The sequence below is a fragment of the Onychostoma macrolepis genome, chromosome 21, assembly GCF_012432095.1.
Source record: "Onychostoma macrolepis isolate SWU-2019 chromosome 21, ASM1243209v1, whole genome shotgun sequence".
Taxonomy (NCBI): Eukaryota; Metazoa; Chordata; class Actinopteri; order Cypriniformes; family Cyprinidae; genus Onychostoma; species Onychostoma macrolepis.
Window position 1 is genome coordinate 16,111,263 of NC_081175.1, and position 144,179 is coordinate 16,255,441.

Consider the following 144,179-nt stretch of genomic DNA (forward strand, 5'->3'; position numbering starts at 1 on the left):
GAAATATGAGTGATAGTGCGACAGAGTGAAAAAAAAATCGAAAAGTTCATATATCTGTAAAATATAGGAAGTGTTCTATAGTCAGGATATGTTGAATGTGTTTAAAAATGTTTATAAAATACAAATAAGTTATCTAAATAATAATTTTGGGTTAATCGGTGATCAATTAGTTTGGCACAATAAGGTGTGCAATCTATTAGTCAGGCCTTGTCATGTTAAACACTAGGGGGAGAGCTCGCGGTATTTCTCCATTACACATAAAGTTTGCGGTGGATAAACATCGTCGAGTGAATGTGCATAATCATCTTCCCTTTTTCAGGTATTCATTTTATTTCTTTGTTAATATAGTGTGAGCTGATGGTAAATGATTTTTTAAGAGTGTGCAGATGTTATTACGATATCGATTGTGTTCTGATTAACATGTTTAAATGTGCAATTAGTTCAGAGATGTGTCAGTTCTGAGCTCCATTTTGAGCATTAATGGCACGAGGCCCACATAATGGCGAGAGGTCACATGTTCAGTGATTAGCATTACATATTTAGTATACAGGCTATATATCTATGTGACTATATTGAGAAATGTAACTGTGGAAATAGAATTAAAAAAGCGAGTTTGAGACATTTATGCACTTCCAGATGAAAGAATTCCTAAAAGAGAGCATTTACATGTGGTATAGAATTGTGTGTGGTAGTTTATATCTGTGTATCTGGTCAAAAAGACTAAGAAGTGATTTCCAGATATTTATAAAATGACTCGCTGTCTAATTACTAATTGGGATGATTGATTCTAAAGGAAAAAAATAGCTAAAGAGGATACATCGTTAACAGCTATGTCACAATTATTGAATGTCTGTACAGTGAAGAAAAGACCAATGTTGCTGTTTTGAAAAATTGTTTATTGTTAACTGTTTAAAAGAGATGTGAATGTGCTTAATCATCTTCCCTTTTTCAGGGGTATAACAATAGTCACTTGGTCATTATGGCAAAATATATAGGGTTATCCCTTACATATTCCAGCGGCTTGACTTGATCAGTGTGTTTTTCTTACATTCTCTTTTGCGCCTTGTATTCCTGACCTAAATACCCAATGTTAGCATGCTTTCTCTTTTTTAATCACTCATTGCTATTCACTAAGTCTATTAACATTCTACACTGAAATGTGCTTGCAAAGACTTTTCTCTTTCCTTTCATGTTCAAAACATGAACTACAGTCGTGTGGAAATATATTGTGGATGCACACAGGAAGAAATGCAGCAAAATGAGGTGGATTTGCCACGTTCATTTCAAATTCAAAGGAATTTTGCTGATTCAGTCAAATCCCTGTGGAGATGGTGGGCTCGGTTTTAGCTCTGCATGTCTTCCAGACCTGCAATGGCATAACAAAATGTTAGAAAAATTATGAAAATGAACACATAGGGCACTAAAATATTCACACTCAGCATTTATTAAAATGCTATCCGCAGACTGTTAAAACTCATTTTGAAATATTGCTTGGTTTATGACCTGACAATTGGGACTAGATGAGATCATTTAATTCAAGATGAAATACAGTTAAAAATCCCTCAATAGAGTTCAGCGACACGCATAGAAACGAACCTTCATCCTACTAAACCAAATGAAAACGGTTTATTCCACTTTATCCTCTGCGTGCTCCCTGTGCTCCTCCTGCTCAGAGGGAATTCAGCCCCGCAGTCATTCTTCTTCCTCTTTTCCCTTTCTTAGGCCAAAGATGGGGAGTATAATATCCAAATAGGTCAATAAAGGACTGGTTTATTCTCCCTCACCACCAGTACTACTCCATTAATATTCAGACCATCTGTACAGAACGCAAGCATACAAACTTTTCCCCAGTTCATCCTCTCTTTCTTGATTGAATAATTATGGGTAGTTTCAAAAGAAAGCTAAATGTTTTTCTTCTTCTCACTGAAGAAAGAGTGCTTGACAAAGCCAATGCAGGGGTGGTTTAAAAAGTCACCTTGAATTGATCTCTCACTGCTTTTCCCAGCCTTCTCAGTAAGAAGTTAATACAATAAGATGGTTTCTAACTAAAAAGTAAACAGACTTTAACCATTTGATATCTTGCCTTAAACATAAGACAAAGCAGAAAGATGCTGTTAGAATGAAGGGAGCTGTGTTTTTTGATTCAATTCATTGAATAGGGGTACATTTTTTGAGTGATAAATTGGTGACCATTTTGGGTCACCTGGCTGCAAAATATGGGAGCTGTCAGACACGGCGGAGCTTTATTTGTGTGTCTGTGTCGGGGACGAAGCTGAGGGGACGAAATTGAGTCTTGCTGATCTATAGAGGAGTACTACAGCAAAAATGAAGAAGCCATCCATTTAAGATAACCGTTCCACAACACACAAGAGCCTCTTTTTCAGTGCGAGTTTGCGTTCCTCTCCTTTCTGTATTAAAATACCTATTTCAACTCAGCAATAACACCGCTTTAAAATATGCAAACATCCCTAGACATTTGTTAGACGCAGTGTCGCTAAAGCATAGAGTGACCATTTGTAATTTTCCATAAACCCATCTTTAAGAGCAGATTCAATTTGCATTGAAATAGAATTGCTCACTCTCAATGCATTCTAAATGCAATACAGAAGATAAATATGTATGGCGTGGATTGACAGTCTTTGTTAGTCATAAACAAAATTTTCTTTAGATTTTCTCTCCTGGGTATTTACGCTTCATGTTTGCATAGAGAAAAAACATCCTATTCATACTATACATATACATATCGAGAACACATTTCACATTCACAGAACAGCAAAGAGGCCTTCAGAGAAAATGGTGAGCCTGAATCTGAATAGTAATTAGTTGCATGGCATTCATAGTTCTAAACGTATTTGTTCAAAACCCTAAAAAGATCACAATACAATTGAATTCCTGTTAAAAGCCCAAGCTTCAAAGGCCTAGCCATCTAATTTAAACTATATTTAAAAAAGCTGAAATGCACATTTACTTCAGTTAATATCTATCAGTACTGCCATGTGACACAATTCTGTGTATAACTGACATAAGGAATAAAATCTGTCTTTTGCTTGAGTGTGTGTGTGTGTGTGTGAGAGAGCGTCTGGTCAGGCTGAATTGGATGGGGTTGGGAAAATTGACTACACTGAGTAAATGATGGATGGAACAGAGAGAGGAGAACCCACGAGCCAGACATATGGAGCTGGACAAACAGTGAAGGAAAAGCCAATAAAATGAAGTATCTGTTGGCCATGGCAGGAAATATTATTGACCTGTGTGACCTCTTTATAAAGTTCCCTGCACTTTTGCAACAAGAACAGCAAGTTTAGAGCAATGGTGAATGGTAAAATTCTTATGTTGAGGGAAAAAAAGCATTTTACTTAGTAAAGAACTGGTAACGAAATTAAGATTTTATTAATCATTCACAATATGTTTTGTCTTTGATTTACACAGCTCTAACTTAATAAAACCTAAGCTATCTCTTGATAATATAAATCCTAAATCCGCTGACCTTAAAGCAGTTCGCATTTCTCTGAGAATAAGAAATGAGAATATTGTTTACTTTCTCTATGCTGATGTGCGTTCCCAGCATGTGGGGAGGAGTTTCGCTGCTCCGCAGAATCATTTATTAGGGATTTAATGGAGCCTATTCTGCTTCTGGGATTTGCTTGACTAGTTTGGACTGTTATTAAGTTTTATTTTCTCATTTTCAGGGATAAGTTTTAAGGAAAAAGCAGGGCATGGTTTGTCTCATTTTGTTGCTCCTTTTAGGTTGCTGCATTGTCTGGTAGTGATCTGGGGATTTGTTTCCTGAAAGCATAGTGAGCCAACTATGGTCGCCAGTCTCATTGTTTAAAAAAATAGTTTGATTTCCCAGAGTTTCCCGAATCCATATTTCTAGCAAACATCACTTTAAACAGCATGGTGAAGTTTTGTGGTTAAAACTACAGCTTTTAACCTGTGGTTAGAAGCATAGTTTCTAGTTAGTATGAAATATGGACTTAAATATACAATGCACTTTAGCAAACATACATGAAATCTCCCCATAGCAGATCTGTTTGGATCAGGTGGAGCTAGGGAAGGTGAAGGGTTTCTAGAGCACACTGCAACTGCTACAGCATGCATTAGCCAATGTTGAGCAGCTGTGCCATGTGAGTAATGATGTGATTATATCAGATGGCCTGCACCATCTAGAGTTTCATGACAGAACTTTATATTTATAACTCCTCCACTTGCTTGACGTCATCAACCAACATTCCTACATTTTCACGAAACGGCACTCACAAGCTAGTTAGTTTCTCCAATAGTCCATTGTACTATGATAGTTAAGCAGTGAGTTTCAAAGGTTTTTGGGAAATGCAACCCTATAACGCTCGAGCAACGGAATTTTGCTATGGTTCCCACCACATGGTTTGTACATTTTATGAAAAGTTTGGTATACTGTACGTGTGTTAAAATAAGCTGCATATAAATCAGCTATCGTCCTCAGTGAGACACAATGTGTTATCGAGTGTAAGTAATGAGTTTAAATTTAGTGCTTTTTGAACATTTTCATTATGATGGAAGATGACTTGTTATATGGTACCAGCCGGCCCTTTTACCAGGTCTTTCTAATGTGGCTGGAGGTAATTAAGACCGTGCAGTTAAGAAGCCTGGGAACCCTCTTAATTAATAAGACAAAGTATTAAAGTGGGAAAGCTAAACGCGCATTGTTTAATATTTCATTGTCACTTAAATTGCTTTCTCCCCACAAGATATTCCCCTCTTGCAGCTAAAATGCAATACTTTACACCCCTTGTATCACCTCATTTTTGCCTTAAAATGGATAAAAACCCCTAAGCCATGTCCTTAGAGAGAATAACAACAGAAAGAGAGAACCTCAGCTCTCTCCACTGGAGCCTTCGGCAGAACAAACAGGACCCAGATCTGCTGAGGTGTTACATCTTAATGTGTTACATTTTTCTATAAATAGGAAGAAAATTTGAAATAATACGAAACTGTTGAAAATCTGAATGCAACATTATTTTTCCATGCCATTTATTCTTGTACACTCGTCAAAGGGCTTTCAAACAAAAACAGCGTGGTTCAAGTTTTTCTTCTGTTGCTTTGGAAGAAGTAAATCAGTAAATCCGCAGTGCACTGGGATTAGAGCTTGGCAACAGTAGTCGAATGATTGTCTGTTTCTTAAAAACTCAAAGTACAAACATGCAGAAGTGCGTCGTTACTCAAAATCGATGTGCTATTAGAGCGGCGATAACATGATTTATTTTTCTGTTTTTGTCTCTGCTTTGTTGTTGTAATTGTTCTGGAGATCTGCTTTATAAAATCCTCTGGGGAAGGTGAAATGATGAGAGCGATGCCTCATTAAATGAACAAAACTGTTTTCTGTTGTCCCAAACAGCTGTCCCCAAAGACCTTATTGATCGTAATAAGATTATAAAAACAGTGGAGTAGTTTCATTAGATGTGATACATTTTCACAAGTCACAGAGACAGGGAAATCTTGTTTGGTGGAGAATTTCAGGTCTTTTGATGGTGATGTTACTAAATTATTATTTACAATTATACATTTATATTTTATTATATATTTAAATTATGAAAATTAAATCAAAGAACTATTACTATTGCAATTGTACTGTAAAATAAAAAATAATAATGCATTTAATATTTCAATGTGCAACACTTTCTGCTGCCAGCTGGCTATGACTGTGAACCGTAATAGCCATAGTCATATATTTCAGACAGATGTTTACCGTCTTTATTATTCTTAGCTTCATGATGTGTCAGCTAGTAGCTAAAGGTACAATATGGAATTCTGGGCTCTGTATCGATATACTGTATATCTGTGGTTGAAAAACAAAAACGCAAGTTACAGTTACATTTGGTTTTCCATTTGGATTTTATAATATACTACTTTATATTCTGTATGTACCCACTTTGCAATCCATTTGATCCTAAACGGGTGACTGAAAACTTGAAACCACATCCAAGTTAAAACCAATACCAATACCTTCTATCAAAGCCTTTTATTTTGAGCATTGCACCTTGTGTCACTTGGCCAAGGTTGTTGGAGCCAGTGAATACACTTCCTCAAAATGAAATGCCTCTGAATATATGTTCTTTTAAATGTTGTCATTTTAAATCTGAATCATCGAGTCTGTTTTAAAGGCCTTCCATGAGTTGAACCCACAAACTATAGCTCATGCCGGATGACTCACTAGCCTTTATGAAAGCCTTTACAAATAACAATCTTAGAGTTTCAGTACAATGGCCTCCTTTAATAATGCATCATGCACAGGGGTGTCATGCACCTATGCTTAGAGAGGGCACTAATGGCAGTCCTGGCACACTTTGTGCCCTAGGCGAGAAAAGACATGATTAACTTAGACATAACAACAGACATATCAACTTAGTGGTTCATATTCAAGATGTATTAGTCTAGAAGTTATCATTTAAATTGTAATGTTCATTCTGGGGAAAAATGTATCATGGTTTCCACAAAAATATTAAGCAGCGCAATGGTTTTCAACAATATTAGAATGATTTCTGAAGGATCGTGTGACACTGAAGACTAAAGGAATGACTGCTGACAACTCAGCTTTGCAATCACAGGAATAAATTACATGATATATTAATGTAATTGTTATATATTAATAAAGTAATTACTGTAATATTAGTAAGATATTTTGCAATATTACAGTTTATACTGTGTTTTTGACTGAATAAATGCAGATGCAGCTCTGGTAAGCATAAGTGACTTTCAAAAACCTTTAAAAAAAGCCAAACTTTTAAATGGTAGTACATAATGAAAAGTGAAAAAAACAGGGCATAGGCCTATTTTTTTTTTACTGCGATAAGAGTTTCCATTAGCATACACTCTCAAGAAAATCACATTGCAGTGTGCTATGTACATCATTAAAATACATAAACCAAAACATAATACACAGTTATGCTGCATTTCATAATGAAAAACATTTTCGTCACAGTACAAAAGGATATGTCTGTGTCCTTTGTTGAACTCCTTCAGTTTCACGATGACTGTCTGAACATGTGCCATAAAAGGAACAAAGCCTTTTTATTGGTTACATCACAATCTCTGTCATAAACACATAAACTGCAGATTCTTGTTCTCCCAAAATAAAAATTAAAAATGCATTTGCTTGCTAGGTTTACTGTTAAACAAAGCTTCCAAAGGAAGGGTTTCATAATAATCCCAAAGAACCTGTCAATGAACAATGTTTTCTTAGTGTGAAGAACATTTTAATAATCTAAAAAACCTTTTGTGGAATGGAAAGGTTCCATGGATGTTAAGGGTTCTTTCATAGATGCCAAAAAATATATATTTTTTAAGAGTTTACAAAGCTTTCCACCTTTTCCAGAGGCCACAACTCAAGTCAATAAAATTTGTGCCATCACCTGCTCGAGGATGAAGTGCTCAAGAGTGGCAGAGTGTAATGAAGATCTAATAGTTTTCTCCAGTGATGAATATCTTGTAACCGAATCAAAAGCTTCTAATAAGCTAAAGGCTCTGTGGCTATAGTGCCAGCCCATTCTAAGGACCAATTTCAGCCTGTCAGGGGACTTCGGTACCTTTGCTGTTGCCTTCTCTTCTGTTTATCTTCCAAGTTTCTGTACCGAGAGGAGGGAAAGGATTTAAACAGAAATATGTTGACAGCTATGAACAGTGCAGTTCCTAAAGCTCAGAAAGACAGGCAGACACATCACATTTCAGAGTGTAGTTGTAACACTATACAAGAGCCCTCTCTTCTTTTCACTTACACATCCTCCAAGTTTATTGTAATCATCCCTTGAGACAGTAACCATTTAAGCCATTCATTTCACAGTTTAAGTCACAAGAACAGATTCTTCCCACGGATCTTAAGAGCCGCCTAGCCATTCTATTCTAAGCTTAGAAAGATTGATTATCACTGCTTCTGGATATTTTGGCATGATGCAAGGCTACACAAAGCTGTCGTAACAAAGAAATGTCACGTGGCAGAAAAGGTAACACTTGAATTCACCTTATTTCCAGAGGTGTAAAAAGTACTCAATTTTACTCAAGTGAAAGTACAAGTATCTGGCCAAAAACATACTTGAGTAAAAGTAAAAAAAGTACAACTTTAAATTGTACTCCAGTATTACAAAAGTAGAAGTACTTTTTTTTTTTTTTTTTTTTTTCTGACAGACATACAGAAGTTTTGTTAAAGGAAGAAAAATACAGGTTTTTCAATTCAAATTTATTTGTATAGCGCTTTTGACGATACAAATCGTCAACAACAATTGAAGTTTCTACATTAGATTTAGGAGTAGGTTACTGGTGGTACAGTAAAAATCATGCAGTTAAATATATATATATAAAATTTATGACTTTCATTTATTAGATGAACGCACAAACTAAGATCTAAATCATCTAAACCAGGGGTGTCAAACTCAGTTCCTGGAGGGCCGCAGCCCTGCAGAGTTTAGTTCCAACACACAAACCATGTAGCTTTCAATTGAGCCTGAAGGACTTGATTAGCTGGATCAGGTGTGTATGAGTTACTTTATACAAAAAAAGATGATTTAGTTTAGATCAGGGTTGTCAAACTCAATTCCTGGAGGGCCGCAGCCCTGCACAGTTTAGCTCCAACCCTAACCCTAACCAGCTGTTAATGAATCAGTGTCGTCTTAAGTGAAAATGAAAATTACAAATACTAATATTTTAAACTTGACCGTCGTGTTCACTTTGTGTGGTTTCTGAAGTGGTCCTGTCCCCTTGCATTATACTGTAACCGCTCCCCTTCTCTTTTAAAGAAAGAGCCACTACAATATATTTTGAGAGAGGGGCCCCACCAACCTTTCTTTATATGAGTACCTTAAATCAAGAGTAATATGTTGAAACAATGACCAAATAAATACACAGAGCGAGATTAAACAAATTATTATAATATGGTAGAAGTTGGCATAAACCAATCACAGCAAAAACAAGAAGGAAAACAGCAGTCTCAGTAACTTTGTGATATGGAAGTATGTGGGTTTGCAAGCATACAAACAGGAGTGGTAGCTCTGGTTGGAAATTAAACCTGTAGCATAGTCCAATGATGAACATGAATGTCACTGAATGTCTGTAGTACTTATCATTGAAGGCATGGAAGATGATGATAATCGAAGATGATGATGATGATGATTCTGATAATGACGACTAAGTTCAATGTGCATCCAACAATCTCCACCATGTACTCCCAAAACCACCCTAGTCCCCGAGTGAGGAACTCCAACCTGACCACGACAGCAACAGGAATCCCATCCTAGGAATATCTCCCAGGTACAGACAGCGTGGCCTTCAGTGGCAAGAATAACCACCGGTACAAACTGAGAACCAGCGTGCCAACAAACACATTCATCAAAGAGAATGACCAAATGAACAAACACAAGCAAAATAACACAAATAAACTAAAAAGATAAACACTTACATTGATTGAGCTTAAAACATCAACGTTTCTCAATCGGGACTCTAAACATTGAAGGTAGCATGAGAAGCCATGCTTCCTCCTAACCAAACAATGCCTCTCACTCTACTACTACACCTGGGCTTAATATAGAGGAGGGGAGCGGGTTAGAGCCCCTAGAGGGCTGTAGTAGAACTGCACCCTAAATAAACCATAGTATCAGCGCTATGGGCGGTTACAATACGGACTAAAAATATTTGCTTGTGTTCATCTGAAGAAAGAAAATCATAAACATCTGGGACGACATGAGAATCTTAATTTTTGGGTGAAATATCACTTAATAATGTGATGCAGAGGTTAGAAACATATTCCAGACAGAAAGCAAGAATGGGTTAAATTAATGAGGAGAGTCATAGAATTAAAACATTCAACATTAACATTTTGAAAGGCCACTTTTTTGTGTTGTCTCCGTCACTGTCTAAAAGGATAATTCATCTTTTAATTGTTTATGTGGGGCATTTTTTGTGGGGGCTTTTTATCAGGAAATATTGCTACATAATTATTTGCGACTAATTATATGAATTAATGAGCAAATTGTGTAATTATTATGATTAAAAAAATATTAATTGAGAATTCCTACTCAATGCGTCATATGACATATTATTAATACTACTTATCCACTACCTGGTTAGAACGTCACCTAAACATGAATTGCAATTAAGTAAACCTATAATGTTCATTTAAACACTTTTCTGGAGATTTGTAACATTTAATTAAAAAAAATAATTCCCACAAAAATATTATATTTACATTTTTATCACTGATTTTATTTGCACTCAATCTTGTGCATTCAGCCAATTAATGGCTCTGTCAAAACAAAGAATAATGAATAAACTTTTTTGGGGGAAAACGCAACTTTGCTACCTCATCATGCTTCCTCAGATTTGATGGTGAACTTTTGAACCCAGACATTGACCTGATGAAAGTCATAACTGAAGTAGAACTGTGTGTGTGCTTGATGCATAAAAACAATGATCATTGGTTCTTATGTCAAGCACGCACGTTTGAGCTTCCGTTTCCCATATTTAATGTGTATAAGATAAAATAAAAATGTAATGTACTTTTTAAGTTGAAATAAAATTGTAAGGAGTAAAAAGTACCGTTTTTTCCTTCAGAAATGTAATCAAGTAAAAGTACAATAGTCAGTTTTAAATTATACTTGAATAAAGTAAAAATCCTCCAAAATAATACTTAAGTACAGTAATCAAGTAAAATTACTCAAGTATTTTACACCTCTGCTTATTTCAACACGCTCGAAATACAGAAGAAATACTGAAGTGAGATATTGACTTAATAAGATACTGAAAACTGACTTCACCCAAAAATGAAAATTCTGTTATCATTTACTCACCCTTATGTATGACTTTACAATTTTTGCTGTGGAACATTCAAGAAGATATACTGAAGAATGTTGGTAACCAAACCATTTCAGTTCCCTTTGCCTTCAATTTATTTGGACAAAAAATACAGTAAAATTCAATTGGAATCAAAACAGTTTGGCTTCACAGACAGTTATACAGGTTTGGAGCAACATGAGGGTGAGTAAATAACATAATTTTTATTTTTGGGTGGACTATACCAAGAATGACAACTATATCCAACGCACAGTAAAATTCTGTTTATTATAAGCACACACTGCGGATCTATTGTCTGCTGGATGATTGTAAGCATGAGTTCTGATGGATTTTGGAAAAAAAAAATTGCTATGAAAATGATTCTGATATTATTCCTCTGTAGCATTATTGTTATAGTTGTGGTATGGACTAAGCTATTCTTTTATTTTTGGAACAATTTTTAAAACTATAATGCGTTTTAAAATGTTTTTTAAACTTTATTGTAACCGTTATCATTATAGTTATCGTGGTGTAAACAGGCCTTATCCCTTTAATGACAACACTGACCAACTGATTGCATCACAAGAATGCATAACAGAAGAGGAAAAAATATTAATTTCATTAATTAAAAAAAAAAAATCACTGTGGTAAAACATGTATTAAACTTCAATGAGATATTAGCAATATATTGAATGTTGAATGAAAAAAATGCTGCCAGAATATATTGCTAATATTTAATGTCAGTCAATGGAGAAAGATGCTTTTTTTTAGTTACAATATTATGCGATTTTGTAGTTACTATAACTACCAGAAGATGCTTTCAGAGCTATACTAACCAACCAAACCCTGACCACTTGGGTATGCGAACATGTCGTGTTTTTGTAGCGGAAAGTCATAATTGCAACTCTTAGGCTGTGTGTCCACCAAAGCGTTTTTTTTGTAGCCAGCTGAAGATGCCAGGCGCTCTGCTGAAAACGCCTAGCTGTGAGCACTTGAGAGCACTTCTAAAGTGCTGCGTTTTTTAAGTTGAGACGCTTTGGCTGCTATGATATGGAATATCCCTGGAAGTATAACTAGGGCGAATTCCAAATGGCTTTTTTTGCGTCCTTGAAGGGCACTTCGGGAAGGGGACGCCATTTGTTGGGACCTTCCAAATGAAAGTGAACAACCCCTTCACGAAGGGCCCTTCCAGAAGTCTCACGGAAGTGATTTCCGTTTGTGATCATGTGATCTTCGGTTAGGAGATTGTGCGATGTATTTTAAAGCAAAATTGGGGTTGATTTCGACTTCACATACAAACGAAGTAGAATAGGCTAATGAAATTTGTCTTTATTTTAATGTAATTCAAAATATTTTTCGTCAGTGATGGAAATATGACTTAAAATGGTAGTGAAAGCAAGTTTAGCTTGAAAAAGTGTAATAGTAATAAGACACAATCAGATAATATTTGAATAAAAAAGAAATATTTGCAACAACTTTTGAAATTGCCGAATGCTGCACGTGCACAGTCTTGTCAAGGTAACATTTGGTCCATCATTCCCTTTGCCAAGGGAGTTCCAAACACTTATATGAGAAATGAATGCCCTACACCCTTCAAAGAACACCCTTCAAGGGCTCTGCCCTTCAAAGGGAGTCGGGCATAGGGATGCTCACTTCCGTTTGGAATTCGCCCCTAGTATCTGATTTTGCAGATAGTTTATGCATAAAAAAATGTTGACTCAATATAAATTTGCTCTGGCCTTTGTTTTAAATGATTTTGTTCCATTGTTGCGCTTCTTGTTGTCGTCTGTTGCTGCTGTTTTGTCCCGCCCATCCTCCACTGTGATTGGTTAGCTGACTGAAAAGTGACAGTGATGAGCACTGTTTTACCCAAAGTTGAACATTCTTTAACTCTCCACGCTCAGCACACGGCATGCTCCTACCATTTAAAAAAAAATGGGGCACTCCCATTGAAAACAATTTTAAAAACTATTGCGCTTCAACTTTCAACACAAATGACCTTTTTTTAAAATAAACAACAACATAAGCAATTACTGCCCTTCCACTGAAAGTCAACGCAACCAAAACATTGATGCTTCAAAATGTTCATGAAGAAATAGTAAATGTAATCAATATGAATGAATCGGTTTAATCAATTTCTTCTGAAGATACACATTCACTTTACATAATGAACAGATTTAATTTAGACATTTATTCACATATAAACTTTCAACAACACGCATACATAGAGCAGTAAATGGATAGATGTAAATAATAAATGTAAGCACAATTGGACTTGCTTTAAGCACAAGAACAAGACTTGGTGTTTTTTGCGTAAACAAACGCTAGTATGTTTGAGCTTTTGTTTCCCGCATTTGATGTGCATTATCTGAATAACAGTCCGTATTAAATCTGTTCATCATACAGAGTAATCATCTTGTGGGTAATTGATGACAAAATTTTCAGTTTTGGGTGAACTATCCCTTTAAGCCTTAGAAGGCTTGAAATACAAAAGAATACAGCAACATTTTTATTCAGAAAAAATAAAATCATACAGATTTTAAATGTCATGAAGACGAGTGAATGATGGCAGAATTTTCATTGTTGGGTGCAAAAGGTACTTTGAGTCTTTTTAGAAATTATTTAAAAGAATCTACTCCTTTTAGGTGTTTAACCATTGTGACCATTTAGACAGGGAATCTGATTATCCTCTACCTCATTTTGTCACATGGAGTGCGTATGCTATTATTTTAGATTCCTTTTATTAAAATTGCACATTCCCAAGATGACTCATAACACTAATCCTGCTCACTTGTCACATGCAGTAATTCCTTGCGAGTGCACTGGTTTTCAAGGGCATAAATCAATAGTCACTGCCAGGGCACTGTGCCGCTCTTTAAATAGAGCTGTGACTGCAGTTGGCCCTGGGTAATGGCAACACAGCCGAGAAAGCCTTTCAAAGCAGAGCCTCTAGAATCAGATAACAGAGGTGCTGACTTAATGCTAATGTAAACTTTCTATGTAATTCAGGGCTTACATTTGATTAATCTAAGCATGACTGAAAGGTTATTTAACTTTCATCTTCCAATAAATCTCACTTTCAAATACTTTATCCAGAACATTACTGTGTGATTACAAAGAGATTAATTTAAATCGTTTCATCAAAAAGCACTAAAACTGCAGTCTTGGTCATGCAATTATTGAGAGGCGAATTCAGCTTAAAATACGAAATGAATTTGTTTGAGCAAGCTGACTGAAATTATTTGACCTGCGAGATTTATTATGCCTTTAAAAACGCTTTGTAAAACAACTGTATAAAAAGCTAAATTAAACAAAAATGAAGTTGTTTTCCTTTTGTGCATACCGAGCTTTCTTTCAATCCCAGCATGATTGGTACAACAGCAAGCAGATGTTGCAGTTTGAGGAGTAGACACACAGCTCTGTGGAGGGGGTACATGCCCTGCGTTTGAGTAATCAGCAATGAACGAGCGGCTTTGACTGCTGGTATGATGCTCTCCCAGGCTCGCATCTCAGAAAAAACCTGCACTTAGAACAGATGGACGTTTCAGAGAGGCAACAGTGATAGGAAAGGAACGAGGAGGCAAAATACCATAGTCTATATTCTGTTTCATCTGAAATTTCATCTTTGCACTAAATGAAGACAGTGACACCCAGTTATCAAAGTGTCATGTTGCTTTCAGAAATCACAATGCCTGTGGAGCAAACGTGACATTGACAGCGAAGATCTTTTATGAATGACAGTATAACAAAACTGCCAGCATTTTATGACGGTGCATCAACGGAGACCTTGGAAAAACAGCAAAGGCACAATCGATCTGCCACCTGAGGGTTCCTTCACTGTTCTCTAGTCAGTGATGGTAGAGGTTGATATTACAGTTTTCTCAGTTGCTTTTGTGCATTTCTCAAATCATCCTTAATATTTGCAAAGTACATTTCTCAAAACAATTTGTGCAAACAGCACCACACAATGGATTACCTGCAAAAAGCCTGTAACTTACTCGAAATCTTTAGTTCATCTCTCAAAAGTATTTGTCAATAAACATATCAGTGCCACCAAAATGAAAAGTCCTTGTGCCATTGTTCACAAACAAGATAGTCAAAATGCTTAGTCATGTTGTCAATATAACACTGCACTCTGTTGGTATTATATACCTGGTGTAATCTATGGCAACAGTTTGAATGACTGTATGCAGAAGGCTGCACCTCTGTATGCCATATATCCATTTCAAAAGTACAAATTTACACATTACTGTATGTGGAATATTGATTGAAAGAGACTGGATAGGATTCACAGTTACACTTTTACTAGTGGTCTGACAAATTATGTGTTAGAAAGTCCATTGTGAGAATTTGTAACTCTTGTGTTGTCCTCTGTCTATATATGCTTTTCAATTGAATGTTCATGAGATGCAACCATTTTGCATTTAATGACTTGTACAATGAACTAATGACTAGATGTTTTGAGGGGTAAGACTTGCACAGAGAACTATATAGATTTTGAGCAACATGACAATAGCAACTGATAATGTAGGAAACCACAGACAAATGTGCGTAATCAATTGCATGAATGTACCAAAGCAATTGCAACTTGTTCAAAAGAAAGAGAAACTGCCTTTATGTGTGACTAGAGGATGTGGAGGTTGAACAAGTAGTTTTGAGAATTTCATTTCTAATTTAAGAAATGCACCAAAGCGACTGAGAAACACTGTGCTTAGTTAGTTATTATTACCTAAAACCCAGAGCATTATATTAACACACACACACAGAGAGAGAGAAAGAAAGAGAAAGAGAGAGATCCTTATCATCGCTGAAATGGTAAGCAATTCCAGCTACAGTGCTGAACCGAACTCAAGGTATCAATGAGAGTTATTTTTAAAATGTCTCATTTATGTTTTTATACTGTGCTTCAGAATACAATTAATTTATGAAACCTGCCCTTCTACTCCTGTTAGGATAAGTTCAAATAGGACTAAGCAATGACCTTGAAATTCAGGAAATTGTAGGTAAAGTATACACACACAATAATTAGAAGAATAACACCATGCACAAATGGGGAAACTATTTGCTATACAAACCAGTGTATTCACAATTATGATTATTGAAATATGATGACAAATACTAATTTGCAACATAAAGCGGGATAAAGTAGTTTGTGTATGGCTAAAATAACTGGAAGCAGACAGACAGACTAATAATATACTACCTCAAATGTTTATTTTCCAAATCTAAATCATTAAATACACAGATTTTTGTGCATATTAATAAACATATGGATTTAAAGCAGTTATACCTATTTTCTCTAAATATAGGTAACTTTCAAACACGGTGTGATTAGAGTCCTAAACTGTCGCAAAATGTTCCCATTACTGTCAGTCAAATAGGCCCAGTAGAGCATGGGGAAAAACTAACTTTGAGTCTCCTGCCAGGTGAGGCAATACCTCAAACACGCCGAGCAGATGGACCAATTACACACCGGCAGTGCTCACAAAGGGGGAACCGACAGATCAGGTAAGCCATCACAACTTACAGCCCAGAATTAAGTCTCTACAGGGAGGTGTGAACTGTCCCACCGAAAGATCAGTAATAGTTAAAAATGGCTGTCTCTCTCTGGGGAAGGCACCAGACCCGCCGTGTAAGTCAGACCTTGATTATTCTGAGCTTAGTTGCACTTGCTGCTCTGCTCATGTTGTTGAGATAAAACAGCTGTGCCTCTGTGTCTCCCAAGACAACAAAACTGTTGGAAAGGTTTATACTGCCTCAAGGGGATGTACACTTCTGAGAAAACGGCAATCCCAACCTCGTTAAAACCGTGGCAGTATGGGTAATGATTGAGTAACTGTAGCCTGGAGAAATCATCTCTTCCACGGTCTGCAGATGCACACACAGGTTGAGCTGAACTCGATGCACAGCTGTGAAGTTCATTAGGAAATATGAATAAGAATTTTAAGCAAAGTTGCTCTGTATGTTAATGCACGAGTGAAGAAAAAAGTGAATATTTTCTTAGTAGTCCTCTGTTGTACTTCATAGATGTTTCAAGCTCAATAAATATTGAATATTTAAAAGCAATACATTTAGTATGAACGCCAAGGTCAAGACAACCACCACAGCTGTGAGTTACACCACAAAGCGTTTGACCTTTATTTATGAAGACACAGTTTCTAGAATATATATGCACGTTTATCTGCAAGTACCTTAATAATGTATTACTCTAATACTTGACCTACTGTAAAACTAGCAGATCCTCAATTATTTATCGCAACTAGGCATGTGCCCGAACCAAATCCCTTATTCAGAAAGACATTAATAATCATGTCAAAACCGATAACGAATAAGACATTTGGTTGTAGATTAGGGGTGGTTTCTTTACAAAACAATATAAACAGTCACTTGCAAAGAAAAAGCATGTTGTGTCATATAAAAATGGAATATAACAAATAAGGAACTTTTTAATATGTATATTTATGACACACAAAGCTCTGAAAAATATAAATTTTATGAATTATACTAGGTATATTTCCTCTATGTTCGCTAGTTACATCTAAAAATGGGCTTTTCATTTAGTTTCGATGCAATTAATAAGAGAGTCAAATAACATGTATACTATCTACATGTTATTAAATATATTTTATGAACATATTATGAAAGTATTTCTAAATATTTACAAAGTAAATGCAGGAAAATTAATTTTCAACATTAATTTTTTCTGGAATCTATCACTGGCTTGTTTTTGTGATGGTTTGCTGTTGGCACCATTGACTCTATCCAGCTAAAATGGATTGATTCTTGGTCTAACAGCCAGATGTTATAATGCCAAGTCAGATCCCTCAATAAGCCAGTGGCTGGAAGGATTAACTCATTATAATAAGAGAGCATGGTAATTGTTCGGAGGGAACATATTGCATGATTTGTTTAAATCTGTTATTGTGACAACATCAATTTCAATGCACATTACCTCTTGGATTCAGTCAAACCACCTGGATGGATTCATTGTCACCTAATAATGTAGTGGGAATTATTTCTTCCTAATTATATCCAATGATCTCACTCTGAGTCATACGACCAGCGAGATTCATGAGAAATGTGATATGTAACCTTTCGAAATGTTTAAAATTGTGAAACTGCAGTGGCATTTCATTCTAGCCAGCAACACTGATTACTCACTGATTCGCTTGAAATTATTATCAGCTTTTTTGTGACCTTATCAGTTGCTTGCACCAGGTTCCAGCTGCTGTGGAACACTATGGCTGGCAAGGCGCACCAGCACTGGCTGGATTTTTGCTGGTTTCTAAGCTTGTTCACCACCGCAACTGAACCGATTTCATGCTAGCACACATTTTAAATTAAACATGGCTACTTCTAATTTGCTGCGGGCTTGCTTCTTTATCTGTTCCTTTTCTACCCAGTCTCTTAGTACATTCGTGGATTCACTTAAACATTCATCATGACTGAACTGAGGGGATTCTGGCTGTCACTTAATTTGCGTGAGATAAGATCCATTATTCAGGAGGTGATTTAATAATAATCTTAAGGAAAGGAGGGGAACCAGAATTCATGGAAAACATCCTGCTCTGTAGGCAGGTAATGTGCGAATGTTCACGTCATTGATTTTATCACACATCACTGACAACATTTTCTCTCTCAATGTCTTTTCTGGCAGGTACAAACACTCCACTGACTGAAGTGGAGTGGACTGAAACACCATTTTCAAACCGTATGTTAGGATACTAAATATTTTCACATTTTCTGAAGAAAACGTAGGTTGTACACAACTCACCTTCACAAGGACTCAAGTGGTCTGGAAGGCCAGGGTTGCCAGGTCCCAGAAATATTTCCAGCCCAAAGCTTAAAGCTCAAATCCCGCCCAAAAGGAATGAAAACTAGCCCAATTTTTGCCCTGTCCAATCACAGCTGACAGCAGCTTTATTTAATTAAAGCCCTATAAAATAAACATTTTGATTTTTATTCTGTTTTGAATCTTAGCAAGACTTGTTTATATGTAGTATGTGCATATGAAATTATTTAATCTGTATTTTCTTTTTTTTTTTCTTTTACCCTTTCTTTCATTTTAATTTTCAGCACTTTTCATAATTATTTTTTCAGCACTTTTTCATAATAAATTTAAAATTAGGGCTGGGTGATATGTCCAGAAATAATTATGACAATATTTTTTCCATATCATATCAATATTTGTAAGAATATTAGCTTACCATTATTATGGAAGACGGAAGGAAATGCTTTGAGAATGCATGTAAACACACACACACACACACACACACACACACACACACATACACATACACACACACACACACATACACATACACACACACACACAAACACACACACACACACACACACACACACACACACATATATATATACATTTTAGTGATTCAAACCAAAGTGCGTCGTGTTCTCAAATTATTCACTCTGAGTCGGTTCTTTTTATTGAATCGGAAACATTCAACACAACTGACATTCATCGAATCCCAAACAATTCAACTGATTTTATTTTTTTTTTTTTTTTAGTGAATCAAAATTACAGCGCAGTGTAGTTCCGATTCCTGAACAAGGCTTCTTTCTTTTCGTAAGGCTTGTGAGAGTTAAATAAGTTTTGTTACTGACTCATTATATGACGAAGTGTAGTTAAAAATACACACAATATTTTACAAATTTCTATGAAATATTACTTCCCTCAAATTAGAATAAAAACATTACTGCTCAATCCTGGCTGCAGGACTGTAAAATTGCCTTCGAGGGCGAACACTATGCCCTGTCATTCCGTTCAGTGCTACCCTCCTTTCTCTGCTTTGTTTCTGTGCTCTCCTCTCATAATGATCCCCCATGAGGCAGAGTATAAAAAAGAATCAGAACTTGAAGGAAAAGAAGAATCAGTATGCAAAAGAGCCTGGTATTCTTGTCTGTTTGTGAGTCAGCAGAGAGCCTGTCAACAAAAGCTGGTTTGCTCCAGTAGAGGGAAATCAGAAGCTTTTGAGGAGGTGCTAATGTGTGCCGAAAGAGTGCCAAAACAGGGGTTCAACATGGCCGACGGTTCTGTTCTTATTCAACCCGAACACCATCAAGGAAATATTTCAGTAGTGGAGCATAATAAATTACACATAAGACTCTTGGCAGTATACTGTGAGTGAGACATTAAACCTTAGTTTTTTTTCCAGTCTTTAGCTTTCCTGCATCTTCATCCTTCTTGCTGCTCGTATTATGTGATGCTATGTCCAAGGAGAGCGAAGTAGGACTGGATTGTGTGACACATGTGCTGGGAGGTAGTGAAATAAATCAAACAGCTGAAATTCTGCTGTTTATAGCTACAGTGGCATATCCTTGGGATGATTTAAAAAATCCAACACCAACCAAACTACTGTCAGGATTTTGGAACTGTTTCTGTTCCTGTTTCCTCTTTTGGTCATTTTCTTGTCCTTGTTTAGTTAATTATGATTCCTGGCACCTGTGTTTGTTAATTATCCTGTGTATTTAAGTTCCTGTTTGTTCCTTTCTTTCTGCCGGGTCTACTGGTTAGTTACTTGTGTTAATGCAAACCTATGTTGCAATATCTCCAGCGTTTTCTGTTCATTTGCAAGATACGGTGTGACAGAAGACCCGGCCACAAAAGATCATGGCTGAGGACAAGCTGTGGGGTTTGCGGCAGACTGGTCAGAGGTTGGAACGGTATGTGGAGGATTTCCTTGAGCTTGCTAACCAGCTGAGCTGGCACAACGCAGCTCTTGGCGCGTGCTTTCAGCTGGGGCTGGACGACGTGATGATCTGCTGCGATCTTCCCGTGTGGGAGTATCCCCTGATCGCAGTGGTGGAGGTAACAAATTACAACTACTCACGTTACTGTAAGTATTTTTTTCTGGTACTTGTACTTTTTTGAGTAGATTTTTTAAAGCTGTACTTTTACTTGTACTTAAGTACAAATTAAGCAAAATAATCTACTTCACATTTAAATCACAGTTCGTTACTGAGTACTCCCAATTTGAATTGATATTCAAACCTTTGACGGCATTTCAGTAGCCAATAAAGATATCCGACTGTAAACGGACCAATAAAAGCCCTGATATCTGAACCGGGAAAAGTCGCCGCTACAGCAGCAGCAGTAGCAGCTTTTGAAGATCTGATCGGACAGTGAGGGAGGAGCTCAGCGCAACTATGGAGTAAACGTTTTGAGAAACAAACAACATGGTAGTGTTATCCTAAATATCTATATTTTGACACAGATTCTGAAATATCTGATACGGTTCCATTACTCATTTTCTGCTGCGTCTCTCCTCTCCGACAGCGAGTTTGACACGCATCAGTTACAGAGTCTGAATGTCTGCGCAGGATTGCAGGTATTCCGCATAATTTTAATCATTTCCACGCAAAAGTGGCGAGCGCTTTATTGTAACATGAGAACACAGTCATGTAATCGCAGAAAACTGATGCGAGATGCGAGCTCTCAAATAGGCCTAATTTATACAAATGAACTGCCTGTCCTTTCACTCCGATATTGCTTATGCGCACTCAGACTGTGTGCAATCGTGATCTCTCCGTGCTTTTATAGTAGAAATTATTTCTCTTTGCTCCTAGATTAAACTTTGTCAAAAGTTATCATTCAGATCCACGCCTGACCAATGAAAATGCTACTGGACATTTTATTGACTGTAAGTGAAATGCACCAGAAAGTCTTTCAATATGAAAGCTGGAACTTTAATTTCTTTACAGTGTAAATTTATGCTAGAAATGTTTCGGAATGGGGTATTTGTCTGATTTGTACATATAAATATCCTAGTCTGTGTAACTGCATCACTACATTGTACAGACATTACAGGTCAAAGCCATCTGATGTTCCATTTATCTAAATAAATGACATGTATGGCTCTTAAATCACTGCTTATAAAAATTCAGTGTTGTCATATTTCGAATACCTCAACTGAATTGAATGAATTTGTTTTATCATTTTATTACTGACTGTGTACTCGTCTTTTTTTGTAAGTTCAGTTTGAAATCAAATTTGAAATCAAGCTGCTTTGCTTTACAATTTTACCCCATTTTAAAGACACAAATACACAGAATGAGCAAATGTTTAAGATTGAGATTTTTGTAATGGATCAATGTTTATATGTAGGCTATGTAAATAAAAGCCTATATTAAAATCTGTTCATCATATTTTTTTAGAAGACTTGGATTAAACCACTCAAAACTTGAAATAACGATTCCCTTGAAAAAATGGATGGACAAAATAATTTGAAATATTGAAATGGCTATATGGCGGTATACAGTATGTGGTAGTTTTGCCAATGGTATTGAAAATGATTGAAGTCGTCATGAAATCAAAAATGACCCTACTTACTTTTTTAGTGCACATTACTAGTCTTGTGGTGAATAATTAAACCGTTCAAGTCAATACACCAGGGGAAAAAATTGTCTGCCATCATAATATTTAATCAAAACCTGAAATTCTTGCTCTGATGACATCAGTTTGAAGGTTTGGGGAGAATCCTTTTGTTAAATCATGATGTAAGGACTGCAGTTTCCGGGTCTCTACTCCTTTCACTTGAGAATACTATCTCAGCAGCCATTTATGAGCACTATTTAATTAATATTACATATTTAAGCTAAGCATTTAAAAATTTGCTGTGCACACTACAGTCTCCGTGCTCACAGTGTCTCAGACACTAACATTTTAGCTGAATCCCTGTCTGGCCATCTGGGTTTTCAGTATGGAGATAAAGGTTAGGGTTATAATTTTTCAGTATTATATTGTATATTAGCACAGTTTGTTTTCTTGGGGTATCTGGCAGAGCGTTAGGACCCAGAAGCGAAGATATGAATTAATATTTTTTGGTAATTCATTAAATATTGCTGCTAAAAAGTAACTAGTACTCTGAGTAGTTTTTGAGATGAGTAATTTGTACCGGTACTTTCACTTGTAATTGAGTATTATTTCAGCAATGTAACAGTACTTGTACTTAAGTACAAATTTTCAGTACTCTTTCCACCACTGCCTGATCAAGCTGATTAATCTCATCCTTTTCTTAAATGATTCCGATTTTGAAGCTGAAGAAATAAAGGAAATGTTTCAGTCTCGTTGTCCAGCCCTCTCTGAGGCATGCCGCGTCTCGCCAGCTCACCCCACGCCAGGAACCCTGCCCAGCCCCAAACACCCCCGAATCCTCCGAAGCTCCACGATCATCCTCAGCTCAGAAATGCTGGCCGCTTCCAAGTCAAGATTGCTGGCAGCTTCAAAGTCAAATCAGCAGGCCGTTCATCGCTCAAGCCAGCCGGCCTCTCCGCTGTCAAGCCTGATGGTCATCTCCCTCTCCTCAGCCCAAAAGAGGAGATTGCAGAGGCCCCAGAGCCCACTCCAGTGTCGGCTCCAGTCCCAGAGTGCACTCAAGTGCCCGCTCCTCCAGAGGGCCATCCTGTTCCCGCGCTAAGCCCAGGGAGGGCTCATGATCCCCAGTTAAGCCCAGAGAGGGCTCCAGTCCCTGCATCCAGCTCTGAGAAGGCTCCAGTCCTCGAATCCAGTTCAGGGAGGGCCTCTAGACTTGAGATTCTCCCCAAGTATTTTTTGGGGTGGGGCTATACGGCTCTGGCCAGAGGGGCTGGGCCATTAGCCAAGGCCACGGAGGCTGTCCCGCCATGGCTCCCAGAGCTCCCCGCTCTGCCATGGCTCCTTGGACTGCCTGTCCCACCATGACTCCCCAAGCTCCTTGATCTGCCATGGCTCCCCGAGCTCCCTGATCTGCCATGGCTCTCTGGACTGTCTGCCCCGCTATGGCCCTCTGTGCTCCCTGATCCGCCATGGCTCCTTGGACTGCCTGTCCCACCATGGCCCCCTGAGCTCGACGATCCGCCCTGGAGGCCTCCCGTGTCTCCGTCAGGTACCAGCCTCCAGGGCACCAATGTCAGAGTTTTGGACCCGTTTTGCCCGTTTCTGTTCCCGTTTCCTTTTTTGGTCATTTTCCTGTCCTTGTTTTGTTAATTAGGATTCCTGGCACCTGTGTTTGTTAATTATCCTGTGTATTTAAGTTCCTGTTTGTTCCTTCCTTTCTGTCGGGTCTACTGGTTCGTTACTTGTTAATGCAAACCTTCTAAGTTGGAATATCCACAGCGTTTTCCGTTCATTAAAGCCTGTTCAAGTTTGTCTGTGCCTCCAGCGTGCTCCTTGCAAGACACAGCGTGACAACTACACTCTAAAGAATACTGGGTTAAATACAACCCAGCGCTGGGTAAAATATGGACGAACCCAACGATTGGGTTGTTTAGACCCAGCGGTTGGTTTAAACATTTAACCCAACTGTTGATTGAAAACAACCCAGCATGTGTTCTGTATTTAACCCAGCATTTTTTAGAGTGTACAGTAATTTATTCTCCAAAGTGTAGATGTGCACTCTTGTTGATATAATAATGGGAGCATTTCAGTTATGCTGTGCCACATTTTTCAGTTTTTGGATGCAACCATTAGAAGAATCACACAATGCCTCCAATGGTTGCATCCAAAAGCTGAAAAATGTGGTGTTTGCAAATGTGGAAGATATCAAGGCTTAATGACAAGCAGACAGACAATCATATTTATTATTGTTTTGAGTCTTTTTTTTTTTTTTTTAACTATTATATTACATCTTGTGAAGCTTTTAAGATGCTAATTAAATTATGGCTAATATACAATTATGGATAATATATAAATCTGAAAAAAATAACAATATACACACAATACTCATACTGTGTGTGATTTATAGATTGTGGTCATACCACCCACCCCTACACTCTTAAAAATTAACATAGGTTCTTAAAAGACTCTTTTTCTTTGTGTGAAGAGCATTTAATCTAAAGCAACTTTTTCATCTAGAAACAACCTTTTATGCAATGGAAAGGTTCCATGGATATTAAAGGGGTCATCGGATGCAAATTTCACTTTTCAAGTTGTTTGAACTTGGAAGTGTGTGTACACATCCATCCTATAATGATAAAAATCCACCCAGTGGTTTTTTTTTTTTTAAATGTTTTAAAATCCCCTTTCTCAAATCAGGCTGCTCGGAGATTCCTGTCAGAATGACGTAGTTCTGCACAGACCTCTCCCACGATAGCTGATTGACAAGGCCGTCTTACCTTAGACCCGCCCTGAGTGAGCTGTCCGCCATTGTGTCGACTCTGGTGCAGGGGAAAACGAGAATGTCTCCGATAAGCGATTGAGGTGTTTAGTTGTTGATGTAATAATGAATATCACAGTCATCATTTACTCCCGACATTTGAGCCGCTGAAGACGCAGAGGATTAACGTTACTTTCATTTTGAAGGGAATGCGCCGATCCCCGAATGCATCTATGTTCGCGCGAATCATTCATGATCCAGCTTCATCTACAGAAGAAGTGAGTATAACTTTGCAAATCACCTTTCCTAATAAGGAGCTAGTCAGCCAGTTTCGTGGCTAAAGTAAACCGTACTGCTCATCACCCCACGGAAGAGAGGGGCGGGGTCAGCAGAGCTCATTAGCATTTAAAGCAACATGGACTAAAATGGCTTGCTAAAAACAGAGCTGATTTTGACATGGTAAAAAGGTGTTTTTTACGCTACCATTGAGAAATTTTAACCAAAGTATGTTATAGACTTTTCATTAAGACCTAAAGAATCATATCAACTTGTGGAAAATGGGCATCCGATGACCCCGTTAAAGGTTCTCCATGGAACCATAGATGCCAATAAAGAATCTTTATTTTTTAAAAGTGTAGGCTATGGAGCCAAGACTAATTTATCATTATGACCATGTGAACGCACAAAAGCTCTTCATGGCCTATAAACAACCTCACAAGGTTCTTGTCATCCATTTAAATGATCCCCGCTTTCCTGAAGGAGGTGTGGTGAAAAGGTAGTCCATTTGATATTCAAATGAGGGACAAAAAGGCTTCTGTTAGATTTGATGGGCTATCAAACAGCATCAGTGTCTTGCAGAAATGTCATGTAAGACTTTGAAGGAGAAGGCCTGAGCGGTGCTTTCACAGCATGGCCGGTGGAAATGCACAGTGTGCCCTTTTGAAGACGCTGACACAGTCCCTGAGCGGTCCGGAGCGGTTTCCACCAACCTGTCATGCTTCTTCTGGATGTTCTCCTGATTAAAGGAGGGGAGTAAATAAAAAAGACAGGGCATCAGCACATACATCCATAAGCCGTCTTCTACAGAAGCCTAAACAGATCCCTTAAGTCTCACATTCAGCTCCTTTTAAATTTAATCACTGTAAAACATTTAGGTCCATTTTACACTGCACGCATAAGTGAAACTGCAGCGTAACTCCAACATGCTTTCACAATCACTGCAATTGATTATCCTGATCGATTATACTTTTTTTTTTTTTTTTTTTTTTTCCTGTCTTTTAAGATTGTTGCTTGTCAGAAATGATCTATGATTGCAGAGTTTACCTTTTTACAATTCATGAAACAGGGGCCTGTACCATGAAGCTGGATTAGCTGGCTAGCCAGGTAAGTTTCAGTTTAGCTTGCGCCAACTCTGGGTTTTAGGTACCATGAAAGTAGCTTGGCTTTTAGCTGCCTTCATTGCCATAGTAACTTACACTCCACAGCTAACCTGCTCCGGGGCAGGTTATGTTCTGAGTTAGAGATCTCAAACTGAAATTGGACCAATCAGATGTGAGCTAACTGACACATGTCTGACACAAAAAAAGTCACTCTCCCAGTTTATCTTGCTCCAAATTAAAGGTCACTAGTACAAAAAAAAAGTTGGTCTGGCCTTAATGATAATTACATTATTTTATATTATTTATTTAATTATATGATTTATATTATTATTAATCCATTACACACAAGCTATTTTAGTTTAACAGTTATTATAAATAATTTATTTTAAATGAATGTTAATAGATACAGATTGTATATAATATAAATAAGTTGTAGAATCAATAGATAATGCTTTAAAAATGACTGTGACCTTACATGTTCGAGTCTCTATCGCTGTATATTTCCAACAATATAAACTAACTTAAGTTTCACTTGTGACTGCACTGATAAAGCAAGACAATTTATTTTATTTGTCCTCTTTCATGAACAAGTACTTTTTCATTGTAAATGCATTTAAATGAATCATATTTTTCAATCTTTTAACCTTTAGCAAAATCTTTAACTTTTAACCAAGGCTTGTGATTGGCTGTTAGCCACTGATGTCACACATTCATGTGCACATGCTCCACAAACTCAGGATCAAAGCCTGAGTTAACAAAGTTGATGATCAGCATCATGGTACCAACAAAGCCGGATCGGAGAGGTTTGGTTTTGTCAACTCGAAACTAATCCTGTAACTCTAAATTTGTTCATCTACCATCATGGTACAGGCCCCTGGTCTGTTGAATATTACCTTATTAAATATTATTAAACAACAGTAGAATAGTTTGTTCTTTATTTCCTTATGCAGTGCAACATTTTAAATTTTCACAGAAAAAAGGGGAATACTTTACAAAGCCACTTAGACTGATGTCAGCAATAACAATAATAAACATATTACATTTAAACAGTAAAATGTAAGGCATATGCATGTGTAGGTCAAAATAATTTGACTCTTGAGAAAAATACACTACCTGTGAAAAGTTGGAATATTTGATTGTTTTCATAAGGAGATTATTTTACTCACCATGGCAGTATTTATTTGTTTAAAAATACAGTGAAACTGTAATACTGTGAAATATTACACTTTACTGTAAAATAACTGTTTTCTCTTTGAATGTATTTTAAAATGTAATTTATTCCTGTGATTTAATTTTCAGCAGTCATTACCCCAGTCTTCAGTGTCATATTGAGCTTTTAGAAATCATTCTAATATGCTGATTTGGTGCTCAGTTATTATCAGTAATTAAGAACAGTTTTCGTTATTATTAATGTTGAAAACAGTTCAGAAGTTTTGTTTAATATTTTTGTGGAAGCCTTAATACTTTTTTTTTTTTTTTTTTTTTCAGGTACTTTGATGAATAGACAGTTCAAAATGAGTAGCATTTATTTGAAATAGAAATATTTTGTAACATTATAAACGTCTCTACTAGCACTTTTCATCAATTTAATGCATCTCTGTTGAACAGAAGTATTAATTTCTTTTTCTTATTTTTTAAATCTTACTTGGCACGAGACTTTGTATGATAATGTTTTTAAATTACTGTTTTTACTATATTTTTGGTCCAGTAAATGCAGCCTTGGTGAACATAAGAGACTTTTTTTCTTAAAAAAAAAAAACTTAAAATCTTAATTCTTTAAAACCTTTGACATGTAGTGTATGCAAACTGACAGAAAATTATGATTTGTGAATGTTCACTTGCAAATAAACGCATGCAATGTCAATAAAACTGCAACATCCTTTAAGACATAATCTGCCGCCTATCCAGGGGACACATGAGCTTTTAGCGCCTTACGAAAGACTCAGATCCTGCTGAGAGCTCACCATTACAGCACATCAGTAAAAACGCATGTGCAGCTGAACCGCTCTGATTACTGAATGGGGAATGCCCAGTGTGACTGGCAGCTCACATGGTGGTTTGTTAAATAGGCGAGAATTACTTGAATAAAAAAGCATAGTAGGGGGTGTGGGGGATGTGGGGTTTTAAGAGTGAAAAGTAACACATGTGAGAGATAGAGAAAGAGGGGAGGGAGTAAGGACAGTAATAACCATGCAGGAAGCATGCAGGGCCCAAAGGATACAATTAGCAATCAGGACATAGTGCCGGAGGCCTGATTACAAATGCAAACCATGTCTTCCTACAAATCCGGGGGTTATCAAACACCAGGCAGCCATTGGTGAAGCCAGAGATGAGCTGTGCCCTCTGCATTGGACACGGTACAAACCACATTCCATTTTACAAATACAGCTTTTTACTAGTGCCGGCGAGACAATGAGCATTTTCATTTGTTTGTTGTCTGCAGCGGATTCACCTCAAAAGGACAATCAAAGATGTGGTTTGTCAGACAGTGTATTAAGCATTTTTATTTATGAAGGTTAAGCAACAACATGTGGGACTTTTGTGAATATAAAAATCCATATAGCCTACTGCCAATGTTTTATGTTGAAATTAATACTGTCAATTTTAACATGTTAATTTAGTGATTAATTAGAATTTTTATTATATTAAAAGCTTTAATTTTAATTCATCATGCCCCTGACAAAATTAATCCGTTTTGTTAAATTATCTTGTACTAAAAATACAATAAATAGTATAAAATATTTAAAAATATAAAAATAATATAAAATATTTTTTTATTTTTTGGTCATTAGTTTTAATTTTAATTATTTTAGTACTTAAAGTAAAACTAAATGAAAATGATCAATTTCGCCTTGGCAACTAGCTGAAAATGAAAAAAATAAATGCTTTTTTTTTTTTTTTTTTTGGAAAAATCAGTTTCACTCCAATATGTTAACAAATAGACGAAATGATCTATTTCCATTTTATGGTAACTTTAAAAAGTAAAATTATGTTTGAAATTCCACCTATAGAATTAGTTATTATATAGTATAATTTATTATATTTGCTATATTTCATTTTTTTTTAGATATTTACTTTTTTTTGACCAATGTGAAAGAACATTTCAATTCAAATTCCAGTTTAACTTTGTGTTGCGTGTAGCCAATTCAGTTAAATTTCACACTCATGAACTGCAAGGGAGCTTTTAAATCTGTACAGGGTTTCCCTTCATATTTTTTAATATAAAGAATGTATTAATTAGCACTATGACAAACCATAATTTATGTCTTTTAAGATCAAACCCTTAAATGATCCCCAGTACTCTGCCCTGACTTGCATTTTTTTTGCCTAATGGCAGTTTCCAAAAAGTACCTCTGAGAATATCTTTACTGGCCGAGTTTCTGAACCCAAGCACTGCTTAATTCCTTCAGTATCTCTCTTTCTCTTCCTCTCGAAGAGCCAGCGTTCTTCTGACTAATGCCCCTTGACACCTTGAACTCCATATTGTGTGTTACAAATTCCCTCCTTAATTTGTGAGAAAGGAAAAAGAAAGACAGCTCACTAAGAAACATCAAAGCTCTTTTCTGCCCTCTGAGAGCCAGAAACTAATTTCTCCATACTTAAATTGGTCCAAACGTTTATTTCAAATTGGCCATAAATTGAAGTTTGTTAAACATTCCTGAGACTCATCAGCACTGGCCTAGATGGAGCAGTGGATTACAAAGGTGAAAGTGATTTCATTTGTACTGGGTGTCATTTGCTGTTGACCTGCCACCAAAGCATTACTAATGAAGAGAGTGGCTTAATAGCTTCAATGTAATGATTACATTACAAACCAAGAGTGGATGGTTATCGGACTATCAGACATAGATAGATGGATGGATGGATGGATGGATGGATGGATGGATGGATGGATGGATGGATGGATGGATGGATGGATGGATGGATGGATGGATGGATGGATGGATGGATGGATGGATGGATGGATGGATGGATGGATGGGGTATGTTGGTGAGTAGTCAGATGGATGGATGGATGGATGATCGACAGATACATAAATAGACAGTGACAGAGAGACCGTAGGTAGATGGATGGATGGAAGGATGTGTTGGTGAGTTGGCAGATAGATGGATGGATGATCGACAGATACATAGATAGATAGATAGATATAAAGACAGATAGATAGACAGACAGAAGGTAGGTAGAAGGATGGATGGATGGACAGACAGATGTATTGGTGTGTTGATGAGTAGGGTGGATGGATTGATGAATGGATGGATGGATGGATGGATGATGGACAGATACAAATAAATAGACAGAAAGACAGATAGACAGACAGAAAGTAGGTGGATGGATGGATGATAGACAGATACATAAATAGACAGTGACAGAGAGACCGTAGGTAGATGGATGGATGGAAGGATGTGTTGGTGAGTTGGCAGATAGATGGATGGATGATCGACAGATACATAGATAGATAGATAGATATAAAGACAGATAGATAGACAGACAGAAGGTAGGTAGAAGGATGGATGGATGGACAGACAGATGTATTGGTGTGTTGATGAGTAGGGTGGATGGATTGATGAATGGATGGATGGATGGATGGATGATGGACAGATACAAATAAATAGACAGAAAGACAGATAGACAGACAGAAAGTAGGTGGATGGATGGATGATAGACAGATACATAATTAGACAGAAAGGCAGATAGACAGACAGTAGGTAGATGGATGGATGGACAGATAGATTAATGGGTGTGTTGGTGAGTATGTGGATGGATGGATGGATGGATGATAGATACATAAATAGAAAGACAGACAGGTAGGTAGATGGATAAATGGATGGATGGATGGATGGATGGATGAATGATAGATACATAAATAGACAAAGTGACAGATAGATAGTAGGTAGATGGATGGGTGTGTTGGTGAGTAGGTAGATGGATGGATAATCGACAGATACATAAATAGAAAGATAGACCGACAGAAAGTAGGTAGGTGGATGGATGGATGGTTGATAGACAGATACAAATAAATAGACAGATAGACAGACAGAAAGTAGGTAGGTGGATGGATGGATGGTTGATAGACAGATACATAATTAGACAGAAAGGCAGATAGACAGACAGTAGGTAGGTAGATGGATGGATGGATGGATGAATGGGTGTGTTGGGGAGTATGTGGATGGATGGATGGATGGATGATGGATACATAAATAGAAAGACAGATAGACAGGTAGGTAGATGGATAAATGGATGGACATATGGATGGATGGATAGATGGATGGGTGAGTTGGTGGATAGATAGATAAATAGATAGATAGATGGACAGACAGAGAGATCCCAAGATTATTAAATCCAAGTAGATTTTCTTTAAATTCAATATAAAAGTGGCAATTGCAAATAGCAGGAGATGCAGACAAGCGAACTGAAAAATGATAACGGTAGTGATGATGATGCTATCTTGGTAAGAAATTAGAACACTTTCCTGTTAATAGACATCTCTATGATGGGATGCAGTTGTCAGATTATGTAAATCATGCACAAAAGCTCTTGGCTCCCTTGAAGACTTCAAAGTAGCAGGGTTAGATAGGGAATTAGTTTGCTGGCTAATCTCAACGGATGAAGGAATGGAAGTTTCACTTTGTTAATATACCCGCATTCTTAATGGGAGAGAGAGAGAGGAAAAGAGAGAGAGACATCAAAGTGGAGCAATATTAATTTTTTTCAGAGACCTTCCCTTTGATTTGTGAATGAGTTTGCACACGGGCAATCCAGTTTTAGCTGAACACTTCTCATCCTATACCATTTCCACTGCTACTGGTGAATCTAGAAATTATTATTTTATATATTTAATGAAGGATTTTTAGTCACAGCTTTTGGTAATAATCTTACAAATTACTTGTGCAAAGAACTGGAGCTAAACTGATTTTTCCACTGTTTTCTAAATATCCCTGCTACAAATGTAACCAGCATTTCCCAAAGTGTGTGTCCTAGTGTGCCATTTCATTATCTTCTGTGCGATTTATAAAGAGGCCCTGACTAAAATTATAATTATAATTTTTGGAAGAATACAAAAATATAGACCTTTTAGAAACCGCTTGAATCCTGAGCATAGTTTTAAGTCTCCAGTATACAGTTCTTTGTAACCTCGGTGAAAACACTATGAAATGATAGACACTTGACATTTTATTCGATGAAGAACATTTTCTGTACATGTTTCAGGCAGTCCATCAGATAATCATGTGACCACTTTTAATAGGTTTGACCCTTGAGTGCTAGTTCTCCAAATTATTTTTATGGCAAGGACAGCATATGACACCTTTATGTGCCTGATCACTAAAGTGTCATTTCACTCTTTTATTAAACAGTCCAATCTGGCTGTGCTTCAAAAATTGATATTGAAATTAAATTAGGCTACATAACGTTTTGCAAGACACCATGCAAAATTCCAATGTGGAATTTTAGCATTGTGAATTACAAGAAAACTCATTTTTAAGATGATAATGTCTTGTCTTACTGCCTGGATTGATAAAATATTTTCACTTCATGCATTCCAGAGTCAATCCAGTCAATCCTGTTATGCCACATCATTAAGGTCCACAAATTCTATCCTTTTTTTCCCCATCAAAATAGACATTTAGTTTTACACGACCACTTTACATCCTCTCTCTCGTATTTTTCTCCCCTAAATCACTTCTTTTTTTTTTTTTTTTTTAAATGCACTGGTCAATTTTGATATTTTGGGCTGTGTTGCTTCCGCAGCATGTTTTCACATCCCCACAATCTTACGTTTACTGTAAAGCGGAATAATAGGCCAATTATACATTCTACTTATTCGTTTTTTCTACAGTAATTTTTACTTCGTCCATACTACTACACTTCGTAGTTCGTAGAGCCGATATACTGTAGCCTTGCGCACAATTGTGCGTTTGTCGTCTGCGCATGTGCAATGGAAACCGGTGGCAACACACATACAACTGCACTGGTGCTTTTTAAAACCTACTGTAAGGATTAGATGGAAAACGCTATAGTAAATACAACAGAACATGAAAAATGGAACGAAAAATGGAACAAAAAATGGATATGTGAGGAGGTCAGAAGGTAATGGCGTTTGTTCAAGAATAGAAAGTGCTGTCCTCTCCTGGTCAGGTGAAGTATTACAAAACAGACGTAGTGCGCATGCGTTAAGTGGATCGTAGGTACGTCATGATTAATGCTGAACTGGGGACAGCATACTACTGCTTAGTATGCGGTTCTGAATTCAGCATAAATTTAGTCTGAAAAGATCAATGAATATTTGATTAATTGTTATATGAAATGTGGGAAGACTGAAAATGAGCAACAGCAATAGTTATCATAAGAGGACACAGCAATTTTGTTATTGTGTTGCATTAAATGTAGGGTAGACTGAGTACAGTAGAGACACTTTCTGCTTTTTTCATCACTACACAAAAACTAGATGCTGAAATGAAGTGATTTTTCACATGATATTTCTTTTTCTTGTGTACTAAAATATCATAAATTGATAATAGCCATAAGTATCAAGTAGTTCATATTTTCCACAATTAGCTCATAAACATGAGGTACATTTTTGTCTCAACTGTACCCATATGGTGCACAGTTGAAACCGTAGCATGGTACAGTTGAGACACCCATTCTTAATGCTCTAAAGCTGGCTAACCATTTATAGCAAATGTAATAAATTTCAAAATTACAGTTTTAAATAGGCTAATTAAAGTTTACAAATAAATTTTTTTATTTATTTGCTTCATTTAATATTTAATTCAAATTCAGTTAAACAAAACAGGAACACATATTTAACACTACAAAAATATATGGCAAACAGTACAAGTGTAAACATAACAACAGTGAAAATAACAATATACATATTCTATAATCCTACCCCTAAACCTAAGCATCACTCGAAACTTTCTGCATTTTTACATTTTCAATCATTCTGTATGATTTATAAGCTTGTTTCATCATGGGAACCTAAAATATTCACATAAGGTGAATTTACTGGTATTACTATACTTGTAGGGACATTTGGTCCCCATAATGTAGGTAATACCAGTACACAAACAAACACCGCCTCTGTATGCATTTTATTTTCTATGATTGAACTGTTACTGTATACAGTACATAGCACTATATAAAGGGTGTCTCAACTGTACCCACTTTACCACCTTGTATATTTCTTAAAATGCTACATAATCCTTTTAACATTCGTGTTAGAAAATGTCCATTAATAATAGACAGTTGAAATATCACAAATATAATTTTTTAACAGAATTTGCGTAGCATATGTGTAAATGTGACTTTTATGCTATTATCATAACACTGTACAACTAAACAGCATGTGAAGCAATAGGAGACCAATCCGGGTACAGTTGATGCACTGTGTCTCAACCGAACCCGACTGACATGCTCGCACGTTTCTCTAGATTATGAAAAGACCTTGCATGGCACAATATCATAAAATGTCTATTTTTACAGCACAGAGTAATATTTGCAATGATATATGTTAAGATTAACAATCATAAAAGAATAATAAGCTATTCATTGTGGAAGGGACATGGTGGAATGAAAATCTCACCTTTTGCTGATATCTTCAGAGTGGAAAGACGCACACATTTCATATTTCCCACGATCAAAGAGAACACTAATACATATATGTGGAGCAAAAAATCACGGCTCTGGGTTCTTGTGTACACAAGTTATTTAAGGTGTTTCAACTGTACACATGTCTCAAATGTACTCAGTCTAGCCTATGTTTTGTGAGAACTTTGAACTGTAACCCATTCATCATTGTTTTGACATTAAACAACTGCTGCAGGAAGCTCTAGAGCCAAAATTACAACATATGACAAACAATTCTGTTGCATCATTTCATACAGTCATAATTACAGTATGACTGACAGGAGGGATGTCTCTTTTCAAATGTGGCTTTGTGTGTGTGTGTGTGTGTGTGTGTGTGAACAAACAGTCGCCTCAATCTCCCTACGGGTTCATCATCCAACATCTTGTCAAAGAACGCAGTGACAACGATCCTTTTCAAATCCATCATGATTTCTTTTCACTTTATGGTATCCTTGTGACATTTGCAGAAAATCTCTCTTTCTTTATTTTGGTTTTTATGAATTACCATGTCATTTAAATGTCCTCATTTGCATGAGACTGCTCTCAGCATCTACCCACAGATTTGAGGGGGATTTCAAGTTCAAAAGCAAGGTCAGTTGTGCTCTCATTGTCACAAGGCACTTCAACCTTCACCACAGTATATCAGGGAGCCACTGGCTCCATTTCTTTTTCTTTTATGTCGGGCAGATGCAGTCGCCATGGTTTCTCTCTTCTGAAATAAAGGTGGACTAAAACCACAGGGAAATGCGACCATTTGCAGAAACGGACAGCTTAAAAGCCTGTCACAAATTATAATTATCTATATTATGTATAATTTTCCACAGCAGTAAGGCGAAGTGAGAAACCACTGTAACCACATGCATGTGCACCTTTATTAAAACAGAAGTTTTAAACCAGAACCTGAATGGGTTTCAGTCCTTAGACCCAAATACAGTGAGATTAATTTGAAATCTCTCTAATGTTCCCCTCTGTTTCCAGGGGGAATGTTTTGTATTTGGCCCCTCCGTAATGGCCTTGTGATGCATTAGATGACGCACATTAGAAAAAGGCTAATAATGCCATGACCCATTTTTACTCTTTTTACCAACTTAACTCGCTTTGTACAATTCCCCATAAGCTGCACTCTGTCTTCTAAAGGATATGTGGTTTTACCCCCATTTCGCTGAACAACGAGAGACCCGTGAATAATCTGCTTTAATAACAGATAAGACCGTTTGATTGCTATCATGAACACTTCAAGGAAGCTGAAATTCTTGCAGAAAAAGAAATGGAAGGTGTGCTAAGATTAGATTTAAAATTTATCAATACAGCTTTATTAAGGAACATATTTTGTACTCAAGCAATTTGTATTCCAATAAAGGAATGATTTTATGGAACATACTGAGACATAAAGTGAATTTAGAGAAAGAAAATTAATTTAGTCTCATTCATAATTTAGTGTCATTGAAGGATATTTGCTCCATGGCTTTTAATGCTACAGCGACATCTGCTGGTTCATTCATAAATCCGATTTTTGGGGATAAAATCGAAAAAGATTGAAGGCCTATAATGATATTTCAGTACACTGTAAAAAGATTTTTCAAATATGTAAATTACAAGAAAATGCTATGTCAGTTTTTCAAAATTTCGCTTTTAATTCATTGTGTTTCTTCCCATTTCTTTGAAATTGTTTGTGAAATTTAGCAATTCCTTCAGTGAAATTATTATTATTATTATTATTACTATTATTATTATTTTCAGTGACTTGTAGGATTTATCCTTATGAGGTCCATCATACCTCTTAAGAACAAGTGTTAGGCTACTGGCAGAATGATTATGGTCGCTAAATATTTTACACCAGAACATTTAGAATAGAAAGACTATCAGATTGCAAATCCTTGGAAGAATAATAAAAATACTAGTGATAATCCTGTACTCACTACGATTTGTCAATAATTTTTAACAATTAGCTAAGAAAAATGTTTAAGAATGTAATATTCAAGTTATGAAAATGTTTCTGTATGTTCAATCTTTTTTAAAATATTGTTTCTTATTATTATTATTGGTTATGCTAACCTTAAGGGAACATTCCATTTGATCATTTTGCAAACAATATGGGAATATTACTTTTGAATGTTCTCTGAATATTCTGTAACAATTTAAAAAATGTGAGAAGAATGTCCAACTGAAGAGTTTCAGAAGGAAAAAAACGTTCCATGAACAATGTATGAATAAATCATTTGTAACGTTTAAATACTATCAAAGACCAGATAACTCTAAACAAAAGTTTTATTAATGTTATGGATGCACATTGTTCATAACTTTTCAGTGAACCGTCTCAGAATGTTAGACAAAGTTGGGAATGTTCTAAAAAGGGTGTGAAATGACTTTTTTATTTTTTATTTTTAGATACTATAAGTCTCAGTAGCATATTAAAATTACTCTCTGGTAAATCTATGGTTTTCCTAATTTTAAGACACCTCTTCTAGAAAATGTACTCCTCCCCTGGACTCCTCCCCTTTGCCTCAGTGTTGTATAAATGAAACATTGGCACTGCCATCAACACAGCCTGGAAGGATGAGACTGTAAAACTATGGAGAAACTTGGCATGATTCTGTTTGTGGCATTGCTTGCACTTTTTGCAGGGAATGGTAGGAGATTTTACTGCATGGATGGAGTGTTTGTGTGTGTTTGTAGAAGTGAGGGATGCAATATTTGAATTTAGAAAACAATAGACTGAATTTTCATATTCCTTAATGTTTCTTATTTAATTTGTGAATGTGTTGCTTACTTATTTGACAAGTAAATTCATCTGAATATTCATCCGTATATTGGATTTTTAGTCATAACTGTATTTGTTTGTTTTAACCAATATAGCATTAAAGCTTGTGTGCAAAGGTGTGTTGTGTGCTAACATTTCAATTCAACACATACATGCACAACAGTACTTGGATAATTTTGGATATTATTTTGTCTCAGTGCATCATGCTGAAGTGCAGATTCAGAATTGGACGTGTGGTTATGGAGGACTCTGTCGTCGCTTCTGTTTTGATCAAGAATACATTGTCGGTCACCATGGTTGTCCACGTAGATACAGGTGTGTTGATATAAAGTTTATACATAAAATAGTACTATACAAAATTGTAAGACTTATATGTAATGTAATATGTAGTATTACAGTATTAGTATTGTGAAATACTATTACAATTAAAATTTTTGTTTTCTATTTGAAAATATTTGAAAATGTGATGGAAAGTTGAATTTAGAAATTATTTTAATATGCAGATTTATTTTTATTTTTTTGGCTCAAGAAATCTTTCATATTATGTCAGTGTTGAAAGTTGAAAAGAACAGCATTTATTTGAATCAGAAATCTTTTGTAACGTTACAAATACCTTTACTGTCACTTTTGATCAATTTAATGCATCTTTGCTGAAGAAAATAAATAAATAAATAAATAAAAAATAATAATAAATATATATACATATAAAAAAAAATTTCAAATAACAAAAGAAAAATCTTACTAAACCCAAAACTTTCTAATATATAACACTTTAAGATTGATTAAACACAAATGTAAAGGTCGTAACTCTTAACAATGGTTTGTTCATTATTTTCAGATGCTGTGCTGTGCGGTTTTAGCAGAAGAAGAAAAAAAGGTCACGATCTTAGCAGGCCTCGACTGCTGATTGATTTGAAAAGCACATCCTCAGAAGAATGACTTCTTTATTTAGATTTCAGTTCTGATATGAAGCAAATGGAAAAACTTAAATTATCGTTATACAGTATAACTAATTCATATTAATTATCCTTTTGGCATTTAACAATAATTTTATAGAGGTGAAAATAATATTCCTGTAAAACAAAAAAGTGTGTTCATCTGAAGTGTGTGAGAATCTCGAAATAAAAAGCAGCTGAAGTAATGAGCTGTGCAACATTGCATTTACACATGGGGATGATATTTTAGCATACAACACAAGTGAGGCAGATCACAAACTGAGTAAAGCTGATGCGAGAGCTAAAGCATGTCACCACCGTAAATCCTGGATTACAATTAATACATGGTTCTTTTTCAAGAGAGGCATGCCACACATTTCCAACATTTAACTCTATTCAGTCTGTGTTTATGAAAGCCAAAGGATGGTCTGGTTTAAGTGGAGCCAGCTTTGCTCTGCATTGTACAGCCACTAGACAATAGCACATCCAATGAAGGCTCTGACCAAAATAGCTGTTTTGGAATGCTGCTTTTGCAAATCATATATTTGCTCATTCACTATCCAGAGATTTTCTGTTTTGATTACATTATTACACAAGTCAGTAGCCATTCCCCATGTGCTCAAATCAACTTGATTTTATGGCAAAGGGTCACCATAAATATTTTTATTATGCAATAGGATTTCCAAAAGATTTTGTGTACCAAGATATAAAAAAATGTTATTTTTTTTCTAACAGGGAAGTAAGATATTTTCTTTGAATGTGCAGTAGGCCTACCTCTGATTCTTGAGCACTTGTATGGGTAAATAACTAGGATACAAACAAAGTGCAATAAATGGTAAAACTATTTGCACAACAAACCAGAGTGTTTATGACTATGATAATACAATATAATAATATGATTTTAAAATACCAGTTTGTAACTGGAAGCGAATGTCAAGTTCAAATTAAACATTATATTTAAGTTAAGAAATGCGCTCTTATAATAACTCTTAACTTACCTTTTTTTCACCTTATTGGCATTTGATTTCTTTATTTTATTTTACTTTACTCTACTTTGTGCCGGCAGATGGCGACAACGGAACTTTGTACGTTAGAAACACACCAGGAGTACAGAAGAACGTGTTCCGGAAATATTAACTGATTTTAAATATCTGCCGATGAATAAACTTACGGAGGAGTGAGGTTTTGTATTTATTTTTTTATTAAATAAGTGAACAGTTATTCAGCATGGACATATCCTCTGATGAAGCTGAAGACTGGTTTATGGAGTCTCTAAACACGTGAGTTGTGTTTGATCGCCTGTAATAGCGGTTGTGTTTTAACACTTATTTTGTTGCCTGCCTAGACAGCATTATCTTGAGCACCAGGGACGTGTTTCATTACCCAGTAAATCTGTGTCTTTTTGATTTCAGATACAAAGATCTGCATGTGTTTCAACTCGAGCATCCGACAAAAGTAATAGAGTGGACGGGTGACAAATGTAAATCATCTCTGAATCTACGAAAATTTTGAATCATTAAAGTAGAAAATCCATTAAATTCTAAAGGCTGTTTTTCATTATGTATTCCAGGTATTTGTGTTGCAGGATACACTGGAGCTAGAAGCGAAATCTTAGAGTTACTTCTGCCTCTTAAATTATATGCAGGAGAAAATCAGGTGAATAAAGAAACTAGTAGCCTATGTATTTTGAATGTGCAATTCATTAACTGCTTATTGGTCACAACTTTAGGGTCTTTGTGCAGAAAGAGACTTCAAAGTACAGCATGGTGGCTTTTCAGAGGAACCTGTTGAGAGTTTGATACATATCCCTGGAACGAGGTAAAAACTAGATGTGTTCAGAAGTTCAGCTTGATTTGACACGATGCCAACAACAGCAATATATTGAGAAATATTCAATTCTTCTCAGTTTTAAACGTTTTGCGGCCTGTTTATTTTGGCTGTATATGCATATTTGAAATGCGGTTCTTTACAGATGTGTGGTGACTACTGGAAGTTCTAGTTCAGCGTTGCAGATTTGGGATATTGGAGGCGATGATAGTGGTAGGATTAATGTCTGTACAATTCATTACAAATGAAATGAACAATGAGAAATTAAACTAATAATCTACATGCCTTTGTTGAATCCTGTATAATTGTCTTCTAAATAGAAAATCGTTATAATTATTAAATTATTTTAAATAATCTGACATATTTTTGAATTCATGGAGCATTTAGCAAATTCTTAACATTTCATGTAGAATCTTACCTGTTTTTGCAACACAGATGTTATAAAAAGGACTGGAGTCATAAACCTCAAGAGCAAATCATCAAAAGGCAGTAAAATAGCACCAGGATTGACAGACGAGCCAGCAGTCCTTCATGGTTCTTGTATAAGTGAAGTTCAGCTGACAGAGATAGCAACAGGACGGGTTCTGTATACAGTAGGTAATATTAAAACTCATTTATTTTTAATTTTTAAATGCTTTATTAGTACAGCTCGTTTCATATTACTTATTTATTATTTATTATTTTACAGCGAAAGAATCCTCAGATTCAGTGAGTGGCTTACAGTTTGTGAATGCTTGTGTATTTCTCATTTGTGCGAGTAATGGCACTTTGCTCATGGGTGACACAAGAGATCCCTCGACTTGTCATTATCCTCTGCAAGACAGTAAGAGTGGTTTGCACTGGTCATTTGGGTTGAGGAGTGACAGATCTCAGTCCGAACCTTCCTGTTGTACTGTAGCCAGACTCTCGTCCTCCGGTCACATGCTGCTATCTGATCTAAGAGATTTGCAGAGTCCGTTTTGTCAAACCCAACTAAATGTCCAACACAGCACATCAAAGAATGACTTTCTGAATGTTTCTTGGGCTCCTGTTCTCGATAGATGTCTTTCTGTGTCGGGTAAGTAAAGAATGCTTCCATTTTCCTGTCTCAAATAAAGAACAAACTTTTAGTTTTGTAAGGTTGTTAGATACAAAATGTCATGTTCATCTTCCTTAATGGGAAGACCTCTGGTTAACAATGACCTAACGATTTGTTTTCTCAAATTTGGAAGGGTTTGATGGAACAGTGCATATCTACAACACAATGGATTGGAGTACAGAGGGACAGAACCCTCAGCCAGTTTTTTCACACCGAGGCCATGAAATGTCACATGAAGCAAAATACAGCGGTTCCCCGCCTGTGGTTACCACCCATTCTTGGCATCAGTCACGACCAAAAACTCTTCTCTCAGCAGCTACGGATGGATCTCTACATGTATGGGACTGGTTGGATAAAATCACTGACAGATGATGTTGATGTTCATTAGGTAATTAATAGTCAAAACTATTGTGTAATGATACAAGGAAATCCTTTATTCAATAGATTTTCATAATAATTTGCAGTCAGCGTACAATGTTTGTTACAATGTTTAATTTTCTCTTAATAAAAAAAAAAAGTAATATGTTTTATAAAACAACATTTTTGCTGTAGCTGTTGGGTAATAACAACATGATAACAAAATGATAACCTAATTAGGCAACAGTGAATATTCTTACAACATGTCCTTCTATTGTTATTATTATTTGTCAGGAACTGTCAGCCACCTATATTGACTATAAAACCTTTAAATAATTTTGAGCCATTTTTTTGCTTTTGACTGGACAACATGACAACATAGGCTAATATACAATACAAATAAAGATCTTCTACATTATTTAAGTCCCTATCTTCCATCAATAATTCTCCAGTAAACCACAAGAAGTAATACTCACATAATTGATCTTTCCTGCAGCAGCAACAGTTGAGTCTCTCAGAAAGTCTGTCACCACTCGTAGTCTAATAACCTTCCCATGCTGTGCTCCCCTTATTTATAGTATTATATAGACCCTTTTAGGGCCGATGTCACAATTAACATCACAGTGCTAGCTGGAGGCAAAACAAAGGGAAAATTGGATATTTTAATAGAGAAAGATTACCACCAAAGATTAGCTTAAAATATCTTGTTGTGATGTTGGGTGCCAGAATCGTCGTAATAGTCTCAAATTAGAAATTTTATTCACATATCTGCTGCCACTGCCAGACAAAAAAAAAAAAAACGACGACAGCTGTGGTTAAACGCGATAAAACGAGCGGACTGGACAGAAACGATCGTCAAAAATGCACACTTCTTGTCAGAAAAGGTTCAATAAAGTATTGTCTTCTGTTGTTATGGGTGCTCTAAAGATTTCTTATGCATCTCACGACTCTGTCGTGTATATGAAATAATGTTTGTGTGCATGTGTGCAAAACAACAAACTGACAATTTATGTTTAATCATTCGTAATTGTATAGGCCTATGAATTGTTGTGATTAATTGTGGCTGGAATAATAATGTAGCTGTAAAAATAGTTGCCTGCTGGAATTGAAATGTATATACATCTTCATAACTAGGTGAGTTTGTCTGTACTATACACGTTAGATATGAGTCACTCGACCGATGGGAATCCAAAATTGAAAAAGCCCCCCCCCCCGCCCAACTGTTATATGTAACGTACTAAAACAAAATTTCTGTAAAAATACAAACTAAATGACTTTTCATCAAGTTCATGCACTCTATTCAAAACTTTATCTTTAATCATCAAACAAGGGATGTTTTCTGCATGCATGAACAATGGTGTGTGAAAATCTTGATGTACTTAAAAACAGATGGCATTTAAATTTTGTTTTTTTTTTTTTAAGTAGATCCCTTTCTGAAACATCAGTCAACATTGTTATGAAATACATTTTAGTTCTAAGTGGTATGTATGAAATTCCATTTCCATAATAAACATATACAGTGGGTATGGAAAGTATTCAGACCCCCTTAAATTTTTCACTCTTTGTTATATTGCAGCCATTTGCTAAAATCATTTAAGTTCATTTTTTTTCCTTAATGTACACACAGCACCCCATATTGACAGAAAAACACAGAATTGTTGACATTTTTGCAGATTTATTAAAAAAGAAAAACTGAAATATCACATGGTCCTAAGTATTCAGACCCTTTGCTGTGACACTCATATATTTAACTCAGGTGCTGTCCATTTCTTCTGATCATCCTTGAGATGGTTCTACACCTTCATTCGAGTCCAGCTGTGTTTGATTATACTGATTGGACTTGATTAGGAAAGCCACACACCTGTCTATATAAGACCTTACAGCTCACAGTGCATGTCAGAGCAAATGAGAATCATGAGGTCAAAGGACCTGCCTGAAGAGCTCAGAGACAGAATTGTGGCAAGGCACAGATCTGGCCAAGGTTACAAAAAAATTTCTGCTGCACTTAAGGTTCCTAAGAGCACAGTGGCCTCCATAATCCTTAAATGGAAGATGTTTGGGACGACCAGAACCCTTCCTAGAGCTGGCCGTCCGGCCAAACTGAGCTATCGGGGGAGAAGAGCCTTGGTGAGAGAGGTAAAGAAGAACCCAAAGATCACTGTGGCTGAGCTCCAGAGATGCAGTCGGGAGATGGGAGAAAGTTGTAGAAAGTCAACCATCACTGCAGCCCTCCACCAGTCGGGGCTTTATGGCAGAGTGGCCCGACAGAAGCCTCTCCTCAGTGCAAGACACATGAAAGCCGCATGGAGTTTGCTAAAAACACCTGAATAAGATTCTCTGGTCTGATGAGACCAAGATAGAACTTTGGCCTTAATTCTAAGCGGTATGTGTGGAGAAAACCAGGCACTGCTCATCACCTGTCCAATACAGTCCCAACAGTGAAGCATGGTGGTGGCAGCATCATGCTGTGGGGGTGTTTTTCAGCTGCAGGGACAGGACGACTGGTTGCAATCGAGGGAAGGATGAATGCGGCCAAGTACAGGGATATTCTGGACGAAAACCTTCTCCAGAGTGCTCAGGACCTCAGACTGGGCCGAAGGTTTACTTTCCAACAAGACAATGACCCTAAGCAGACAGCTAAAATAACGAAGGAGTGGCTTCACAACACCTCCGTGACTGTTCTTGAATGGCCCAGCCAGAGCCCTGACTTAAAACCAATTGAGCATCTCTGGAGAGACCTAAAAATGGCTGTCCACCAACGTTTACCATCCAACCTGACAGAACCGGAGAGGATCTGCAAGGAGGAATGGCAGAGGATCCCCAAATCCAGGTGTGAAAAACTTGTTGCATCTTTCCCAAAAAGACTCATGGCTGTATTAGATCAAAAGGGTGCTTCTACTAAATACTGAGCAAAGGGTCTGAATACTTAGGACCATGTGATATTTCAGTTTTCTTTTTAATAAATCTGCAAAATGTCAACAATTCTGTGTTTTTCTGTCAATATGGGGTGCTGTGTGTACATTAATGAGGAAAAAAATGAACTTAAATGATTTTAGCAAATGGCTGCAATATAACAAAGAGTGAAAAATTTAAGGGGGTCTGAATACTTTCAGTACCCACTGTATAAATAATTATCATATTTAATGCTTGGGCAATGTTTTGGTTATTCAGTGTTTCTGTGAGATTAACAATAAAAGAGAAAATTAAAAACACTTAAGGGACGGTTTTCATGATCCTTAATTATTGTCCTAATGGTGGAAATGGAAATGTTCAATGCTTTAGCTCTTTTATTTAAATTTTTTTTTAATTTAAATTTTTTTTTTTTTTACTATTTTGTGCTATTTTCTTGACTTCATTTTTATGCAAAGCTCAACAATCTGTTGCTGTGCTTCAGAAGTTTTTATTTCTTTATTTGTTTTCTTTATGTGATGGATGACAAAGAGAATTTGGCATTTGTGTTCCTCATATTTATATTCCTGTGAAACAAGAAGTCATGGCTGGATAATTTCATGTTCCTAGTCACCCTGTTGTTCTAAAAAATTGAAATATGAATGGGAATATAGATCTTCAGAGATTTTACTCATAATAATGTCCAGGACTATAAATAATTGTGGCCAATGTGAATTAGAGAAAAAATATTTTCATTATGTGACTTTGAAAAGTTAGATTTTTTTTTTTTTTTAATTTATTTTATTTTCATTTACTTTTTTAAAATAAAAGGTCCGAAGAATAAACAATACTGATTTATTTTCACAACCCTCTTTGATCATATTTTTAGGGTGCCAATATAATTCTGACCATGACTCTCTAAAACGGCTGCTTTATGTATAATATAATAATAATAATGTTACAAAACTGACAACAACAGCTGATTGCAATAATTTACGCAAGAATTCATAAAGAGATTCCTAGGCATTCTTTTTATTTTTCGACACCTGATGTGTGCAGTTTGCTTTGCTTGCTTTAAAAAAGTTTTATCTTGTTCAGCAACATTTTTGTTTGTTTGTTTGTTTGTTTTTGTTGTTGTTAATAGCAGACTTTTTTTTCTGCTGATATTGTTTTCCTTGGATTTGCTTCTCAGTTCCATACAATTTTAAGCTTTTCTTAGTTTCTATGTTTTATAGGCAACCTCTGTTGTGCTAATTCAGATTAGCACAGCAGGTTTTAAATTAATTGAGTTTATTTTAATTCAGGACTCCATAGTCCAGGAGTTAGTAATCTGTACTTAAAGAGATAGTTCACCCAAAAATTAAAATCTGTCATTAATTACTCACCCTCATGTCATTCCAAACCCTTAAGACCTTCATTCATCTTTGGAAGACAAATTAAGATATTTTTTATCTACTGAATGTAAACAACGCTGATTACATTGATTATGTTCCGGGGTACTCTCCAAAATGGTGGAAGACGGTAACTCGGGGAAGAGAATTGCTGAATAAATTATGTTCCCTATCAGTCAGTCACGTTCGACGTAACGTCAGTGTGACTGACTAACGGGATCTCGCCCGAGAGCCCAATCACCTTCGAGTGTTAACAAAACAAGCCAATGACAGCCGAGCCATTCAGCGCGAATCTCCGAGAGTGTCTGCAAGACAGCAAACGAAGCAGTTGGTGTTACAGTGTGTCAGTGGAGGTTGCTGTCCAGTGCTGCTGCTTCTGACGGCGTGCTGCAGCTCTTCATTCTGTGGTCGCGCAGCGACCTCTCCTGGGCACTTCAGCGCTTCTCTAAAAGAGCATTTCTAAAAGAGCAATATCTAAAAGAGCTCCACGAGCGATGGGTGTCTTTTTAAAGATGGCTTCCCACTCGTGTGTTTCTGGATGTGGTCGTTTCCTAGCTTCATCTGACGCCATCCCATCGCTGTGTCTCGTGCTTGGGCTTTCAGCACGCTGAAGCAGCGCTCGTGGATGAGTCATGTTCTCACTGTGGGAACATGACCATCGCGATGCTGCGCTCCAGATACCTCCTCGTCAAACGGGGGGGTATCCCCCTTGCCATGCCCCGTTCTAGCTCCTCCGGTTCTCGGAGGGCTACTTCGGCTTATGGTCAGGGTGACCTGAGGATCACAGTGAGAGCTTCCCTGTCGAGTGCATCTCCGCGGGCCTCTCACTCCTCCAGCGCATCTGGTGTTCCCGGACGAGCCCTCGGGATCCCCGGTCAGGGCAGGGCGCTGCATCGGAGGGCGAGCTAGGCTCTGGAGATGATGATTCGGCTGCGCTGCCTCCGTCAGTAAGAGTGGCGTTGTCCGAGTCAGATCCAGAGCTGACTGCTATGCTTTCCCGGGCCGCTGAGAGCGTCGGGCTGCACTGGAGGTTGCCTCCTTCTCCCGAACGCTCGAAGCTGGACGATTGGTTCCTGGGCACGCAGGCCGATTGCCGGCAGCCGCCTCCGGTTCCATTCTTCCCGGAGGTGCATCAGGAGGTGACTAGGTCTTGGAGGGCACCTTTTTCTGCCCGAAACAGGCCTGGCCCCTCCTCCGCCCTCACCACCCATTGGTGGCAGCCCAAGGGTATGTGGAGATCCCCCCCAGTCGAGCGCGCTATTGCCATGCAGCTCTGCCCGCAAACCGCCGCTTGGAGGCCTGTAATCCACGCCCTCCGTCCAGGGCCTGTAAGTTCTCGTCCGCTCTGACGGCCAAGGCTTACAGTGCTGCTGGACAGGCCGCTTCCGCCCTGCACGCCATGGCCCTCCTGCAAGTCCACCAGGCCAAGGCGTTGAAGCAGTTGCACGAGGGTGGTGCTGACCCAGGTGTGCTGCAGGAACTGCGCACAGCGACGGACCTCGCCCTAAGGGCGACCAAAGTCACGGCGCAGGCCTTGGGTCAGACGATGTCCACATTGGTGTTCCAGGAGGGCCATCTATGGCTGACCTTGGCAGATATGAGGGAGTCTGACAAGCATCGCTTCTCGGATTCCTCGATCTCCCAGGCCGGCCTATTCGGCGAAGCAGTGAAGGGCTTTGCCCAACAGTTCTCCGCCGCACAGAAGCAGACGGAGGCGTTTCGTCATATCCTGCTCCAGCGGTCTGCTGCTGTCTCCACCCAGCCGCCGGCTGCAGCCCCTCCGTCTGCTTGTCGCCGAGGGTGCCCTCCTGCGGCCTCCACCTCCGCTCCAGCTTGGCCCCAGCAGCAGCCTTCACAATGGCCGCAGCGTGGAGATGGCTGCGGGAAAGGATCCGGAGTCTCTGGATCCTGCTCTTCAGGAGATGGTGACCGCACCACTCCTTCCCCCGGAGGAGGGCCGGGTGGAGAATCTTTTGTTCCCTTTTTATTTTGTTCCGCCACTGGCTCCCCTACCACGCCCTTTAGGGATCAGGTGGTGAACTTGCAAGCGCTGCCCCGGGAGGAGGCAGACCCAGCCATTGCTCTGCTCTGTCCCATCCGCGCCTTGCGCGTTTACATGGACCGCACGCAGAGCTTCAGGACCTCAGACCAGCTGGGTCGAATGGGGACACTTAATTTCTAGCGATTATCGCCGATTTGATTGCACAGATACTATTTAAACTAAACTGAGCTAGACAATGTCATCTCTGAATTCAATAATGAAATGCCTTTAACTGAAAATTTCGTGTTTAATCTTACCATTATACATTACTGACACTCTATCTTTCAATTTGATACTGTTAAGTGCTTTGACACAATCTGTATTGTTAAAAGCGCTATATAAATAAAGGTGACTTGACTTGACTTGACCAGCTCTTTGTCTGCTTCGGAGGACAGCAGAAGGGAAAGGCTGTCTCCAAACAAAGACTTGCCCACTGGATAGTGGAGGCTATAGTCTTAGCTTACCAGGCCCGACGCTTGCCGTGCCCCTTCGGAGTAAGAGCACACTCTACGAGAGGTGTTGCTTCTTCCTTCTACTTTCAGAAAGTCATTTTTTAAACAAATATTAGCTATTCTAGATTAGGCTTACTCCTGGCTTAATTTAAACCCTATCTGGGAAACCGCTACTAAAAATGTTACTAACATTACTACCCACATCGGTTCACAGAAATGTCTATACATTTTGAAATTTGCAGCATACTATAATGCTAAAATTTGCTATTACATTTTAACACTTCCCCAATATATAGTTTTTTACTTTGTGCTTACAGTATTGTTTTGGGAAAATAAAAATAATTTATTGCTATCAGGTAAGTTTGGATGTAAATGACTACATAAATTCCTAATGTACAGTAAATCACAAAGAACACTGTAAAAAAGGCAAAAAACATGAAAAACATGTTTAGAAAATGTTTTACATCATACAACGAACTCTAATTATGGGCAGGCAGAAGGGCGAAGCCCTTGCATTCCTGAACTTCAGGCAAGACTCCAAGGTTTGTGTCATTAGATACTTTCTTTGGGTGGGAAAGGGTTTTTCACTGACCTTTGGATGTGGTCAGCTACAACACACATCTCATGAGAAACTGAGGTGTTTTTTAATGTTAGTGTTTTCTACACAAACATAGTTTAAAATGAAAGATTTGCAAGATTTTGAAGTTTACTGCCACAAATGCATCAAAAGCAGATACATTTAGCATTAATCAGAAATAAAAAGGAATTAATCAAATTGTCCATATGAATTTAATGTGTAATAGTTAGATCTGTTCAAGCATTATTCATTCTAAATTGCTGATAATGACAATTATGCAAATCACGTAAATAACAAACTTTGTTTTGTAAGGTGCACATCTACAACACAATGGATTGGAGTACAGAGGGACAGAGTCTGTTTGGTTCACATTAACATTTTTGTTATCCGTTTCTTCTCTTTCAGAATCACACGATTCTGTTGAGCTTATGAATGCAATGACCAATCAGAGGCGTTCAGATGAGTCATCGCTAAAATGCCGTTGTTTTCTTCAGTCGCTCGCTGACTGAATACCCCCCCCCCCCCCAATCGTGCCCCCTCAAAAATAATGAGTGCATGACGCCACTGCCTATCAATCACAGGAAATGGGATCATGTACAGCAGGGAGTGCCTAGGCAGTTTTCCATTGTCAGTCTGAACATGTGTACAGTTTCTGTAGTTTCTCTTTCTACCCCCCGCCCCCGCCCCCTTTATCTTACTTTCCTTTTCTTCTTTATTATTTTATTACAATTATTTTTATTTTTTATTTTTCTCTCTGACAACATCCCTTGTCTTCTAACAGTTTTCACATTTTTTGTATGATTGCAATTATGGCAGTGGCAGTGAATGTGATGCATATAAAACATCCTATTTTTTCTTCTATGTTCCCTTGAAGCACAACTAAATCAATCCATTGGATAAGAAATCTCTATATATTATATCTGTTTAATATTAGCCTATTATTTATTTTTTGCTCTCATATATATTGAAAGGCTGTGGAATCTCCTTGCACTACATATTTTATGCTTGTTGAAAAATACTCGCGTTTGCAGCGCACACTTCTTGTCAGAAAAGGTTCAATAAAGTATTGTCTTTTGTTGTTATGGGTGCTCTAAAGATTTCTATGGGTGCTCTAAAGATCATTTGTAATTGTATAGGCCTATGCATTGTTGTGATTAATTGTGGCTGGAATAATAATGTAGCTGTAAAAATAGTTGCCTGCTGAAATTGAAATGTATATACATCTTCATAACTAGGTGAGTTTGTTTGTACTATATACATTAGATATGAGTCACTCGACCGATGGGAATCCAAAATTGAAAAAGTCCCCCCAATTGTTATATGTAACACACTAAAACAAAATTACTGTAAAGATACATACTAAATGATTTCATGTTATTGTCACCCTGTTGTTCTAAAAAATTGAAATATGAATGGGAATATAGATCTTCAGAGATTTTACTCATAATAATGTCTAGAACTATAAATAATTGTGGCCAATGTGTATTAGAGAAAAAATGTTTTCATTATGTGACTCTGTTGAAAAGTTAAATTTTTGTGTTTTTGTTTTAATTTATTTTATTTTCATTTACTTTTTAAAATAAAAGATCCGAAGAATAAACAATACAGATTTATTTTCACAACCCTCTTTGATCATATTTTTTAGGGTGCCAATATAATTCTGACCATGACTCTAAAACAGCTGCTTTATGTATAATATAATAATAATAATGTTACAAAACTGACAACAACAGCTGATTGCAATAATTTACACAAGAATTCATAAAGAGATTCCTAGGCATTCCTTTTTTATTTTTCGACACCTGATGTGTGCAGTTTGCTTTGCTTGCTTTAAAAAAGTAGATACTTTAGATATTTTCTTTGGGTGGGAAAGGGTTTTTCACTGACCTTTTGGATGTGGTCAGCTACAACACACATCTCATGAGAAACTGAGGTGTTTTTTAATGTTAGTGTTTTCTACACACTCATAGTTTAAAATGAAAGATTTGTGTTTAGGTTTTAGTACAGCAAGATATGTTAAAGACATGTTAACACTCTAGTTACATTTATTCATTTATGCAGCATAGGGGGCATGGTGTTGTGTTGTCATGTGACTTCACTGACAAAAATGCAGAAAGAAGAGAACCCATTATATTTTGATTATCATTTATAACCTTTAAAAATAAGGAAACACCATGTTCATGTTACACATTTGAAAGTTTACTGCCACAAATGCATCAAAAGCAGGTACGTTTAGCATTAATCAGAAATAAAAAGGAATTAATCAAATTGTCTATATGAATTTAATGTGTAATAGTTAGATCTGTTCAAGCATTATTCCTTCTAAATTGCTGATAATGACAATTATGCAAATCACAATGAGTCTGTTTGGTTCCATATATGTATATCCCAGTTTCCAAATCAGTATTTACAGAAGCAGTTTTCAAAAAAAAAAAAAAACAGAGAGAAAATATGGATTTGTCGTGATTAGATGTATTCATTTGCAGGTACTAACACTAAAAGAAAATGAACATTTACAGCTTTTACTCAGGGAGTTCGAACCGCACAAAGGCTATTTCTTCATTCTCATGTTCTGTCCCACACTCCATGAGACAAGCAAAGCGTCCAGGCTCATACTCTACTAGATCTGAGTACGCACTGGGACCCTGATGCAATATCAATAAAGGTTCATTAGGCCACCCTGAGGAATCCAGTGGGGTTTTATTCAAGTAGAGACCAAGATCTACTCTATTTTTTGGACTGGACGGATGGGAATAGAGCAACCATGTCTTCGGTGGACTACTCTGTTCTAGAAAACTCAACACACTCCCTTGGCATCCACTTCCGGTCTCTTTCAGCTTGTGTGAGGATAAAAATTTGCCAAAATCCTCTCCAAAGTTGTAGCTTAGAGTCTCCGTTCTGTAGCCAAGCCGGGTTCGGGCATTGCAGTACAGAGAACTCTTACCTTCCTCATTAATGATCTCAGCCATCTGACACTCACACGACTCAACGTTCATTTGGTTTCCCATCTTCCATGTGATTCCTTGATCATCGCTGTAGAATGCTAAAGCAAAAGGCGTGAAACAGCAAAACGATAAGCAGCAGCATGATGTGCAGTCAGGTTTGCCTGTGTAACGATAAGCATACACTCTAAAAAATATTGTGTAGTTCAAACAAAAAAAATCAACGCAACAGTTTGCATCAATATATTTGCGTTATGACAACTTCTAATATCATTACGTTCAGCCAACAAACTATATTGAGTTAGACAAATTACCTTTTACTCTTTAGACAGATGTATTTTTAAGTAGCATAAACTTTATTTTGTAAGTTGAGTACTTGAAAAAATTAAGTTGTTCCAACAATTTTTTTTACATAAATTTTAAAGTAAATTCAGTGTTATGTACTTAATTACCATAATTATAAATGCAAGTTTTCAAGTTCACAACCTATAAAAAATTAAGTTGCTTTAATTGTTTAGCTTTTTTTTTTCTTTTTTTTTCCATTCATTTAGTTGCTTGTAAGAAATTAATTAATTCAACAACAATTTTGTTAGTTAACCTTTTTTTTATTTTGAACTGCAGTTTCAAAAATTGAGTTTCACAATTTTAGTTTTACACTTTGCACAATTTAATGTGTGCTCCCCACAAATTATAAACAAACTGGCCCTACAGATTTGCCTTTAAAACATTTGTATGAATACTCAGTTATGCCATCACAATGAATAAATTCCAACACAGCAAAGTTATTGGCATTTACATATTTTTTCCACAGTGTCAAACAATCTGTAAAACTTTTTAAAACTATTTCTTCACAGTAAACCCCATTTTTAAAACATCAAAGATTGCTACTGTCACAAACAAGCATATATAAATGCTACTGACGTTCATATATTAACCTGTTTTTCAAGCAGTATGAAATATAACACAAAGATCAGCTTACAGTAGACTTCAAATTACAAAAAAAAAAAAAAAAAGTGAACAAAGTTTCCTCTGGAACAAGTAGAGATTTCAGAAAATACTGTTCATACATTAACCTCAGTTTTTCAAGCAGTATGAAATATAACACAAAGATCAGCCTACAGTAGACTTCAAATAAAAAAAATAAAAAAGTGAACAAGATTTCAGAAAATACTGTTCTTCAGACGCATTACTTTTGCACTGGGTTTCAGTCCATCAAGTTCAAGAAACAACTTCTGAAACACTTCACAGGTATATTTAAGTTCCTTGGGGTAACTCAGATTCAGAGCATATATTATGCCCATCAGCAGAGCACAGCACCTTGAGATATCCATTCCATTCAGGATTTTGATGCCCTCAACCACAATGGTTGCCGTCTTGTGGTTACATCCTGAAGTAGGTTGATCACCGATGATGGCAATTGTCATCACTTGCCTTTCAATGTCTTCCTCAAACTCTTGTGTGTTCTTGTAAAGCAAGAGAAAATATAGATAGCATGTTAGAGCTAATGAATTGGATTATTATTGCTGATTTTTAAGTTAATCTTACTTAATTCAGTTAATCACTGGAAACTTTGTTCTATTTTAACTTTTTTTATTTTAATGACCATGCACCTAGTTACTCAAATGGCCAAAATAGGTTGCATCAATAAGTAATGATCAAAAATATTTTATTATAAAAATAATAGTAAGTTTCATGAAATAATTCAAATGGTTAAGTGAAAAGCAACAGCCATACACATTTTTACAATTCTTTTTCCATACATCTCTTTATTAAACTAAATAAATCATACCATTGTTATGATATCATTGACCTGGGTAGACCCAGTGTGTTGCCAGTGTACTGCAGTGCAGGAGCACGTTGTTGCCCTGTGTGTTTACACTGTGCCAAGTGAAGATTTCATTTTATATTCAAGATGTTGTAATACTCACAGCAAACTCCTTGAAAAGGTCCTCTTCTGTCTCTCCAAGGTAGACAACAAGGCAGCGGATAGCTACTTCTCTCCGTACTTCAATTGTATTGTGCTATTTAATAAAAATGAAAAAAAGAATAAAGAGAAAGTGCCAACAGTAAATAAATATACTTTAATCTGAACAGGTGAATGACAACAACTTGACATTTTAAACACAAATCTAAATTATTCTAGTGTGATGGTCTAAATAATTTACAATACCTCGAAGCATGTCCCTGATCTTTCTGATTCTTTCTGCTTTAGCTCCTCCCTTTGATGAGGCCAGGTCCATCAGTTTTGGGGTACACTTGTCAAGTTTGGCCATAAAGGTGGCTTCAAGACTTACAGTGGTTATTCTTTTGAATTCTTCATTTATCTGTATAAACAGGAATGGTAGAACATTTCATATGTAACATCAAATTACATGTAATATGTTCTTATACATTAAATAATACTGTGTTCAGGCCTGCTCTCAGTACTTTTTCAATGCAACATCAATTAACAGGCTTAATCCTTGTGAAAAAGTGATAAAGTGGCTTTTTGTTCCAACTATGACTTCTGAATTTGACAAGTCAAGGTTTTGTTGGCAATCTAAGTAACATAAATGTAGCGTTTCAGGGTTACAATGCTCTTTCCACTAAACACATAAGGTGATAAAGGGAACATATCAGACAGCTCTGCAGGCTCTAGCACTTTCACAGTGTCTGTTTTCTCAAGAACATAGCTCCTGAGATGCTCAACTGACCATGCAATCAAGGATTTCAGAATGAATACAAGAGTGCCCTTAACAACAACTATTTGGATCAACTCTCCAAAATCGGTCAGACCACCTGTCGAGCCATTAGCCAAAACCATTCCAATTACATACTTTGTGCCACTGTAAAACACTGTATTGGCTATCTGAATACGTCGTTCATCAGAATTTAGCTTGCAGTGCTTTCTGGATGTTTTCTCTTAGCACAGTAACATCTACAGTAGCCAGATTTGTGGAGTGTAAGATGGGTTTTACAACACTAGAATCATGATGGTTATATGCAATCATCAGCTGATGCTTCATGGAGAGTGAAAGGAGAATATTTCGAAAGGTTTGTGTGTGCCTGACAACACGCTTAAAAAAGCTGTGTTTGGCTTCAAACCGCATAGTCCACAGTAACACTAGTGGACCATAGGCTCTGATCAACTCTGGATAATGTTCCAGGAAATGGTGTTTGGGTATTAGTTTTTCCTCTGGGAAAACCTGGAGCAATCTGTGTTTGTGTTCAGAGATTCTACTGTCCAGGTAGCAAATCGTCTCCTCTGTGTGAACGTGGCTTACAACTAGCTCAACTATGTCTTTGAGCACTAGAAGTACTTCCCATGTTGGATCACCCTCAGGGATTTTTGATCCAATGAGGAGGGCAGGAATCTCAACAAAGACCAATTCTCATGTGCATTCCCTCCAACACTTTTCTTTGTTGCAAAATTCAGAGGGACTTGCTGTGGAGCATCAGTCTTGTCTGACCATTTGTACGGAAACATTTGAATGGCTTTGTTGAGCTCATCAAGAGTAAAGTATTTATTTTTGATAAATACTTGAAGACAGAGAGCCAGTTCTCGGGGGACTATACCCTCAAACAAATCATGCATCACATCAGGAGGGTATCCTGATAAAACGTTGAAATGCTTTAGATTCTTCGTAAGTGGACAGTGCCTCTTGACTCCATAGACATGAGTCAAGTCTGTATTCTCCTGCACAGCCTGGATATGCATTTCATGCTGTTCTTTAGTTCTGAGAGGAAATGCCCCTGTTCTGACTTCTTCTACCTGAAACTTTGATTTATCACCCTGACAAAATCTGCAAATGTAAGAACCGGAGAAATTTTCAACAAATCCCCCCAAGGAATGTGCCCCAAGATTATCTGCCACGACACAAAACACTGTTCCTTTGACTATTTTGCCTAATGCTGGAACATACAGGCCCTCCTCCTCCAAGCTCACAAGATCCTTGAGCAGTGGCTGAAGTACAGTACTATAACCAAATCTCTTAACATCATCAGCCTTGCAGAGAATTGCTAAGAAGATGGAGGTCAGTGAAGATCTGAGCAGTGCAGGAACATCAGCTAACACCCAGTACACAGCTGTCACTTTGTGTTTCTTTCTTGATGTTCCCAGAGGATTGCATATCTCAAAGTCATCAACATAGAGAATAATAGCAATCGTAGGATCTTCTGCAGAAAACAACTCATTTGTTTTGTAGTAAATGCCATCAGAAAACGCCCTGTACTGAGTTTCACTGTTACTTTGAGCTTCTCTGTTTTTAAGATTAAATCCGGATCTCTTTCTGACTCAAAACCTGAAGCAATGACTTCAGAATGGGGACATACTGGAAGCTTCTATTTTCTTCCCTATCCAGTACATACTCCACTGGTTCCACCACATCAAACTGCTCTATATAATAAGACCTTCTCTTGTAGGCAGAAGAAAGGGGACCACTGCTACTCAGGGCAGAGGTAAAAGGATTTGCAACACACAGCTCTGTCACCATGTCTGACACAACAGATTCATCAATCTCACAATTATGTTTCCTCAAGCAGGACTGTAAAATGTGTTTGATGATGGGTCCTGATGCTGAATGAGATATGAAATTTAACTCTTCAACAACCTCATCAATACACCTGTTAGATACATTAAAAGTGCTCTCAAGTTTTAGAAACAACAAAGCCAACATTTTTTCAATGTGGTTTGGCAGAACTCTCACATCATTATCATCATCTTGACCATCATCAGGCAGCTCCCTATCTTGAATTTCCACATCACTGTGTTGATCTGTGTTGGCTGAACTTACAAACCTTTTTATTATGTCTTCCTTGAAGTCCGTCAATGAGTGAGGAGTATGTTTTCGGCTTCTGTGGGAAGCAAATGTACCATAAATATTAGTGCTGAAATTGCAGTTCTGAAATACACAGATGACAGTCTCATGTTTTTTCAAATGCCGACCCAGGTGTTCAAATAATTCTCTTTCTGTGGAGATTGTCTTGGCATTGCAACAAGGGCAAGTAAAAGAGATACTTTCTGCAGATCTGAATCTTTCCTGAGTTCCCTTAGAGTGATGTCTTGATAAATGTGATCTAAGGCTACCCCATGTTCTGAAAGAACAAAAACAGTCTTGATAAAGGCATGGCACTGGTTGCCCACCATGACCATGGTATAGCCTGTAATGTTTTAGCAACGCTATTTGTGTTTTGGTTTCAAATTTACAAATTTTACACCCCAAACCCATTTTTAGATATGGGCCAACTTAAAAAAAATACTGATCAGCCTAGAATGTCATAGTACATTTGCATTAACTGTTCATGCAAATCTCAGCAACCAGTAGATATTCGTAATTGATGCCAGAAGATTCACTAAATGATAATTTAACCGTAATTTACTGTATGCCTTTAAGTGCAGGAAAATAAAATACAAATTTTAGGTTACATAACAACAGTGACCAAAATCCAGAATATCTCTTTCTGCAGATTGTACTAACACAAAACACACTGTATTAAAAAGCAAAAAAAAAAAAAAAACTGCCTCTACTATCTTTTTACAGAAATCAAAAGTCTGTTAATGTTGGTCAAACAGAAAACTGCCTACAATAAAACTTGAATGCTATCTGTGTGAATGACGACAGATTTTTAAAAATGTGGCTGTGCATTAAATTATTTTCCTATTTACAGCACAAATGAAATTCCCTCTCTGGCTGAGCATATTTTTCAATGAAACCGTTTTTTACATTCTTATCCACTGCTATCCTGGTCAAATCCTGTTCCTGTTTGAACATTGTTGTTATGTCATCCATTGTTAAATGTAAGACCTAGAAGTAGAATAAATAGTATCAGTTGTAAGACAAATCATCAAATTATACTTTTATTGTTTTAAAATTATAAATAAAGAAAACAATATTTATTTATTTTTGTCTAATGGTTTCAAAATGTTTAAAAAAAATGATTTGAAAAGTCAGAATAAAAACACTCAAGATGGTTGCAGCCTGGACAAGAATAATGTTTTTAAGAATAATGTCAGTTCCCCCCGAGTAACCACAGGTGCAGTTCATCACATTAACATTTTTATTATCTGTTTCTTCTCTTTTGTAGAACTATATGGGAGACTGGGGCTGGTTGTCACATAAGGAAGTTGTCACAAGGACTATATTTATATATATACTGTGTATAGTTTTGTATGTTGATTTCAAACACTAAATTCAAACAACTAGGCCTATATCATCATGTGTTTGCTAATAGCTCCTGTGTTCAAAGTTGAAGCCATGACAAGGCCCTGCACAAGTGGTCTAAAAGGAACCTGCCAAAGACCTATCAATCACAGGAAATGGGATCATGTACAGCAGGGAGTGCCTAGGCAGTTTTCCATCGTCAGTCTGAACATGCATACAGTTTCTCTTTCTCTCCCCCTCTTTATTCTGCTTTCCTTTTTTTCTTTATTATTTTATTACAATTATTTTTATTATTTATGTTTCTCTCTGACAACATCCCTTGTCTTCTAAGAGTTTTCACATTTTTTGTATGATTGCAATTACGGCAGTGGCAGTAAATGTGATTATGACAGTAATAGTAACAACAACAATAAGCATTGATGATACATTGTACTTAGTACATATTGACTATAAATGCTTGGTTTCACTCTATTTTGATGGTCCTTTTAACATATTTTGTTGACTATACGTAATGTTGCACCTACAAGCTTTCCTGTAATTCAAATAGTAGAGCATGGCGCTAGCAACGCCAAGGTCATGGGTTTGATTCCCAGGGAAAGCAAGAGCTGATAAACTGTAACTTGAATGCAATGTAAGTTGCTTTGGATAAAAGTGTTTGCTAAATGCACATATCTACTACTTCTCATTAGAGTATTAGTAGACTGTTAGGGTTAGAATAAGATGATGTACTTGCAAACTTAGTCAGTAGAATGTCTGTTGGGACACCATCTCAATAAAGAGTTAGCAGATATTAAGCAGACAGTCTACTAATACTAATGAGAGTTTGTTGATATGTAGGTGCAAAGTTACTTATTGTCAACAGAATGTTCAAAAGGGACTATTAAAATAAAGTGTTACCAAATGCTTTAAATAAATTTGAGCCTTGTTAAATAATTTTTGCTTTTCACTGGACACCATGACAACATAGGTTAACATACAATACAAATAAAGATCTACATTTAAGTCGCTATATTTCATGAATAATTTCCCAGTAAACTCCAAGAAGTAATACTCACAGAATTGATCTTGCAGCAGCAACAGTTGAGTCTCTCAGAAAGTCTGACACCACTCGTAGTCTAATATCCCACCCATGCTGTGCTCCCCTTATTTATAGTATTATATATAGCGACTCAGGAAATTGTCCAAATTTGGTCATCTCAGCACATTTTTCAGTTTTTGTTCCCATTGTTATGTATAACACACTATACTCACAAAATTACTTTAAAATTACAAACTAAATGAAATGTCATTTAGAACGTGGCATCCATGTATGAAATAACATTTCCATAATAAACATATATAAATACTTATCATATTGTTTATTGCTTGTTCAAGAGACATTTTTGGTCATTCAGTGTTTCTGTGACAAAAGATTAACAATAAAAGAGGAAATTAAAATCACTAAATGTTACTAACATTGCTACACCTCAGTTCACAGAAATCTCTACAATTTGAAATTTGCAACATACTATAATACTAAAATTTGCTATTACAGTTTTAACACTTCCCCAATATATAGTTTTTACTTTGTGCTTACAGTGTTGTTTTGGGAAATTGAAAAACATTTATCGCTATCAGGAGAAGAAAAAAAACTGTAAGTTTGGATGTAAATGACTACATAAAAAATTCCTAATGTGCAGTAAATCACAAAGAACACTGTAAAAAGGCACATAACAAATTAAAACATGAAAACATGTTTAAAACATGTTCTACATCATACAACGAACTATAATTTTGGGCAGGCAGAAGGGCGAAGCCCTAAACTCCAGGCAAGAGTGTAAGGTTTGTATCATCAGATACTTTCTGTCACAATCACTGTTCTGTCTCTTGTATTTTGTTGTGGACTTTTATGTTGAAGTATTTCTCTGCCTAGTGTTACTGTCTTTAATAGTGTTGCTGTGTTTAATTCCTGTTTCCTCAGTCTGCTTGTTTGTTCCCATAGTTACCCTTATGTGTTCCCTCAGTGTTGCCAACTTAGTTTTAGCAATTTTGTTGCTAAATTTAGCAACTTTTCAGACTACCGTAGCAACTTTTTCTTCCAGAAGCACCTAGCAACTAATTTAGCTATTTTTAAAATTTATTTGGCAACTTTTAGCAACTTTTGACAAGACAAAAAAAGCACACATTTTCCATCCAAATTACACAAAAAGAGGAAACCAAAGATGCCTAGCAGTACAGACATCATGTGAATTAAGTTAGCCGCTATTTGCAGTTGTTCAATTTAATAATAATAATAATTGAATAATTGTTCATTTATTATACACTTTGTTAGAAGCTTCTAGCTTGTACCTGCAATTGTTGATCAGTTAGTACACTGTAAGAAAAATGGAAAAGATACTAGTAATTTTCCAGGACATTATCCATTATCCACTGTAACCCTGTAACCCGAAAACACAATGTGTAATTGAAAATGCAGGTAAAAAACAAATACGGAAAATTCTTTCATATTAACATAGTAGATTGTGCCCTATTCTTACAGGCTTTTCTTAGAGTGTAGCATACTAACTGCTAATACACTGCTTAAAGCATCATTTTTGAGAATGTGTAGTATTACTAGTTTGCTAGCTATTAAAAAACTTAAATTGTTATCATTCAAAAATGTGTAAGTGTTCAGTAATTCAATGTATTTAAAAATACAGTTATTTATATTTTAATTTTATATTATGCATATTATTTTACAGACAAATCTAAATTAACATACACACACACACACACACACACACACACATATATATATATATTTTAATTGAAATGTGATGTGACACAATTTTGCGTCGTGATTACGCAATGACATCATCACGCAATGACATCATAATGTTATTTAGCAACTTTTAGCAACAAATCGACCTTCCTTTAACAACTTTCTCTAGTTGGCAACACTGGTTCCCATGCTTGTTATCTCCTTTAGCTTGTCTGTCTGTGTGTATATAAACTGCTTGGATTGCACTTGTGTTTGCTGGTCATCGTTTGAAGGCTTCCCTGTATTGTTTCCTGGATGTTCCTGGTTTCTTGTGTGGAGTTTTTTATTTTTTATTTTTTTTAAGTTGTGCGTGCGTGCATATGAATTCTTTCTCTGTTACACTTTCTTTGGGTGGGAAAAGATTTTTCTCTGTCCTTTTTTGGATGTGGTCGGCTACAACACAAATTTCATGAGAAACCCATTATATGTGATTTTGATAATCATTAAACTTTTAAAAATGAGGAGACACCATGTTCATGTTATACATTTGAAAATTTACTGCCACAAATACATCAAAAGCAGGTACGTTCAGCGTTAATCAGAAATAAAAAGGAACATTAATCAAATTGTCTTTATATGCATTTAATGTGCAATAGTTTGATCTTTTCAGGAACTAATACAAACCTTCTAAATTGCTGATAATGATGCTAATCACAATGATTATGTTTGGTTCCATATATATCCCAGTTTCCAAATCAGTATTTACAGAAGAAGTTTTCAGCAACAAAAACAAAGAAAATATAGATTTGTGATAAATACATTCATTTTCAGGTACTGACGGAAAATGAACATTTACAGCTTTTACTCAGGGAGTTCGAACCGCACAAAGGCTATTTCTTCATTCTCATGTTCTGTCCCACACTCCATGAGACAAGCAAAGCGTCCAGGCTCATACTCTACTAGATCTGAGTACGCACTGGGACCCTGATGCAATATCAATAAAGGTTCATTAGGCCACCCTGAGGAATCCAGTGGGGTTTTATTCAAGTAGAGACCAAGATCTACTCTATTTTTTGGACTGGACGGATGGGAATAGAGCAACCATGTCTTTGGAGGACTACTCTGTTCTAGAAAACTCAACACACTCCCTTGGCATCCATTTCCGGTCTCTATCAGCTTGTTTGGGGATAAAAATTTGCCAAAATCCTCTCCATAGTTGTAGCTTAGAGCCTCTGTTCTGTAGCCAAGCCGGGTTCGGGCATTGCAGTACAGAGAACTCTTACCTTCCTCATTAATGATCTCAGCCATCTGACACTCACACGACTCAACGTTCATTTGGTTTCCCATCTTCCATGTGATTCCTTGATCATCGCTGTAGAATGCTAAAGCAAAAGGCTTGAAACAGCAAAACGATAAGCAGCAGCATGATGTGCAGTCAGGTTTGCCTGTGTAACGATAAGCATATGCTGGGATAATCAGTCTTCCGCTCTTCATTTGAACACCATGTCCTGGACCAACAGCAAACGGAGCCCATTCTTTCATCTGCTCACCGATCACATCTGCTGTCAAGTCTACAGTTTGGCTCCAGGTTTGGCCAGCATCCTTACTAGTTACGTAACATAGTCGTCCCTGGCTCTTGTTTGTGCGTATTTGTTCGTATTCAGAGACCCGAGTGGGAACACAGACAAAGAACAGAAAGAGCGTCTTGGATTCTCTCTCATAGACCGGACATGGATTCATGCTGCGGTGGTTTGGTAGACAAGCTGAAGAGAGCAGCTGATGACCACTGACCCACTGAAATAAAAAGCATCATGACTGTTCATGCCAGGCTATGTAAGTTAAGAAAACACAGGAATAATATTTCTTTTTTTTTTTTTTGTACCTCAATTTCTTGAATCTTGGCATTCTTCAGTGTTCCTCTTCTCATCACAAACACTTCTGCATTTGTGTCACTTAATGTTTTTCTCTTTTCAGCAAAGGCAAGGAAGGTTTGGTCATCATTGAGATAGACAAGAGCTGGAATTCTGTATGACACCTGACTTTTACAACAGCAACACCAGGTTTGAGGCTGTTCCTGTTTGAATATTGCTGTTTTGTTTATTTCTTTCAGACAACCTGGTTTGCTTTTTGAGGGTGTCGTGTTACCCATTTTTAAATTTTAGCCCTGGAAATAGATTAAACAGCATCAGTAACAACAATAGACACATCCTAGTATGCAATGCAGTTATTTAATTTTTTTAATGTGCAAAGTTAGAACAATTCTGGTTTTTGCTTTGTCATTGTGGAGTATGAACTGATGTGAAAAAGAAGGAAAAAAGAATAATAAAAATGGCACATTGGAGTAGCCTCTGAAGTCATAGTTGGGTTATCCCATTTTATTTTATTTTATAAAATCAGTCATTTTTAAATGACATTAATATCACATATCGCTTTATTCCATTTTTTTTTTTTTTTATATATAATTCTTAAAAATGAGTAAAAGTATGACATTATTTTTTTGTTTAGCATACCTCAGTGAGGAATCTTAATGGTTTCTGTCCTTGATAATTTAATTAAATCTTAATAAATATCGTAAAATAATAAGAATTTTTCTACCTCAAAATTGAGACTTCAACCTACACTGCAGCCTACAGCTTTTACTGTCACCTGGTGAGAATGGCAGGCCTGTAATAAAGGACTGTACAACGCATCCCAATTTTACCGACTAATAAAAACATAAAAATGGCAGATTTACAATCCAGTAGACCAATTAACGTATAATGATTTTTATGTTGTGCAACTTCTGCAGCCACACTTTCCTTGCTGATCATGTGTGCAGAATCTAATGGTTACAAAAAATGATCAAAACCTTGCCAAAAAGCACTATACAGCTAGAATAAAAAGCGTCAAGGGGCACGCCTGCACATGCAGGACAAAGTACAAGAATCACTTGGTCTCATGTCCAAAACAAGACAATAAGTATAATTACTGTACAGACAGAAGTTACATAAAGTTTTGCACTTCGACCTGCAAAATTATTGACGCTGTATGAAAATAAAAACATCAGTGTTAACAATTTGGGACAAATACATTGTAATTTATTGGAAAAACTGTTAGTGGCACTCATAGCTGGCCAACCCCCTTTATTCAGAGGTTGCGCTACAATAAGCAGTTTTTGTAAGTTCTGACGGAATGTTTTATTTTATTGTTAAGGTGACACTGACATCACAAGAACACAACATATTATTCTTAAAATTTAACAAATTGAATTTAGATTTTTTTTTTTTTTTTTTGTCCTCGTCAACAACTCTCCCCATAAGAAGCAATACTCACAGCAATGATTTTTCTTGCAGCAGCAACAAATAATTCTTACAGCAGGTTCGTCACCACCTCTCAAGCCTCTTCTCATCAGGTGTAACCAAAACATACTGAGCATCCCTTATTTATAATAACCTGTATCAACACAGGAAATTTCTGAAAGTTAAACTAAGTTAAACATTTACTATGTTAAAGAGCAGGATGATAAGCAAGAATCAATATGTGGTCATATGTTAATTATTTTTTTAAATAGACTTCCTGCAGGGTGAAAAACATTTTTTGTCTGTTTTATTTACTGTAGCCCGTAAGTAAAAGTATGAAAGTAAAAGAGAGCATAAAGTATTTTTTCTTTGTGTGTGTGAATTAAATGTTAAATACCAATAAATCGTTAAATACAAAAATGTTTGCATATTTGTATTCTAGGGTGAAAAAATGTTTGCACTGTTTTAAGTTATATTTTTGTTTTAAAATATATATTTAATTGAGTTTGAGAGATTTAATGTTTAACAAAATCTGCATATTTCTACCATACATCAGAGTTATCCTGGGATGTAATGGGGAAAAAACATTTTTAATACAAATAAAACCAGTTATACTGTGAATATACACAATAATTATTATACATCCTTTATTAAATTGGTTAAAAAAACACATTTTTTTTAAATAATATTTTAAGAAAAAAACGGTGTCCCCAATATTATAATTTTATTATTTTTTTTACACATTTTAATCTAAATTTTGATAAATATAATCTTATTAATGTGCTAATTTGTCTATGGTGTTACTGTCTCCACTGTATGGAAATATTGGCAACACCACATACACAAGTAGCACCAGTGTCATAAGCATAAGCACCAACATTTTATTAAAATTAATTAAAATCAAAATGTCCTTAAGCTTCCATTTTACTGAATATAGAAGATGTTGCAAATTATACAAATGCATTTCTTACATATTCTGCCTCTCTTTTGCCACTCCAATTTACAGCAATGCAAAAGTGATATTTTGCATTAGATCTCCTGTTCGACACAATCTTGAAGGGCTGTGTTGGATAAAAAATATGGGTAACTCTTTACAATAAGGTTCATTAGTTAACAACATTAGTAAACATGAACTAAGAATGAACAATACTTCTGCAGCATTTATTCATTTTAGTTAATGTTAATTTCAGCATTTACTAATGCATTATTGAAATCACAAGTTGTGTTTGTTAACATTAGTTAATGCACTGTGAACTAAGATGAATAAACAATGAACAATTGTATTTTCATTAACTAACATTAACTAAGATTAATAAATAGTGTAATAAATGCATTGTTCATTGTTAGTTCAGTTACCAAAATATGCTTTTCGTGCTTTTTTGTTTTATTGTGTTTATATAACTGTTATTTATTACATTCCAATTAGCTTGCTTTATCTGGCAAAAGTCAGGTTATTTTTTCAAGTTACCGCTGATTTGAACTGTAAGTAGATACAGACAGATCCATTCTGTTTACTGGACTGGGTGGGGAAAGCACTGACAGATGCTATCACTAATATTTTATCACTAAGTACAAAAGGAGTTGAGGACATGAGCTTGTATTGGTGATATTTGGAGTATCTGGAATAATTAGAGAATAATTATTAATGATTTATGAGCCATGTTACGTGCATGAATTATAAACACTGGGATAACTTTATCTCTTATGTCAAAAATGAATTATGGTCTCCATCCCTCCATCCCCAGCCCTGTGCAAATGTTTAAAAACATATCTTATCTTTATTGAGCACTCAAATAATACTGAAAAGAAGTGAAAATGGTGTGATACAGCAGAACGTGCAACAAGATACTAATTGCCTATGTTTTTTTTTTTTCTAAAATGATTTCATGAGGTGATGTAACGTTCGAGAAACTTATCTGAAATAAAACTTGCACATATCACTGCTGCAAAGAACCAAAAAACCCACACTTGTATCAGTTGTGAGTGTCCACTGTGGCCCTTATGGATGCTCAACTATGGCAAGATACCAACCAGAGACATGCCATAGCTGCATTCACTTTTTATTTCACAAGTTTGTTCATATAATCTTTGAGTATGATGAAGGTAAACAGGTATATGCTGTCCATGAAACGGGGCTTGACATGCAACTCAAGCACTAAAGGACTATTTCAAATAAGTTTGTAACAAATAAGCATAAATAAAGCATGGTTGGAGGAAGAACTGTCATGATAGGGAGGAAAGCAACTGTTATATATTTTTGCAAAAGAAAAAAACTGACATCTACAATAAAAATGAAATAATGGCACATAACTATTTTGCATAAATCATATTTTTGACTAGACGGTAATACATCAGGAAGTATTTTGATCAAAAGTTTGGGGCAGTGCAAGCTACTGGTGGGCATGATCCCACCCACTGAGAAGTAGGTAATTTTCCAAATGGATGTAAATTATTCAACGATAATACAACTTTTTTTTTTTTCACTGTAGCTTTATAAAAAAAGTTTTCATGTCAATTATACGGCAGACAGTTTCTTAATTTTCCCTCTTCCTATAGGTGTATACCATAGTGAATCTATGCTTGTCAAAATGATGATTCATCAGTTTCTGACAAATCAGTTTTTTCCACAAATTGTTCAGTAAACCACCGTTTATAAAAAAAACAAAAAAAAACAATTGTATGTTTTCTCCCCCTGCTGTACCAAAAATGTTTGAAACTGTGACTTCAAAGCTGAGGTACCATTACACCCCTAATGTTTTCATTAATATTATGTATATTATTATTATGTCTAAAAATAGCCTGTTATTAAAGTAGCTACATTTTTTAAATTTAGAAAATTAAAAAACAAAAAGAAAATGTAGACTTTTGCTGTCTCATTTAGCATCCCTGGCCTAAATGATGTCACGGAGTTTAAAAAGCACAAAGGCTATCCCTTCAATCTCCTTTATCTCTCCACATTCCATGAGACAGGCAAAGTGTTTTCCATCTTCACAGTGAGCCAGATCTGAGTATCCACTTGGACCATCGTAGATTATCAATTTACGGTCCTCCCATCCTGAGGCATCCCACGGGGATTTATTCAAGTAGACGGCAAGGCACATTCTCTTGCTTGGATTGGTTGGATGGCAATAGAGTAGCCATGTTTTTTCATTTGCTCGATCAGGGGCAAAACTCAACACACTTCCTTGGCAGCCATGTCCGGTCTCTGTCAGCTTACGTGCAGATGAAGGCTTGTCAAAAGCATCTCCATTACTCTCGCTTAGAGCCTCGACTCTGTGGCCAGATATACTTCGAGCATTGCAGTAAAGTTTACCGTTACCTTTGTCGTCAATGATCTCAGCCATCTGACACTCATTAGATTCACCATCCACACGTTTTCCTAAATGCCAAGTACTTCCTTTATCATCACTGTAGAATGTGAATGCACATGACGTGGGTTTACAGTTGAGTGAGTGGCAAGGATACACATATGCTGGGATAATCAGTCTTCCGCTCTTCATTTGAACACCATGTCCTGGTCCGACAGCAAAGGTGGCCCAGTGCTTCTCCTGCTCACCGATCACATCTGCCGTCAGATCTGTAATATCACTCCAGGTTTTGCCAGTGTCTTTACTGGTTATGTAACAAAGTCGTGCCTCATTCTTATTCGTGTGTATTTGTTTGTGTTCAGAGACCCCAACAGGAACAGTGATGAAAAACAGAAAGAGGGTCTTGGATTCTCTCTCATAGACCGGACATGGATTCATGCTGCGGCGGTTTGGTTGATAAGCCGAAGTGAGCAACTCATGACTACTATCCCACTGAAAACAAAAAGGAAAAATAAGGAAAAAAGGCTTAATATTAAATTTGCTAAACGTGCTTACCCTCAGGCCATCCAAAATGTAGATGAGTTTGTTTCTTTATCAGAAAAGCATTAAATCAGTTGCTTACCAAACAGATCCCCTGCAGTGAATAGGTGCCGTCAGAATGAGCTCAAATAGCTGATAAAAACATCACAGTAACAAACAAGTAATTTACAGGACTCCTGTCTATCAATTAATGCCTTGTGTAGTGAAAAGTAATCCGTAATATTATTTTCTCCAGTCCTCTATTCAAAATATTACTTTCTCAAGTGTTTATAAGAGATAACAATCCAAATCAGTTCTAGACAAATATATCTGTGGACTCTGAGAATTACTTGTGGGTTTTATTGTGTTTTTAATAGCTGTTTAGACTCTCAATCTGACGGCACCCATTCACTGCAAAGGATCCATTAATGAGCAAGTGATGTAACACTAATGATTACAAATCTGTTTTGATAAAGAAAGTTTTGTTGAACTCATCTACATCTCACATGGCCTGAGCCAAGTGAATAAATTTATCACTTTTTATTTTTGGGTGAACTATTCCTTTAACTTCCAGGGAACAGATTAACAATGTTCAATAGTGACTAAATGTTAAAGACTCACCTCAACTTCACCATCCTTCCATATTCCTTTTCTCATCACAAGGACATCTGCATCAGTGTCATCTTCAGTTTTCCGCTTTTCAGCAAAGGCAAGAAACGTTTTATTGTCACTGATATAGATGAGAGCTGGAATTCTGTATGTCACCTGCATTTTTTCAGATTTCTGATGTTCCTGTTTGAATAATGTTGTTATTGGAAAGGGCCTGCTTCCTGGATGTGTTTTGTCCATTGTTAAATCCTGAAAATATAATAAGCAGATTTATATCATTAGCCAAAAGAAGTCACAAGGAAAGGTTAAGCAATATAAGCCAAGTCAAGTGGTGAAGTCTATAGAGGGTTTAAGTTAATTATAAAGGAACGATTATTTTTGTTGTACCCTGTCCTTCCTTCTTTTGCCTATATTCTTTCCGTATCCACAACAGGGATACTGAATTGCGCAATGTGAGCGTTTGTTGGAGTTGGAGAGTGTGTATTTCCTTTACTTTGATCAAATTACAAGCATAGTTCCAATGGAAACCACAGCACGAAGCACATGCACAACAGATCAGGGCTATACAAGTAAATGATAGCATGAGCGAAAGTGACGGTTCGATGGCTGCCGCTTTGTTAACCTTTAGCAAAACCTGAGCTGCTGTTCGTGTTGTTTTAGAGACTGTAGCTGCCTCTTAAAATGTTATTTACGTTACATTAAATCGTGCATTATACGTGATTTACAGCAGCCTGAGCGTGCGACGCAAGTTTATACTTACAAAAGTGTTCTTTTCTGCTCCAAAAGTTAAAGTGCGCTGCAGGCTACTTTACCACCGACTACCACAAACTAAACTCCACACACGCGGACTCTTGTTTTGCTGCGACAGCAATTAATAGGCCAGATGTAACACCTGTTTTTAGTTACAGCTTATGGCTCATTCCACGAAATAGCTGCCTTTCTATTTTTATATCAATGTCTATAAGGGTTGAAGTTATGTTATTAAAATGCTATTTCTACAAATATCCAGTTTTTAAATGATTTGTTCACTTTTCATGGTTACATGGCTGACCATTCAAGATCGCCCCCTACTGACAAACAAAACAGAAGATACAAGTGATAAAAATGGGATAATTCCTTTTAGAGTTCAAATCCTGAAATTATGCTGAATTATGCACAAGATGGGGAACAATTTAAAATAATTGAAATATTATATCCACTGCGACCTTATCGATGTAATAAAAATACTATATATTATAGGTCTTTATCAGTGAAAATACTGTACTTCATTAATTCTGTCCACTGTGACGTCATGAAAAGGCCAAAAGACACACTTAATAATAATAATAATAATATAGTATTATTTGGCTGTCGATTATATCCACGCAACACAATCAGTAAATTTAGATTAAAAGGATAACCAGACTAAACTTAATCATACCATACATTTTAATGACACCAGCAGTCTATATGACATTTAAATGAGTAGTGTCCATCATGCAGTCCTATAATAAAGGTCAACAAGCATATAATAGGCATTTGCTGATAATAAATACATAACTACAAGGTAAAGCATACCTTACATGTATCAAGCCAGTACCAACACAGTCATGATTTAATTAATCACATTCATTTATTAAGTCAACAGTTACATGATTTCAATTGTTTTTTTTTAATTTTTTTTTACAGTATCCAGCAGAAAGAAGCAAATCTAACCCAGAAGCAAACGTTAAAGGACTAGTTCACACAAAAATCAAATCTACAGAAAATTTACTCACCCTCGCACTCAAGATGTAGATGAGCTTGTTTCTTCATTGTGACAGATTTGGAAAAAATTAGCATTACATACATTTTTCACCAATGGATCCTCTGCAGTCAATGGGTGCCGTCAGAATGAGCGTCTAAACAGCTGATGAAATATTTATTAAATAATTATTCAGAACTGTTCTAACTTGTAAACGGTGCAAGTGCATTTCTCTTATGAGGGCTGATTCAATGGTTTAAAGTTAAAAACATCATAATGAAGGATTTGTTTATTACAAACACAGCTTTTCATGTTACAAGATATTAATTGATGGACTGGAATTGTGTAGATTACTTTTGAATTATTGTGACATTTTTAATCAGCTGTTTGAACTCTCATTCTGACGGCACCCATTCACTGAGGGATCCATTGGTGAACAAGTTGATATAATGCTAAATTCCTCCAAATCTGTTCAGATGAAGAAACAAACTCATAATTTATAACTCGGAAGGCCTGAGGATGAACAATTTTTCTGTAAAACTTTACAGGAACTATTCCTGTAAAACTTTCCACAGGAAGTACTTTTATCATTTCAAGTGCACAATAAATCGCTGAGTTTAAATTCAACAAAGGCTATTTCCTCAATCTCACTTTTCTCTCCACACTCCATGAGGCAGGCAAATCGCTCCTCACACTGTGTCAGATCCGAATATCCACTGGGACCCATATGGATGATCCACGGTAGGCCCCAGCTAGAAGTTTTCAAGGGTGATTTATTCAAGTAAACTCCAAGATCCTTCCTTTTCTTTTTATTAGTTGGATGGGAATAGAGTAACCATGTTTTTGTGTCTGACTGTGTCAAGCAATCATTTGGGCTCTTCTCCTCTTCATCTGATGGCTCAGGCACAGGGAAGCTCAACACGCTACCCTGGCATCCATGATGGGGCTCCACAAGTTTCTGAGCAACATGAGGTTTGTCAAAAGCTGCCCCGCTGCTTTCACTTAAAGCCTCCACTCTGTGGCCACGTGTACTACGGGCGTTGCAGTACAAATGACTCCTATCAGCATGGTCTATGATCTCAGCCATCTCACATTCGCAGGATTTCATTGGGATTTTTCCTCCCATCTGCCAGGTGACACCACAGTCATCACTATAGAACGATAAAGCATGAGGCCACACTATGAGTGGAAAATGAAAAGGAAAACATCTACAATGTATGTAATAAACATAAGCTGGAATGATTAGTCTTCCACTTTTCATCTGAATACCATGTCCTGGTCCAACAGCAAAAGTAGCCCAGTTGCAGATCTCATCTCCAATAACACTATTTGTTAAATCTGTTAACTTGCTCCAGGTTTGGCCATAGTCTGTACTAGTGACGTAACACAACCGAGCTTGGTTTCTACCCGTAGCAATCTGGTGATACTCTGTGGTATTGCCCAATATGCAGATAAAGAACAGATAGATGGTTTTGGATTTCCTCTCATAGACTGGACAAGGATTCATGGTGCGATGATCCGGCAAATGAGCAGAAGAGAGTGTTTGAGCAGGAGACCACTGAAAACAATGACAAGTAATTCAATTGTGTATAAATGTTGAATTATACACCATTGTTAAAACGTTTATGGTCAGTACGATTTTTTTAAATGTTTTTGAAGTTTCTATGCTAACCAAGGCTGCATTTATCTGATCAAAAATACAGTAAAATCAGTAACATAATGAAATATAATTCTTATTTAAAAACTGTTGAACTATGTTGAAAGCAGTTGTGCTGCTCAATGTTTTTGTGGAAATACTGATCAATTGTTTTCAGTGAGGAATAAAAAGTTCAAAAGAACAACAATTATTTGAAATAAAAAAGTATTTTCTGTCACTTTTGAACAATTTAATGGATCCTTGGTGAATAGGAGTATTAACTTCTTAAAATAAATACTACTGAGCACAGACTTTTAAACTATAGGATATCTTTTAAACTACAGATATATTGATAAATAATAATACACAAAGAAAAAAAGGAACTTACTTGAAGGGATCCATTTTGCAGTGATCCTCTCTTCATCACCAACACTTTTGCATCACGGTCACGTGGAGTGCTGCGCTCTTCAGCAAAGGCAAGGAAAGTCTGACCATCACTGATGTAGATTAGAGCAGGAATCCTGTATGTTTTACCATCCTTCTGCTGGAATAATGCTGTTCGTGCAGGCAGGGCGTGCTGGGCTTCTGAGTAGCTTTTTGACGCCATGCTGTCAATCATTCCTAAAAAAGCAAGTAGGTAAACGTATGGTACTCTGTATGACATGAAATGCAGTGGACTTTGAACTTGAGGCATTTTCATGCACAGATATCTAGACACTTCTTTGAGACGTCTTCAGAAAACACTGTCCCTGCTGTTATTTAATAATAAATATAAAATAATATAAAATATAAACCATTTAAACTCATTAAAAAGACTTAAACGTCCTGATCCCACACGGTATAGACAAACGTAATCAAATGATACGACGCCAATAATATATTTTTTAATTTAAAATATTAAGGCAAAAACTGAATATACATACAATCACCTCGCGTTCCATATAACGTGTAATATTCCGTTTAAATGTAAAGTACTGTCTGATGCAGCTCTCCGTCTCAAGCTTCCTCCACTGCAGACCAGACAGATGAGAAAGACGAAAGCGGAAACTAATTCAGTGCATTGTGGGAAATGTAGTTCGGAACTAACGGACACTGCAAACCTATTTCATTCACTTGTATTAATTCAACTGTAACTTTTTTAAAATTAATTTATCATTTTTCAAATTGTACTCATTGAGTTAAAATCTCAAAAGAATCAGTAAACATGGTATAAGTACGACATTTACCGTATCGCGTAACTACGGTTGCTAGGATACCATGTAAGACAGACACGTCTTGTTTGTAAAAAAAAAAAAAAAAAAATCGAGACAGAGTGCATAATAGAAGAGGCTCAGTGGTTCCAAGTTAATGTAAGTTACTTTTCTAGAGTTACTAAAATACTACTTTAACTTAACGTTTGTGGTTAACGGTTTATTTGGTATGGTTTTTGTGTGTGTGTGTTTTTTTTTTTTTTTTTGTGTGTGCGTGTGTTATTGCTCACAACTTAATGTTGTCTAGGAGGTAACGGATCCCTGAAAGAAATGACAGGACTGGGGATTTACAAATTGGACAATGGACAAAGCTACCCTTCAAACTGTTTCCCAATAAGATCATATTTTCATCCAAGAAACGAAGGTGATTTTTATTCCTGTGGTGACAAAGTCGCATGATCATAGAAATTCTTCTAATACGCTGATTTGGTTGTCAAGAAACATTTCTTATTAGTATCAATGTTGAAAATAGTTGTGCTGCTTAATTATTTTTGTTTCATCATTATACTACATTTTTCAGTATTCTAGCAGTATTATATTAATTTGAAATAAAAGATTTAACATCACTTAATTAATTGAATGTGTCCTTGCTGAATGAAAGTGTTAATTTCTTAAAACAGTCTTACTGACTATTGTGGAAAACATGACTCTTAACATTTAAAATAAATAAAGCTATAATTATTAAACAGTCCACTGTAATATTATTTATTTTTAAGGGGCTGGACACTGGCTTGTAGCAAACAGAAATACTTTGGAAGAGAGGACATCAAAAAGGAAAAACATTTCAGGATTACATTTTGAAGTGCACTCTGGAAAACATGAAACGAGACGACCAGAGAATGCTAGCAACACTTTAGATGCTCAACTTTTTGTAAGAATGCTCATTAAATTTGTACATTAATTCATTCATTTGTTTAAAAATTTCTCTTTTAACATTCTGTATTGAACATTCACACAAACACTTCCACAATACTTCAGCTTACGTTGCATTGTGTGGATAAGCCCTCCGACCTCTGTTCTGTTAACATCAGTGGCCAGCGTTTGCAAACGGTAAGCTCCGTATCAAATACCTCGTATTAAACCGTATGTTTAAAATTAGTTTGTTAGATTAACCCAGTGGTTCTCAACAGAAGGCCTCAAGATGTTTTAAAATAAGAAAAACAACAAAACAAAACAAATCAAGTATTTATCAAGGTAGCCATATTTGATATATTTTAAACCACCAATCTTATAGGTTTCTACAACATAATTACTTATTTTAATCTGTTTCTGTAAATAAATGAAAATGAATTAATAAATCAGTTAATTAAATGTAATAATTAAAAAACACATTTGCTATTAATACATCACAGAAGGATTTTTCTTTTTTTAAACAGGTCAAACTTGAGGGTTTGGAACAGTTTGATAACATTGCATACATAAATGCCTCAGATAACCATTTAACTTTAGGTAATATTTTGTACGTTTTACATTATTTACATTTTGTATATATATTTTTGACATTTCTAGTGTGAAATTGTTTGCATACAAAATATATTCTTATATATTTTGCTTCTAGAACCCTTTGCCAGGTTTCCTGCACTGAGGGAACTGGATCTGTCACTGAACAGTCTCCATGATTTGGAAATTCATGCTGAAGACTTTCAGAAACTGGAGGTGAGTTTGCTTGAATACTGGGCTGTGATCGTATTTCAACCTTGAAGGCTTTAAGCAGATGTCACTTAGAATATTGTGATGATCAAAGAAGCTTGACATTATTCATTTGTTTCAGGTGTTGGATTTATCCTTCAATAACTTAACAGGAGAAAGTATATTAAATTTAGGCCTGTTACCACATCTGAAGGTGCTCCATCTGACTGGAAACCAGCTGCAGATGCTTCCACTCAATATGGCTGGACCTTGTACCTGCCCTGGAGAAAAGTAATTGCTTACTACTGTAGTTCCTTCACAAGGCAAAACGTAGAATCCATTCACTGTAGTTTTCAGTGTCTGTATCATATATAATCTTTTCTTTTTCAACAGCACAGAACAAAGTGTCTCGCTATTTCAAACGCTGGAGGTACTGATGCTTGATGACAACAAATTATCTTCTCCGGGAGTGTTTATGAGCCTTGCTAACTTAAAGAGGTAAGCAAGCTTTTTATAGAGGAATAGTTCTCTCTGGCATTTATGGAATGTTTAAATGAATTTCAGTCATATAACATAAAAGTCACATTTAACAAGATAGATTATCTCACTAGTCCTGAATTACATGTGGCTTACAGGTGCTTAAATGGAATCTTTGTCATAAACATCTTATGTATGTCTGTATGTAAATTTTAGTTTTCTGCACAAAATGTGCAGTCATTACGATCAGTCATGTATAACATTAGGTAGTCTATCAAGTTTCATTTTTTCATTCTTCTTGGTATAGACTGCCCTCTTGAGGCACAGCCACAAAATGTTCTTTTAGAATTTTAAACAAAACAGTGCTGTAGCCCAAGTGTTGTAAATATGGATGTGTAGTAATTAAATGGCCTGGTTTTGTTTATAGAAATTTGTCAATTAAATTACTTAAATTATAAACTAATAAATGAGGAAAATGCAAACAGGCAATGTAAGCTCACATTTTAAGAAACTGCATAAGTGATTCTTCCATTCTATTTTTCTTATTTAACTTTTTTGTGCATTTAGACTTCGTCATCTCAATTTACAAGGAAATTACATCTCAGGAGTCCCATTCTTAGAACAGATGGCAACATTACCAGATGCCCAGACAGGCATTATGCCACAGAGCATCGGACAGAATGTGGGCACAGTGACTGACAAGAGGATGAAGTGTTAGTATATTTAATTTTAAAAATAAGAACAATTTTAGGTTGGAAACAAAAATGTTTATACTGCATGTCCATTCATTTACTTTCTCTGCCAGATAGACTCTGAAATCATAATGAGCCAGCAAAAACCAGAAAAAACATTGAAAGTAGGATCTGGTCTCTTATTTGTTATTCTTCTGTTTACATATGTCCATATATATTTTTTTTCCATCTTCAATTTATCAGCTTTTTACAATCTAATTTGCATCTCAAATAGGAGGACAAAGTAAGGACAAGTCTCGAAATGCATTCTGGTGCCTCACAATACTATCAGAGAAGGGAAGATGGATGTGCTCTGGGTCTCCATCTACCTTTTCCAGAACTTCATCATCTGAATTTGGCCAACAATGAGGTCTGTGTATTGCCTTCTGGCGGTTAAAAAGCATTTGATTTGCTACAAACATAGACAGCCGAATGAAGTCATTGACAGCAGAGCTATTTGCCACTTCTTTCCTCTAGATAGCTGAGGAAGAGGCATTGTTGCCCGTGGCATTGTTTCCAAAGCTCAATGAGCTTGTTATTCACTCAAACCCCTTGACAACACAGAGAAGTGGTAAGCTCACACATCCTCAGGCAAGCTCATTGTTAGTGCATTAAATCAACTAAATCTGACAAAAACTGCACATCTTTTTTGTTTTTCAACACAGGCGATCCACCAATGCTGACCTGTTTTCTTCAAGACAAGCTGGGCATTAAGATAACACGCAAAAAAACAACTGATCTCATTAAGCGACATATTATACTCCCTAAAAGAAAGGTGTCACAAATGCACAAGTTTGGATTTAGCACTTAATATTTTTAAAATAAATCCTTTCAGAAGCAATTTACCTTCTACTTAAACTTTCAGATGAAAACCACACTTCCCAACATACCAAAATTTCCTTCGATCACGGCAAATCGACATGCTACAGAAACGCTCTTCTCCAAGAAATGTACTGGACAAGATAATCCTCTACCCTTAGAGTATGGGTTAACTCATGTATTTGGCTTCTCGTCTCAAACAACCACTGACGATGAGGAAGACATTGCCATAGGCCAGGAGCATTTTGACTTGACAAGTGCAGACATATTATTAGAGGCGAATCAAAATGCAGAGCCGTTCTTTGTGACAGAGGTAATTTTATTGCACCTAGAAACTAGAAGTCTACACTTGTATGATATGTATGTTAGAAGACTTTTTTGTTTTATTTAATTTTCCAGATTAATGGCTTAAATGATTCTGAATACCAAGAAGATCCAGATAATTCAAAGGAAACCGAACTGGAAAAAGGCGGCAAAGCCTGTCCAGAAAAACTAATTGGTTATGAAATCTTACTTGATGACACATCTGAGCCAGAAATGCCTGAGTTTTCTGGTAGGAATTTTCCTGAACGTTGTTGTTGACCTCTTGCTTTGTTTGAATCAGTGCCGTTTGTTTGTTCGTGTTGTCATTGATTTCTCTCGACGCAGGAATTCAACAAGCCGTTAGTGTTTTGGAGCACATGCTCAAGAACCTGCTTGTGTATAGAGATTCTAAAGCAAATCTGGACCTTCCTCAGAAGCCGTACACCGAAAGAGAGAAAAAGGTCATTCATCATTTATATACAGTGCATTCAGCATGAAAACCCAACATCTGTAATCAATAACATGATAGAAACATTCGTTTCACAGATTCAAAATTTGCCTCCTTTGGGACCAAAGAAGTCGAAGGGAGAAAAAGTTGAGGAGCTTCTCGCCCAAATAAAGGAGGCGAAAACAATAAGCAAGGTTCCATTAGGTAACAGATACTTCCTTTGTCATTTTATGGCAGGCTTTGAAATATATATACGTAGTCACTTATTTATTAAAATGACAAAACCGTGATGGAATCCAGTGTAATTAAGCAAGTCAAGCCTAGTGATGCTATTCCAGCAGGAAATATTTTCCAACTGAGCAGCAAATAAACTTCATCAACTAGCACAAACTAGCATGTTTTACAGGTCAACTAACAAGCACACTGCAGAGATGTTATAATGATTGTTCAGCACTGTTTACTTTGAAATGCTCTATTTGGCTCTGCAGCTGTTCCTCTATTATTTCAACACTTAACAGATTGCTAGTGTGTAGGACTGCGCTGCATGCATTAACATCAATAGACTGATTGTGGATATGTCATCTAGGAACAACTCCAAATTACTATTCAAACTAATATGAATAGATATTTCTGATATTAAACAAATCATTGCTCATAGAATGATATTAAATGCACTTTTATGTGTTCTCTATCCAGATGATGTACTCGAAGGAGGGAATAGTATTTGTAAGAGAGAATACGAGGAAGCACTGGCGCTACTGAAGGACATGAAAAGGAAGTACAGGACGGCTTATCTGAAAAGAGTGGAACAGGCAGCACAGATTGAGACTGAGATAATATGTAATCTAAATTAACAGGTGCTTTACTTACTGCTTTTTCATGAACGAGTTAGTTTTAGTTTGCAATAAAACACTATTAAGATATTGGAGAGATGGTGACAAATTGTGTGATCTTTGTGTTGATTACAAATAAACAGTATATGTCATTGCTGTCAGATATATTGAGTTTACAATAAATTCATTCTCATCATGTGCTGAGAGCTTATATATCTAGAAGGGCATGTGTTTTACCTCACATTATTCTCTGAAATTAACAGTATATTCCCTGAGGGATTGCTTCAAAGACCTTTTCACATCGAAATTGTTCATCCATCCATCCATCCATCCAAATGATTTTTAAAATCATTTTATCTTATATATATATATATATATATGTGTGTGTGTGTGTGTGTGTGTGTGTGTGTGTGTGTATGTGACAACAGTTAGGCTGTTGGGTCAACTTTTGAGTGTTTTGACACAATTAAATATGTGATGTTTTTTGGTCAGCATGGGAAAAACATTACAAAAGTATACCTTAAAAAATACACAATTTTTACCTGAAATATTTTAGCATTATGGTTTATTTTAACTTTAAGTTTTGAAATGTGAAAAAAAACAATAACAATGAAAACTATATATATATATATATATGGTAACACTTTACAATAAGGTGTCATTTGTTAACATTAGTTAATGTATTAACTAACATGAACAAACAATGAACAATGCATTCATTACACTATTTATTAATCTTTGTTAATGTTAGTTATTGAAAATACAGTTGTTCGTTGTTTATTCATGTTAGTTCACAGTGCATTAACTAATGTTAACAAACACAACTTGTGATTTTAATAATGCATGAAATTAACATTAACTACGATTAATAAATGTTGTAGAAGTATTGTTCATTCTTAGTTCATGTTTACTAATGTTGTTAACTAATGTTAACTAATGAACCTTATTGTAAAGTGTTACCATATATATATATATATATATATATATATATATATATATATATTTTTTTTTTTTTTCAAAAAATGATTTTAACTCCAACATCAATTAACATGTTAATATATTTAGAATAGGACTAACTACAACAATGTGTAAACTGCTCCAGAAAATAATTACATAATTTTTTACATCATCAATTTTATTACATAAAAGCTTTTTTATTACATATAATAGCTCTTATTAAATATACATATATCAGCATATAAAATTTCATGTGCTTAAATACATATACTGATACCATGCAGCAGTAACTCAAGAGTATTTTTTTAACTACTGTCAATATTACACACAATTTTTTTTTAAATTACTTTTTATATAAAACATTTTTCTAAATAAAACATGTATCAGAATAATATCAGATTTGATGAGCTTGAATCAATTCACATATTCCATAACTGATTATTTCTTTTCTTTTTCTTCTTCTTTTTTTTTTTTTTTTGTTTTGTTTTTTGGTAATGTTTCTAAAATAATGTTTGTACAGCACAACGAGCATGTTGCTTTTCCTGTAGGAGGCGCTTTAGATAAAAAGCTAGAAGCGCTGCAGAAACTCCCACAGACCGTCGTAGTTATAAAGTGCGGAGAAGTTTGAGAAGACAAATCCTGCATGTCCACAGTTTCCTGGAATATGAAGAAAAGAATGACCTACTTGAAACATCTTTTCATTTTGGTCACAATGCGATGCTTCGTTCAGGGTGAAACGGAGGCAATACGACCAGGAAAAGGTAAGTGACTCCATCAAAGAATCTTTTATTGGTAAATGGGCATCATTCTGCCAGCGATACGACTGTATTGAAAATGCTGTGTGATGAAGTTATATAATACAAGTTCATTTATAACTGCGCTTTCAGTGTTTCAAAGTCATTAAAATGATTGTCATTGCGTGAAAAGGTGTCTTATTATGTCCTTCATTAATATGTGCAAACAACGATATTATTATTATAGTTCATGTTAATAAGACAACAACAAAACCCAGTAGAATTATTTTATTTATTTATTTTTTCGTCCTTTTTCTCCATAAGGATGCCTTTTTGGTCTCCCCAGCCATGTTTGCAAATAATGTTGTAATTAGTCTCTCTCATTATATTTGTAGGATTCAGTGAACATAACATTTTATTAAAAAGTCAAAAAAAAAAAAAAAAAAGTGTCTCCAATTGAAATGTTATAATCATAACTCCCCCTAAAAATGATGCACAATTTAATACTTAACATATATACATTGTCATAATTGCATCATCATCCTATGAGGATCTTATATTTTGTTAGCTTCGTTAGTAAGAGACCCTGTTTTTGTAGTAAACAACAGTTTAACGTTTAAAAGGTGCCCTCTTTTAGTGACTTTGAGAAAAATGGCTAAATAAACTAAAACTGTCATCTCTGTTATATGTATAGGAAAAAAGCATTTATAATTAATGCTGTTCTTGAAAATCAAATGATTATGTTTGTGTTGCATACAGTGTCAGGTGTTTTCTGCACTTTTAAAGAGAAGACATACAGACCAGGAGATAGCTGGCACCCCTATTTGGAGCCCTTTGGATTCATGTTCTGCATGCGCTGTACTTGCACAGAGGTACGTATCCAACTTCCAAGTATAAAAAAATTACTTTTTTAAGTTTTCATATGCATTGTTTTTTTGTCTGTTTGTTTGTTTTCTACAGGTGATCATGAATTCACATAGGATTTAATGTTGCAATTTTCCTATACAGTCAGCTATGCATGCATGTAGGCGCATGCACATGTCAGATCCACATACTATGTGTAATATGTTAATGTTTCTGTCTACTTTCATGTGGGTGTACATATAGTCTGGTCATGTGAAATGCAACAGCATCAAATGCCCTGTTCTGCGATGTGAAAATCCAGTGACTAACTCACAGCAGTGTTGCCCTCGTTGTACAGGTAAAACATCACGCTTTTCCAGGTCCCATTGTTTATGTACATAAATTGATAAGAATGATTCTAATACGTTCTTATTTGAAATGTCTGATGGCTATTCTCATAATCACAGATGAGCACAGAACTCCTGCTGGTCTGCGGGCACCCATTAAAACCTGTAGGTATAATGGAAGCACTTATCAAACAGGGGAAACATTTGCCAACCATGAGCTTTTCCCATCCCGTCAGTCGAACCAGTGTGTCATGTGTACTTGCTCTGTAAGTATTTATTCATATATTTTTTGTAATCATTATTGTTGCTGTCAGCACAGTACATCATTGAACATAGGGATCTAACCTCAAACAGTTTAAAATCCTTTATAATAAAGTGTTTTGTAAGACAACATTGGAGAGCAGATGTAAATACAGTATTTCTGTAGCTCAAACAGTAGAGGGAAGCGCTAGCAATGCCAAACTAAAGGGTTCCATGTATACATTCAATACAGTGTAAGTTGTTTTGGATAAAAGGCTATGCTTTTTAAAATGAAACGTAAATATAATGCTCAATAAAACATAATATATAGTTATATAGTTTCATAGACACGCACACACACACACACACACACACACACACATATATATATATAATAATGTCTTCTTAAAGAAATGTTTGGTTTTAGGATCTATAAAACCATGCATAATGTAAAAAAGTTACGTCTCCTTCCACAGTTTCATATGTTACAGAGACATTTACTGGCCTGATTTTATATCAGTTTTAAAAAAAGTCATTTATCCTTACTTTCCCCCATGTTGTCAGGCACTGATGTTGAGGTGCTGATTTTAATAATTTTGTCCATTTACGATTCTTAATATTTTTTTAAATCTCATTCTTTTCTATTACAGAATGGAAATATATTCTGTGCATTGAAAACCTGTCAGCCCATTACATGCTCCTCACCAGTGTCAGTCTCGGATACTTGCTGCTTACTGTGCAAAGGTGAGAATATACTGTATGTGCAATTTAGAGTATTTTAGATGTAAATGCTGTTAATTTTGAAATTGGATGTTACAAGCTGCATTCATGTTTTAATTTCACCCCTGATTGTGGTGATTAAATAACATTGTCTCTTTTGCATGAACAGAAAATGCAATTGATATCAATTCTGCATCATCTGAGGATGGAGGACAACAACTGAACAGAGGAGTTGTATGTATTTTAAATTTCAGGGCACTCACTGTACTCTTTAACACTGTATCAGATATCTCTAAATTATTCAAATGATCAAAACTAGACTTGTTTTTTTAGAAAGTACAAGTAAAAAGTCTTTGAGGTGGCACCATCTTTTTCTGTGAATTTTCTACTGCTGCTTTCTATATTTAATGAGGAACATTTACTGGACTGTAGCAACTTTACTTATTAGCCATAAATTATTCTTTTTTTAAATGTACATCAGGCTTTTGAGGAACATTTATTTATACAATCTTTCAATCATTTTTGTATTGCATTACATTATATGTTTTGACCCCCACAGTAAACACTACAGAGCTTTGCTCATAAAACTAAGCAGGTATAACAATAAATCATCTTAGTAAGACATATTAGTGGAACACATAGTGACAACTGATATTTATAAGCATTTTTTAAATAGTCTGTTACTTTATCAGAATTTCATCGAACTTTTTGGTCAAGTAAATATCATCAGCTGCAACAAATTGCATATTTTCTGCTTATTTTGAGTATGAGTGTTCATATTCTGCTATATCATGCTATATGAGCCATTAAAGCCTGATGTATATACAATGCTCAACTAGAGCATTTTGTTTTGAGTTTTTTTAATTACTTAGTATGTCAGGTTTTTCAGGGTTGTTTTATTGTTTTATTCATGCTACTCAATATATTAGTTCAGAGTTACAACATTTGTTTTTATATGTCCTGAAACACAAGAGGCATTCTGTGGATCAGTGTGCTGCGGAACAGGTCAGAGGTCGCTCAGTTAGGGCCACGCCGTCGACACTGCGGGGGTCTCCCCGAGGCCTCAACCTACAGACCCTACACCTCAAAGGAGCTTCTGAAACTACTGTTAAAATTCTTCTACAGCGCAAACATCAGAGAGGTAAACTGTAATGCACCACTGATTCCAAATATTAAGAATTGCTCGTCAAAATCCAATGAAGTCACATCCTGTCAAAGTAATGTAGGGTTTCTGACTTTGTCTAAGCTTGTGTGTACAGTGGCAAGACGTATTCTCATGGCGACGTGTGGCACCCGGTGCTGGGGAAGGTCTTGGAGTGCATCCTGTGCACCTGCAGGGACGGCTTTCAAGAATGCAGGCGCATCACGTGTCCTAACCAGTATCCATGCCAACATCCCATAAAAATAGAGGGGAAATGCTGTAAGATTTGTCCAGGTAGGCATATGAGTGATATTATATTTGCTATGATTTAAACTTCATGGTTTATCAGCGTGTTTCTTTCAACTTGGTTTCCAGAGCTCAAAGCAGAGAGCAACAGGACGGAGTGTTACCTTGCTCAAGACAATAACAGTCTCTTGGTGTATAAAGTTGAACCCCCATCAGCTGCTCAGTCAGAAGATAAAGTACGGATGATTGCCATTGAGAGACAAGGAGCCACGGAAGTAGAGGTGCAAGTCTGGAAAACGGTTGAAGGTGATTCAAACAAGTTATAATATTGAGCATCAACGGGTTATGTTACTTTTGTGCAGTCATTCCAGACTATTTCAGACTTATAGTATTAAACACACCATTTTTATCAGTCCTGGAACAACCTATCGATTAGGCTGAAAATAGAAGAAAAGATTCTTTCACTTTACCAGATTACATCCAAATTCTTAATCACTGACCAAGATTTTATAAATCAGTTTTATAAATCTTTGCTGGTTCTCAGCTGCAAGATAAGGTTGTGTATTATAGCACTGGAATGTTTTTTTTTTTTGTAATGTTAAAGTAATAATATGGTTCTTTTTGTTAAAATGTATTAATGAATCAACATACAACAGTGAAAAATACTTCTGAAGCATTTCTGAATCATAGTTAATGTTAATTTCAACATTTCTTAATCGTTGTTTAAAATCAAAAGTTGCATCTGTTAATATTATGAAACTAACAATGAACAGTTGGTTTTTTATTAACTATTAACTAATAAGAATAAACATTAATAAATACCGTAACAAATGTAATTCTCATTGTTAATGCTAATTAATGCATTAAGTAACATTAACAAATGCAACCTTATTGTAAAGTTTTACCTTGTTTTTTTGTCTTGTTTTTTACCTCAAAATTGTCTTCTAACCCTTGCAGGTGTTTTGCATCTGATGGAGACAGGTGACGTTCAGAAGAAAGACCTCATAGACCATCCGGAAAATTACATTTTGCTGACTACGTTAGATGAGGGTATGTTTAACTCTTTTCATTTCACCAAATTAGTTTTGCATTAGTTTAGAATTATTGCTTTATGAGACACAGAATGTCATACAATACACAGTACCACATATTTAAACATTCAACTGTGTATTTTGATAGTTAAAATTTAGTTGTTTTTTTTTGGCGAGTAAAAGTTAAACGTATTCCTCTCCTTATATGTCAACCTACAGTATGATTTAAACAGCCCTAAAAACACAGTCTAGGGACGAAACTAAATATTTGAGCTTAGAGCATTTACAGCTGCCAGGAAATATGAGAAGGTGAAGGAGACCAAAGGAAATTGAACATGTCTAACATGAAAATTAAAGAAAGGTTTTTGATTTCCTTTTTACAAATGTTCTGTCTAAGTATTTCAGCAAGTCACTTTTAATGCATTTTGTGTGCATTGGCTGTCTTTCAGACTTAGGCCTGTTTGACACGGCACGCTAAAGCAATCCATATGGTTTTTGTCATATGCATTACAGTATTCGCAGAAATCACTTTTTTATGTATAGAGATGCAATGCTATGGACATCCGTTTCCCATCTAGGATAAAAAAATAAAAAAGATCATTACAACTGTTTTATATGAGACTTCTGAAATATTTTTCCTCGAATTTCTGAATTTATATCTCGCATTTCTGTTTTTTTTTCTGCCACAGAATAAAACTGATAATTATGACTTAACTATTTATTTTTCTCACAATTGCGAGTTTATATCTCACAGTTCCGACTTTATATCTTATATTTTATAGCAATTTTCTCAGAATTGTGGGATAAAAGCTCAGAATTGTGAATAGAGTCTTTTTTGTTTTTGTTTTGATCCTATGGCATAAACTAGCTTCCATACAATTCAAATGCAACTTTCAAAAAGCCTAATGCATTTATGCCATTGCTTCGCTATGAAACCTTTGCTGTAAAACTTATGTATGCAACTTTATTTTTCCCAGTTTGGATTATCCTTTCCTTTTTATGTTTGCACAGACACTTGGAGAAAGTTCAAAGAAGAAGAGGACAAGCAGAAAGACTTGAGTAAGATTAGGAGCTGTGAAGACGGGATCAAGGAAGTGGTGAAGTACTTAAACCCTGAACAGCTGGACAGTCTTTGCACTTCTTAGTCTCCTCCTCACTCTAACATTGTGCCATCCCAGTCTGACACTCATTTTATTACCAGAAGAACACACACACACCCACACTCACACAATGTGCATGTAGTACAAAACCAGATGCTGGCAGCAGGTAGTCTAAAGATCTCGTTTATTACTATGAGTCAGTTTAGCGCAAGTCTTTATGAGTTTGACATCCCAGAATTCTTTCTGAGACCTTGTTTTATTTTATTTTTTCCAGAGGCCTTGAGGTCAGTCATTTTTCTTGCATTGTTGAAAAATGCACGTTTGATGAGAAAAGTGAGTGAATATATGCTATTTGAGTGGAATTATAAGGAAGTATGAGTTTAAAGCAATCATCATCATCATCATTAAAGGAAATGATGTATGTCATTTTAGCAAGCATCCACTGTATGTACATAAGAGGAAAAACAAAGGATGATGTAGACAGCTTATTGGCCGGAATGCTTTTATAAAGTTGACGTAGGCCACATTTTTTCCACTGTTCTTAGATATACGCTACTCATATATGTAACATGGATAAACTAAAAGTACACTATTTATTGTAAAGTCAGAGCAGCCAACATCTTTAATTCAGTAGAATATTTTTCTGCCTATCTTCTATGCAGAAAAGTTTGCATTGTAATGTATGTAGAGTGTGTATTGATCTGATTATGTATAACTCGTATGCACTTAAAATGATGAGAAATATATTGGGCTGGTGTCCTGACTAACTAATATAAAATTGTATTGAAATATTGCTTTTATAGACTGTTATTATGTTCTTGTTTTCAAACATTATTTTGGTATGGAAGCCTGTTTCTGCAAAAAAATAAAAATAATAAATAAATAAAAAAGGTAATTTTTAATCTAAAAACAGGTTGTTTGCACATGACGCCATTGCTGTGGTGCAAAATGCATCTGGAGGGCAGGACATGATTTTTCTATAAAGGACTCGCCAGCAGAAACTCAAAATGCCTATGTTTGTGTTGTTTATGGATGCTTTGTTGAAATTTGTTGTTCATAAGGGGGGGGAAGGCAAGAAATTGACTGAAAAACACAGGGGAAAAAATGGCTTGTAAACCTGCGCCTGCGGTTGGGAGGAGCCGAGTCAGACAATGCTTGTTTGCAAATGGTTAATGTAAGATATAATAATATATTAAGATATTAACAAGGACATATATAAATAGATATGGGGCTGCCAAGTCTTATGCATTCAGCATGAGACAGTCAGAATTCACTCAATGCTAAATGGCACACGTAGACACAATGCAAATAAGATATTATAATTGCAGTTTAGAGAGGTTCATCGATTATAATAAAACATTGTGAGATTGTGATAAATTGAAGTGAGTGACAGCTATGGAAGTGCTATGGGCTCACTTTCTAGGTTATAATCAATTAAGCAAAATCAATTTTTCATTCTGCTATCAGGACCAACGGCCACATACACTGTACATGCAGCAAAGTTTCAGGAGTGAAATATAACCCGCCGCATCCCTCATATAGCTTGTATGAAAAATAAGGGTTAGTTGTTTAACCTATATCCACCGCCTTGATAGCAGGCAAGTATTTCAATTTACTTGAAAATCGCTCCTCTTCATAATATAAGGATCTGGTCCAACATATGTTGTGATTTACTGTTTATACCTTTCTCTTATAATAGTGTCTAAACCATTACCTTTCCTCCATCTCATCCATTCTACTTTTCACTTCTTGCCTTCCATCTGAATTTTGTGTCATCAGAATCACGTGATTGATTACAAACAAGCTAACTTTTTTCTCTGAATTCTGAGATTACGTCTCACAATTCAGTTTTTTTGCACCACAGAATAAAAAAAAAAAAAAATTGTGAATTTGATCTCACAGTTCTGACTTAATCTCAAGAGTTTAAAATCAACTGTGAGTTAACGTTGTGCAATCGAAAGATTAAGTGTTTATATCTTAGAGTTCATATTCTGAGAGAAAAAAGTCAGAATTGTGAGATATGAAGTTGTAAGTACCTTTTAAATTTTTTTTTTGTGGCAGAAATGGGCTTCCATATTATGGCCTAATGCAATAATTATAATAGGAAATTTATTTTGCCATAAATGTAGATAATGCTGGGTTTTTGAAGGCTTTTAAGTATCAAACATCCATGTACTAAAGCAGGTCATTAGTTCACATGATCATTGATACTGATGAGAAACTTTCATAAAGTTGTAAATGAGAAGCAGCCATGATGGGATGTTTACTTTGAGCTGGAACGAATAATCTGTTGCGGCATAAATGAGAAGAAACCTGTTGTGGCCTGTCATCATGACGGGCTCCTGACATCGTTTGTTCTTCCGTCATGTTAATCACAATGAACCGAGACGGGCCATCGAACCCAGATTGGGGCAGTTCAGGGAGTTGTGACTAATATCCCCTCTCTCTAGATCCCAAAAGCCCACTTTCCTCTTCTATCACAATGAGTCATTGTGCTGGCCGCACACAAAGTGCCAGACGGTCCTGTTCATCTCTCACTGAAGGCCTGACAAAATATTTTGAAACAGAAGCCCCTCAGTTGCAGACCTTAATAGTCACACAATGAAGCTGTGAATTATTTCCGCTGGCTGTTGGATCTAACAGTTTCTGGCAATTTGTTCTCTTTGAACGGCTTTGGAGGGAGACAAAGGGGATTTTACTGTGCACTCCTATTTCATTTTCTCTCTTTGTGTATGTTAGTTTAAGGGGATGGTCGGACATCCCGTTTGATCCGTACGCAGGCCGTCGTTTCACAAAAAGAGCCCTTTGTAATGTTGAGAACCTTTTCGATTTATGTCTGTGTTGATTTGATGGAGTCTGAAATGGTTTTAGCTCGGTGGGGTCCGATGCTTGCGAATTTGATTTTAAACATAGCTCTATTGGCACCTTCACTTTTCGCTAAAGGTTTTGAATTCCCAATAAATAGCTTTCAGCTATGCATGCTTAGTCTTGGCTCTGGCAATCTGAACAGCTGGGGGCAGTCACTGGGTATAAATCAGGTGAATGGGTCAGTTCTCTGTGTGAGTTTTCCTGCTCAGCTTTTCTTCCCATTGTTGCATGTAAAAGTGTAAATGGACTTAGGTTTTATACCACTGTGATGTTCAGCAGCTATTTGAAAGTGCTATTTGCCTTTTTTTCCCCCTCTTCGATTTATTACTCTTGTCATGGAATATCCTTAATGAAGGCAGGTGATAAAACCAGACAAATATGCAATAGTGGACAAAGTATAAAATATTGCTCAAGAAAAGTATTACTTAAAGGGATAGTTCACCCAAAAATGAAAATTCTGTCATTAATTACTCAAATTCATGTCAAATGTGACTGTGTTCTGCCATTATGGAGAGTACCACACTGTAAAAATAAATTCTGTATAATTTACAGTAAAAAAATGGCAGCTGTGGTTGCCAGAATTCTACCGTAAAAAATACGGTAGCAACATTTTAGGTTTTACGGTTTTAACTTAAATTTACAGTTAAATACCATAATTTCATTAACTGACATAATGTTAATGTTATACCAACCTATTGAAGTACTGAAATCTGTTTTGTACCTTTGCAATGCACTGATAACCACCAAATGCAGGTGGTGATGAGAAAGTCACATGATGAGTCAAAACCCATCATAAGCAGCTTTTAAATAATAACATATACAGAAGGTGCACAGTGTCATTCACACAAACACTAAACACCATCATGGTGAGACTCATCAAAAATGAAATATGCAATAAACATTCATTTAACAACATTAGATGTAACATACAACCCTAATAAAAAAACTAAACTGAGAAGAAACATAGTTATTTCAAATAAAAACATCCAATTTAAAATGCAACGCAGGGTATTCTGGGAACGTAAATTTACGTTTTATTCCCTGTAAATTTTACATTATTTTTCACTTCCAAAAATGGTATTTCACCGTAAAATTGTCTGAAATGTCTATTACAGTTTTTCACCGTATATATTAGGGGAACTTACCATCAACCATCAACAGGTTTTTAATTTTCTCTTTTTACCGTTAAAATCACGGTCATTTTTTACAGTGCACGATGTAAGTAAACAACGCATGTGCGTGGTGCTGCTGATGTAGAACATGCATGCATTGCGCCTTGTTTATCAGATCAAAGCACACGCATGCATCACGCTACTCTCCATAATGGCGGAACATGGTCACTTGGAGGAGAAGAATTGATGAACAAAGTCGCTTTTTTTTTTTTGTGCACAAAAAGTATTCTTGTAGCTTCATAAAATTACGGTTGAACCACTTACGGTTGAACCTTTCTGGGCCTTGAACATGGAGGGTCAGAAAGCTTTCAGATTTTATCAAAAATATCATGTGTTCTGAAGATCAATGAAGGTCTTATGGGTTTAAAACAACATGAGGGTGAGCAATCAATGACAGAATTTTCATTTTTGGGTGAACTATCCCTTTAAACATACTGATAATTAAAGTGCGAAAAACAAGATTAAAAATATGGTATTTAAATTAAGAAAAAATGTTTGTAAATGTATGGTGACAAATAGTGTATACATATATTTAAAACATGGAAGTCACATGGGGCAAAGTGTGATAATATTTTAACAAGAACTCAACTCGACATAACTATTGACTTCAAAAATTCAACACCTACTGCATGTGCAAACAAACTAGTTCTATATTATTTAAAATGCTACAGCAGCAGGATAGATGCGTAAGCATTAATTTGCATTATTTTAATGTTACCTAGTTTTTACCTGTGCTTGCACATTTTGAGTCAGTCATGAACAAGTGAATTGGATACTCACTCTGAGTGGATCATGAAAACTTGTGAGTTATTGACTGGAAAACTTCTGTGATCAGATCTGTCTAAATGAATTGTTCAATGTTATTTGCAAACTGATTCAACAGGTTAATTAAAAATAATCAGTTTGTTCCTGAATTATACACTGCTATCTTGTTTTAGAGAGTGTGGTGATTTCCACTGTTCCATAAAATAATATGGAATGATATGTTTTTATCAAATGTGGTGAAGAAAGCATAATGTAGTGAAGTAAAAAATAGTCTGATAAAGTACAAATACTTGAAAACTGTACTGATGTAAAAACTGTCCACCACTGTGAGTATGCAATGTTTCTGCCTCTGAACTGCTGCTCTGCACGGCGCCTGCAGATTCAGTCTCTAAGCAACTGAAACAAGATTCAAAGGGAGCTAAACTGGGTTAAGTTAATTAACTCTGATGGACTGGTTAGCTTTCGTAGCTGATTAACGTGTTCATGTAACCTGTGAATTAATGTGCCATCCAAATACTTCAGAAGGTTTTTTTGTACCCCGTTTCTCTCTCTGCTTACTTGAGTTGGCCTTGATCGTTTCAGCCAATGATTTGAATCATGCTAAGCAAGCACTGAACAGCCTGCCATGAACAATCCAGTAAAGAATTTGCCTTTCCTGATCCCTACTGGAAATGGTAAGGACACCATTACTTATCAATGACTGTCATCATAGTCATTAACTCACCCTTGTGTCATTCCAAACATGCATGTTTTCTTTCTTTCGTAGAATAAGAAAGGAAATCTTTTGAAGAATGTCCATGCTGCTTTGTTTCCTTACAATGAAAGTGGATGGGGAAAATCAACCATAATAAAAATGCACTAAATGTATGCTTATTTTGTGAGGAGCAGACTGAAATCACTAAGAGTTTCATGCCTTGAAAATCTTTCTTGGTGGTCATCATTCACTTTCATTGAATGGAAAAGAGCAGCTTGGATCTTGCTATAAATAACTGCTTTTTTGTTTGACACAAGAAAGGAAGTCATATGGGTTTCAAAAAACATGAGAGAGTACACGATGACAGAATTTTCATTTTTGGGTGAACTATTCCTTTATAATTATCCCTTCACAGAGGATAATAAATGCCGCTAAAAGTTCTGCCAAAATTAAAGTATTATGAACATAACAAAAATTTACTTCCAAACAATACTAATTTAATTGAGAACAGACTACATGGCCTTTGCCACGGAAAACAGTAATTAAGCCCATGATGGATGGGTGTCATATGGCCGGTTAACTAATATGACAGAATGATGAATGATGATGTGAAGTGTTTTAGAGATAATCAGGGCTTGTATTCATGCCAGGTTTCGCACATGTGCAGTGTTTCAGTGCGTTCAGTGACATTTGTAAAGAGATCACAGGCTCTATTTGGTAATCAGAATCAGAAAAATACAAATTTTTGCTTGATTCCAACAAGACAAATCCAGATGTGAGGCACCCCACACCCTAAAAATAACCCTAAAGACATCAAATCCCAGAAAGGTGATGCATGCTCTGCCTTTTCCAATCATGTTCTGCATATTTTCCTGTTTTGACAAAGAACAGTGGTCCTTCAGCCAAATGCAGTTATATTATCCCGTCAGACGAGCGTGTGTAAAAATATGCTTTCAATTAATACACAATGATTTATTCTTTAAGAGCTCTGCATGAGAACAGTGAGGGGGATTAGAAAAATAAATCACTTCTCAAAGTTTGAGTTATTGCTGTTTGATGTATTTTGTTGGCGTTGATCTACAAAGCGAGACTCTCTCATGCCTGCGAGCTCTGCCTGGACTTAAAAGGCTTCTTCAGAGATGCAGATTCTCCGTATTAATTGTTTTACACTTAATGAACTTTTATGAGGGTCTGTAAAAATTTCAAAAGGAACTTAAAAAATCTTGAGTTTAAGTAGTTGCTTAATGGATTATTTCAACCACAAACAAGGTCGATGTGCAAAAGGGAAGTGGGAGGAGTCACATGGGTAAATATGTAACTAATTAAAACGTGAATATTCATTAATGAGTGGATAGTGTTTGTCATGTGTGAGTTAGGAATGACAGGATAGAAAAATCTTATAGGCTGAACCTACAAAACCCTTCTGATTTGGTCAGATATGTAGTTTTACATGAGCAGAAAAGACAGTGGAGCAAAATATGAAGCACTCAAACAATATTTAATGGCTTTGCAGAGTGCCCAAGGCCAGTTTGAATTTAATAACGTGGGTTCACTTGACATATTTTGAAAAATGCCTATTGATTTATTCCACCTGGGCTGAAAAATGCATTCCACTTCTGAGCGGCTATGCAAGAGCTATCTAATTGAAATCGTACGGTGGCCAAAAGTGTTAAATTGCATGGCTGGACAGAACAAGATGAAAGTGAATATCTGAAGTGTTACACAAATGGATGTGGTAAATAATGACTCTTGCCACATTTGTTTTTCTTTAATGGAAAATAAACCTTATTATAGAAGCTTGATTCATGGAATAAAAAAATATCTCACAATTTGGACTTTGTTTCTCAGAATTGTGAGGTAAACACAGAATAGCGACATATACACAGAATACAGAGAAAAAAAATAATTGTGAGAAATAAGCTTCAAATTCAGACTTTTTTTTTTTTTTGCAATTGCGATTTTAAAATTTGGACTTCTTAGAATTTAAGTGTTTATATAAGAGTTCAAAGAGTTTATATCTCGCCATTTTGAATTTATATCTCACAATTCTGAAAAAGAATTCAGTTCTCAGAATTGTGAGATAAAGTTGTTGTTTTTTTTTTTCTTCACATCATTTTATAATAGCATTGTGTAATATCCTACCTCACCAGACCATGGCGCTCTTAAGGGGACAGGTCACCAAAATGTCTTGTCATCATTTACTCGCCCTCAGGACTTCTCCAACCCTGTATGACTTTCTTCTGTGGAACATAACAGATAATTTGACTAATCAAATATAGCCAATGGGGTCCAGTGTTATTTTGGACCCCATTGATATGCGCTGAATAGCCAAAAACTGTTCTTTAGAATTGTCTACGCTATTTGAAAAAAACAAAAACAAAACAGATTTAAACAAAACAACAAAAAATGATTGGAGTATGTTTTACAAGAAAAAAGTATTTTGAGTTTTTTACTCAAAAATATCACATTTAAGTAGATGTAATTTCAGAATGAAAACAATTTTTACACTAAATGTTTTTCCCCCAAGTGTATTTGCAGAAAACAAAGGGTTTGGAATGACATGCGGATGAGTAAAGGATGAGGATGCAGTCAGTATTCTTCACTAGCAATCGGCTGCAAATTGCACTTTAATACAGTTTCATTTTTTTTTTCATTGTTCCATTAATGTTGTGCATTGGTGGTTTATATGGAAACCAAAAGGATCCAAACAGGTAGCTGAACAAGTGCACCTTTGAAGACTGAAGGTAAACCTGGAAACAGTTAACGCACTCTCCCGAAGCGACGGCGAGCCAAAACCATTGCCGCATTTTTCCAACGACAGCTATGCAATCGAGCAAAGGATTTTCTCAGACAATGAGGCACCTAAAATTTTAAACGGCTGTTTGATAAGGGATCCAGTACAGGCGCCTCACCCCAGTCTACATCTGACTGCCCAGCGAGAGGCCTGCAAGGGTGAGCTAAGGGAACAAGCAAACACCTAACTGCACAAAACAAACAAAACCTAATTGTTTTCCTTCACAGAATGCAGCTGGATAAGGTAATTAATGTCAAGTGTTTTTTTTTTGTTTTTTTACAAATCAAATGATCACAAAGAAGAAAAATTATTATTCAATATAGAAAGCAAACAGAAATTCTCACTTTGCTGGACCCCAGGTTTGAAAGCACTATTACAAATGTTTTACAACAATATAAAGAACACTCTGTTCTTGAATTCAATCGCACATACTAACTCAGACCTAAGTTTAGGAGCCTTTCCTTAGGGAAAAAAATTGAGTTTATGGGGAATGATGTCTTGGCACAAAACGCTCAATTTCACGTCTGTGGCACTGGATCAGAAGAGCTTGGACTGATTTTGATGTGCATTTCCAGAGGCATGCCTTTCCACACAGTAAGTTTAGTTTTGATAAATGGAAATGTCCAAGATCAACACAACTATGGAGCCAGAAACGGATGTCATGTAGAAATATGAAGCTCAGAGGAGAAAACAACTTGACTCACAGGAACCAAACAAGACAGCAAGAGAAAAAACATTTTCTTGACCATTGAGCAGATTTTTAATGGACTTAACTAATGTATGTCAGAGAAATTTCTGTCTAAACCAACTGATATTTCTTTTACATGAATTTTAATACCAACAAAAATAAAATATTTTATCTTTTGATTTATTATCCAGAAACATATTAAAAATAGACAGACTCCACAAACCTTACAGTATGGGAATTATTGGTGGTTGGCCATGTGCAGGTTGGCTTATACTAAAGAAATCTGCTCGATCAGCAGGATCATACACTTGAATACTACAACAGACAATCATATCAGGCCCAGAACTGAAATCCAGCATGTGAAGTTCAATGGATAGTTGGCACAAAAGTGTTGTTCATGTAGAAGCAGAAATCTCCTGTTTCGATGTCTCTGAAGAGTAACATGACAATGAAGACTGATTTCCTCCTTACAGAATCAGATGTGGTTCAAGGGAATGTCACTGCTGAAAATGAAGTGCTTAAAGGGATATTTCACCCAAAAAAAGGCATTATTTCTTCATCCTCATGTTTTTTTTTTTGTGTGTGGATTTTTTCCCTCTTTAATGGACAGATTTTATGAACAGAAAAAGACCTATGCAATAATCCTTTATGTTGTAGAACAACATCATGAGGATGAGGATGAGGATGAGCATTTAACGACAGTTTGCATTTCCAGGTGAACTATTCCTTTACAATTCCATGAAAGAATAAAAAAAGTTATTTCTTCTGGAAAAATCCCATGATGGATGGCTGTTTTGTAGGTTTGTTAGCAGTAGAGGTCTTCTTCTGATTCTTTTCTTTTTTCTCTTCTTCTCTTTTTCCAAATGACTGCTTGAGTGAGCTCGAGTCTTTGGCTTGACTGTTGGGTTCAGGCTCCTCTTCACTCTCAGAGTAAGACTCGCTCACATAACCCTTCTCGGTCACTAGGAAAACAGAAACATTGGTTATTCATTGTCAAGATGCATGTGGTGAATATAAGTGTCTGGTTTGGGGTCTATATATACGCACTTGGATTTACTCTGTCACAGTGATTTTGCAAAGTTGCCAATCCTTTTTGCCAAACGAAAGTTCCTTAGGCAGCTTAATTAATATTAACAGCCTTCACATTGTGCTTATTATTATGTCTTAAATTACTGCCTCTGTAGACAACACACTAGGTTTTAGAACAATACACATTCTTAGCTACGCTATAAATCTTGGTCAGGTCAATCATGTATAATAACAAACAAATAAAGAAAAAAACAACAACATATGAATTTGGTTACCATACAATAAAAACAAAATAAAAAAAACACTTCAAAGAGTTTTTGTGGTGAACAGACAACTGGCATTAAGGAATGTGTAATATTAGACACCGTGCTAAGTACAAAAATAATACCAGTGGCGCAAAGTTATAGGAATCAAACACACATTTGTGCTTTTGGTCTTCAAACACAAAGATTTCCTAAAAAATAATCTGAAATAAACAGTTTCAGCAAAAATAGTTTGCCAGCCGTCTGTATTTCTGTCATATAACTTATGATTTACTCAGTGGTTTAAGAGTTTCTGTCAGCGCGTATAAATGATGTGCTTGTAAAAGTAAGGAGAGAGTTCAGTCAATGTTATGCACCCTGTTTAAAGAAATCTTTCGTGTTAAACAGGAAACAAAGGGTAAACAATGTGAATTACCACAGAAAATGAACACTGTGTGTGCATTGTCATATTTATTTCCTATATAATAAAACAGATGAGCAGAAACAATTGTAGGTGGTAACTGACATAAATGTCACAAATTCTGTCAATAAAACAATATTTACATTTAACCTAATTGTTAAATACCATGCATTTTTAAAATGTTATATTTTTATATTGCAGATATGATGTATTTGATGGTTCATGTATGTGGAGCAGATCAATATCAATTGATATTTGCCATTTTTTTCAGCAACTGCCAAAACATTTTTATGTTCGACCAGCATTTATTTTCACATCGACTAGACTTTTATTTTCAAAGCGCTAAGAATGCTTGTTTATATTATTTAATTTACAAAATATGTCAAATAAATATAAATTGTTAGTAAAGTTTAAAACCATATTTATCAGCTTTATATCAGCCATCCTGCTCTCTTAAGATATTGGTATATGAGCCATCCAAAAATTTGTGGAACATTAAATCAAAACTATGGAAAATGCCAACTGAAATCATACTTACCAAAGGCACCTTCTTCATCAACAAATGTTTTAGACTTCAAAACACGCCTTCTTTTCCTCCTCTTCACCTCTGAGCTCTCCTGAACGAGTCAAGAACATAATCAATGACAATTTTACTGTATGGAAAATACAAATGAGATATGTGTCTAAATTAATGACTTGTATATCAATATCTGTTAGTCACAAGAGAATAGCACACAGTTCTTTGCAAAAAAAAGAAAAGCATTTTCTATGAATAGATGACTACTTTTGAATGGTTATGAATGAGTTCTCTTACGCCATCTATCGGCAGTAGCCCATGTTAACCTTGACCCTACTGGTTTGAGTGACCTAGCATTTTGGCATGTCGAGTTTGAGGTGAGACTTCCTGTAGGAGTGTTTGAAAATTGTTTCTAAAAAAGCTAGTGTTGGTAATGCTTACCTGGTGTGAAACAGGCTCTCTCTTCACTTGTTTTTTAGGGCTGGGAGTGTGTACATTAGGCACAGGTGGAGAATCTGGCACAACTGGAAGAGGGAAGAATAGACATGTCAAGTATAAAAGTATTTATATATATATATATATATATATATATATATAGACAGACAGACAGACGGATGGAAGAAAGAGAGAGAATAAGGGAAGAAACAATGAATGTTATCAATTAGTTTGTTTGTCAGAGAGCAATTTTGATATTTTATTCAGCACTCTGCCCAGAGGGGGAACCTATTTCTTTGTTTTTCTTCATTTTGGGTCACAGAGTGCCTCATCTGGACTGATTCAAATCTGCCAAGCATGACGTGAGCCTTTTTCCCCCCCCGTGTTTTTTTCCCCCCTATCTCTTTCCTACCCTCATCATCACTGCTGTCTGGCTGGGGCTTCTTTATCCGCCGTCTCTTCTTCTGCTGGCTCTCTATTTTCTCATCGTCACTGTCCACAATCTCAGGGCGCTTTGTTTTACTTGGAGGAAGCATATGTAGCTTTTAGTTCACATTTATGAGATGAGTATATATATATATATAAAAGTATAAATAAATTAAATAAAGTATAAATCAAAATTTACTTCAAAACGGAAAAAAAGTAAACCTTACTTCCGAGTGTCTTGTGATTCAACCTTCAAAGCATTGGTCACTTTGGATTGTTCCTCTTTAATGTCAATCTCAGATTTGGCAGACGTCTGTGACTGTTTCATACTTGCAGTAGCCGATGCTGTTGAGTTGCCGTCCGTCTCTTCTTTAATGCTTTTGTTAGGTTTTTCATCAGCCTTTTCTAAATTTCACAGAAAAATGTTTTGTTTGGTTTACGTTGTGTTACGCTTTGTTTCTAGCATTTTTTTTTTTTGGCAGACAAGAAAGAAAAACACTCACTTTGGGCAGACTTCCCAAAGAAGTTACTCATCGGGTTCGCTTTGGAGGCTGTTTTGCTTTTTGATGTTTCAACCTACAACATATGAAACCATTATAAATTTCACTCACAGTCTTGTGTTTCATCAACATTAAACTATAGAGTTACACCCTTACCAGAGAAGAATCGACTTTCTGCTCTGTTTTTACTTCCTTGCTGGATTCTTGGCTCTTAGAAGCATTTTTGCTTGCAAACATTCCCATGATGCCTGCTGGCTGCTTAGCACTGGGCTTGGAGGTAGCTGAGGCGTTTTCATTCAAGCCAGGTTTACTGATTTCCTTCTCCGCTGGAGGGACCAAAGCCATCTCTTGAGCTCTTTGCAGCTCCGCAGATGATATAGGGACCGCCGCAGCACAACGTATAGCGCTGTACCTGAGGAAAGACCAGAAATATTAGATGGGTCACTACTTTAGCATATGATGCATGCACGTGACATTACAGGGTATATGAGTATCACTTACTTGTTGCAGTTTTTTAGATTCTCCTTAACAGCATCATAATCTGCATTATAAAGTGGTGAACTATCCTTCAGCTCGGCTCTCTGCACACTGTACACATGCACACTGATGGTCACGTCCATCTTTGCTTTAACAGCTGTTAAAAAATTCCTCTACTGAATATTTAAAATGAAAATCACATTAAATACACACACACACATATATATATATATATATATATATATATATATATATATATATATATATATATATATATATATATATATATATATATATATATATATATATATATATATATGCGTATGTGTGTTTACTTCCTATATTTCCCCTTTTATATAATAAAATAAAATTATTTGTATTATTTAATTTATATTTTAACCCAGGATTAATGCATTTTTGCTCAGTATTAATACTTTTTGTTGTAATTTAGATATAAATATGGTAATCTTACCATCAAGCTTGTCCTCACGTACTACTGACACTTTATGGCACTAAAAGCAAACGGAGAACATTCAACTGCAGATCTTGAAGTAATGATTATTCGGGAAGCATCAACTTCACAAAGTTAAGCTATTATTGGATCTCAACCCTTACCGTATTACCATTCTCAACACACTTTCCAGATACAAGGTAGGTGGCATGAAGGGGAGTCCCTGAACTTTCATTGCGTTTCTGCTGCAGGTAATGATACAACATTCTGCAAAAATGTTACATGAACATTAGTGATTCAAACAGATCATCAAATGCATAAATACAAAAAGTGGTGTCAATAAAAAGGACAGGACTGACTGTTTTGCTGTGTTGACGTGGACTCCAAGAGTTAAACTGAGCCATTTGTAGGTGACCTGCAAAAATCAAAATATAATAATAGTCATAAAATAATATAATAGTTGATAATTCTGCTAATAACTATTCTCATGCTTACTGTAGACTGAATAATTGACATTTGATAACTATAAATCTCATAATTTGTATCTTTAAGTACACGTTAACAGTCGGTCAGTAAATAAACCGATTTCTCACTAGCATTAAGTACAGCACGCTACATTTTTGTTTGTTCGCTTTAGAGTCGGATTTGATTAAGTTAAGATGCAACATGGAATCGCGCATGTGTTTGATTCACTAAAAATAACCAACTCATAAGCGTCATTCGGAAAAAGAACTGCACAGAAGAAAGGAAAAAAAAATTTGTTAACGGAAAGGAACCGCACGAAAATCATTTGGTAACCGGTATTTTTCGTGGTCCCCAACCCTGAACAGTCAAGTAAACAAGCATGCAGCCACATGTAAGCATTATGGTATATCAACCGACATTTCACATTTACGATGACAAGAACGATATCACTATGAAAAACGACTTACGATCTTATTTTGATCATTGACAAATTCGTCAATATTGTCTAAATACAGGTCATCCATATCCGGAACGACTGGCTGCTACTCCAAGTTCACGCTTGAGATTGAAAGAGTCGCCAAACGCGGGAACTGCTGCTGAACCGTATTTACTTCCGGTCACGTGGGCTAGAGCGTCGAATAGCAGAGACACACTGCACAACACAACATGTGTATTCGCTTTTATCATGCGGACGCCTCCTGCATTTTATCATAGACTGGTAGTAGTAGGTTTGCAACTAATTTAGTTGCTTGCAGGTTCTTGTATGTTCTTTTTATTCCACGAGCTCTTGTAACCCTTACGAAGAATGGCCATGGTAAGCATTGTACCTGTGATCATTCTTATAAATAACTTGAAATATCTGTAACTAACTAACAGCTTTGTTACTACTGTAACAAAAAAACAAACAAAACAAAACAAAAAAATCCAACAAGCGTTCAGATTTTGTATTTTATTTTTTGCTTTATTTTTTATTTATTTTATATTACAGTGGTTCCAAGTAATATTTTTTATTGTAGCAACAATAACCGTAACCATTTAATACATTTTATTATTATATAGTTTAGTTATTTGAAATTATGTATAGGTATTTGGCAGAATCTATATGGTTATCGAGTTTTAATGTATTATTTAAAATGGCACTTGTTTTTTTTTACCCATTTTGCAAAAACAGTTTGTCTTGTCCGTTTTTGGGTGCCTTACACTGAAACAAAGATTTTTTTTTTTCAGAAAAAAGTCTGTTGGAAACAAAATAATTTTCTCAAAATAGTTATTTGAAATAACTTATTACCTTAGCTGCTCAAATGAATATCCTGTTCGCGCTGTGCAAGCCACTTAAGTATGGATTGTCTGCCTTTGGTTTCAGTTATAGTTGACAACCACAGAACTGATTTTTTTTATTATTATTATTTTCTTCTCCTAGGTCATATTACAAATTCATTGTCTTCGAGAACAAGTTTTAAAAGCCTTGGAATCACAAATTCACAGAGAGGTAAACAATAGCCCATTAGTTTTATTATTGCGTCAGTGCTGTATTATATATTCAGACAAAATAACAATTCATCAGATGACCTAAAGGCAACTATTCCATGTAATGAACTGTATGGTTCACCTTAACATGATGGTTTGAAATTCATGATCATCAGATGCTATTAGATGACAATCAGTGTTATATTCAAGACCATTTTAAAATATGTTAACCCTTAAGGCATCTCCATGTACATGATCCCAAATCAAACATGCAGGCATGTGATGAGTTAAAGCAGAGCATTATCATTAAGTAAGGCTGGATTCAAGGAACATCATTTCCAGTTCTCAAAGAAAATGTGATACACAGCACCTAAAAAGAAAAGAAAAGAAAAAATAGAAAGATAAATTTAGAAAAATAGAAGTATATTTTAATATAGTTCATAACTTATATGACAGATTATTGCTATGATATTAGTCATATACCAGAACTTACAAGAATCCCTTGCCACAGCCAAAGGGTCCAAAGTAAAGCTCAGAAGGCAGACACACTCCTTGTCTGCAAACTCCACTGAGACTTGCACAGCTCCAGGGAAATGACACAGCCTCATTCTCTTTGCCTTAGACAGAAATGAAATGCATTAGCACTGAAAGATCCAGCACAATGAGCCTATAGTGATTTGGAGCCATGTATCCATGATTTTCATCCATGAGTTTTGCGGTTCAAGATTTACCAGTTTTAGGTTTACACAAGCACTTATGCCTTAAATAAAAAGTTAGTCAGTTAAAACACTTCTATCATTAAATGCAAAAACCCCAAAACTTACAGTGCAGTGCTAATACGACAAGGACAAGCAAGACAATTATACTCTGAGGTTTCATGTTGGTATCTTCGGATGATGATGGCACTCCCAGGACGTTTGCACAGTACTCTGGTCAGGCTCGGTCTTATTTTCTAAGTGAAGGAGGAGTGACCCAACTGAAGCCACTCCAATCGGACTTTAAGTTAAAAATTTAATTATGTAGCAGAATGAATGGACATACTGTTCTTAATCCTATTTGGTGTAATCAGAAAATACCAAGACACTATGTACCATCACGTGTTTGAGGCTGCTGCAAATTATCATCTTAAAAAATCATTACCTGATCTGAAACACGTGTTTATCCTGACGGCTATAATTTTTAGGTGTCTTAACAATCTTGAGGATCCTCACATTGCTGAGATGCTGGTCTCTATAGTTGACTCTTGTCTGAATATATTTGGTAAAACACAAAAATTACATTGATATTGAAATTTTAGTTTTGAGGATCAAATTCACAAAAACTGATCATAATGTTACCTAGGAGAAAAAAAATGCACTTCCATAATGTACTTAAAGTGCTCTATTTTCACTAATTTTGTACTTAATATACTAAAAATATTTGTTAATACTTCTTAACATAATGTAGTACACTTGAACCCACTAATGTATGAAAGATTGGTTTAAGTGTACTACAAGAATAAATTTTTTTAATACAGAGAAAGTATGTTAAAAGCACATTTTAGTTCATATTCATGGTGTCCCAAAATTTTTGAGGCACATTTGTACACTTAGATGTTTTTAAGATTATCTTAAGTACTAAAGAATAATTTATAGTATATTAAGTACAAAATGAGTGCATGCAAATAGAGCACTTTAAGTACATTATGGAGGTGCAAACTTTTTTTTTTTTTTTTTGCCTGGGTATATTTTTTAACCATATGATTGAACATATAGAAACACTTTAAGATACACATATTTGTATAATTGGAATTTTGATACAAAACCTTATAGTTATGGCCCTTTTGAAAAATGTCTTTCTGTATCAACTATATGTAAAGCAAATATTACAATAATATTTTATTTCCAATAATGTAGTTAATGTATATTTCATTTTAAATGAAATAAAAGACAAAACAAACATTCTTTGGAATGAAGAAATGGCACAGTTGCATGGTATATATAGTTAATAAATGTCAACTTTAAATTGTAAATATATTTTACTGCAGTTGTTATTATATCTTGCATGCACTGTATGTGATCTACCCACACATTATAATTTAAGATGTAATCTTCTTGCACTATATTTTCAGACTTGGATTTGCTAGTAATCTTACAGAAATGGGGGTGGCATATAGGTTTTTTAACCAGAAGATGGCACCAAAGTGTTACTTTAATATGTTTGATAGTTTCAGTGTTCCATTGTTCATAACATCCTATACAGATCCACTACTATATTTATAAGAACCATTGTTTTAATGCATGTGACACAGACTTGCTTTGTCAGCTTTTATAGAACAAAAGATATCCAGTGTCAAATACCAAGAGACAAGCACTTATATAAATATACATATACTTCTCTCAGCTATTAAAATCATGTAACATAAATAATAATAAAATAATACAATTAATCATCCAAAATAAAACTTCACTTTTAGTGAAACGTCACAGTGATGATAATTCACCAACTGCATAGACAATAATGACTATACCTTGGACAATAAATTCCTCGAGTGAAATCCTGTTTGTTTCCGTGAGTAAATATACCAAAGCCCGGGGATAAAACCCTGTAGTTCCACACAGATCATTAACACACAGATTACACAAGAAAATGTACATGGGCTCATGCAGGGCTTTCTCAAAAGCAATAATCATAATCAAGGTGGCATTCAGAACAATAGTCAGAAGGTAAACAGGAAGCACGAAGGGAAAAAGTATGATCCTGCTGGTCCAGTCCCACTCATTCAGAGCTGTGACAGTGAGAATATGGGAAGAGGTGATGTTAAAGTTATAAGCTGTATGTTGTATTAAAATGTCTTGAAGGGCTGTGAGGTTTGGAGAAGGCCTCTAAAAACCTCTTTTAGAGATCCACCCTGCATTCTGCTCATATCTCAATGAGGGAGCTTTATATACAGTCAGATACGCAACATCATAATGATCTAACAGTCCTTTGATAATTCAGAAATAATTATAGAATGCAAACTTGACCGTGAAGTGTTTTAGATGAGTAAAACCGTTGTATCAGTTATTGGGAACTTCAATGAAATATTCTTGAAAATATTTACAATTCTGCTTTACTAAAACGCTTCAGAAATATCCTTAAATTTTCCTGCATGTATTCACTGTATGTGAGCTACATAATAGTTTTTGAGGTATATTTTTAATTTGAGGGTATTCTCATCAAAATTGGAGGAAAGGTTAAGGAATTACAGCTCTTTAATATGCACATCTCCCTTTTCAAGGGACCATACAGTAAGCAATTGGACAGTTGACTCAAAAGCAATTTCAGGAACAGATGTGCTCTATTCCTTCATTATTTCTACATCAATTAAGCAGGTAAAATGTCTGGAGGTGATTCTAAGTGTGCCATTTGCATTTGGAAGCTGTTGCTGTGAACCCACATCATGCGGTCAAAGGAGCTCTCCATACAAGTGAAACAGACAATTGTTAGTCTTTAAAAACAAAATAAATCCATCAGAGAGATAGCAGGAACATTAGGAGTGGCCAAATCAACATTCTACATTCTAAGAAAAATAGAACGCACTGGTGAGCTCAGCAACATAAAAAGGCCTGGACGTCCAAGAAGGACAACAGTGGTGAAATCCTTTCACAACATCCAGCCAAGTGAAGAACACTCTCCAGGAGGTTGGTGTGTCACTGTCAAAGTCTACAATCAAGAGAAGACTACACGAGAGCGAATACAGAGGGTTCACCACAAGGTGCAAACAAGGCCAGATTAGACTTCTACAAAAGCCAGACCACTTCTGGAAAAGCATTTTTTGGACGGCTGAAATTAAGATCAACCTGTACCAGAATGATGGGAAGAAAAATTATGGAGAAGGCTTGGAACAGCTCATGATCCAAAGCATATAACATCATCTGTGAACCATGGTGGAGCGGTGTGATGGCATGAGCATGCATGGCTTTCAGTGGCACTGAGTTTCTGGTGTTTAGTGATGACGGGACAGAAGAGGTCGCCGTGATTTTGCCAAGTAAGACATGTTCCTGGATCAACATCTTTTGTTGATCCTGGATCAACATTATTGTCCAAAAATATAGACTTAACCCAATCTCTACCCCTAAACCTAATCCTACCCATAATTTATTCCTAAAATCAGTGAGAAATGATAGCTGATTAACAAGGGTGTCGAAGCACCTAACCCTGATCATAAGCCTAAAACTTATATTTCCTGAAAAGTTATCCCTCAATTCTGATTGGTTGATTGGAATGACGTTCCAGGATCAACAAAGATGTTGATCCAGGAACATGTTGTACTTGGTGAAATCACGCTCACCGAAGACAGAAGCAGCCGGATGAATTCTGAAGTGTATTGGGATATACTCTCTGCCCAGATTCAGCCAAATACACAAAGTTGATTGGACGGTGCTTTATAGTACAAATGGACAATGACCCAAAACATACAGCAAAAGCAACCCAGGAGTTTTTGAAGGTAAAATGTGGAAAATTTTGTGATGGCCTAGTCAATCTCCTGATCTCAACTCGATTGAGCATGCATTTCACTTGCTGAAGACAAAACTAAAGGCAGAAAGACCCACAAACAAACAACAACTGAAGTCAGCTGCAGCAACGGCCTGGCAAAGCATCACAAAAGAGGAAATCTGGTCTTTGGTGATGTTCATGAGTTCCAGACTTAAGGCAGCCATTGCCTGCAAAGGATTCTCAACAAAATATTAAAAATTAACATTTTATTTATTATTATATTTATTTGTACAATTACATTTGAGCCCCTGAAAATGGGGAGACTGTGTATAAAAATGGTTGTAATTCCTAAGCATTTTATGTTATATTTTTGTTCAACCCCTTGAATTAAAGCTTAAAGTCTGCACTTCAATTTCATCTTGATTGTTTCATTTTAATTCTAGTCTGGTGGCATACAGAGCCAAATTCATGAAAATGGTGTCAGTGTCCAAATATATGTGGACCTAATTGTATATAAATATACATGTATTTCTTAGCTATTAAATCATGTGACATTAATAGTACAGCTCAAACAATACATTATCCTGTTTAAATAACATTATATGAGTACACACTCTGCAGCTCAAAATAAAACTTTTATCATTGCCACTTATAATGAAGCATCGCTGTGATGCATCAGTGATTGTGACACAAAAAAAACAGCACTAAATTATTTATAACAGTGAATACTACATGTTATTATTCCTTAAACTTTGGATATATACATATATTTGTATATGTATAAGAAAGAAAAATGGATTGTGAAATATGTGAATGTTTGTGTCCCCTATCAGCTACACTGGCAGAAATCCCAGAGACAAGTATTTGCTGAAGCCAGCCATCATTCTATTTTTCATAGGTATTTTTCTCAAAAATATTTAGGATATCTCGCATGCATGCAGTCTACCCAAAGGTATGGTTTGTGGTGAATCAACCTTTGAGAATTTGCATATTCAAATATATCTTATTTCAATATTAACAATATATATATATATATATATATATATATATATATATATATTAACAATGATTAACAACATTACTTTTATAATTATGTCTAATCCACTATTATGATTCTATGTTTTAGTGAGCTTAAAGATTAAGACGTGTGCCCTTTTGCACCCTCGATATCTGATGAAAAACAGGTTTAAATTTAACAGCTTTAAATTTAACCCTCAGACTTGCAGGGTTACCAAAAAAGGATATCATTTTGGTCCCTGGGGCGGTGAGAAACCATAAGCTACACTCTAAAAAAAATGGTGCTATATAGCACTAAAAGTGGTTCTTGGCTCGTAATCGTAGGGGAACCACTTTTGGTGCTACCGTATATAGCACCATATCTTTAAAGGTGCTATACAGCACCTTTGTCAAATGGTGCTATGTAGAACCATAAGAGGTTCCATGTTGCATTGTATTTATTCAGCAAAAATGGTGCTAAACAGCACCAGCAGTGGTTCTTTTGCTCGTAAAGAACCTTTAAAGGGGCTTAACAGGTTCTTTGTACGGCAGTGGTGCTATATAGCACCTTAATCACCCCAAAGAACCGCTGAAGAACCATACAGGAGCTTAACAGGTTCTGTATATGGTAGCGGTGCTATATAGCCCCTCAGTCATGCCAAAGAACCGGTGAATAACTGCTGAACTGCTTTACAGCACCAAAAGTGGTTCCCCTATGATTACGAGCCAAAGAACCACTTTTAATGCTACATAGCACAATTTGTTTTTAGAGTGTAATCTTATTTGAAGGTCACATGTATGAGGTTGTGACTGAACTTTGGACATTTGATGAAGAACAGTGTTTTTCTGCCCTTCTGATACATAGAAACAGCTTTATTTAGCACACTTAATCTCCATATCTGATCTTGCAAGGGTAAAGAAGAGAATATATTGCATCCTTCTTTGCTCCTCTCCTCACTTCTCTTATTTTCATTCTCCTCTCGTATACTTCTCTTTTTGGGCTTCACTCTATAACTGGTCGGGTGCACATAAAACTTAAGATCTTTTATGAAGGTTTTTATTCTCTTCAGAATTTTGATATTCATTCTAGGTGGTCATTATATATTTCAGATTATTTTTATTAGTTACAGATTGATTTGAATCTTTTCAGATGGTTCTAAATATGTTTGTTATAATGGATCTTAACTAAATTTGTATTAACAGTTAATTTGTAAGACGCTGTCATTGCATATGATTATTAAAATGTAATGTTTCATTTTCAAGTTATGATTTACAGTTCTCCTTTTTGAGACTTTTAAATATATTTGCATATTCCTTCAAACCAACCGTCTGACGTGGATTCGATTTTGCATCAGTTTGTAACATCATCTTCTTGCAATGAAACTTTCAGATTCAGTTTAATGAGAGATAGACATCAGAAAATAACAATAACGGACCATCTAGAATGGCATTCAGTCCTTTGGATTTTGGTTTGCCAGTAGTCTTACAAAAATATTGGTAGGCAAATAGGCTTTTAACCAGAAGATGGCACCAAAGTGTTACTGTGATACTTCTGATAGAATCTTTGTTCATAGATCCACTAAATTAACGAGACCCATTGTTTTAATGAATGTGACACAGGCTTGCTTTGTCGGTTTTAATAGCACAACAAATATCCAGTGTCAAATGTTAAGTTAAATATACATAAACCTATACATATACTTCTTTCAACCATTACATCATGTAACATGAATAGTAAAGCTTAAAGAATGAATTATCCTGTTACATAAATTATCCTGTACATTATATATGAACATCTCAAAAGAAAAATTAAGTTTTAGTGAAAGGTCAGAGTAATGAATCGTTAAGACAAAAATTTTATTATAACATTGTACCCTAGTTCTTAATCCTTAAACTTCGGGAAAATACATAATACTTTTGCCCTTACTGGACTTAATTTTATACCATATATTACAGGATTGACAAAAGGGGGAACAATCAGGAATATTACAGCCAAAAAATATAACATGCCAGGGAATGTTTTTGCTCTTAATTCTGTCTGGGAATAATCAAAAAAAGAACAGACTATGTAGTTCAGAAAGGTAATCAAGTGCATGTGGCATACATGTGTTAAAGAACTTATCTTGATTTACTTTAGATCTTTACAAGCTAGAATTATTTTAAAGTAGGAAATCAGAACTGAACCAATTAAGACAAGTGCTGTGGCATACATCCACGCATTAAAAATCCCATTTAAATGGTCTTGTTTGTATGCAAGATTAACCAAGGACAGGTTTCACATGTCATGTCTACAAACAGGGTGTTTCATAGCAACTAAAATGGCCATTATACTCAGAAAACAAGGATATATCCAAATAAACGTCACCAGGCTCCTCACAGTGAAAGGTGACATAATACTCACTAAGTGTTTTAGACGACTTCATCCTTCTGGAATTCTAAAGCAACTGATGATTTCAGGAAATGGTCCAGCAGAAACACTTTTTAACTAAAATAATAATATTTATTTTTAAATGAACTGTAATTGAACTAATTGTAAATTTTAGGACCCTAAAATTTTCCCCAGGGACTATTTTAAGAGATATCAATACAACCACAACCTTTTCCATAAAAAGTCCGATAATGTGGATTGTGGACTGTAAAATAAAACTGCCCCTGCCCCCCCAGACTAGAGCCAATCATGATTTTGTCTGAGCTATGAATAAAATATAAAAATATAAAAATTAAAGAATTCATATTTTCTCATTTTATTTGTATGATCTTACTATTTTAGTGGACAGAATAAGTAAGTTTTGGGCTAAATTATTTTTAATTATATTAAAGCCCCATTTCCTCGCGACTCATGATTCTCAATTTATCGCGATACATGAGAGGACTCTCTTTTCCCATTTTAGCAAGTTAACTGAAAATGGTATGTGTTTGTTTGTTTTTTTACTCTTTGTACAGCAGTCATTGTTAATTCTAAATGTTGCGGGCCCGAAAGGAGTGAAATTATTTCCTTTATGAAATTAATTCCTCATGAGGCCAAAACTCAGGAACTCTCGCAAAACAGATGCCATGCAATAAAACCATAAAAATAATCTGGAGAGATCTCCAAAGACAACAAACAGCACCACTCCCCTTGTTCATTTACGACCCCCTTCTCCCCCTGCCCTCTCTGCCTCTCCCTCTTTTCCCCCAAAAGTTTTCACTCAAAGTTCATTAAGAATATGTATATTCCACATATCATCACATATCATATCTTGTGAACCTGTTGTTTTTCCCCTTCATGTTTGGTATCATTTTAAAGGTTTCTGTGCGATTGGTAAAATGGTCTCAATTTCACAGTAGTCACTTGTATTATGAGAAATACTGAAAACTTTTGTAGAATTGTGTTCTGCTGAGGAGGGGGATGTGTCCCCCTTTAGGGGTCTGCGGGAATGTTTATCCATCTTCATCCAGGTGCGACCCTGGAGCACTAGAACCAAAAACACCAAAAGGTCTTTTATGTTTTTAGTGTAGAGTTTCCACAAATCTGCGTCCAGGACAGATCATACTTAAAGGGGTGGTTTACTGCTTTTTTTCTTTGCTTGATTGTGTTTATGGGGTGCAATATAACATGTCTTCGTATTTTGTTTGTTAAAAAACGCCCTAATTTTTCATATATTTCACCTTTATTGTAAGTCGCTTTCTCCTCTGTCATTTGAACGACCGGTTGACTTCCTGATTCTATGAAACCACTCCCTCAGAAACAGGCGATGGGCTCAGATTGGTTAGTTGGGCCGGTGTGTTGTGATTGGCTAAACTGCGTACTGCACATTGTCCGGAAACTTCACGCCCATCACCTTCACGGGCGACAGTCGCATGTGCTCCGGTCAAATGTAAATAATGGTGTCAATATTGCCGTATCAGTTTGAGCCAGAATCAGACCCAGAAAGCGGTAATGAAGAGAGTCAAGCAGAACTTCCGCAAGCACGGCTCTTACAAACATTTCTGAATGGAAGTTTGCTGTTGTGATTACATATAATTTTTTAAAGTTTGTACACGTTTGTCTTATACACACAAAATAGCATCGAACTAACTGGCTACTATAACCAAACAGCGTTGGCTTGTGTTTACGTTCTTGATCAAATCGAAATATTACGTCATAAAGTATACATGGAAAATACATTTACAAAATTAGTACATAATTACAAATTCGGGTCCAAAATGTTTGTTCGCGTTTGTCATAGACACACAAAACATAATTTAACTAACTGGCTACTAAAGCCAGCGTTGGCATTTGTTTACGTCCTTGATAAAACTAAAACATTACGTCTGAAATTATACATGCAAATACATTTAAAATTATTAAATCTTACTTACAGGTTGTGGCCCAACAACTGCTGCCTCTGGTTTTAAAGTTGGAACTGCTCCATGTTTTAGTAATAGTTTCTGTGTGAATCCGGCATTGAACTCTGAACTCTCTTGATTCTGGAAGCTGTCTTCCGTAAAATGCGCAGCACAGAGAGCTAAATTAGGATTGTAATTGTCAGGAACATAATCAAACATAAATTTTAACCATTGTTGACGAACTACAGTGTCCGTAGGAAGCCCGAACACAGAAGACCTGACAGCTGGGTGAAAATAACACCGTTTCGACGGCATGGCTACAACTCTCCACTATAACTCTTCCTCTTCGACAAAGCCGCAGAACATGGCCTTGCCCCCTCTTTGGCATGTTACGGAGGGAGGGGTTGATGCAAATTTATGGGTTTTTTACGTATGCAACCCGGGAAGTATCTCGTTGTAGTCCCATATGAGTCGTTTTTGTAGGCATTAAACTTCCTGATTTTTAAAAGACATATTTAAAAGAAGATATCTCCGCTTACGTTGAACTTTCAGCGCAGCAACTTTGCAGATGCTGTTCATGCACCAACAGCAACATTACACACTATTTAAAATGAAAAAAGTGAAATCGCAGTAAACCACCCCTTTAAGTACCAATGAATCAATGAACTGTCATTAGGGATCTTCTGTTTTTATGTCTGTCACTGACTTAACAACTTACAGTTTTCGTGATTATAGAAAAAATACACTTTTTATTATGTGCTAGCAGGGTGCAGCCTATTTAAAGGTATTATAGTCACCCTGTATCCTCTGAGTAAGATCAACTGGCGAGTTTGTGCCGTTCACAGTTGGCCGAGTGAATTGCTAAGGGACACTAGCTAATGAACTAATAATTGAAAGTATGGGATTTTCAGAATAATCAAATATCTAAATTACCGTATTGACCCGAATATAAAACGATGAAAAAACGCGGTCGTCTTATATTCGGGGTCTAGACTTTGACATGTCACACTCGTTTTATGCGTTTTTGGCGCCACCTATTGTTGTGGTCCGTGTACGTTTTGATCATTTCTTTTTTTGTCGATTTGAAATTAAAAAAAGCAGAAAACCGGGATTTTGGCTCGATTTTCGTTTTTTTGGTTCACGGGTAGAAAACGGATAAACAACTCCAAACTCGTTTTCCCCTTGTGGGCGGTCATGACACGCCCCTTTCCGCCGATTGGCCAACCAAATCTGAGCCCGTGACGTCATCCTCAGTTCGTTCAGCAAAATAATAGTCCTTTGCTGCTGTATGGGGCAGGTGCTAGATCGGGCTTTCTTCTATGCAACCTAAGGCGTTTCGCAGAAATATTTATTTAAGGAATTTTAATCAGCACCCAGCCTGTTTTATTTAGCTGTGCGTGTTGTTAAATCTGTATGGTGATGCTGCGCTACCCATAGACTGCAGAACAGATGAGAAGCACAGATAAAAAAAAAAAAAAAAAAAGAAATAGACGTAGGGAAGTCCCCCAGATATTTTTGGTAAAAAATAATGATAAGTCTAATGAAGCTCAGGCAGTACATTTCGTTAATTAATTGTTTACAGTCATTCATGTGACTAAAGTCTGTTTTTAGGATATCAAAATGTGAATTCCTCAATTAGGGTCGGCGCCAGAGCACACAAAGTGAGGGGGCATGCACAATTTATTTATTTATTTTTAGTTTTTATTTATTTATTTAGGGGGGGGGGGGGGGGGGGTTACTTTGAAAATAAAATAACCTGCTTCTAAATATTAATTAACACCAGTGTTATGGTTTAAAATACACTCTTGCACATTTAACGAGGAAAGATGTCGATGACGTTCAGCTCGAATAAGACATGGCCTGTAGGCTACCCGAGTTGTACACAAATAAATGAAAGACCTATGGATTTTCCCCTTACTGAAAAAGACATGCTTAGTTTTTGGTTCATTAAAACTGGCTAAACCTTTATTAACAAAACGACTAAGACTGATTACATCCGTGTTAAAGCAAACTTTTTCCCCATTAAAACAAACGCTCAGTTTGTGGTCCATTATTACTTTAATGAAAAAAAAAAAAGAAACTCACTAATAGGCTATTAAACAAATAAATATATATCTTTTATATTAACAAAAGCTCTGCGCGTTTGCCGTTGTCACTATGGTCCTGTCAATCTTGCGCTGCGGCTCGTGCTGTATGAAGCAGATGCTTGTCTGCTGTCCAACTCAACTAGGCTACATTATTTACGTTAGGCGGCAGGCCTATTGTATAAAAATCGGTGGATGGCCGAGCACACCTTAGGAGTTAGTTATTTATCTATCTACTTATTTATCAACATGTTACTAAGCATCGAGGGCTGTGCACACTCATAACATAAATCCTGTCTAAATGCAACATTCCCGCAGCTTTGATTAGCCTACAGTAAAAATTAAATCCACCCTCAGCCGATTTGCATTTACAGTAGGCTATTTGCAATGACCATCCCATGTCCAAAACTGAGCGTACTGTCTAAAAGTGCTCGAATTGAGGTACGCGGGCTCCCTCTAGTGGTACGCAGAGGAATCACTGAATTAAATATAAATTAATGTTAAAATACTTTTAAAAGGTTTGCAAGGTTGCTAAATGATGCCTGTTATTTTATTTTTTTAACAAGTACTGTACATTTCTTTACATTTAAGTACAGTACAGTTTTTATTTAACTTTTATGTACAGTGCATTTTAATTTAATCATTTAAGTTTTTAAATGATTTTTACCTGTATGTAAGCACAGTGCAGTGTTAATGTTCAAACTGTTCTTACAATGTTTAAAGTGGCCGACAATAATACATATTCTTATTAGGAATAAAACACCCTTGTTTTTAAACTCTGCATAGCTGGAGCTGAATAATTAGGCCTACTACGCTACTGTATTTTAATGTTGGTCATTATGGTGGTACTTGGAGAGCCAAATATTTTCTGAGGTGGTACTTGGTGTAAAAAGTTTGAGAACCACTGCTATAGGGGGTCCCCTTTTTTGAAGAGGCTGGGGGTTGTTATGTTAGTGTTGCTATATAGGCTATAGCATAATATCATTTATAAGAACAGGCTTTTGAGTTCATCAACAATATATACAGAAAGATACATATTTAGTCAATGTTAGGCTATATAATAATGAGAGATAAGCTATTGTTCGTCTTTTTAATTGCTTACCCTAATTAATATTTGATGTGATTTCCAAATACATTGAAATATCTAAAAAAAAAAAAAAAAAAGGTAGAAAATAAACTCACTGGAGAGTATCACTGTCAAATTCAGTAGCAATTTATTTGATTATTTAATCTTCATTTACTAATGAAAATTCCAATCTGAGCAATGGTGCAGCTGTCCCTTTGCGCCACCAGGTGGAGATTTCACTAATGAGTTTGTATGACTGCATACTGTATAGGCTACTTCAAAGAATGTCATGCAGGATCATTTTGATTAATTTTCGACATTTTGGGGAGTTTTGATGCCATGAGGCAGTTTTGATGACTTTGCAATAATCATATAGACTAATAATTAATTAATGATCAGTTATAATTACAGACTTGTCATAGCACTCATTTGTAAACCATTTTTGGATAAAAGTGTCTGCTAAATGATTAAATTTAGGCTAAATGTATAAAATGTTACAATTTTAATAATGAAAATTTAGTGCACGTTTCCAATGTATGTAAGACACAACAATTCTGACATTGTAGGGACCCCCTACGTCTATTTCTTGTTCTGCAGTCTATGGGTAGCGCAGCATCACCATACAGATTTAACAACACGCACAGCTAAATAAAACAGGCTGGGTGCTGATTAAAATTTCTGAAATAAATATTTCTGCAAAACGCCTTAGGTTGCACAGAAGAAAGCCCGATCTAGCACCTGCCGCATACAGCAGCAAAGGACTATTATTTTGCTGAACGAACTGAGGATGATGTCACGGACTCAGATTTGGTTGGCCAATCGGCAGAAAGGGGCGTGTCATGACCGCCCACAAGGGGAAAACGAGTTTGGAGTTGTTTATCCGTTTTCTACCCGTGAACCAAATAAAACGAAAATCTAGCCAAAATCTCGTTTTTTCGTTTTCTTGAACAAAAGAAAAAAAACGACTGTTTTCTGGTTTCTGCTTTTTTAATTTCAAATCGAAAAACAAATGATCAAAACGTACACGGACCACAACAATAGGTGGCGCCAAAAACGCATAAAACGAGTGTGCCATGAAATATGTAATGTAATGTGTGTTGTAAAGTTCGTGAGTGAAAACAAAAGAAAAAGAAAAGCTTACAGCAGCATGAGTCGTGTCTTGTTAGCCTGATGGGAACAAACTTCCTCTGTAAGTGATTTTAAAACAGATCAGGGTCGTCTTATATTCGGGACAATACAGTAATAATCAATATTTGTGATCAGTTTTTAATTAATAATATTGCCTAAACTTAACTATAGGGCTGGGCGATATGGTCCAAAAAATTATCACGATCATTTTTTCCATATCAGTCGATATCGATAATTATCACGATAAATGTCAAATCTTTATTTCTTTCCAGTTTAAAGCCAGATTTTTACTCCAAAGTGAAAGTTGTAGAAACCAGACCATTAATTTTCCTTAACAAAATAAATATCTAAATAGAAAAATTTATTTCTCAGTTTCTGCATGTTCTAATGAGTGATATTGTTTCAAATCAAGAAACAGGTTTGGGTTGCCTGATAATATTAATAATAATGGTAGCACTTTATTTAGGTGTACTTGTACCTGGTACATACATGGTAAATATCTTGTACCTACAGGCAAATGAGTGGTAACACAAAGTACTTACCTGAAGTGTATTACATGGTAACAAATAAGAAACACGACTGTACTTAACAGTCGTACATGCATGGTAATTAGTTTGTACATACAGACAAGTGTGGGTAAGAACGGTCACTTACGGGTAGTGCCCGTACATGGTAACTAATTAGATACTTTACTGTACTTACTAATATGTATACATGGTAAATATGTACTTACGGACAAGTGGGTACAAACAGGCAGGTCCTATAGGGGTGTCCCCGACTAAGGATTTTCATAGTCGAATCGGAATTTTCGAATCTTGCAGATAGTCGACTGATAGTCGAATCATATGTTTGGAGACGGGGCAAAATACATTACGAAGAGTCAAGTCAGACATTCCACAGTCATAAATACTGACGTTAATACACAGGGGAAATGTGTAATGGACGCCTCGCAGATACAAACGGAGTGAATAATGTTTTATGTTTTGATTAAAAGATAGTTAACATTAAACGTCAGGGAAAGCCTAAGAATTCACAACATTTTTTACAATAGTGCTCTCATTATAACGTTATGTATATGACAGTTATTAATGTTCTGCATTTCTGTTTTGAGCTGCGCGCGCTGAATGATCAGTAGAATGAAGCATTTGATAGAAGGTTTTTAAATCAATATAATAATGTTAATATAACAACTTATATTACAACGCCCTGATGCATGAACGTGTCTGCGCGGCTCTGAACTCCTTTTGCAGACGCGTTCTTGATGCAACAACGTGCAGAAACACGGGAACTAAACTCTAAAAATTCACAGCGTTTTATTATAACGGTTTTCTCATTATAATTGTCACGAATCTGGTCTGCACTTCCGTTCATTCACCACCAGAGGTCACTCGCTCACCACATGGACTTTCACACCACACTTCACAATGGACTCCAATTCCCATCATCCAACACTGATCACAGCTGTCACCAATCACGCACACACTGATCACACACCTTATATAAACCCTGGACTTTGTTTCCCCTCCTTGCCCAGAATTGTATGCGTTTACCGCTCCCCTAGCTGTAGCTACTCTACAGAGCCATTGTTAGTTTTCCTAGTCTGGCATTACCTGTTCTCCTGTGTTTATTTCTAACCCGTGTTTTCCTGGATTAACCCTTTCTGTGCCATTCCGTGTTTCTTTTCAGTTCCTGTATTGTTCTGCGTTTTTCACTCCCCTAGTGTTAGCTGCGATACGGAACTTTTGTTGTTTTCTAGTCTGTGTTCCTAGTGCTTACCCCTGTCTCCCTGTTCGGACTCTGATCATTTCCCTTGCCTGGATTATCTCTCTGTCTAGCCCCTAGTACTGTTCGCTGTCAACCGACCTTTGCCTGCCTTCCGTCTTCCGAGAGTGGGGAGTCATGTCAGTCCTCTCTCATGTGTTGTGTGTTTCCTGCCCTCATGTTTCTATATTTGGTCATGTTCCTGTCCTTGTTCAGTGTGATTATTAGTTTATTCAGTTCAGGTGTGTGTGTAATTATCCAGTGTATCTTAGTTCCTGCCCATTTAGTTCCTTTTCGTCTGGTCTACTCATTACTCCCGGTGTTCCTGTGTGTCAGCCCTGCTTTGTCTTTCCCTGTTTGAGTTCATTAAAGACTGTTATTTTGAGTTATCCTCGTCTCCTCGTTCCTCCCTGCTGTGTGCACCATGACAATTGGCAGATTATTTTGCTTACTCTAAGAGAAAACTCTTTATTTTTAGATATTTTGGCTGGAAACAAGACAAAAAATCTAAGTAAGGAAAGCATTTTTTGCAGAGTATGCACTTTGTCACCCTTTAACTTTATATACAGTCAGATACGCAACATCATAATGATCTAACTGTCCTTTGCTAATTCAGAAATAAATATAGAATGATGTTTTGGTTACAATTTCTACTATTAGATTACTTTATCCTTCTGAAGTAGGCCTGCCTACCGTTTCTTTAAAGGGCCATATTGTTTTAGGTTCCTCAAGTTTTCCAAAAAGAGCAGCCTCATAATCTTTATAATTTAAGAAATCTATATGAATATAAAAGGTGTATATATATACAGTGCTGTGAAAAGGTTTTTTTTTTGTTTTTGTTTTTTTTGCATATTTGTCATTATTAAGGGAAAAAAGCTGTCCAAACCTACCTGGCCCTACGTGAAAAGTGAATTGCCCCCTGCTGTTAAATCATGAAAGAACTGTGATTAGCTGTATTATTTTAGAAAGCTGAGTTAAATTTCACTAGCCAAACCCAAGCCTGACTACTGCCAGACCCGTTAAATCAAGAAATCACTGAAACAGAACCTGTCTTACAAAGTGAAGCATGCTTAAAGAGCAACACATCATGCCGCGCACGATCTAAAGAAATTCAAGAACAGATGAGAAACAAAATAATTGACATGTATCAGTCTGGAAAGGGTTATAAAGCCATTTCTAATGCTTTGGGACTCCAGCAAAACACGGTCAGAGCCATTATCCCCAAATGAAGAAAACTTGGAACAGTGGTGAACCTTCCCAAGAGTGGCTGGCCTACCAAAATTACTCCAAGATTGCAACAACATCCCATCCAGGAGGTCATAAAAGAACCCAAAACAACATCTAAAGAACTGCAGGCTTCTCTTGCCTCAAAAGACCAAAAAGAACACAAAGGCTCGTCTCACATATGCCAAAAAATATCTTTATTATCCCCAAGATTTTGGGCAAATATTCTGTGGACTGATGAGACAAAAGTTGAACTTTTTGGAAGGTGTGTGTCCCGTTACATCTGGCGTAAAACCAACACAGCATTTCATAAAAAGAACATCATACCAACAGTCAAACATGGTGGTGGTAGTGTGATGGTCTGGGGCTGCTTTGCAGCTTCAGAACCTGGATGACTTGCCATAATTGATGGAACCAGAATGTCCGGCCGAATGTCCGGCCGTCAATTTGTGATCTTAAGCTCAAGAGAACTTGGGTTATGCAGCAGGACAATGATCCCAAACACACCAGCAAGTCCACCTCTGAATGGCTAAAGAAAAACAAAATTAAGGTTTTGGAATGGCCAAGTCAAAGTCCGGACTTAAATCTAATTGAGATGCTGTGGCACGACCTTAAACAGTCCATTCATGCTCGAAAACCCTCCAGTGTGGCTGAATTAAAACAATTCTGCAAAGAAGAATGTGCCAAAATTCATCCACAGCGATGTGAAATACTCATTGCCAGTTATCACAAATGCTTGATTGCAGTTGTTGTTGCCAAGGGTGGCACAACCAGTTTTATCAGATTTAGGGGGCAATTACTTTTTCATGTAGGATATCATTATTTTCAAAACTGGATTTTGTATTTACTCGGGTTATCTTTGTGTAATATTAAAATTTGTTTAATGATCTGAATCTCTTAAGTGTGACAAATATGCAAAACAAACAAACAAACAAAAAAAACAGGAAGGAGGCAAAAACCTTTTCATGGCACTATATATATATATATATATTGTCACGGGGTGAAGGATCACACGACAAGGAAGTGCAAGATAAATGCCCCGGAGGGTGGATTTATTAGAGGACAAACAGGGGGGTTTAAAGGGATAGGTGCCTCAGTGCCGTCAGTGCCGTCAGTGCTCTCTCTCCTCCGGTTCCTTGGCCGGGTGATCGTGCTCGGTGACCGGTCTCGTGCTCAAGGGAATGCCGCTCGGTCAGAAGCTGCTGTCTGAAGGAGAAATGAGAGAAAGGCGTTAGCTCTTGCCTCATGGAGATCGAACTCACTTGTGGCTTAGTTCGGCGTGGCTTTATAGTCCGGCCACTGATGAGTCGCAGCTGGGACCGAGCGGCCAGTGATGAGGGAGTGCAGGTGTTCCTGATCCGTTTCCAGGGCGACGCTGATGAGTAACCGGGACGCTCGTCACACAACCCCCCCCCCAAGCGTCATCCTGGTCCTGTTGAAGATATGAGTTAGTAGGGGAGAAATAGGGGGTGGGTGGGGAGTGACCCCTGACAGACCTGAGAAAGCTGCCCAGATCTGAGAGAGCCCATCGGCGTTGGCGTTCGCGGCCCCGGCCCAGTGACGTACGTCAAAGTGGAAGTCCTGGAGCGCGATGAACCAGCGAGTCACCCTGGCGTTGGTGTCCTTGGTGCAGGCCATCCATTGTAGGGGCGCATGGTCGGTAACCGGGGTGAACTTTCGGCTGAGGAGATAGTACCGCAGCTCCAGGACTGCCCACTTGACGGCCAGGGCCTCCTTTTCGACTGCGGCGTAATTTCTCTCGGCTGGGGACAGCTTTCGGCTGATATACAGGATCGGATGCTCTTCACCTGCTTGGACCTGTGACAGGACGGCCCCGAGCCCTGTATCGGAGGCATCCATCTGTAGCAGGAAGGGGCAGCTAAAGTCCGGGGCTCGGAGTACGGGCTCGGAGGTGAGGGCTGCCTTGATGTCCCGGAAGGTCTCCTCGGCTGCTGATGTCCACTGCACTTTCTCCGGCTGCCCCTTCCTGGTCAGATCTGTCAGAGGGGCGGCTAAAGAGGAGAAGTTAGGGATGAAGCGGCGATAATACCCCGCCAACCCCAAAATGGCTCGTACCTGGGTATTTGTCTTCGGCCTAGGGGCCGAGCGTATGGCTTCCACCTTCTTTTCCTGCGGCCGAATTAGACCCCGTCTGACTTGGAAACCCAGGTACTTTGCTTCCGAGAGTGCCAGATGACATTTGCGGGGGTTGGCGGTGAGTCCAGCCCTCCGGAGTTCGGACAGCACCCTCCGTAGTCTTTCCAGGTGGTCCTCCCAGGTCTTGGAATGGACTACCACGTCATCCAGATAGGCGGCGGCGTACGACTGGTGGGGGTCGCAGGAGGATATCCATCATTCGTTGGAATGTGGCGGGGGCTCCGTGAAGGCTGAAGGGAAGGGTCCGGTACTGCCAATGGCTGCTAGGGGTGGAAAAAGCAGTCTTCAGCTTGGCGTTTTCTGATAGCGGCACTTGCCAATAGCCTTTGGTAAGGTCCAGGGTGGAGATGTACTGGGCCCTTCCCAACCGATCCAACAGCTCGTCGACCCTAGGCATAGGGTAGCCATCGAACTGGGAAACCTCATTCAGACGACGGTAGTCGTTACAGAAACGGAGGGTGCCATCCGGTTTCGGGACCAAGACGATGGGGCTGGACCATGGGCTGCGGGATGGTTCAATCACCCCTAACTTCAGCATTTGTTGAATCTCTGCCTCAATAGCCTGCCAACGAGCCTCAGGGACCCGGTAGGGTCGCTGCCTGACGATGACTCCAGGAGGGGTCTGGATGTCATGTTGGATGACGTTGGTCCGCCCGGGGAGAGGGGAGAACACATCAGAGAACTGACCAATCAGGTGCTGCAGCTCTGTCTTCTGGGCGGCCGACAGATGGGGGTTGAAGTCTACAACCACGGGCTCCAAGGTGGCGAGGGTGGCGAGGGCGGCGAGCTGGTCTCTCATCCCCACCCATTTCTTCAGTAAATTGACATGGTAAAGCTGTTCAGTTCTTCGGCGGCCTGGTTACCGGAGGCGGTAGGTAACCAGCCCAATTCTTTCTAGCACTGTGTATGGGCCCTGCCATGTGGCGAGGAACTTGCAGGCGGCTGTGGGGACGAGGACCATAACCCGGTCTCCTGGTTGGAACTCCCGTGGTTGGGCTGCCAGGTTATAATGGCGTTATTGGGCCCACTGCGCGTTGCCCAGGTGCTCCCGGACTAATGGCATGACATGGTCGATTCTCTCCCTCATCTCCTGGACGTGCTCGATGACTGAGCGTTGGGGGGCCGGGGACTGCTCCCAGGCCTCCTTTGCCACATCCAGGAGGCCGTGGGGTTGTCGTCCGAACAGGAGCTCAAAGGGGGTGAAGCCAGTTGAGGCCTGGGGGACCTCGTGGATCCCAGTCGCGCTTGTCTTCCGCCGCTACTCGTCTCAACATCTGTTTGAGGGTTTGATTAAAGCGCTCGACGAGCCCGTCAGTCTCGGGGTGGTAGACTGTGGTCCTCAACTGCTTCACCCTCAGCAGCCGGCAGAGGTCAGCCATTAGCCGGGACATGAATGGGGTCCCCTGATCGGTCAGAATCTCCGCTGGGATGCCGACTCGGCTGCACAGTAGCAAGAGCTCCTGGGCGATAGCTTTGGCCGTGGCCTTCCGCAGGGGGATTGCCTCTGGGTGGCATAATCGACGATCACCAGGATGTGTTCGTGCCCCCGGGCAGACTTCGGCAACGGCCCTACCAGATCCATCCCGATGCGCTCGAAGGGCACCTCAATGATGGGGAGCGGAATCAGCGGGCTGGGGGGAGGTTTCCTGGGAGATGTTACCTGGCAGGTGGGACAGGCCTGACAGAATCTTTTCACCTCGGCATCTAAGCCCGGCCAGTGGAAACGGTCTTTAATTTGTTGGGTGGTGTTGACCGGCCCGAGGTGTCCTGCCATGGATGGGAGTGTGCCAGAACCATTACCGTCTCTGTCTTCGAGCGTGGCACCACCAGTAGCCGTTTTTCCTCCCCCCTTCGCTGCGCGACACAATAGAGCAGGCCGTTTTCGACAATGAAATGCGGGAGAGGATGGGTCCCCGGTTGCAGTTCTTCCCCGTCCATCACCCGGACCTGGGTCCAACAGTGTTTCAGTCTGTCGTCCTCCCGTTGGGCTCGGCCGAAAGAGCCCCCTCCCGTCACCTGTTGGAATATATCATAAAAGAGGTTAGGATTTTGGGAGGGGGACTCACCATCTCTCCCGCTATCCGAAGCTAGAAGGACGGGGCATCATCGCGGCCTCTTCGGGGCTGGCCGTTTTCGGCGGCCCCCTCCAGGGCTGGCAGGCTGGGTGAGGGTCGCTAGGAGGCGGTCAAATCCAGGCCAATCTCGGCCGATCAGGACGGGTACGGCGAGATCTTTCATTACGCCCACCTCGACGGGCCAGGTGCCTGGAGCAGCCGAGATGGTCACATGGCGGGCTGGGACCTGGTGGGTGTCCCCGTGGACACAAGTTATGGGCAGAGACGTCTTGCACTCCGTGCAAGGGGCCAGGACGTGAGACTGGACGAGGCTAACTGCGCTTCCCGAGTCTAGAAGGGCATGGAACAGCTTTCCATTCACCTTTACTTTGGTCTCAGGCGCCCCGGCAGGAAGGTCCCGGTGCACGATGCAGCCTGCCAGCCAGGTTCGAGTGGGAGGTGCGGGAGGTTCCGTTGGCATGGGCTCGTCTCGAGCGGAGGATCATGCCTGCTCATGTGTCGCGGGGTGCCCTCCGGCGCGCTTCGCTCCTGGCCCACCCTCCGGGGAAACGGCGGCGCTCTCTCCCCAAGATCTCGCTGCTGGGCTGCATCTGCCAGCTCTATTGCTTCCACCAACTCGAGCATCGTGGTCGGATTCCTCATCCTGACCGCCTGTCGGTGAGAGCGTGGAAGGGCCCGGAGCAGTCGGTCGATGACGACGCATTCTATCACTTGTGTCGCCGATGGGTCCCCCTCTAGTAGCCAGTGTCGCGCCAGTCGTGTAAGCTCGGCGGCTTGGGCCCGGGCCGGCAGTCTGGCTTTGTATTCCCACTCGTGGAAGTGTTGCGCTGCACATACGGCTGATAGGCCCAGTCGGGCTAGGATTTCTCGCTTGACCTCGTCATATTGGCCAGCGGTAACCGCGGCAAGGCTGAAATAAGCTCGTTGAGCTTCACCAGTTAAGAGGGGAGCCAGTGCCCGGGCCCAGTCAGCGGGCGGCCAACCTTCCAAGGTCGCGGTCGTCTCAAACATTTGGAAGTACGCCTCGACGTCATCGTGAGGAGTCATCTTCGGGAGCAGCCTTACGGCTTGTGCGCGGGCATCCGAGGGCGGCACGGGTGGGTTAGCGGCTCGGAGAGCTGCGAGCTCCTGCTCCGTCTGTCCTTGCCGAGTGGCAAGATGTTCCGCAATTTGTTACTGGCGGATGCTAACCTCGGTGAGGTGTTTTAGGAGTTCGTCCATGTCTGAAGAGGGGAGTGCGCACCTATACGGAAAGGAGAGAAAAAAATCCATTTCCAGGGCGACGTGGATGAGTACCCGGGACGCTCGTCACAATATATATATAAAGGTCAGCATCTATTAGCATAATTATAGAGGCAATGAAATCATATCATGTCAACTCTTACATATTACTATTTGTTGCTTTTTTCCTAAAACATTTACACAGATTTTAAAAAAGAGAAAAAAATCGGGGGTGAGCAGCCAGGCAAGTGATCCCGCTTGTCGGTGGTCCTTCACTCTCATGCCCGCATTCTCCACCACTTGTCACGGGGCAATTATAGAGGCAATGCAATCATATCATGTCAACTCTTACATATTACTATTTGTTGCTTTTTTCCTAAAACATTTACACAGATTTTAAAAAAGCATTTATATTTACAGCCCTTATTGTTAACTTATTTCGTACCATTATATATTTTGTTATATTAGCCCTTATTTAGTCATTTACTAATTAGAAAAGTGGTTGATTTTTGCCATGTACAGTGTCAGACATGGACACTTACGTTCTTTCAAATCTCTTATGTTTTGCTCTTTTTAAACATGGTACAAATTGTTCCAACAACAAATTCAGATAATTAATTAGAATAATGAAGATTGATGATGATGATTTTCTAAGGAAGAATCAGTGGAACAACATTGGTGCCATAATGATTAAATAAGTTGCATTGCATTCTTTTATTTATTTATTGTATTCATATTTAATATCAATGCAATTTGACCATAAACTCATGGTTTTTATTTTGATATTCATCAAAACAGTCATGAATCATCGGGGAACACACAGCCCACACTTACTGTTTCATGTGAGCCATGTTATTTTACTAGATCTCTTGTGAATGAGCAATGTTTAATCTGTATGTTTTGATCTTAAGCTTTGGAATACATTTTTTGCTTTAGTCCTGATAGGAGTTAGTACAATTCCATATATTATAGGATTAACCAGAGGTGGCATGATCACAAAGGAAACTGACAGGAAGTTTTTAAAACCCTGAGACAGGCTACTAGTTCCAAACCGCTCATAGAAGCTATTAAAAAGTGACCAGACCACATAATTAAAAAAGGCTACCAGATGTGGCAGACATGTTGTCATGAACTTCTTGTGGTTTTGTACAGAGTGCTTACAAGCGATCAGGATTTTTATATAAGACAAAAACACAAAGCATACCAGAACAATAATAGCACATATTATTATTCCACTGAGCACAAACTGAGCAGTGTCCACCCTGCAGGCAAGTCTCTCCAAGACCCAGGTTTCACAGTAAAGTTTGTTTATCTGGTTCATGCAAATAGGAAACCTGAGCGTCATCAGTATCATCAGTATTGCAGTGCAGCAGGGAAACATCCAAATGAAAGTCAGCAGCCTCCAAACAGTGACTGTTGTCATGACAGTATGGTAGTACAGAGGTCTGCAGATCGCTAAGTATCTATCGAACGCCATTACACACAGATTGGTAATCTCACCTATTGCATAGGCGAAAATGGCAAAGCTTTGGATGGCACATTCTTCCAGAGAGATAACATTGGTTTCATTTAGTAAATAATACAGCAGGGGTGGATACAATCCTGTGGCTCCGTATAATCCATTTATACACAAATTGCACAAAAAAATATACATAGGCTGGTGGAGAACTTTCTCCAGAACAATTATGAAAATCAAGACTGTGTTGACAAAAATGGTCAGACAATAGCCTGGGAGGGCAAAAGAAAATACAGTGATCCTGCTGGACCGGCTGGTGTCATTCAGAGCTGTGAGAGAGAAAGAGGAGAAGGAGGAGATGTTGTCCATTCCACCTGACAAACTAATGCAGACGAGACACAAATGCAAAACCAAAAGCATCTTAGGAGAAGTGCAATCATAATGAATGCTAATATCATACTTTCGCACATGCATTTTTTTTTTTTTTTGTATACACACAACGTGGTCAGAATCAGCGTATTTACAATCAAACACTTTTTCCTTTGATGAGAAAGCTAAAAAGCTCTCCAAACAAATTGTACCTGAAAAACTAAACGAGAGTGTGAAAAATGTTGAGGTGTTCTGGAAAGTCCTTCTGTTCCGTGCTCTGAGGGAGATTTCCAAATGCTCATGGCTCATGACAAGTTTATATAACACAGGGTCAGAGGATGGGGTGGGTTTATTAACCCCTTTGATAATTAGGTTTGATAACTAAGCTGATGTCACTCACTTCATTATTATTGTCTTGTAGCTTTTTGTTGAAATGCTGATGTACTTTAGAGAAAAGCACCTGCTATGTAAATAAATGCAAAATGTAGATTTTTAGATATCAGTTAAATATCTTTAATGCAGTGTGATGATTTTTAAAAACATTTAGCATATTTCAATATTTTATTAGTTGTAGTTTTTATTTTATTAATATTATGATTTCTGTTGATTTTCTTTATTACTGTTTCTAAATGGAAGTCTATGGCAGCCCAATGAACCATACACAGGAAAATGATCCAATCTAGCACACTTATTGAGATGATATTTAGTAGTATCTGACCAATTTAACTATTCACCTTTTTTAACAATAATAATGGGCACAGACATTTGTAACTTGAATGTCCGAGGTTTCTGGTGTCATTCTCTTCTAGTTATTTTTAAACAGCTTGTTATGGTTCTAGATAAATAAAACTGGTGTTTGTTATCACATTATTTTAATGTATTGTCATTTTAAACATATCAATTTGTAGTGCAAATAGCTTTACTGTTTACTGTACTTTGCAATGTTTCTAGTTATTTACCCTGTCTTGCACATTCAGAGGAAATACTTTTTTCTGTTGCAAATAAAGTGGATAGTGTCCCCACCCATTACTCCTCCTTTGATTTTTGATATTCATCATTGTTTAAAAATGTTTTATGTTGTGAAGTTACTAATGCTAACACATATAGAGGGTATGTACGTGACGTCACCGTCAGCTGGAGTGAATGTGGTTCCGCCCACTAAGTGGCAAAAGACTGAATGGCAGCATTGGTTTTTCAGCATGAATGCTATGACAGAACATACAAAACACATCTTAAACGAGAAAGAGCTTTGCAATTGACTGTACAAATAGATCTAACAAGAAATCTGAGGTATATTTTACAGACTACCAAAAGCAGAAAAGAGAAGCAAATGGATCCCTGCAATTCAAATTAACAAATGGACTCCAGGCAGCCATGTATCATGTTATGTTAAACATGAGATATAATTTGTTTTAGGTAAATCTAACAGGCAGTCTTTGGTCTCATTAATCTATCATTTGTTCCAGAGCAAATAATTTGGGCATAGCGAAGGGGGCACTCGCGAACACCCTTCTGGAAGCTAAAATGACGAATGGGACACCCTATGGTCTCGTGGATTTAACGGACACACGCACGCAGCGGCCACTGTAAGTCCAGAAGACCAGTGTTTACCAGGTTCCCTCTAGCGGTACACAGGAATCACTAAATTAAATATAAATTAAAGTTAAAACACAATATATTTTAAAAAGTTTTTTTTTTTTTTTTTTTACATTTAAGTACAGTACAGTTTTTATTTAACGTTTAGGTACAACACATTTTAATTTAATAATTTTTTTTTAAAGTTTTTTTTTTTTTTTTTTTTTAATTTACCTGTTTGTAAGCACTGTGCAGTGTTCATGTTCAAACTGTGTATTTACAATGTTAAAGTGGCTGACAACAATAAATATTCTTATTAGGAATAACACTGCCTCGTTTTTGAACTGTGCAGAGCTGTTGCTGAATAGTTAGGCCTACTACACTACTGTATTTTAATGTTGGTCATTATGATGGCACTTGGAGAGCCAAATATTTTCTAAGGTAGTACTTGATATAAAAAGTCTGAGAACCACTGCACAAGACTGTAAGTGCACATGAAGTGTGCCATTTCCTCAGTGGTGTCATGGAACAAACAATGGTCAGCCACCACATCTGAACCTGTTCTGTCCAGGCATCAGCTTTTATACCTTATTCTTATCAGTCTTTTCAACAATTAGGCATCACCGTTCCTTCATTACAAGTTCTAAAGTGACATTTTCGAATTAGTAATGGAGGCTTGGGCTCAGCTGTAAAAACTGTCAAATTGAGATTTAAATCCGTGGTGGTAGGAAGTAGTTTGCACAAAAGAGGGCATAAAAGTGGCCCGCGGCTTCGTGCCTACAGCCAAATCACAGCCGTGCGGATATATAGCCATATTGCATATATATAATATCTATATAAAACTCCATTGTTAAATGAGAGAGCGTCACGAAACATTATATAATATATTTTCATCAATTTGGGGAAATATAACCATGGCAAACGAAAAGTCACCCACAGTTTTCAGAAAATGATTATTGGCAAAATCTGGCATAGGCCTATATGATTACTGACATACATTATTTAGCGATTACATTACAAAATATGTATTGAAATTCTGCTGGGCACTTCCGTACTTTTGTGTTTAGGCAGGGGCGCCACTGATCAGATAAGAACAAAACTGAAATTTTTTTGAGAGCTGGATAATGACACTGTTGTCTTTTGTAGAGTATTCCTCACACAAATCACAATGACAGTGATACACAAGCTACAACATTAACATTCAGGATGATTAAATATGGCATTTCATGGAAAAAAAACAAACAAACAAACAAAAAAAAACAGACAGGCAGAAGACATAAAATGGCATTAAAAAAATGTGTGATAGTGATAGCCTAAAGGGTGACATATAGTCACATACCTATCATATGACATCACTGTTAAAACTTTAAATATACAAAGAAAAGAGCTGTACATAACTGTCACAAATTTGGTCCTTGGATTTCCGTCCGATTACCACCAGAGGTCGCCCTCCTATCATATTGACTTTCACACCACACTGACACACTGATTTCCCATCATCCATTGCACTGAGTACACACAGCTGTAGCCAATCACACTGCTCATCTGAAAGCTATTACACACTCTATAGCTGTGTCCCAAAGCTAAGTGTACCCACTTCGGCATGCGCATTTTAAGTGCGAATGCGTCACAGTGGGCTGTCCCAAACTGAAGTGCGTGGACTCCAAGGGGCGTATTTCAAGCGCGATTGTGTCACAGCGTCACGATGTAAGCGGTCCCAATTCAGGATGCACCCTCCGAAGACTGCATTCCAAGGCCGATTGCGTCACCGCGGCGCAACGAAGGCTGCCGTAATTCTAAAGCGACATCAAATGCACCCTCCGTTTCCCAGGAAAATGAAGGCTGTATCCGAAATCGCCCCCTATACCCTCAAGTAGTGCACTATTTGAGGGGACAGCCATTTTAAGTGGTGTTCGAAACCATAGTGGACATTCTCGAGTGCGATATCTGCCTTTGATCTAGTAGGTATCTGTTCCACTTCGAGAGCTCAGAACTGTCCGTCTTGACTGCACTTATTTCACTCCTCCCCTCACTGCAGCCGCCTACTCTCGCCTACATTTCAGGTGAGGCGAGGCGCATCTCAAACAAGCCTGTACACTCAACGGCTAGAGAATCCCCATAATGCACTGTGAGAGTCGCGGGCCGAGTGAATTCCCACGTCTCGCCAGAAGATGGCGCCCACAGCTGAATCATCCATTCATTTATTTTAGAAGCCCTCGTCCACAGCGTAATACACAACACAGGTACAAATTGTAAATTGACTATTAGGGTTTATACATAATTTCCGTGACAGAGTTCAAGATAAATCCTTCAATCTTACTACTGGAGCTGCCCATTTCAAATGATTATTAAACAGCAAGCAAATATGCAAAAGCGGCAGTCCTTCCAGTGCACTCAGTGTCCGAATTCACTCGTTTCATTCAGTCCTTCAAGTGAACTGTATGAGTGGACTAATGTAGGGAATAGTGAATGAGGGTATAGGGGGCGATTTCGGATACAGCCGAAGTATCCTATCCTGCAGTACAGGGGTCTGGTCTGATTTAGGGAAAGAAGGAAAAGAGAAATTGTTTAGAGCTATGACAAAGTAATTGGTAGAAGAAATATTGAGATACTTCAGTAAACTACTTGTAGTAACTACTAATACCACACTGGGGAAAAACTACTAGTCATATTTAAAAGAAAACTTTAGTTAAAGGGATAGTTCAACCAAAAATGAAAATTTCAAACCTGGAAAAACTTGAGGATGAGTAAATGATTACAGAATTTTCATTTTGGGGTGAACTATCCTCTAATTAAAAGTATTATCTTGCATACTCTAATATACTTAAGGTATTGCAGCTTGGTCTCATGTTTATAGGTATTAATACGTAACATTTACAAACACAAAACGTACATTTTTGTACGTTTTTATTGATGCTAAAATGTACAATTTAGACGTATTTCAACGTTTAAAACACAAATCGATACGCATTTTTAGCTAAAAAACGTAAAATATTTACGTATCTTTTATATCATTAAGATATTCGAATCAATGCATTTTTATCATTTTATCTATAAGCAATTTAGACTTTTAGACCCCTTAACCTACCCCCAAACCTAAACCTACCCATTTTACAGCGAATATGCATTTTTCTAATTTTATTAATAAGCAATTTAGATTTTAGACCCCTTAACCTACCCCCAAACCTAAACCTACCCATTTTATAGCGAATATAAAAGGATATAAAACGCAATTGACCGAAATATGCAGGAAAATAACCATTTTAGTAACAATATAGCATTAAAATGTTTTTATAGTCGCTAATCCCACTCCTGCATCTAAACCTAAACATATATATTTCTGTACAGTATAAGAAAAACATGACAGACAGGTAAATACAATTACAATCATTTATTTATTGCAAAAATGTCAAAAGCACTACCAAAAGTATCCAAATGAGGATGCGCTGCAGCCGCAGTACTCTCTGGCGGAATATAGTAGGTTTGTGTGAGGTGCAGAGCAGAATTTATGTTGTTAATCGCTGAAAATATGATCCAGATTTTCCTGATCCTCTCGTTCTCTCTGAACTAGAGCTGGGAATCGATTCCAAAAAGAATCGATTCCGAGGCGTTGGGAATCGAGAGTCGATTCCAAAGGTTGGAATCGATTCCATCAAGAGGAATCGACTCCTCATTCAGAGCTTTTTTCAGTTCAACAAAGCTTATCTATGGGTGCCTCTCAAATGGAAGGCTGCACACATTTAAATTCACAAAAATAAACTGAAAGAAAACGAGTCGGTACTGAGATCAGAATTTGAGGATGCAGCCTTTTGAGAAGCACCATTCGCCTCCCTCATGCTCGATAAAAGCCGTAATTACGAGAGTTGTGAGATAAAAGATCCATTTCATCTTTATATTTGTATTACCCTTCGCCTCATGCTCGCCAAAAGTGATTAGAAGTCTGATTCATTTCCACGAAAAGGTTCTTTCGGATAGTTTTAATGAACCAGATCAAAAAAATTATAATAATACCGGTAATAATATATATATATATATATATATATATATATACAGTATATATAACAATTGGTTATTTTATGGTGGAACCGCGCTTATGTTCTCCACAATTTTGAGCGCTGCACGACAGAATAGATCATGACCTGATTGAGGATCTTATTTCCATCTAAAATACTATTTTTTATTTCTATCAGCCAATGATAATTCTAAAAGAAAACGTCACGAGCATAGATCAGTGACCGAGAGCGCATCTGATAAACCACGAGCTCTATCAGTGTTATTGTTAATGTTCTGGTTATTTTGTTTCAATGTACAGTTTGTTAATTTTGTTCAAAGCATACAGTCAAAGTAAACTTCATCATTCAGCTGAACTGTACACATTTATTTTAGACACTTCATGTCTTTTTCAATTCAATGCGATATGCATGTCCCTGCTGAGCAGTGAGCTATGACTAATTTCACGGGCAAAGCAGACAAAATTGCAATTTAAAAATCAATCATAGCTATAGAAATGTATCGTCATATTTTACAAATAAAGCTTCATATTATGTGAAGGATACTTTCGACGACCTTTATATCCTGCAGTCATGGCGAGATTAGGTTCCTTCGATCTAAAAAAACAAGAATCGAAAAAGAATCGAAAACAACAGAGGAATCGATTCTCGGAATCGAATCCCATCGATTCCAGAACCAGGAATCGGAATCGGACTCGATTCCAAAAATTTCGGAATCTTACAGCCCTACTCTGAACTCTTGAAGGCGCGCGCGAGCTAGCATCATTCAAATACACACCTCACCATAAACACGGCATGTCGCAATCTGTGACGAATGCAGGTGAGAGCCAATGAGCGTTCGATTATCCTGCCGTAAAACCTGTCGTTTGAAGTGGCAACATTTGAATTTGTAACGAACGCGTCAGTCAGCATGGGCTTTGCTGATTACGGTCGCTGGACTTGCTGCTCTGGATGGAGATGAAGATCGTCGAATAAAGGCTTGGATTTGGGTCTGTTCCTCGCAGTCGTATGGATTCTGAAGATCTGGATTACAGTGCACGAATAAAATCGTTTCATTTCGTAATTATGTTGCGGTTTTGGTGTATTTTTTTATAGTTCTGTTGTCAGTCACAGCATGTCGGAGAAAACGCCTTTTGTGGCCCATGGCAAACAAAGTACATGACAAGTAAAGGTTAAACGATTTAAAATGTTATTTATTTTAAGGTTTAAAGTGAAGTCTTGTTTAACATTATGTAGGCCTATTATTGGAGACGAGCTGGCAGCAGAAATCACACAACAAAACGAAATGTTATCATTTCGTATTAATTAAATGAGTAAACTATTTAATGATGCAATTAAAAACAAGGTAATTGATATGACAACTAAAAACAACTAATAATAAAATTAATGCCGCAATTTCAATATTCATAAGGATTAATTTTTAGATGTCGTCAATATGTCAGTTTTGTATGTTTAAATGCTGAAAATATGTAAGTATTGTACATATTAGTGCCTGTAAAAACGTAAGTAAATGTACGTTTTATAGAACCACATTTTACGTAAAATACATACGAATTATCATGAGATCACGTTGGGTATTGAGAGTAAAGGTATAGGCCTACAGTATTGTTCTGAAAAAGAATTAGTCAGGATGGTTTTGCATTAATATTACTGCTGCACTAATGTGTGTTGCATTTTACTTCTGAATATGTTCAAGGTTGTTAAATTTAAAGTTGCCTACTTCATATGCTGTTGGGTTTAATCTACAACAATGCATCATGTTGTAAAAGACCATATTTTGGTAGTGTTGCTGTCCTGTGAGAAAAAAAAAAGAAGAAAACTTAGTACTTCATATTTGTACGAGAATACTTAACAAATGTACTTCCTTGCAGTCCACCACTGATTATTTTGAAAATGAAAGCAACAACATTTTGTCATAATATTAACAAATTGATGCTAACTATATCAGAGGCTGCATCTGAAGGACTCGGACTGGCCATGCAGGGCACTGGTCAGCTGTCACAGCTGCCGCTGAACATTGAGCTGTTGCCCTATTTGTTTATTTATTTATTATGCAGATGGATCCGCACGTCTCACGTTCTGATCATTCCGTAACAGAAACAAAGTACTACAGAGCACAATCCAATATCAAATCAGACTGAAATTTAGGGTAAAACCCTAATTTTACCCTAACCCCATTTACACATGAAACTAAGAATCATTAAAAATGTTACATAAGTACATATATATATATATACATATATGTTTTTATTTAGGTTTGTGACTCTCCAATACTTAATATACTTAATAAAATGTTAGTCATTTAGATGTACAGTTTTCCAACAAGATAGTCATACAGCTTGAAGAACTGGATCAAATGTCGTTGACAACATGCTTCAGGCTGTGTGTTCATTAGATTAATTCACAACAGATGTTTTTCCCCAGTTTGTATATACATCATACCATACATATGCTTGTTAAAATCACACTCTTTCTCACATTGTCACAATGCATTGCTAAAGCCAAACTAGCATTTTGCACGTATCAGTTTTAGTACATAATTAAGTTTTGATGTTTTGTGAAACATTTACTCTTGATGCAACACATGAAGTGAAAACTCTTGTGCGCACTGCTCTAATATTTAACCCATAGATTAGAGGATTGAACACAGGTGGGACTATCAGCAGTTCTAGAGCCAAAAAATTACGCAAACTCTCTGGAATGTCATTTGCACCATATCTACTATACATAACATCAAAAAGCAAAGCAAAAGTAAAATTAATCAGTGATAATATATGTGGCAGACATGTTTGCCAGAATTTCCTTCTGTTTTCTAAAGATAATTTACATGCAATGATCAGTTTAATGTAAGTCACTATGATAAAAACTATAAAGCTTGAAAATATAACAGTATTGGCATATCCAAAAACATTGTTAACAGAACTTGATAGACAAGACAGTTTTACAATTGACCAGTTGTCACAATATAATTTGTCAATGTGATATTTACAAAAGGGCCTCAGGTTTGATAACAGGATTGGCGCAGCTGACAAGGAGTTAGGAACAATCCATGAGAACAGAATTAATTTCACACAGGTGTTTTTAGTTAATTTTGAATGATAGTCTAAAGGTTTGCATATGGCTACATATCTATCATAAGCCATCACTGTTAATATTGTGAACTCAGAAAGTAAAGAGCTGTAGATAACAAAGGTTTGCAAAGCACACATGTGAGAGGAGATCACATATGAATCCAATATTAAATCAGACAGAACTTTAGGGTAGAATCCTGAGGCTCCATAAACCCCATTTACACACAGAAGACCCAGAAATATATACATTGGTTCATGAAGAGCTTTCTCCATGATGATGACCATAACAAGACGAATATTAATTGACAGTATAAGGAGATATAAGGCAAGAAAACAAGTAAAATATACATGCCTATATGATTTAGTATCTTTTGGCACCATAAGGGTCAATATCACAGGATAAGACATGTTATCCATCATGGTATGGATAACCCCCAAGTCATATGAAACAAATGACAATGCAATACAAACGTGCAAGCAAAACTATATTTACATTTAAAACAGTTTACATCTAATTACGCCATCTCATCCACTGTTGGCTGCAGGAATGACAGTGAGAGTCTCTCACAAGTAAACAGATTCAGAGCTGGTTGTGATCTCAACTGAATGTTGTGAGGTCTGGTTGGTTTTTATAAGCCTTTTATCATTAGGGATATCTATGTTCCGAAATCTCTTGGGCATAATTAATTGCTCATGGAAAAAACCTTTGAAAACTTTTTTTTTGTTAAAATAAGCAAATATATGACTTCACTTTATTCATTCTTGTATTAACTTAAAAGCTTAAAAAATAAATACAAATTTGTACATACTCGATGATTACAAATTGTTGTAGTCGTGCGCAGACATTTTGAGGAGCAGGGGCTCGAGTGGAAAAAAGGGCACTTCTCATATTTATTTAAATTTTTTTCTGAACAAAACTTTAAGGCCCGGTTTCACAGACGGGGCTTAGCTTAAGCCAGGACTAGGCCTTAGTTAAATTAAGACATTTAAGCAGCTTTTATAAAAATGCCTTAGAAGAAAACATTGCAGGTGTGCATCTTGAGACAGAACGATGTGACTGGCATGTTTTAAGATATGTCAGAGCAAGATATTTTTAGTTGAGACAGCTCAAACATGCATTTTAGTCTAGGACTAACCTTAAACCTTGTCTGTGAAACCGGGGGTAAATATATTAACACAACTCTGACTTACAAACCAATTTATTTTAATTCCCTAACACATATTGCCTTAGCTAAATTTTAGCTAACTTATTACATGGTAGCTCACGAGTCGTGGATGTTAGCAAGACAAATTAACTATAGCTGTTTATTAATAATTAATTAATTAGCTGTTAATTTGAGGTAGTATGGTGGCTCCTGCCATTTCTATGAAGAATCACTCTTGAAGCCTTGGGGTTTTGATGCCGGAAAAATAGACTTTATTATCAGAGATAATGCAGTCGAGAGTCTCTGCAGAGAATCTCCCTAGTCTGTGTCTGCACACTCTTTTATACAGTTTTTCCTTTAAGGCATGCTCCATACATTTCCTATATCATAGTCATTGTTTACCTTCTTTTGGCTGTCTCCATCTGCTTCCTGGAGCAGACAATAGGCCTCAAAGGAAGAGACCTTATCATGTCAAAACAGGATGTGCAGTTTTACCTTAAACCATACGTCTGCACATTCCATTCTTCTGCAGGCCTCTACACACCTACAGGCAGATACATGATTATATAATAGTAGAATAACTATTCAGCTTTGGGTAAAAAAGCATTATAATCTCCTTTGTGGTAGAGAAAGATGCTTACATGTGGGCTACGGGAAACAGCGAAGATGTTGAATTAAACATACACACAATGAGCGTTTCCACATGTTTATACTGGCCCCGATAACCAAAACTTCTACTCAGCGCTTGCTCCATTTCTGCAAATCAGTTTTTATAAATTAATGACTTGATCCACATATGACCTTCATCAACTGCGGCTTGCACCACCTGCTGGTGAGTGGCTGACATCAGCTGGAGATCATGCATCTGTGCTCTACTGCTATTCCTGCGGTTCACGGATGAATTTTCTGCCGAATTTAAACCACTGAATTTTGGTTAAATAAAATAACCAAAATTTGCCTGTCGAATATAATACATTGTATTTTTAAACAGATTGAATATTTAGGAAGTGAATTCTGGAAGGTGAATATGAATTATTGAATTTTTAATTATGAAAATGTGTGTGAAATATTTTGAATTGAAATATTCACAGCTTAAATAAACAAATATGTTAAATTTCAGGACCTAAATATGCAAGCCCTGGAAATACAAGGCATTAAAATGCAAGCACTGTTAATTGCAATGCATCTTTTTTTTTTTTCTTTCTTTTCGATTTGTGGTATTCAGGATGCTTTATGTTTCAAAAACTATTGTCATTATTCTGCTTCCATACATAGACAAACTGCAAACTGATTATTGGCAAATTTCGCATAGGCTTATATGATTACTGACATACCTGATTTAGAAATTGTGTTACAGAATATGTACTGAAATTCTGGTGATGTCAGAGTAGTGTCTGTACTTTCAGGCACTTTCCATACTTTTGCATTCAGGCAGGGGCGCCACTGATTGGACAAGAACAAAACTTAAACTGAACTGAGCTGGATATTACACAATATTAACACATACAGTACATTCAGTTCATTAGGGTCATATTGGGAATCTGTTATTTAAAGTATAATTTAACCCTGAAAATAAACAAAAAGTTTCGGATTTTGATCATTGTAAAAAAAAAAAAAAAAAAAAGTATTTAAACTTCAGAATTATTTTAAATTCGGCACTATTTCTGTGTTACTAATCAAGTAAGCCAGTTTGTGATGGATTATGTTTTGCTGTTATAACATGAATCATCTGGCTTCAACTTTGAAAATAAAATACATTTTATAAACTTTTAAAAATGTTTATGTATAAATACAACATGTGTTTGGGACATTGTTTATCCAGGGCAATTAAAAATGGCACTTCATGACAGGTTACAATGTGATTTTACACCATATAACCTTTTTGACAAGAGCAGGGCACTGAACATAATGTACAGCATTGACCAGCAGAAGACATGTAAAATGAAACAAGAAGATTTGTGATAGTGATAGTCTAAAGGGTGATATATGTTCACACATGCCTATCATATGACATCACTGTTAAAACTGTAAATTCACAAAAAAATTATATGTATATGTAATGTTGGTTTGTAACTCTACTACAGTACTTAATATTCTTAATAAAATGTTAGTCATTTAGATGTACAGTGTTCCACGATAGTCATACAGCTTGAAGAATTGGATCAGACACAGTTGACAACATGCTTAGGCTGGGTGTTCACTAGATTAATTCACAAAAAAATAAAAAATAAATAAATAAAACATCTAGTTTGTACATGCATCACACCATAAATATGCTTGCTAAAATCTTTCTGACAGTTTGTCACAATTCATTGCTAAAGCCAAACTAGCATTTTGTATGTATCAGTAGTACATAATTAAGTTTTGATGTTTTGTGAAACATTTACTCTTGATGCAACACATGAAGTGAAAACTCTTGTGCGCACTGCTCTAATATTTAAACCATAGATTAGAGGATTGGACACAGGTGGGACTATCACCAGTTCAAGAGCCAAAAAATTACGCAAACTCTCTGAAATGTCATTTGCACCATATCTACTATACATAACATCAAAAAGCATAGCAATAGTGAAATTTATAAGTGAAAATATATGTGGCAAACATGTTTGCCAGAATTTCCTTCTGTTTTCTAAAGATGCTTTACATGCAGAGATCAGTTTAATGTAAGACACAATGATAAAAACTATAAAGCTCAAAAATATAACAGTAAAGGCATATCCAATGACATTATTAACAAAAGATGATGCACAAGACAGTTTTACAATTGACCAGTTGTCACAATATAATTTGTCAATGTGATATTTACAAAAGGGCCTCAACTTTGATAACAGGACTGATGCAGCTGATAAGGAGTTAGGAACAATCCATGAGAACAGAATTAATTTCACACAGGTGTTTTTAGTTAATTTTGAATGATAGTCTAAAGGTTTGCATATGGCTACGTATCTATCATAAGCCATCACTGTTAATATTGTGAACTCAGAAAGTAAAGAGCTGTAGATAACAAAGGTTTGCAAAGTACACATGTGAGAGGAGATCACATATGAGTCAAATATTAAATCAGACAGAATTTTAGGGTAGAATCCTGAAGCGCCATAAACCCCATTTATGCACATATGACACAAGAATATGTACATTGGTTCATGAAGAGCTTTCTCCATTATAATGACTATAACAAGGCGAATATTAATCGACAATATAAGTAGATATAAGGCAAGAAAGCAAATAAAATATACATGTCTATATGATTTAGTTTCTTTTGGCACCATAAGTGTCAGTATCACAGGATAAGACATGTTATCCATCATGTTATTCATAGTACAGTCCTTCCAATCACATGAAATGAACAAACATTATGCAGCACAACCAAACATGACACAATATTAATCAAAGGTCACTAAAACAAGCTAACTAAAACAGACATTTCATGAAGCTTAAATTACAATTGTTGCCTAAGGAAATGAAGTAGCCACAGTCAGAAAAAAAGCTAAATAAATGTACAGTATCCACAGATGGGTGTGTCACAACTGAAAGTAGTGAGATCTTGTTTGGTTTTATATTTACTGATTTGTCATTAGGGAAATATATAAGGGACATGGTAAATTTCTTGGGATTAATTAGGAGCTTAAAACTTTACACTTTAACACTTTAAAATGAATAAATGTCAAATATACTAACAATACTTGTGCAAACAGCCCCACTTATTCTGTAAAAGGTGGGGTAAACCCAAGGATTTTGCTTACTTAGCTAGGGTACACCCAAGGGTTATATACAGTATGTGTATAATTATTATGTTGTCATTTGAGATTCTGTCTAAGGTGAATTTGACCTTTAACCTGTAATGTGAACATTCCCTTGAAGCATAGTTTCAACTATGCATAGCCAACTATGGTTGCAAGTTTTGACATTACCAACATGATTTGGTGTTTCCAAAATCCATAGTTTTAATGAACATTCACAAACAGCATTGAAAAGTTGTGTGGTTGGAAATACAGGTCTTTACCTGTGGTTAGAAGCATAGTTTCTTGTTAGTATGACATATGGAGTTAAATATTTCATGGACTTAATATAAGCAAGTTAACGTAGTCCAATCTGTATCTTTCATTCCATATACGTACAAATTTAATTCTACCTCCTTTGGTTTGTCAAGAAAATTAAGCACTGTTTTTAAAGAGCATGCATGTGCGTACTTGCTCTAGTACTATGGGGAATCCCCAGAGTGACTTAAGAAAACCTGCAAAATTAAGTAAAATAATGGGGAATAAAAATAGTGAAGCAGTTCTCAGCATTCTTTTCACCAAAAGTCACATATCAGAAAGTCACTTTAATAATCAAGAAGAAATAACAGAGGTAAATCCATATCCACATGAAAGAATAAATTAACGAGACCAGACAAAGATTATAACAAAGCCGAGCAGACAGTGAGCCAGGATGACACTGCAGGCCTGGAGGGCCATGATAGAGCTGACGGCTCATGTGACTGAGGCAGAGGTGAGGATCCAGAAGACTGCAGCAAAGCCAGAGTGACTGAGGACAACGGTGGAGCCGGAGGGAAGGAGGAGCCAGAGGGATGGAGGGACGAGGTGAAACCAGAGGAGTGGAATCCCTTAGTGGAGGAAGGTCGACAACTGACGAGGGAGGGGCAAGCGAGCCCGGTGGAGCTAGTGGGATGATGGGCCACAGTGGAGACGAGGGAGCAAGGAGCTAAGTTGGAGCCAATGGGTCGAGGTGGAGTCCAGAGACAGTGGTCTCTGTGGACACTGGAGACCGGAAGACCCGAGGCAAGACAAAGTGCCCGAATGGAGTCAACTGAGGGTGAGCTGAGGGGCTGGCAGGAACTAGCGAAGAAAGGGCTGAGGAGCTGGCTGGTTCAAGGAGAGGAGGCGGGAGAGGGAGGTTTGAAGGGAACACTGGAGAACATAAGCTTGGCTGAACCAGCAGAGACTCCAGCGACGCAGGAGAGCTGGATGGAACCAGTGTAGATTCGGGAGATTCAGGGCTGGGCAGAGCCAGTAGAGAGTCAGGAGATGTGAGAGATCTGGATGGAACCAGCAGAGATGGGACAAACAGGAAATGTTTCTCATCCAAATATTTAAATATTAAATCAGTGGCCAGTTGCAGCTCATCTTCAGTGGCAGGAGTGAAGGCAGGGCTTCCCTCCATGCCCTCGAATCCCATGACTATTCCCTCAGGAACAGGTGATGTTGCTGGCTTGCGCAGAGGAGTTGGACGGCAGGCAGGTCCATTGGAATAAATAAATAAAACAAAAGAAAGAAAAACGCAGCTAAACAACTGTTTATAACTGTTCTGCTACGTTTTCAAACTCATGAAATTGAGTAGCTTAGAAAGTCACTTTAATAATCCAGGAGAAATAACAGAGGTAAATCCACATACACATGAAAGAATAAATTAACAAGACCAGACACATAGTATAACAAAAGAAGGGCTATATACGCACACTGAGTAAATGAGGGAGCCAAACAGAGAAACAGAAACACCTGAACGGAATAATTAACTAATGAGTAACTGAGGAAACTAACTAGGGATGTCCAGATCCGATCACGTGATCGGAAATCGGGCCCGATCACGTAGTTTCAGACTCGATCGGAATCGGACGTTACCTCCCGATCAGGACTCGGATATATATGTATATATATTCTCATTATTTTTTTAACACATCTATAGTTATGCGGTGGCACAGAGTTAGACCTCTTGACTCCAAACAGAAACAGCAACGCGTGCGGCATGACATCACTTTGATGCAGAGACGCTATTGGTTAAATGCCGGCAAAGTAGAACACGGAAGCAGCTTGAAGTTTAGGGTTGGGGTAGGTGTAGACATTAATAAATCATAATTTGACAGGTAGCATTTTTCATTGTCGAATTGTAGCTACTACCTACTGTTTTAATGGGAGGTAGCAAAATCTGACAGGGTAGCACAAATCGACAGAACACCGGGTATTTTAAGTTGAGGTGATATTTGTTTTTATATTAGACTTTTTTTTATATTTACTGTTGCACTAAAGTCCAAAAGTGAAGAATTTGTTATTTAATACTTGATTGTTCAAGCTACCTTACAGAAGTGCTTTGTTTGTTAACAGAGATGTTGAATGTTAAAATAAGGTGAATTAAATAAAAAATACGGAACATCCTGGATCTGTTTCTTTGCTCTTCGTTATTCTTTTTTTATGTATTATAGAAGTATCGGATCGGGACTCGGTATCGGTAGATAATCAAAATCAAATGACTCGGACTCGAGGGCAAAAAAACCTGATCGGGACATCCCTAAAACTAACTAGAAACTCATGCAGGCAAACAGGAACAGAAGCTGTCTTCACGCCATGTCGTAATTACCGTAATTCCAAGATGACAACACGTGACATCCTACTCGGAGTTTCTATGGTAACACTATCAACACCAAAGCCTTCACATGCTCCAGAACTCGTAATTAACCATTCGCAAAGAGATTGATTGACAGGCGATCTGACCAATCATAATGTCGAATCCACCATCTTGCCCGACAAACAACAACAACAATAATAATAGTTGAAAAATGTTGTGTATTGACCAGGGACGATTCTAGGATTTTCATTTTAGGGGGGCTCAGCCCCCAATGAGGGTATAATAATAAAAAATAAATATTTACAAAAAAATTGATTGAAAATTTGTACAAAAAAAATTGTAGAACCGTTCTACATAAATTCAATTCAAACAATAAAAATATATATTTTTAAATTAATACAAAACACACACACACACACAAACACACACACACAATGTTTCAATCTCTGTCAATCACTCTGAAATGCAATTAAAATGAGTGCACTGACTGAGTGCTGTCGGTCACTGTCTTTAATCATTTCTATGCATAACTGTATGGTAGTTAATGCCACATGCACTGTAATATTATGTTCTATGTTGAAAGCTAAATTTTCAAATGAAAATAGCAATAACGTGATCGTTTTATAAAGTATGCGTTCATATGTGTTAAGGGCTTTCGCTGAAGGAAACAGCTGTGGTGTGATGAGTGGTGAATGCAGCGAAAACTTTACAGTAGATTGGAAACCGATTGCTCTCCCGTGACTTTTTGTAAACTGTATTTATGACAAAGAACTGCATAGATGTAGATATTATAACAATCTATCGATTAACACACACCTTGTCCTCTCCTCTGCGCCACCGCAGTCTGTGGATTGAAGAATGCGCAGAAAGATGGGGAGGAGCCGAAGTCTGCTGCCGTTTTCATTTGAAATTTAAAGGGAAAGAATCACAAGATTTTTAGGGGGGCTGAGCAGAAAAGTGCTGAGTGCTAAAGCCCCCCTAAAAATGGCCTAGCGACGCCCATGGTATTGACCTCTTTCCGCGGTTGAAATAAAATACGTTCTGATGACCATTCATGTTTATTTTGTGCTTTAAGTAAATATGGAAAGACAATTGGTTCACGTGCTTTTAACTGAGGCAATACAGTGATCGGTCACAACACATTAAAAAGGCTAATTTTTTATCAGAATTTTTTATTATTGATTAGAAGGTGCTCCTAAATTTTTTTAATTAGGAGGACAAGCGCTCCTAATTACAAGAAGAAAAACACGGCTCTTAAACTGGGTGTGTGACAGGTACGGCTGTGGATCCGGGGTTTGGCCGAGATTTTTTTTTTGCTTTAACCCCTGAGAACACAAACAGAGATTTTTAACTCAAACCGTTGCAGTCTGTCAGTCATATAATGCATGGAAATGGGAACTATATCTATGAGAAAAAAACAAACAAACAAACATGCACAGACAAATCCAAATTAAACCCTGCGGCTCTTGACCACACATTGCATTACCGCCACCTATCTCTCAAATGGACCATTGACACTCCCAATTGAGATTATAATACATATATACTATAAACATACTTGTATTTCAAGTGCATTTTTAATACATCTAATAGTATGTTTTGTTTTTCACCAAAGTATACTTTTTATACAAAGTAAACAAAGCTGTACTTTTTTAATGCACTACAAAACACTTTCACTTGCGTTGCCTCCATTGTATCCCAAGTATAACAGGACATGATCCCACACTATATCTTCCTTGAGAGCAGGGGCTCATGTATGTATGTATGCTCTTCTCAAACACAGACACATGCAATGGATGGGTCATGTTGTCTCAATGGATGATGGGCGCATTCTAAAGGATCTCCTGTATAGTGAGCTGTTACAAGGAATGTGACCAACAGGTAGACTCCAACTGAGGTTCAAATATATCTTTAAAAAAACATCTCAGGGCCCTCAGAATTGACCCAAATTCAGACAGACTACAGTGGAGACAGACTGTGCAAAATGGCCTCTCCAACTTTGAGGAGACCTTCAAAAAGCAGTCTTAGGCAAAGCAGCTAAGGAGGAAGGCCAGGACCCAAATTATCCAACCTGCCAATCTGCAGGAGACTGCCATTCCCAAATTGGAGTTCTTCTGAGTCACAACTGACATTGTACCAGTGATCTTCATCTGGTGTGATCCATGCTCTCTTGAAATTGACAGATGCCTAGAGAATGATGAATATGAAAGGAAAAACGAGAGTCAATTAAATTTTGAAAATAGGATTTTATTCTGTTGAATTCAGACTAAAGCAGACTTTTGGTTGTCATTACAAGTCATGTATTTTGATGAAAGTATGCTGTTTGAAGTTGTTTAAAGTTGTTTGGAGCTGGATTGTATTTGTGAATGTCAGTGTTGTTGAAAAGAGATTATTTCC

The 144,179-nt window shown here is 36.9% G+C and overlaps 11 protein-coding genes and 2 pseudogenes across 19 annotated transcripts; 4 read left to right on the top strand and 9 right to left on the bottom strand.

The window, feature by feature from the left end:
- The first annotated feature begins 297 nt into the window (after positions 1 to 297).
- Positions 298 to 39,517, top strand: defbl2 (defensin, beta-like 2). Of its 5 annotated transcripts, XM_058759259.1 has the most exons (7): positions 20,695 to 20,997; positions 21,095 to 21,146; positions 35,241 to 35,340; positions 35,455 to 35,485; positions 37,363 to 37,524; positions 37,853 to 37,970; positions 38,494 to 39,517. In XM_058759259.1, exons 5-7 carry the CDS (start codon positions 37,467 to 37,469, stop codon positions 38,513 to 38,515), a joined length of 198 nt encoding a protein of 65 aa, XP_058615242.1. In that variant the 5' UTR covers positions 20,695 to 20,997; positions 21,095 to 21,146; positions 35,241 to 35,340; positions 35,455 to 35,485; positions 37,363 to 37,466; the 3' UTR covers positions 38,516 to 39,517. The 5 variants fall into 5 exon arrangements, with proteins under 5 accessions (XP_058615240.1, XP_058615241.1, XP_058615242.1 ...); XM_058759257.1 differs by lacking the exons at positions 20,695 to 20,997; positions 21,095 to 21,146; positions 35,241 to 35,340; positions 35,455 to 35,485; positions 37,363 to 37,524 and adding exons at positions 298 to 319; positions 16,224 to 16,305; positions 20,394 to 20,654; XM_058759258.1 differs by lacking the exons at positions 20,695 to 20,997; positions 21,095 to 21,146; positions 35,241 to 35,340; positions 35,455 to 35,485; positions 37,363 to 37,524 and adding an exon at positions 19,695 to 20,654.
- A 160-nt stretch (positions 39,518 to 39,677) lies between these two features.
- wdr73 (WD repeat domain 73) lies at positions 39,678 to 43,297 on the top strand. Its single transcript, XM_058759254.1, has 8 exons — positions 39,678 to 39,870; positions 40,003 to 40,070; positions 40,161 to 40,246; positions 40,320 to 40,408; positions 40,563 to 40,630; positions 40,853 to 41,014; positions 41,106 to 41,474; positions 41,629 to 43,297. The coding sequence occupies exons 1-8, from the start codon at positions 39,818 to 39,820 to the stop codon at positions 41,865 to 41,867; spliced, it is 1,134 nt and encodes a 377-aa protein (XP_058615237.1). The 5' UTR covers positions 39,678 to 39,817; the 3' UTR covers positions 41,868 to 43,297.
- An 8,418-nt stretch (positions 43,298 to 51,715) lies between these two features.
- On the bottom strand, positions 51,716 to 53,213 carry LOC131528343 (sialidase-4-like; annotated as a pseudogene).
- Positions 53,214 to 61,404: 8,191 nt separating this feature from the next.
- On the bottom strand, positions 61,405 to 64,438 carry LOC131528857 (sialidase-3-like). Its single transcript, XM_058758285.1, has 3 exons — positions 64,316 to 64,438; positions 62,886 to 63,167; positions 61,405 to 62,797 (listed from the first exon to the last, which is right to left on the bottom strand). The coding sequence occupies exons 2-3, from the start codon at positions 63,150 to 63,152 to the stop codon at positions 61,865 to 61,867; spliced, it is 1,200 nt and encodes a 399-aa protein (XP_058614268.1). The 5' UTR covers positions 63,153 to 63,167; positions 64,316 to 64,438; the 3' UTR covers positions 61,405 to 61,864.
- Positions 63,045 to 78,706, top strand: xrra1 (X-ray radiation resistance associated 1). Of its 4 annotated transcripts, none has more exons than XM_058758282.1 (18): positions 63,045 to 63,063; positions 73,574 to 73,690; positions 74,043 to 74,197; positions 74,305 to 74,376; positions 74,703 to 74,775; positions 74,885 to 74,982; positions 75,098 to 75,246; positions 75,349 to 75,453; positions 76,000 to 76,145; positions 76,242 to 76,288; positions 76,399 to 76,533; positions 76,641 to 76,734; positions 76,829 to 76,938; positions 77,029 to 77,295; positions 77,382 to 77,535; positions 77,631 to 77,746; positions 77,832 to 77,937; positions 78,430 to 78,706. In XM_058758282.1, the coding sequence occupies exons 2-18, from the start codon at positions 73,597 to 73,599 to the stop codon at positions 78,585 to 78,587; spliced, it is 2,079 nt and encodes a 692-aa protein (XP_058614265.1). In that variant the 5' UTR covers positions 63,045 to 63,063; positions 73,574 to 73,596; the 3' UTR covers positions 78,588 to 78,706. The 4 variants fall into 4 exon arrangements, with proteins under 4 accessions (XP_058614265.1, XP_058614264.1, XP_058614266.1 ...); XM_058758281.1 differs by lacking the exon at positions 63,045 to 63,063 and adding an exon at positions 73,279 to 73,425; XM_058758283.1 differs by lacking the exons at positions 63,045 to 63,063; positions 74,043 to 74,197; positions 74,305 to 74,376; positions 74,703 to 74,775 and adding an exon at positions 73,279 to 73,425 and having other exon boundaries at positions 78,430 to 78,705.
- Positions 67,164 to 69,698, bottom strand: neu3.2 (sialidase 3 (membrane sialidase), tandem duplicate 2). 2 transcript variants are annotated; one of them, XM_058758288.1, is made up of 3 exons: positions 69,478 to 69,698; positions 68,730 to 68,966; positions 67,164 to 68,081 (listed from the first exon to the last, which is right to left on the bottom strand). In XM_058758288.1, the coding sequence occupies exons 2-3, from the start codon at positions 68,955 to 68,957 to the stop codon at positions 67,173 to 67,175; spliced, it is 1,137 nt and encodes a 378-aa protein (XP_058614271.1). In that variant the 5' UTR covers positions 68,958 to 68,966; positions 69,478 to 69,698; the 3' UTR covers positions 67,164 to 67,172. The 2 variants fall into 2 exon arrangements, with proteins under 2 accessions (XP_058614271.1, XP_058614272.1); XM_058758289.1 differs by lacking the exon at positions 69,478 to 69,698 and adding an exon at positions 69,105 to 69,463.
- neu3.1 (sialidase 3 (membrane sialidase), tandem duplicate 1) lies at positions 70,119 to 73,141 on the bottom strand. The gene is made up of 3 exons (XM_058758286.1): positions 73,000 to 73,141; positions 72,465 to 72,697; positions 70,119 to 71,998 (listed from the first exon to the last, which is right to left on the bottom strand). Exons 2-3 carry the CDS (start codon positions 72,693 to 72,695, stop codon positions 71,033 to 71,035), a joined length of 1,197 nt encoding a protein of 398 aa, XP_058614269.1. The 5' UTR covers positions 72,696 to 72,697; positions 73,000 to 73,141; the 3' UTR covers positions 70,119 to 71,032.
- A 1,409-nt stretch (positions 78,707 to 80,115) lies between the features above and the next one.
- chrdl2 (chordin-like 2) lies at positions 80,116 to 86,959 on the top strand. Its single transcript, XM_058758385.1, has 11 exons — positions 80,116 to 80,284; positions 81,017 to 81,129; positions 81,365 to 81,458; positions 81,568 to 81,713; positions 82,338 to 82,431; positions 82,577 to 82,641; positions 83,380 to 83,548; positions 83,654 to 83,842; positions 83,924 to 84,100; positions 84,752 to 84,844; positions 85,837 to 86,959. The coding sequence occupies exons 1-11, from the start codon at positions 80,167 to 80,169 to the stop codon at positions 85,968 to 85,970; spliced, it is 1,392 nt and encodes a 463-aa protein (XP_058614368.1). The 5' UTR covers positions 80,116 to 80,166; the 3' UTR covers positions 85,971 to 86,959.
- A 7,585-nt stretch (positions 86,960 to 94,544) lies between these two features.
- On the bottom strand, positions 94,545 to 100,515 carry pold3 (polymerase (DNA-directed), delta 3, accessory subunit). Its single transcript, XM_058759349.1, has 12 exons — positions 100,337 to 100,515; positions 99,764 to 99,819; positions 99,569 to 99,671; positions 99,426 to 99,465; positions 98,978 to 99,110; positions 98,633 to 98,888; positions 98,480 to 98,552; positions 98,204 to 98,381; positions 97,963 to 98,072; positions 97,557 to 97,639; positions 97,137 to 97,215; positions 94,545 to 95,868 (listed from the first exon to the last, which is right to left on the bottom strand). Exons 1-12 carry the CDS (start codon positions 100,391 to 100,393, stop codon positions 95,663 to 95,665), a joined length of 1,374 nt encoding a protein of 457 aa, XP_058615332.1. The 5' UTR covers positions 100,394 to 100,515; the 3' UTR covers positions 94,545 to 95,662.
- Positions 100,516 to 108,672: 8,157 nt separating this feature from the next.
- On the bottom strand, positions 108,673 to 110,218 carry LOC131528344 (olfactory receptor 52A1-like; annotated as a pseudogene).
- A 14,287-nt stretch (positions 110,219 to 124,505) lies between these two features.
- On the bottom strand, positions 124,506 to 125,841 carry LOC131529184 (olfactory receptor 2A12-like). Its single transcript, XM_058758755.1, has one exon. The coding sequence runs from the start codon at positions 125,742 to 125,744 to the stop codon at positions 124,701 to 124,703; it is 1,044 nt and encodes a 347-aa protein (XP_058614738.1). The 5' UTR covers positions 125,745 to 125,841; the 3' UTR covers positions 124,506 to 124,700.
- Positions 125,842 to 133,764: 7,923 nt separating this feature from the next.
- LOC131528346 (olfactory receptor 5K1-like) lies at positions 133,765 to 134,712 on the bottom strand. Its single transcript, XM_058757444.1, has one exon. It carries the CDS (start codon positions 134,710 to 134,712, stop codon positions 133,765 to 133,767), a length of 948 nt encoding a protein of 315 aa, XP_058613427.1.
- A 2,989-nt stretch (positions 134,713 to 137,701) lies between these two features.
- Positions 137,702 to 138,981, bottom strand: LOC131529164 (olfactory receptor 4E2-like). Its single transcript, XM_058758722.1, has one exon. The coding sequence runs from the start codon at positions 138,755 to 138,757 to the stop codon at positions 137,798 to 137,800; it is 960 nt and encodes a 319-aa protein (XP_058614705.1). The 5' UTR covers positions 138,758 to 138,981; the 3' UTR covers positions 137,702 to 137,797.
- Between the last annotated feature and the right edge of the window lie 5,198 nt (positions 138,982 to 144,179).

Bases quoted from the DNA above. Each gene is read 5' to 3' on its own strand.
- wdr73 (XM_058759254.1), top strand. From the start codon at position 39,818: ATGGACATATCCTCTGATGAAGCTGAAGACTGGTTTATGGAGTCTCTA. The intron at 40,247-40,319 runs GTGAATAAAGAA...TCACAACTTTAG, and splicing joins TATATGCAGGAGAAAATCAG to GGTCTTTGTGCAGAAAGAGA. The intron at 40,631-40,852 runs GTAGGATTAATG...TTTGCAACACAG, and splicing joins TATTGGAGGCGATGATAGTG to ATGTTATAAAAAGGACTGGA.
- defbl2 (XM_058759255.1), top strand. From the start codon at position 22,907: ATGCCGCGTCTCGCCAGCTCACCCCACGCCAGGAACCCTGCCCAGCCC.
- pold3 (XM_058759349.1), bottom strand. From the start codon at position 100,393: ATGGATGACCTGTATTTAGACAATATTGACGAATTTGTCAATGATCAA. The intron at 99,672-99,763 runs GTCAGTCCTGTC...ACATTTTTGCAG, and splicing joins CACGTCAACACAGCAAAACA to AATGTTGTATCATTACCTGC. The intron at 99,111-99,425 runs GTAAGATTACCA...ATTTTTTAACAG, and splicing joins ACGTGAGGACAAGCTTGATG to CTGTTAAAGCAAAGATGGAC.
- neu3.1 (XM_058758286.1), bottom strand. From the start codon at position 72,695: ATGATTGACAGCATGGCGTCAAAAAGCTACTCAGAAGCCCAGCACGCC. The intron at 71,999-72,464 runs GTAAGTTCCTTT...CATTGTTTTCAG, and splicing joins TGCAAAATGGATCCCTTCAA to TGGTCTCCTGCTCAAACACT.
- LOC131529184 (XM_058758755.1), bottom strand. From the start codon at position 125,744: ATGCATGTGCGAAAGTATGATATTAGCATTCATTATGATTGCACTTCT.
- LOC131528857 (XM_058758285.1), bottom strand. From the start codon at position 63,152: ATGGGTAACACGACACCCTCAAAAAGCAAACCAGGTTGTCTGAAAGAA. The intron at 62,798-62,885 runs GTACAAAAAAAA...TTTTTATTTCAG, and splicing joins CCAAGATTCAAGAAATTGAG to TGGGTCAGTGGTCATCAGCT.
- LOC131529164 (XM_058758722.1), bottom strand. From the start codon at position 138,757: ATGAATAACATGATGGATAACATGTCTTATCCTGTGATACTGACACTT.
- chrdl2 (XM_058758385.1), top strand. From the start codon at position 80,167: ATGTCCACAGTTTCCTGGAATATGAAGAAAAGAATGACCTACTTGAAA. The intron at 82,642-83,379 runs GTATGTATTTTA...CTGAAACACAAG, and splicing joins AACAACTGAACAGAGGAGTT to AGGCATTCTGTGGATCAGTG. The intron at 84,845-85,836 runs GTATGTTTAACT...ATGTTTGCACAG, and splicing joins GCTGACTACGTTAGATGAGG to ACACTTGGAGAAAGTTCAAA.
- xrra1 (XM_058758282.1), top strand. From the start codon at position 73,597: ATGACAGGACTGGGGATTTACAAATTGGACAATGGACAAAGCTACCCT. The intron at 76,534-76,640 runs GTCTGTGTATTG...TCTTTCCTCTAG, and splicing joins TGAATTTGGCCAACAATGAG to ATAGCTGAGGAAGAGGCATT. The intron at 77,747-77,831 runs GTCATTCATCAT...TTCGTTTCACAG, and splicing joins ACACCGAAAGAGAGAAAAAG to ATTCAAAATTTGCCTCCTTT.
- neu3.2 (XM_058758288.1), bottom strand. From the start codon at position 68,957: ATGGACAAAACACATCCAGGAAGCAGGCCCTTTCCAATAACAACATTA. The intron at 68,082-68,729 runs GTGAGTCTTTAA...TTTTGTTTTCAG, and splicing joins GGAAGGATGGTGAAGTTGAG to TGGGATAGTAGTCATGAGTT.
- LOC131528346 (XM_058757444.1), bottom strand. From the start codon at position 134,712: ATGGATAACATGTCTTATCCTGTGATATTGACCCTTATGGTGCCAAAA.